Consider the following 106,292-nt stretch of genomic DNA (forward strand, 5'->3'; position numbering starts at 1 on the left):
GGCACCACACCCCAGGGCCAGGCCCAGGAATGTGACTGAACCCTCCTTGTCCTCTCTTCTAGATGGACTGGGCTGTGTTCCAAGCAGTGAAGGTGGCCGTAGGAACATTGCAAGAGGCTAAATAGGGGGGCCCCAGGCAAGGGTGGGGAACCAACTGGTATACCAAGTGCTCAGCCAGGCACAGCTTCGGCAAGGAGGGGTGCTTGGGGATTTGGGGGCTTTGGGCCAATCCCACAAGCACCACTCTGGGCACAAATAGGACACCCCTTTCTGTACCCCTTCCTGGGCACTAAAGCCAACAACTGTAGTGCCACCAAGCTCCACCTGTCCTTCCTGAGGCTGGGACCTGCTTATCCCCTATCCTCCACCGGCCCGGGCCCCTACCTTAACCCAGGGGAACACCGCCCTTCCCCGAGGGACCTTGGGGATCATTCTGGCTTTAGCAAACCTCTTTCCTCTGCGTCACCTCCTGCTCCCACCTGTGCCCTGAGCACTGCATTCCCACGTTCGTCCCTACTGGGTTCCCGGGAAGCCTTCTGCCCTGCTGCCATTGCTGGTTGAGGGGCCTTTGAATCTGCCCTCTCACCAGAGAGCTGAGAAGCTGGTGGGGGCGGAGGGTCAGTGGCTGCCCAGGCTTGGTTGGAGGGAGTGATTTGGGCTTGCTCCCCACCCCCCTCCAGATTTCCATTAAAGTCTGTTTGTGACTGCTGCCAGGGCGACTGCTGATGCAGATCACGGGCTCAGGGGAGGGGATTGGGCATGGGAATCTTCTCTGGAAGAGGGGCAAATGGGACTGGGCTGGGACCTGAGTACTAGCCCCTAATGCCTCTATCTTCTGGTTTTCTCCGGGGGGTGGGGGTGGGGGGCGGAATCTGTGGAGATTGAGCTGCTATGGGGCTGACCCCCACCAAAGATGGGCTCATGACAGCCCCAACCACCTTGAGGCAGAACCTGGGTGGGGAGGGGGGAGCGGCTCTCCAACACTGCTTCCCTGTGTTGCCCTGGCTTTCGGAGATCCTGGAGTCCCAAGCCCGGCTGTGAACCTCAGGCCGGCCATCTCTCCAGTCGGATCCAATCTGGACATCCACGTGTGGGGCCGTGGGAAACCAACCCAGGGTGCCTCAGAGAGCGGACTGCCTCCCCTGCACCCCTCCCACCGCCGCCCCTTCCCTTGTCCATCTCAGCCCAGACATGCGTCATCTGTTGTCATACCTAATTGTTTCTGCTGTGGTTTGGGGATTTTTTTTATTAAATAAATTTTTTTAATTTTACATGTTAATATACTTTCAAAAATTTTAGAAAATAAGAAAAAGTCACTGGTAAGCCCATCCTTCCCCTTATGCCCCCTACACACACACACACACACACACACACACACACACGCACACACACCAGGAGTGTTTTGGTGTGCTCCCTCCCAGGGTTTCCACCAAGAATGGTTTACACACGGGTGAACTGCTGGGTTCTGCACTTAGTGTCTGTCCGCCGCCAACCCGTGTTATCAGTGTGTCACTACTTCGCCTTCCTTTGAAGTGGCTGCGGCTGGACCTCCACACAGCGGCTTTGCATTGCTTTAGAGTGCTCCCCACCCCCACCCTTTAAAAGCTGTCATTTGTGTTCACAAAGTTTGGTTATTCCCCCCCCCCAAAGGAATAAATAGAAAAGTCCTATGCTCTGCCAGGCGCTGCACTGGGTGGTCTCATGGAATCCCTGACCACTATTGTGAGGTCGATACTATTTGTTTCCATTTTACAGGCGAGGAAGGGTTAAAAAGTTACCCAAGGTCACCCAGCTGTCTTAGTGGTGCAACTGGGATTTGAACCAAATTTTCTGACTCAAGCCACCTTGTTTGCATTAGTCTTAGCTTTTAATGGAGCTTGAAGATGAGCTTGCCCTCCTCTGCCCTCCTTCCAGTGTTCTGCACTTGATGACTGAACTTGCTCCAAGTAGCACTGCATGACCTGTCCCACTTCCATCGCGCCTGATGCAGCCCCGCCCTGCTGTCACCCCTGAGCCCAAGGCGATGCAGAGATGGTGCTCTTCTGAACTTTTTCTATTAGGGGAAGGGACCGATGGGTTACCAGATCACCCGAATCTGCAAGCCACCTCCCTGCATCATGGGACACACCCTGTAAGCAGGTGAATCCGTGCCCATCAACCCCAGAACTAGCCCTGGCGATGAACCTGGTCCAGGTGGGCACTTGGTGGCAACGTTTCTCCCGGAAGCTCAGTTGCCTGGCCCCAGCCTAGATTTACCCTTTGGGCCCCTGCTTCTCTCTCCCAGCCTTTCCTGGCATCCCCCATGGTCCAGCTCTGTTTCCAGCCCCTCTCAATGGCCTGGTCTCAAACGTGCAACCTTCCGAGCCGGATGTGAACTCGATGCATGCGTACCCACTCGAATCCAATACTTCATTACTTCTTGTAAATTGCTTAGGCTTTTTATTTTGAAAGAATTTTAGACTTACCAAAGAGTTACAAGATAGTACAGAAAGTCTCCAATGGCCTTTTTGACCCAGCTTCCCTAAGGCGAACATCTTACAGGACCCTCCTCCATTTATCAAAATGAAGAAGTCAACACGGACACATTGTGCACTAAGCAGAAGGCTTTCCACAATGCCCCCTTTCTGCCCCAGGCTCCGGGAGTGCCCTGTGTGCACAGGTGTGTGAGACTAGAGGGTAGGCAGTTCCTCCAAAAGCTACTCAGCAAGCTAGTGGCATAGCCCAGCCTGAGGTGGCCCTGCTCGCCTCTCCCACTTGGTTAGGCCACCAGCAGGGAGGGTTGAGGTCGCAGCCCTTGTCTCATGCTGCCTGCCACAGGCCTTCCTGCCCACACATTTGTGCACACGCACACATGCAGGTGTGCACCTTGAAATAGCTGGTCCAGGCTTCTCTCCTGCAAGAAGCTGGGACCAGTCAGACTGTTCTTGTCTGCGGCACTGGGTAGTCCTTGTGTGCTACACAGCCAGTGTTCTCCCCTTGCTGGGATCGGCGGGCCAGATCTCAGAGCCCTTGCATTGGTGGGGGTCCCAGAGCCCTTGAATTGATGGGGGTCCCAGGGCACTAACCTCAAGGGCTGGGTCTCTTGGGCTCCTTGCTGCCTCAGCCTGCGTGTCCTCCTGCCACAGCCCCTCACCCTCCTCAGCATGCCCTCTCCCTGCCTCAATGGCCCCGTGAGCCTTGAGGAGGGTCTCTATTGTCTCCTTTGACATTTGGGAGGAGGAGGCTGGACACAGCCACTCCACGGGCTTACAGGGGCCTCTGCACACGCATTCCACTGTGTCACGTGCCCTGACCGCAGGCTGATTAGGCTCTCTGGATGGAAGAGGAACCCTTCTCCTTGGCACTAACGGGGAAGTGGAGCCGTGGTTTGTTGTAGGCTTTGCTCTTCCAGGCGGTTAGACTGTCTGGTGTTTCTCTGAGGCCGCCTTTGTGGCTCTCCGAGCCTTGCCCAGACATGACCTCACCCTCTCTCAAATCATCCCTGGGAGGCAGGAAGGAGTCTGGGACCAACATTGTCCCCACTTTACAGATGGGAAAACCAAGGGATGCACATACACGTACACACACAGAGCAAATAAGTTGCCAAGTTGTTGTGCTGTCTGGGAGGTAAGGGAGTCTTGACTGGGGGTCACGAGCCCACCAGGGAGGCCCTGCAGCTGAGCACAGGGCCCTACCTCCAGGGAACTTGCAGTTGGTGTCCGTCTGTGAGAAAAAGGCCTACAGAAGCAGATGTGCGTGACTGGAGTTCTTGAGATGGGTTTTCCGACGGCCTTGGCACATTTCACGAGGGTGGGGCTTATGCCATAGCAAGTTGGGTTGGTGGGCTGCAGACCACTGGACAGACTTCAGGACAGCTCCCACAGCTTCTCACCTCACTCCCCCAACAAGCCTCCCTAAGCTACAGATGAGGAAACTGAGACCCACGCTTTTCCCAAGGGCACAGAGCAAGCCAGGTGCAAAGGAGGGCAGTGCTTTCGGACTTGATATCCGATGCTTGGTCCAGCCGCCACAGGTACCAACCCCCACCTACCGCCATCAAGCTGCTTCTAACTCATAGAGACCCCATGGGGCAGAACAAAACGTTCCACTCTGGTATTTGGGGGTTGTAAATGTTGACGAAGCAGACTGCCTCACACACACCCACACACAGCCGGCCGGTTTGAATGTGTCCAATACTTAACTCACTGTGCGACCAGGGGCCCTAGGAGCCTAAAGAGGAGGCCTAAGGCAGGGTGAGGAGTGGGGACTTGGCTTGCCTCTGTTCCTCTCCCTCTGGCCAGCCTTCCTGTCCCGTGGAGAGGTGAGAGGAAGCTCTGAGGAGGAAAGGTCAGACTGGGAGAGACTCAAGACTCACCCAAACAGCCCACACCCTGTTCTCGGTGTGCCAGGCCCTGTGTGCTGGTGGGAGGAAACAGAGGAAGGAGCATGACACAGGACTGACTGGCTCCCACGGCCCATTCCAGGCCCTCTCAGTCTGGTCTCTAACTCCCAGCCCCGCCCCACCTCCGCCATCCCTTTCCGGAGTGCCTGCCACACCTCCTGCCCACACCACCCATTGCGCACTTGGTTTATAACCCTCAGACCCCTTTTCTACGTCCATCTCCACCGCTCCCACTAGAACCTTCTCCAGAACCTTCTCCGACCCGGGGCTGAGGTGTCCCCTTGCCAGGCCATCCTGTACGAAAGCTATTTAGAAAGGGACTGTCCTGGGCGAAGCTGGAACCTGTGCCAACAGTTCGAAAGCGCCTGTGATGTCATGGGGTTCACTGTGATGTCATCGTCGCTAGCCGCGGGGGTGTCTCCCCACCCTGCAGGCAGGGTTACGTCACCATCACCTTCGGAACCAGTGCAGACAAGTGCGCGCTAAAGAAAATGAATGAGGTTGGAGGCAGGAGATGTCTTAAAAGATAGAGGCCAATGTAGCTAAAGCCCGGTGGGGGGACACTGGTCAGCAGGTCACCTAGCCGCCCCCCTAGGTCCCCCACCCTACTCTGCCCCACCCGGCCCCAGGCTGGCCCCGCCCTCCTCCCTCCCCACGCCCCCCAAGCCCGGCTCGGGCCAGCCAACCGGGGCCGGCCCGTAACGCGCAGCCTATCAGCAGCGAGGGCTCGCACGCTCTTCCGCGTCCGCGAGCGCCGTCCCAGGCCGCGGGGGGAGGGGGAGGGGAGGGGAGGCAGCCCCCCCTCGCCTCGCGCCCTCCGTGCCCGGGAGCCGCCCCTGGTCCGGATGGCTTCGGTAGGCCTGGCGGGGGCGCTGGCCGACGTGTTGGGGGGTGGGGGGCCGCGCGTGCAGAGCTGCGACTGGCCGCCGGCCCAGGAGCCGGGGGTCCCCGTGCAGCTGCGGAAGGACGTCTGCTACGTGGTGCTGGCCGTGTTCCTCAACGAGCAGGTGAGCGGCCGGCCACCGGCGCGGCCCCCGGGGGCGGGGACGGAGCAGCGCACCGCCGCGCACGGTGCGGCGCTGCCCAGTTTCTCCAAGCACTTGCACTGGCATCAGAGCTTTGTGCGGCCCACGCCTGCCATCCTCCCACTATCTAGAGGGAGAAACTGAGGCCCAGCAGCTTTCACGTTATCCCCAGGCTTTCTGAAGACCTCCCATGCCCACCCCCCCACCCCCATGGTAATAGCAGAACCTGCACTTATGGAGGCCTGCTGCCCCCTGCCCAGTGCTCTTTGGGGTGTTGATTTATCAAACTTGCCTGTAGTAACGGCTCTGGAAAGACCCACTGCCATCAAGCCCATGCGGACTCATAGCCGCACTGTTGGACAGGGACAACCTGTCCTCTGAGTATCTGAGACCGTCAAACCTCTATGGGAGTGGGGAGCTCAGTCATTCACCCTTGGAGTGCCTCCTGGTGGTTTCAAACTGCTGGCCTGGCAGTTCATAGCCACTGTGCCACCATCGCTCCCCAGAAGGGTTGCGTAGGGTTGAGGAAGGGCATGATTCGGAAGCGTGGCCATCCGTGATAGAATTCGTGTCAGCACTTGGTAACCAGGTGAGGTGGCCAGAAGCACTCAGTGACTCACCCTGGGGCCTGGCCCAGGAATTCCAGCCCCTTTCTCAAAAACCGGAAGGCAGACCTCTGCAGCAGCCCCAGGTCCCCGAAGGGCTTCTGGAGCGTACAACCATTGCCCTTGGGTGGCACACATGGTTGAAGAGCTCGTGCTCCGTTGCTGAGGTTGGAGCTTTGAACCCCAGAACAGTGGTTCTCAACCTATGGGTCTCAATCCCTTTGGAGGTCGAAGGACCCTTCCACAGGGGTTGCCCGATTCATAACAGTAGCAAAATCACAGTTATAATGTAGCAACAAAAATAACTTTATGGTTGGGAGGGGTCAACACATAAGGTACTGTATCAAAGGATCAAGGCATTAGGAAGGTCCTTGGAAGAACAGCTTGGCCATGGAGCCATCCCACCCCAATAGGTTTAGGGGTGGCCAGAAGTCCTGGGTGGCTCAGCAAGGGCACAGGAGGCATGGACAATGTTCTGTGGCCCCGTGGCAAGGGGGAGCTCCCTTGTGGGCTGCTTGGGACGCGCTCCCAGCCCAGCTGTGGGAGTCACCATCCCCTCTCTCTTCAGGATGAGGTACTGCTGATCCAGGAGGCCAAGCGGGAGTGCCGAGGGTCCTGGTACCTGCCAGCAGGGAGGATGGAGCCCGGGGAGACCATTGTGGAGGCCCTGCGGCGTGAAGTGGAGGAGGAGGCAGGGCTGCACTGTGAGCCCGTGACACTGCTGTGTGTGGAGGAACGGGGCCCTGCCTGGGTGCGATTTGTGTTCCTTGCTCGCCCCACAGGTAGGTCCCAGCTGATGTCCGTGTGAGCTGGGAGCAACTGACGCTTTTCCCAACTTGCCTTGAGTTGAGAGGAGCCTCTCCACAGCCAGCCCTGTCCGGGCTGGTACAAGCCTGGCCCTGTCAGATTCCAGTCTGAGAACTCTGGGCTACTTCCCGGGGTTGGGGCTAGAGAGCTGGGGGTAGGGCAGCTGTCTTTCCCTGCCAGACCTGGCTCTTCTCTTTTGCCCATCCTATCTCCCAAATACCCTTAGGTGGAATTCTCAAGACCTCTAAGGATGCAGACGCGGAGTCCCTGCAGGCTGGCTGGTACCCGCGCACCTCCCTGCCTGCTCCATTGAGGGCCCATGACATTTTGCACCTGGTGGAGCTAGCAGCCCGCTATTGCCAGCAAGCCACCCACCCTGCAGTTCTACCCCAGGAGCTGCCCTGCAGTCTGGTCTGCCAGCGGCTGGTTGCCACCTTCACCAGTGCTCAGATGGTTTGGGTCTTGGTGGCCACTGGGGGGAAGCCACACTTGCCCGTCACTGCTTGTGGCTTCACCCCCACGGAGCAGAGGGGTGGCATGAAGATGGCCGTCCTGCGGCTCCTCCAGGAGTGTCTGGCCCTGCACCACTTGGTAGTGGAGACCAAGGGGTTGCTTGGACTACAGCACCTGGGCAAAGACCACTCGGACGGCATCTGTTTGAATATGCTGGTGACAGTGGCTTTCCGGAATCCGGGTGTCCAAGATGAACCCCCAAAGATTCAGAGCGAGAACTTCTTCTGGTGGAAGGTGGTAGAGGAAGCCCTACAAAGCCAGCTCTTACAGAGGCTTCGGGAATCCTCCGTCATCCCAGTCAACAGATAGCACGGGGCTGGGAGCAGGCCTCTGTGCTCTCCCCAGCCCTCTGTCGCCTCTCCTCTGAGGGAGGCTGGAGGCTGGAGGTCAGGGATCTTGATGCACTGGGAGCGGGGATGGTGGCCCTCCGGGGACTTCCCCCTTTCTCTGCAGCACACCTCTCTGGATGGACAGTGCTTCCCGAGCCGGAGCTGGGAAACTCAACTGCCCTGAGGGCAAACAGCTGCAGGGATGTGGGCTCTTTCAGAACCCCAAATGACAGTCTTCGTTTCTTGTGCCCACCTCCATCAAGGCCTACATGGAATCCTCTCAGGCCTTAGCACCCCGAGCAGGCCCCGGGGCTGAAACAAATAGGCGAGGCTTGTTTTGCCTTCTTGCTGTCAGAGAGCTGCTGCCCTCCATCCCCGCAGCCACCCTCGACTTGCCCACCCAGTTTGCCAGAGGCGGCGAGTGGCTGGGATGGCAAGGCCTCAGCTTTAAGTGACCCCGCTGGGGTGCTCTGCACTTCACTGGCCAGGGACTGGGGGTGGGGGCAACATAGCTGTGTGTCCAGCGCCTTCCAAGTCTGAACAGTGAGAAGCCAGGAGACACTTCCAGGGAGAGTCCTAGATGCCGGCCCTGCCTCGCTGCTCCGTCTCCCGTTTCTCTGGCTCCTCTTCCTCCTCGATCCCCCTGGCTCACACCTCTGCCTTTTACCACCTCAACCCAAGCAGGACCAAGACCTTTCTCTGTCTCTTCAACCCCATGGTAGGATTTAAAGAAAAGGAAGGGCGAATAAACACACACAACCAAACCCTCAAATGTATAGGAAAGCCAAAGGAAGTGAACGAGGAAAATAAATGGGAGTACTCACAATTGTGGATTGTGTATAGTGTTCAATTGTCTGACTGTGCAAAGAACTTCCCAAAGTATCTGCCCTTCACCCTGAAGGGCCAAGATAAGCTCCAATGCGCCTTCCCCAGCTATCCTCCCTGCCTTGGCTGCTGCCGCCTTTCTCAGAGTGCTGCGGACAAACACCTTCTCAAAGATGGAACCAACCCTCTTTCCTAGTGGTCCTTCTCAGGTGTCCCCTCTGAGGGACAACCCCCCCTCCCCCCGCAAGCTGAACTCACATAGGACAATTAACATTAGCCTAGTTTTTTTCCCTCTATCTGGGGTGCAAACTGGCATAATTTAGGAGCTTTAACTAGTACTACTTTGGGCCCCAATCCCAGATAGGGATTTCTCAGAGAGGGAGGGATCTGGGCATTGATTTTTAAAAAGCACCCAGGTGATTCTAAAACAACACACACCAAGTTGAGGGCGACTACCAGCCCCTTAATGGAGCCCGGGGTATGTCATGGTTATGCATTGGGCTGTGGTCCACGTGGTCGGCAGTTCAAAAGCACCATCAGGAGAAAGACTGGGCTTTGTACTCCCTTAAATACTCAGTCTCAGGGAACCCCACAGCTTCTGGCTAGGAGTCTGCATTGACTCAGTGGCAGTATCAGCCCTGGGAGGAACCCTGCCGTGTCATGGGTTACGTGTTGGGTTGCTAACAAGGTCAGCAGCTCAAATCTAGCAGCTCCACAGAAAGACGGCTTTCTACTCCAGTAAAGAGTTCATCTGGGAAACTCACCGGGAGGAGCCTGTCTTAGAGGGGCGCTGTTGAGTTGTAACTGACTAGATAGCAGTGGTGTGTATCTATCAGCCCCTTCTCTAAGCTGACAGCTTTGTCCTGCCCTGAAGCATTTGAGGGGGACCCCTTCAATGGTCCCTTCCCTTTACTCACACACATACAGTTTAAAACATAGCTGGTGCTCTGTTTAAGACCAAACAGTACACAGCATAAAGACACAAAGATGAGAAGCATCTACACATGGGACCGGACAGTGCCTTTCTGAGGCAAGCAGCTCTTCGCTGTAGGTGAGTTAAGCAGAGAGCCTGTTGCTTGGCTAAGAAAGACTGATTCCTGGCAGGCTCGGAGGAACATCGGGTCTGCACTGCCAGAGCCTGTCTGTTTACCACCCTGCCACCCACCCATCCCCATCCAGCTGGGGTTGGAGAAGTCGCCCTTGGGGAGGCAGAGGGGTCTGAGTTAGCACCGGAACCCTGGGTAGAAGGGCACAAAGGAGAAGAATAAGGCACTGTGTCCACGCAACCACACCGTTTATTGGCGCGCTGTCTCAGAAGACAGCATGCAAATGCCAAAGTGCATTGAGGGGGGCGCCGCGGCTCCCAGACCCCTGGATGTTTTCCGAGGCCGAGAGTCCCAGACAGCTCACCCACAGCTCAGCTCCCCAGCCCACACCCACTCGCACGCTCACACATGCGCTGAGGTCTCCCTGGCTCGGAGGAATGCGGGAGAGGTAGAGGTCATTGAGTTTCCTCCTCTTTCATGTCACCTCTTGGCAACCTGTGCCCTGCTGCTAGAAGCAGCCTGGGCAGGAAAAGGAAGCGCAAGGGGCTCTGGCCTGCTCCTCCTTGCCCAGGAGCCACGCCAGCAACTGCAGTCCTGCTGTGAGGTAATGCCTGGCGCCGCCTGTGTGCTCCTGCAGGTCCAGACAGATTCGGGGTGGGTGGGGTGGCAGCCCCAGCCGTGGAGGGCACACAGGGAGAACAACACCAGAACTGGCTGCCTGCACCCCAGCCCCTCCCCACCAGGCCCCTGGGGGCCTCTAGGTAGGGTGGGCTCCTGACCTCCTGTGTCCTGAGCACCCTTGCCTCCCCATGAGACCCTTCTGTGGAGAATACTGGCGGTCAGGTGCAATGCTAAGGGCATGGGTGGGCTAGCTAGCCAGCCGGCCGGCGATCTCAGCCTCTGTGCCCAGGTGCCGTGGACCTGCCGAGACGGGTTCAGAAGGCGCCAGGGAGAAACCAGCTGGAGCTGGAGCCTGGCACCCAGCTCGCCATCTCCCCAGGCCCTCTCCGCCCTGGCTGCAGTTGCATCAGGGCGCTCATTAGCAGCAGCCCCCGCCTGGGCGCGGAGCATGCTTTGGGCATTTGCCATCAGGCGGTTGGGAATTTTGCAATCGTTTCCAGGAGGGCAGAGCAGGCCGAGGGGGCTTCCCCGTGTTCTCCTTCACTGCCCCTTCCCAGGGCTCCAGCCGAGGAGGCAGGGGGAAAAGGCCAAGTCTCAGCAGCTCTGTGGTACCTAAGGTAACAGGGATGGGACCCCTGGACCCCCATCTCAGGCCTAGGTTCATGCCCCTGGAACTGAGTCCCATGCCTCAGTCCTGGCCAGAAGGGTGGTAGGCCCAGAAAGTGTGAGGTCTGGACCTGACTGCTCATCTGGCCAGTGTCCAGCTCTGCCGAGAAGGCCCCGAGGCCACCAGCCAGCCTGGGAAGCCATCTCTTTAGCTCCGGTGGCATCTGGTGCCTCTGAGGGCCACTCCCTGAAACCTAGCTCAGTCTGGTCAACAAAGCAAGGTTGTCTTAGTTAACCTGGGGAGCCACGGCCAAGGTCCCCAGGACCCAGTGGGAGTGAGCCTGGTCCCCAACAGTCAGGAGGAGAGGAGTGGCCGGGCTGCCAGGTGGGGAGCAGGCAGCTCTTGGGCAAAGTGCAGACAGGAGTCTTCCCTGCCCGTCATCCTCCTGGCTCAGACGTGTTCTGATGGGGGTGGGGAGAGGTTCCAGTGAGGTCCATGGGGGGGGAACTTGACAAAGGCAATGGCAGCCAACTCCTTGCAGAATTCCTCAAGGACCACCACCCCTTGAAGGAGATTCTGGTGGTCCAGCCTGGAGGGAAACAGCAGAGCATGAGGTGGTGAGTGCCGAGTGACACCTTAGTATGCCATAACCGGAGTCTGGTGATGGGCCCTCATGAGCTCTCCCTGCCCGGCCCCTCCCCTCAACTGAAACCTCCCCTTTCCACCCACCCCCGCCACCGGGCATTTCCCTGGGCACCCACTTCCCTTGGGTACTCACTGTTCGCCAGGGACCTGGCCCATTAGCTGCTTTCGCACCAGGAGCAGCTTTCCTGGGAACTGGGGTACCCTTTGAATTCTCTGCATCAAGTCTCCGATCACCTAGAGTTGGAGAAGGCAAGACCAAGACAGAGTCCCCTGGCTTTTTGTGGAGCTGCGCTTTTCCTTGTCAGGGAAAGGGGCCCCACCCCACCAACCCCCAACTACCCAGTGCAGCCTGCCATTGTTTCTCCTCGCCACCCCTGGGCCCAGGCAGCCTTACCCTGACCAGCACAGAGAACAGGCTCCGGCAGCCCGGGGCCAGGTTGATGTAGGGATCCAGGAGGTACTCGTGGATATGGGGGTGGGGGAAGAGGGCGAGCCGGGACAGGACTGAGGTCACCTGCAGGTTCAGGCTGTACGGCTGTGGGGTACACGGTGGGCACAGCTGAGGGCTGGCAGGGGTGCTGAGCGTTTCTGCACCCCACCCCCCACCAAGGCGCCTGGCCGGTGCGAACGTGTGCGGGGGTGGGAGGCTCACATGATGTGTGTGTGTGTCATGGATTTTCTGGAGCTGAGGGCCAGGACTTGTTAGGACGTGTGGAACAGAGGCAAGATGGGGCTTCCCGCTGGGGGAAGTCGGGGTGGGGGTGAGGGACCATGGTGGAACCTGAGACCTGAAGAGGAGCCGACCCCGAGGAGCAGCCCCTCAGCTCCTGAGGTTCTCCAGAGATGACTAACCTGGAGTTCTCCTGGGGGGCGGGGTGGAGGGGGCCCTTCCTTGCCTGGTTGCCGGGGCCCAATATTGTTGGCTACCTGATCCAGAATTCGGGACATCCGGTCGAAGAGCACTTTTAGGAAGGGACCCTCGAAGAAGAGCCGCTCGGGCTCGTGGGGGTCCATGGGGGCAGGCCCCGGGGGCCATCCCCAGGGGGCCACTCGGGAGCTGCATTCCTGGAACTGTGACAGGAGAAGGAGAGCGAGCGCGGGGGTCAGGAGGGGCCAGCAGACAGAGGATGCCATCCAGGAAGGGCAGGCTCAGGGCTTCAGGCCAGGGACAGCTGGGGCAGGTGATGGTGACGGGGGTTGGGGCTGGGGTGGGGGTGGGAGGGGGTCATACAGTAATAGAGCTTCTCAAGCCTGCAGTGCTGAGGGGCGAGAGGTGGGTGCAGGCAAGGGCCTGGGCACTCACCAGTCCGAACGCATCATGGACATAGGTGTCATAGCCTGTCTCTTCCAGGAAGGCTGAGGTCTTGGCTTCCTCAGGAACCAGGCAGAGGAAACTGAGAGATATGACCTGGGTGTGGGGGTGCGCCCCCTGGGCTGGTCCTGCTCTCCCCAAGCCCTGAGGGGTGCACTCCCTCCCGGGCCGGACCCCATTACACCAGAGGTGGAACAAAACTCGCCTCTCCCAAGTTCCTCCCCACCTGTTGACAATCTCGGTCACTGCCGTTTTGCCGTCTGAACTGGTGGTCGGGGCGGGGGGAGGCTTTGAGGAGGGCTGAAGGCCGGAATCGAGGAAGCCGTCAGTGAAGTAGGGGTCCTCCTCCAGCTCCCTGCGGCACCGCACATGGGTCAGTGTGGGGCTGCGCGGGAGCTGCGTGGGCTCGCAGAAGGGCCCGAGTGCACTTACAGGGCATCCTCGTCGTTCTCAGGCTCAGCGGTGCCCCGGGCCACGTAGGGGCGGCCCTGCAGGTGTCGCAGAACCAGGCTGCGGATGACCCACTCGCAGGGCTTCTGGAGTAACTCCTCAAACAGCCGCAGGGTGGCGATGCTGATCTAGAGCAAGGAGGGCTTGGTGGTGCGGCCCCTTCCCCACGGCGGGGGGGGGGGGGGGGGGGGGGGGCGCGGAGCCCAGCACCACCCCAATCTCAAGGGGTACTTAGAACAGTTCACCTTCACCGGGTAAGTCTCTGCAGAGGTGCAGCTCCCTGGCTGGGCACTATGGCTGCTGGCCTGGGGGCAGCCCCATCATTAGTGTGAGCTGTGATGTTGGGCAAGCCAACTGGGCATCTGGGCCTCAGTTTCATGTCGGAAAAGGCAGGCTATGGGCCTCACCTACCTCCGGGGGTCAGACAAGCCGACTCAACCACTCAACTCACTGCCAACAAGTCGATGCCGACTCAGTGCGACACTACAGGACGGGGTAGAACTGCCCTGTGAATTTCCCAGCCTAACTCTTGACAGGCGTACAGAGTCTGTCTTTGTCCGGAGCAAACAAGCCACATGAACATAAATACCGCTTCCAAGGTACTAAAGCACCCTAAAAAGGGAGCTAGCACAGGAAACGACTGTGGGGGCAGGCTCCGTGCCTGCGTGAGGGAGGAAATTACCCCGGGCTTAGCCACTACAGATGGGAACAAGTGCCCAGGGAACCCCATGGGTGGGGTGAGGGCAGAGCTGGGGCCGGGCCCACCTTACCTCGTCTGAGAGGTGGTCACAGTGCCCGATGAGCTGTGTGCATAGGGAGTGCGGCCCAGCCTCAGGGGCCTCTGGTCGGGGCTCAGGACCTAAGAAGAAAGTCCCCGCCTCACGCAGCAGCACCGGGGAGCGTAGCTGGCGCAGCATGGCAGTCAACAGTGCGGTGGAGGTCAAGATGCTCTGCTCACACCTGGCCGGAGAGAACACCCCATCCGGGCAGGGGGAGGGGGGAGAGATAGACTGAGTGTGTAGGGAGGCGGTGCTAAACCCTCACATATTTGGCTAATGTCTCTGCCCACCTCCCATCCCTCTGGAGGCCCTGTGGGTCCAAGGGCCCCAGCCCTGTGTAGCCACGGGGCGGGCTCCGAGCTAGGCACCTGTAAGGGGAGCAGCCCGGCAGGCATTCACAGTGGAGTCCACAGACCTGACTGGTCCTTGTGGTCCCTGGCATGGGGACTGGTTGGGGGAGGGGAGCAGTTTCAGGCACGCCCACGGGACGTACGGAAGGACTTACACGTGCAGGAGCTGGGGCTGCAGAGTTTCCACAAACAACCGCTGGGCCACAGCCTCTGCCAAGGCATCCGCGACAACCTGAGCACCAGAAGGTGTGTCTCAAACATGTGTTACAGTCTCTGACCAAGACCCACCGAGAAACGACGACATCTTTGCATGGCGCCTGACACAACAGGCAAAGGTCCCCGGGCCGGGCAGATGGTGAGGCACTCGGCCACTAGCGGAAAGGCCGGTGGTCTGAACCAGCAGGTGCCTAGGTAGGTAGGCCAGGCATTGTGCTTCCCCAAAGCCACAGTCATGAGCACTCTGGGAACAGTTCTACTCTATGCAAGTAGAGTTGCCATGCGTCAGAATTATCCAACAGTTAGTGGGCTGTGAAGGGCCCCTGACAGACCAGAGTTCCTAGGCACCTGCCCCTGGGCCCTCGAATGGAGGCAAGGGAGGGAGGGGCAGGGAGCAGGGTGGGCACCCACTACCCGTGTCACTCCTCCTTACCGGGTGTGCCTCCAGGATGAGGTGGTCGCAGTAGTCAAACCAGCCCAAGAAGGCAGCCAAGGCCTCCTTACCAGGGAAGGAAGCCTCATCAGAGGGGGCAGTGGGCACCCTGAAGAGAGAGGGGTGGGGACCGGCTGGAGAAGGAGAGGTTGGGGCGGGGGGTGGTCTTCCTCATACCTCTGACAGGAGCTGGGCCCTCCCCGTCTCCCTTCCACCCTCTGTGGCTGGGTGGGGGGGGGGGTCTGTCTGGTTGGGGGCTTTTGTTGAGAGATGCAAAAGCAATGCTTCCCTTGAAGGGCAGAAGGGCCCTGGGGATCAGCCACAGCGGGGGAAGAAGGTGGCCAGCAGAGGTCCCCATCCTGCTGAGAAGACAGGCACGTCGGCCAGAAAGACAGACAGGCAGGGCTTCTAGCCATTGGAGAGGTCTGCCAGCCTCCCCTGGCCAAGGCCTACCTCCAGCTGATGCCCTCTAAGGTGGCAACGTCTGCGGGATCAAGAAAGGTCGGCATGGAGCGGTACAGCTGGCAGAGGTGCTCGGTGACCGCAAGGCAGCACGGGCTGCTCTGTACTAGGTAGGTGGCAGCTGCCGGGGAGGCCACACTCAGCAGGAGCAGCAGGTTCTCCTGGGCCTTCAAGGCCACTCGGCTTTTCTGGGGGGAGGATGACATCAGGGGCATGCACCTGGCACCCAGACCACCCCTTACAGTTCATCCAGTCCCTTCCCGCTGCCCCAGCCCGCTCCGTCGTGCCATCGCTGCGGCCAGCACCTTGCTCTTGCACAGCCCGGCCAGGGAAGTAATCAGATTGCTCTCTCCAATCCCACCGTCTGGCTCCTCAGCCTCCGAGGGCTGTGGGGGTGGTGCAGCCGCAGCCCTCGCCTCCCCGGGCTCCCTGTTAGGAGCGGCCTCGTGGCTGGCTGTCTCCTTAGGCGGGGGGACAGGGTCTCTGGGTGCCTTCTTATTAGCGATCATCTTTTTACCCTGGAGAGAAGGTCGGGGAGATCAGATCAGGTCAGGTTAGACCCCAAGACACCCATTCAGAATTGAGGACACACTGGAGAGCAGGGCCTCAGCACTGAGAGGGAGGGGAATCTGCTTAAGTACCTCCTCCTTGATTACCTGTTCTCTCTGTGTGTTAACTCAGATGGCCGGGGTGGGGGTGGAGGCTCGCCCTGGGGGTCTAGGTCCCCCTACTCCTGTTACCCCATAGAGGTACTCACTTCCAGGATATAGGTGAGAAGGGCTGGGTCCTGCTGGATCTTGGAGCAGAGGACAGTGGTGAACTGTACCTCTTCCTTTTCTGTAAGGGATCCAGGGACTGTACCACCTAGCCGGAGAAGTTTCTAGAAGAGAAGCAGGGCAGAGACAGGAGGGCATGAGGTGGCCATTTGTCTCCAGTCCTCACCTGAGGGCGACCCTTGGCTTCTTGGCCCCTCACCTGCACGGGCCTGTGGACGTTGAGGTAATGCAGGAGGGGGTGCTGCACCTGGGCCAGAACTTTGCTGAAGAACTGGAACACTTGTTGCCGCATGCCAGGGGGGTACTGAGGGCCAGAGGACAGAGCGCTGCTCAGAGGTGGAAGCTCTGTCCACAGGGTTTGCATTCCCCCGAGAAGCACCTGGCCCTTTCCCGCCCGCAGGTCACTGCTCCATGGGCACTCTATTCTCCCACGCTGCGGGATTTGAAATCACCCTTCAAGCACTGCACTGCACTTCGCTACACTACAGACGCACACATACACTGCACCACACTACACACACATACACACACACACACACACCTGCCTTCTCTCCGTGGGACTGTGTGGCAGTGACAAACAGCTCTGTGTGACTTCATGAGCTTCTCCCGCCTCTGTCTGTTAGCACGTAAGCTCCGTGGGAGCGGGAATTCCCGTCCATTTCAATCACTACCTGTAGCCCCAGCACCTAGAACAGCACCTGGCACAGGGCTGGAGCCCAGGACATCTTTATGGACTGAGTACTGACACTGAGAAGCTGCCCAAGTAAATAAAATAAAAGGGCCAGAGCCCCTGGGGTGAATGGAATGTTCTGAAACACACACACACACACACACACACACACACCACACCCCGCCCCCCCGTCCTGTTAGCTCCCCACCCTCAGGTCAAGACTGGGGGACGCAGCAGAGACACGAGGAGCCAGTGGTTTGCATGCTCTGCTCGGCAGGTGGAGGCTCCCTTGGAGGCACTCTGGGCCTAGTCCTCAGCCCCTGCCCACCTCGGCCTTGCCCAGGGTGCACAGGGTCTCCAGGATCTTGTGCTGCAGCAGGTACTCCAGGCAAGGCCCGGCCTCACCAGCAGCCTCCTGCTGCTTCTCCTCGTACACCAGGATGTCCAGCATCTGCTTCAGCCGCCAGGGAATGTCTGTTTTCTTGACTGGGGTGTTCTCATCTGAACCGAGATTCGGGAAACAAGGATGTGTGAGGTGAAGAGGGACCTTGCTCCTGAGAAGACCTGCCTTACTCCTGCCTCGGCAGAGAAGAGAGAAGCTGGGGGTGGGGAATGGGCCAAACCCCGGAGGGGCTCAGAGGGCTGAGGCCCACCTGGAGCCTACCTGATGAGGAGACCCAACCTGCTTCAAACCAGGCCCAGAGGACATGGGAGTTTGTAGTTAATGCCTCTGCCCTTTGGATGTGGCCAGATCTAGCCCTTAGATTTAGAGGGAAGGTATGCATGACCCCTGTGACTGGCTGTGAGCCCACAGGACATGTCACTAGGGTGACCTGTCAGCTTTGGGTCAGAGTTAGAAGCCAGGTGCCCAGGGTCTCTGTTGCCTACCTTAGAAACTATAGTCTCTTCCTGAGAAATAATCCCTGTGACCGGTTTATGTTCCGTGTATGTTCAGGGAAGCCAAACTCTGGTTTTAACAAGCAGAAAAATGTGTGTCCTGCCTGCCATGCATGTTGCCGTGGGCCTGATAGCAGCAGCTAGCTAGCTAGGGAGCCTTTGTCGGTCACCCATTTCAGTAGGCTCAGGGGAGAGAACCAAGAACAACAAGAACCAAGCTCACTACCATCTGGGTGATTCCAACTAATGGAGACCCTTCGAGGACAGGGCTTCTGAGACTACAAATCTGTACTAGAGCAGAAAGCCTTTTCTTTATCCTGCAGAGTGGCTGGTGGATTCAAACCCCTGACCTTGTGGTTGGCAGCCCAACACATAAACCCCTGCACAACCACCCAATACCTTATCTCAGTGGATAGCCACCCCAAACCAAACACACTGCTATTGAGGTGCTCCTGAGTTCATAGCAACCCGATAGGGCAGGGTAGACCTGCCCTTGTGGATTTCTGAAACTGACTCTTTACAGGGGTAGAAGGCCTATCTTTCCCCCACTGAGCGGCGTGTGGCTTTAAACTGCTGACCTTTCGATTAGCAGACAAACACATAACCCACTACACCCCAGCCCTCATTCAGAACTGAGGGATTGGCCTTGGAGCGCCCCCTAGCTTCCCTTTAGGGCATAGGCTCTCTAAGCAAGTCAGCCGGCCTCACCACTGCCAGCTCCTCCACTCCTCTAGCGGCCTGTTTGGAAGAAGCCGGGGTTCAGAAGGGGCTAAGTCAGGCTGGCTCTGCCAGGGCTTTCCCAAGAGATCCTCCCAGTGAGTCCTTCCAGTCTGCGTGCAGTGGTTCTCAACATGGGTGGGCTCTCCCCTCAGGCGGCAGCTAGCAATGCCGGCGATATCTCCAGTTGTCACCTGAAGGGGACACTCCTGGCATTCTCGGAAGGGGTCAGAGCCACTGCCACACAGCCTGCAGGGCACAGGAGAGCCCCCACCACGGAGAGAGACCCACCTCAAAATGTCACCTGTGCTGAGGGCGGGGCCCCTTTGAGGGCCCCTCTTTAAAGTATCCAGCGATGATTTTTTAAAATTCCTGGGCTGGATGAGGTGACAAGGAAAACTTCAGAAAAGATGTGGGCTGGAAGCAAACCTTGGTCTGGACTCCAGGAGGTGGAAAGCCCAGGAAGAAGGATGAGGCTTGGTGGACACCAGTCTGGCCAGTTTGGTTTGGTCCACTCAATATGCCATCCTGAAGGGTGACCCAAGACTTTGGCTTTCTGGGGTGTCGGCGTGGGAAAACGGACATGCCATATGCCTTGGTTTGTGTTTTCCTCCTGCCCTGAAAGAGTTACAGTCTTGGAAACGCACAGGGGCAATTCTACCCTGTCCTATGTCCTGATAGGGGCATCGAGTCAGTTCCGACCCATAGCGACCCTGTGTGCAGCAGGAGCAGACTGCCCGCCCCCCACAATCATTCTCACCCAAGCCCATTGTTGTCGCCACTGTGTCCCTCCAGCCATCACGCCGGGGCCTTCCTCTTTTCACTGCCCCATCCACTTTATCACGCATGATGTTTTCCTCCAGGGACTGGCCTCTCCTGTCAATATGTCCAAAGTACGGAGCACTAAGTCTTGCCATCCTTGCCTCTAAGGAGCACTCTGGCCCGTACTTCTTCCAAGACAGGTCAGTCTGTCCTTTTAGCAGTCCGTGGTACTTTCAATATTCTTGTCCAGCACCACAATTCAAACGTATCATCTCTTTTTCAATTCCTTACTCGTCCAACTTTCCCGTGCGTATGAGAACACCATGGCTTGGGTCAGGCGCACCTTAGTCCTCAAAAGTAACATCCTTGCTTTTTAATACTCTAAAGAGCTCTTGCACAGCAGATTTGCTTAATGCAACACATCTTTTCATCTCTTTTTATTATATATTTTTACTAATTGGGATTTAATACATATATTATTTCAGAGTTCAGTCACATCCAACAGAACTGTACAACGGCTACCACGATCAGTTTCCAAACATTCTTTTTCTACACCGGCTCCTTGACATCGTCTCCCCTGCACCCCACCTCTTTTGATCTCTTGGCTGCTGCCTCCATGAGCATTGATTGTGGATCCAAGCAAGACGATCCTTGACAACTTCAGCCGTTCTCCCATTGATGTTACCTGTTGATCCAATTGTGAATAGTTTGGTCTTCTTTACACTGAATTGCAATCTAAACCGAAGGCTCCAATCCTTGGTCATCACTGCAAGTCCTTCTCACTTTCAGCAAGCAAGATTGTGTCACCTGCATTTTGTGGGTTGTGAATAGGCCTTCCTCTAGTTCCAATGTCATATTCTTCATATAAGCTAGCTCCTCTGATGATGTGCTCAGCCTACAGACTGAACAAGTATGGTGAGGATTTAACCCTGATGCTCACCTCTCCTGGTTTTAAACCATGCAGTATACCCTTGTCCTGTCCCCGCAGCGGCCTCTTGATCCATGTACAAGTCCCGCATGAGCACAATGAAGTGTTCTGGAATTCCCATTCCTTTCAAGGTTATCTATAGTTTGTTATGATCCACACAGTCTAATGCCTTGGCACAGTCAAAAAAGCAAGTAAACATCTCTCTGGTGTTCTCTGCTTCCAGCCAAGATGCATCTGACATCAGCAGTGACAACCCTTGTTCCCTGTCCTCTTCTGAAGCAGGCCGGAACCTCTGCCCTCTCCTAAAGGATCACTACAAGTTGGTTTGACTCGATGGCGGTGAGTTTGCTTGTTTTTGGATTCTGAATCTCACCTTGGGAAATGTCCTCTTGGTTGGCTAAAGGAAATTCAATAATTCGCTGCCTTTCTCTTCTCTGTGAATTACCAGTTTTCAAGCCCACCAACTGCTCCATGGGAGACAGATGAGGCTGTCTGCTCCTACATAAAGACCTATAGACTTGAATCCCTGTGGAGGGTGGCTTTGAGCTGGAGTGGACTTGGTGGCAGTGGGGTTGGTTTGGTTTTTCTCTTTCTCAGTAAACCCTGGGGCAGCATGGGGAGCACTAAAAACATGGGTTCCCTACTCAGTGGGAGCTGGGGTGAACGCAGAGCCAGTCCTGTGACATGCCCTCCTGTAGCTCCTCCCCCTGAAGGCCACCATAGAGCCAGGTAAGCCAGCAACGGAAGGTGGGGAGCAGAGGCCAAGGCACCAGGTTTGCTTAATTCCGACCTGTCTCCCTGCCACCATCAGCACAGCCCCAGTGCTGAGCTCCTTGGCAGTGGTCTCTGTGAGCTTCATGAGGGACTCTGCTTACCTCCTCCTTCCCCTCCCAGCAGGCCCCCGGCTGGGGGCGGGGCTCAGGCCCTACCTGTGCTTTCGATGTAGTAGTGGGTGACGCCCTTCCAGTGCTCCACAAAGGCCTCTAGTAGATCGATGGTGGGTTCCCACTGAGGAGAGAGCAGAGACAAGCCGTGTGGTGACCACAGTGGCAAGGCTTACTGCCACTGGCCCTTGGCACTCCCGATGTATGGCCCAAGCCCGGTGCCAGGGCCTGGAGGAGGCCCACTGCTCCAAGGTGTTTGAAGGGCAGAGTGACACGTACAAATGGTCTATTTACCGATCGTCTCCTGGCCCTTCTCCCCTGAAGACACCCCCTCCTGGTAATGCTGTCTCCCACCTCGTGCAAGGAGTCAGCCGTCCCAACCTGGCTGCTGTCAACTCAAGTCAGCCCCCAACTCACGGTGACCCCACCTCCCCACCACCAGAAAAAAAACCAAAAACAACATTGCTCCTCTTGGGCCGGAGGGCAAAGGCTGTTGGTGGGGAACCAGATGTGGACACAGACCACTTCCGCGTCCCATGTGGAACCGGTACAGCCGAGGTGGTGGCCGGTCCCCATTGAGTTGATTCTGACTTCTGTCAGCCCTGGGTGTGCAGAGCTGGCTCCCTAGGGTTTTCTTAGGGCTGGGACCGTGCAGAAGCAGATCACCAGGCCTGTCTTCGGAAGTGCCTCTGGGTGGGTTGAAACTGCCAACTTTCGGGCTAACCACTGCGCTTCTAACCATGTTGACCATCCAGGGACTTCAGAATAGAGGTACTTAGAAGACAACAGGAGAACCCTGGAAAGCAGGCCCACACAAGCAAATGGATGGCAAGCATGCTAGAGACCAGGCTCCCAGGTGCCTGGGCATCAGACAGCCTGTGAGATCTGTGCTCAGGGCCAGGCCAGGCCAGGGTGTGCTCGGCTCAGCCAGGTGGGCAATGTTCGCATACTACTAAGAAAGTGCTTCACTTCTAAGGAAGGGGCTTGACCTTGGTGTAAAGCTCAGCCTGTCAACCCCGACTCCTCCCTAAGCTAGCTGATCCACCCAAACCCAAACTCACTGCCATCGAGCCGCTGCCAACTCACAGCAACCTTACAGGACAAGGCAGAACGGCCCCTCAGACTTTCTGAGGCTGGAAAGTTCCGGGAGTAGTCAACCCTGTCTTTCTTCCTCAGAGGAGCTCATGGTCTCAAACTGCTGACTCGGGGAGCAGCAGGCCACCGTGGAACCGCTACACCGCTGCCTGTGCTGGGGCCACCCCCAAGTGCTCACGCCCTTTCCACACTCTGGCTAGAGCTGCCCTGAGTGGATAATAGCCACTTTCCCGGCATTTCTTCACTTTCCTTCCAGAGTAAAGGCTCACAGGGGGACAGGCATCTTTAGATAGCACCCAGCCCTATACACGATCTCTCTGGCTTTGCTCCCGGGGCAGGAGGACCTTGTTTACTTCTTTAACAGACCCATGAGCTCCAGCTCCACAAAGCCACTGCCTCCAGGGTTCGGCCCCCGGCCACCCCCCATCTCTTTCGAACTCCATGCTTGACTGCACAACACAACTGAAAACCGAATCCTGAGGGATTCCTTCAGCAAAGAACCTCTGAGTGTCGACTGTTCCCAAGACACTGCTGGATGCTCTGAGTTACACCACGGCCCTACACCCCAGTCCTCAAGAAACAGCTTGGAGAAGAGACTAACTCAACTACATGACAGTACTGTGATACCACAGACTAGGCGGCGGGTGGCCCAGTCTAGGGGGAAAGAGGGTCCCTCCTCACTGGACCGAGCAAGGGCCTACCGAGGAGGCAATCCCTGCAGGGCGTCTCTAAGAAGCGGCTCAGACTGCAGCAATCAGAAACGAAGGAGAGGCCTTTCCCACAGAAGGAACGCTGCAAAGAGGGTTTGGGGCAAGGAGGTGTGAGGAAGGCGTGGGGCCTCGAATGCCAGACTAAGATGTTTCTTCGTTTGCAGGCAGGTCAATGACACCTGAGCAGTGTTTCAGGTGAATTCGTCTGGCGGTCATGTGTAGGAGAGGGCACAACGGCAGGAGGAGTGCTTAGAGCTACTGCAATGCAGGTGGGAACCTTAAAACACTCCCCTCCCGGGGAGGCCCTGGCACTCTTTAAAATCAGGTCCGAGGACTGTGACCCTAGGGAAAGTGGTACCCCTGCTCATTCCACACCTGCCGGTCACGTGCAGTGGCCGCATCTTTGTACGTGCTGTGGTTCTCTGGATATTGTAGTTGGGTTACGTGCTCATTCCTTCTACCAGACCTGAGGGCAGGCAGGTGTTTTCTATCTCTGCCCACCCCGAAAGCCCTCAAACCCATCCTACATTCTGATTCACAGTGACCCTATCGGTCAGGGTAGTACTGCCCCTGTGAGTTTGAGAGACTGTAACTCTTTATAGGAGTAGAAAGCCTCATCTTTCTCCCGCAGAGCGGCTGGTAATTTAGAACTGCTGGCCTTGTGGTTAGCTCAACAGGTAACCACTATGCCACCAAGGCTCCTAAAGCACTCTGCACAGAAATAACTCAAAACCAAACTCACTGTCACCCCATCAACTCCAACTCAGTTGCCCTGTGGGGCGGAGCAGAACTGTCCCGTGTGGGCAGAAAGCTTATTTGGTCTCCCAAGGATCATCTGGTGGGCTCAAACCCTCCCTCCACCTTGTGCTTAGCAGCCTAAACCCGGAGGCACTACACTCACGGTAGATAGGCATCACTATTGACCCAGTGTCTCAACGAACGCCCGTGTTTCCTTATCTTTCAAAAAGCCTTCTCTCAACCAGCACTACCAGTATAATCATTCTCGCTCAATTTCTAGGATGGCATTTCATCTAGCTTCCAAAAATTTACTTAGAGTCTCCCAAAATCTACCAAAACCAAAAAACTAAACTCACTGCCATCGAGTCAATGCTGACTCACAAGGGACCCCCTGTGGGTTTCTGAAACTGTAACCCCTAGATGCTCCCCCTAGACTAGGCCACGCTCAACCTAGTCTGAATGGAAAGCCCAGTCTTTCTCCTGCAGAGCTGCTGGTGGGTTTGAACCACTGACCATGCAGATCACAACCTAATGCATAACCACACCACCAGGAGTCCAGTTTTAAAACCTACCGCTGAACTTAAAGCAAATAATAGGTATGACTAGGAGAACAGAAAGCTAGCTAGCCAATAGATGTCAGAAGCATGGAGGGTCATTTGCCTGAGTCTACCGCTCAGTACGAAGAGCACAGCAGGTTGTATATTGGGTTACTACTGCAAGGTTCAAACCCACCAGCAGCTCCAGAGGAGAAAGATGAGGCTTTCTATTCCCGTAGAGTTACAGTTTGGGAAACTCACAGAGGCAGTTCTACCCTGCCCTATAGGAGGCACTGTGAGTCGGCATCGACTCAATGGCTTGAGTATTTGCGTTTTATCACTCGGTATTATTACTCCAGACCGGGGTCGGCAAGTTTTTCAGACAGACCAGTCAATTCTGTCCCTCACGACAACTTAAAAATTATTCGAGTTAGAAATAGAGTTTTACAAATGAAATCATGATGATCTGAATGACATCCTTTAAGATTTGTTTGTTCGGTTTTACTTCAGAGTCACATGTATGTAGTGAAAGAGCTGCACAGGGCTCAGGAGCTGCTCTTTGCCGGCCCATCCAGACCAAAGAAAGTCCAGCTCTTTAAAAGCAGAATTATTCAAAATAAAGGCATGTACATATATACATATATTTATATATGAGGATGGAGAAATAGATCTATGTGCATATATGTATAAGTTTAGTATTAAGGTAGAAGATGGACATTGGGCCTCCACTCAAGTACTCCCTCAATGCAAGAATACTTTGTTTTATTAAACTGGCATTCTATGATGCTCACCTTCCTGATGCAATTGCTGAAGACAAAGCGGGTGCATAAGCAAATGTGATGAAGAAAGCTGATGGTGCCTGGCTATCATAAGATATAGTGTCTGGGGTCTTAAAGGCTTGAAGGTAAACAAGTGGCCATCTAGCTCAGAAGCAACAAAGCCCACATGGAAGAAGCACACCAGCCTGTGTGATCACGAGGTGTCGAAAGGATCAGGTATCAGGCATCATCAGAACAAAAAAAATCATATTATTGTGAATGAGGTGGGGAGTGGGGAGTGGAGACCCATTTAGAGGCTACTGGACATCCCCTTACAGAAGGGTCGTGGGGAGGAGACAAGCCAGTCAGTGTGCGATGTAGCAACAATGAAACATGCAACTTTCTTCTAGTTCCTAAATGCTTCCTCCTCCCCCACTATCATGATCCCAATTCTACCTTACAGATATGGCTACATCAGAGGAAGTACATTGGTACAGATAGGAACTGGAAATACAGGGAATCCAGGGTAGATGATCCCTTCAGGACCAGTGGTGAGAGTGGCGGTACCGGGAGGGTGGAAGTAGGGTAGGTTGGAAAGGGGGAACCGATTACAAGGATTTATATATAACCTCCTCCCCGGGGGATGGAAAACAGAAAAGTGGGTGAAGGGAGATGTCAGACAGGGCAAGATATGACAAAATAATAACATAAAATTGTACGAGCCCCCAATAAAATTATTTTTAAAAACAGGAAAAAAATAACATAAATTATCAAGGGCTCATGAGGGAGGGGGGAGTGGGGAGTGAGGGGGAAAATGAGGAGCTGATGCCAGGGGCTTAAATGGAGAGCAAATGTTTTGAGAAAGATGAGGGTAATGAATGTACAAACGTGCTTTACACAATTGATGTATGACTGGATTGTGATGAGTTGTATGAGCCCCTAAAAAGTGATTTTAAAAAAAAGCAGAATTATTTTTAAATATTTTAAATGACACTAGATTATTTTTTGAAAGAACCATAATGGCTCTATTTGGTTGACTTGTGAGGATCACACGTGTTAATTTGTGCAGAAACTCAGGGGAACAGAGTTGAGGTGGGGGTACTGGAAAGGGGAGGTGGGGTTCCATCTCTCCCAATGACTAAGCAGGGCCAGACAAACTCCTAAGGCAGCACCCTACAGCTGTACAGTGAAGGATCTAAAAATAATTCCCTAGACCAGGGCCACTGATGCCTGATATTCCTGCACTGGGACTTTTACAAGCGGGCGTCCCAGTGTTCAGATACTGTGTGCAGTCGAACATGTTCCCTGGGAGGCAGCGAGGCCCGGACTTCCGGAAGAGGAGGTCTGTAAGGAAGGCAGATGGAAGGTGGAAGGAGCAGGTGTGTCCTTCACGTGTTGTCTAAGGCTGGGTCTGTTATCTCTAAGGAGCTCTGCTTTTGGTGTGGAAAGGAATGAGGGGGTGGGACTCGGGCTTGATTCTCCAGAGTAACTTGATACCAGAAAGTTGATCGATTAGGGGGGAAATGATTTATAATGTAGGCCAAAAGGATTGTTGGCTTTACAGACAGCTTCTTAGCAAGTAGAGAGCAAGTCCGGGCCCTCTCTAAACAATGTTGATTTCCAAGCAGCTTTCTACAGTGGCCCTTTGAATGGTCTAAATGAGGCTTCGGTTGCATTAAAATACCAAACTCACAGACATCAGGGCGATTCTGATTTTGCCAAGGCAAAATCACAAACCGACGGGGAAATCAGTGATTCTCTCCTCGTGTGGCCACCCCAGGTCTCGCCTTAGGCTGACAATCCGACCCGTGCAGAGAGAACCCGCTGGAAGGTAGTTTTCACACAGCAGAACGCTGTTTCCACCCCTCCTTGCAGGGCTGCATTCCGGGAACCCGGTCCGTCAGAGGCCCTCACTTGCCGAGCGGAGGGCAGAGAGAGAGAACGGTCGGTCGGGTCGGGGTCAGAGGTTCCTTCAGACCACGGCCCCGAGCTAGCTAGCTGTCTGCCACCGTGGCCGTGGGAGGGGCTGCTTTATTTAAGGCCAGATGAGCAGAGAGGGGAAGGATTTGGGTCAGAAAGTATTTGGTGACAAGGGCAGACTTTGGAAGAGTTAGGGAACTGGAAGAGACAGACCCGGAGAACGGGAAAAATAAACAGGAAGCCATTTGCGAGAAACGATCCGGGAACTAGGAGCAACCTGAAGAGGATCTGGGATGACAGTGCGATGGGAAAAGAAGCCATGGAAGGCGGCGGGGAGTGACCCCCGAGGGCCTGCGGGGAGAAGAGGGCCCGTTTGGGGCGCTGCGGCCTGGGCTGAGGGCGCCCCTCCTCCGAAGCGGCCCAGCTCCCGCCGCGGCGGCGCCTCCCCCGGCTCCGCGCCCGCCCTTCCGGCCTAGGCCCCGGCGCACCCGGCCGCCCGCCCTGCCGCCCCGGCCTCACCGCCCCCACGGCCTCCTGCAGCAGCGCCCCGAGCCGGCTCAGCATGATGGCGGCCCGGCCCGGCTCCCGGGCGGCGGCGGCGGCGGCGCTCTCGGGCGAACGGGCGGCCTCCGGGGCGGCGCAGCGCAGCGCGAGGAGGCGGGGCCAGCCTCGCCCCGTCCGGCCAGCCCCGCCCATCCCCACCAGATCAGCCCCGCCCCGTCCTGCTAGCCCCGTCCTGCTAGCCCCGCCCATCCCCACCAGGACAGCCCCGCCCCGTCCTGTTAGCCCCGCCCCGCCAGCCCCGCCCCGCCCGGCTCCGAGAGGAGGCCGACTGGCCGGCGTTGCCGCGGGGATCTCGCCTTCGGGAGGGAAGTTGGAGGACCCGGGACTGGAGCTGGGGCAGAGGCGAAGCCCCGAAGAGGAGGAGGAGGTTCACGCCCCACGGGGCTGACACCCTGAGTGGCACCTTAGAGAGAAGTTAATGTTGGCAGAGTGGGAGCGGGAGGGGATGAGGGCCCTATTCCAACGTGAACGGAGGAAGGTTTCTGGATTCTGAAAGTCTCTAAGCCCCCATAGTCACCGGTTATTGAGCACTGGAAATGCGGTGGCTCTCAGCTGAGATGAGCGCCCTCTCGCTGCCATCAGTCTGTAAGAAATCTATATGGGTTTCCGAGGCGGTGATTCCTTATGGAAGAAAAAAAAGCTTCTCTTTCTCCCACGGAGCTGCTGGTGGCTTTGAACCGCTGATCTTTGGGTTAGCAGCCCAATGCGTAATTACTATGGTACCAGAACTCCTGGAGAATGTAACCTGATTTTGCAAACTTCTCTCACTGCCATCAAATCAATAGCAACTCATAGCGACCTTAGTACAAAAATAAAATCACATGAATAATGTTTTAGAGTGGGGATTCGGTCAGACATAACTTTGATAGTGTGTCAGTTGGTTTCTCCTCTCCTCTTTGCTGAATATGCCTGATAAAACGGTTTTTATGTGCCCCGCCCCCCCCCAGCAAATGTTTAAGATGGATCACATATTGAAATAATACCTATTAACTATACTGGGTTAAAAATTTTTAAGCCTAATTTCACATATTACTTTTTTAAAGTAGACACTCGAAAATTGTAAAAAATCCCTAGGTCATGAGAACTGTTAACACCACTATCTGCTGGCTTAAACATTTAGAAGGTCAAGTTTACCCACAGCTGCCTCAGAAGAAAAGCCTGGTGATCTGAACAATCAACCATTGACCACCCCGTAGAGCACAGCCTTACTCGGATACACATGGGATCCGCAGGAATCCAAAGGGCCTCCAGTGGGAACTGGCAGCCGTCAGCATCTAAGCATGTGGTTTGCACTGGGCTTCCACCATTGGACAGCGCTGTTCTACAGGTCTGACTGAGGACCTCACAACCGAGTCCTCTGTCCTTCCAGCCACACTGAGGGAAGAAACAGGGGTGCATCTCCTCTGGGTGGGAGCATATCCTAGAAAATTAAGCTCCAGGATTACACAGGCATTCCCACAACCGGATCAGCATCCTGGAATGTCCAAAGCGAAGTGAGGGCCTTGGACATCTGGCCTTCTGGCAGCAGAAGCTGAAGGTTTGGCAGGGATTCCACCACTACTACCCTACCATCCTTGGAATGGAAGATAATCCCCGTTTAAAATGTGTTTCTGCTAGTCACTGGCTGTGATGATTGAGTCAGTCGTGAAGACTCTCACTAGGAGAAGAGGACTCGCCCCTATCCCACAGTGAAAGATCCCAGTGCCTTGGGATCCGGAACCTGCCAGAGCAGCATCTGCCTTTGGTATGGTAGATCACCAGCAGCCCTCTCACCTGGGCAGCTAAGGCCCATGATTGGCTGTGTGCTGTGGAGTGGAGCTTGAAGTTCAGACTGACTCAGAGCTGGGAGGCCGGGTCTGGACCCGGCATGGGCCCTACAAAGTGCTGGGATTCAGACACACCCACTCTCAGCTAGGAGCTGGCTCGCAGTTCTATCAGCTGCCCGGGAACATAAACAGTTCAACTGTTCCCTTGGTGAGGAGCCCTTCAGAAGAGAGGGCTTCAGGCCAACGTGTAGAAAAGCAAAGGGAAGAAACAATCTTTTTTTTAAAATGCTTTTATTGGGTCTCTTACATCTCTTATCACAATCTATCCATTCATCCAGTGTGTCAAGCACATTTGCACATATGCTGCCATCACCATTTTCAAATCATCCTCTTCCCACTTGAGCCCCTGACATCAGCTTCCCATTTCTTCCCCCTCCCTCATGAACCCTTGATAACTTGTAGATTATTATTTTTCCTATCTTACTTCGACCTCCGTCACCCCTGGGAAGAAACAATCTTGCTTTGTGTCACATGAGGAGCCCCAGACAGAGAGGTGGGAGACCTGTGTTCCAGGCGAGTCATGCTCACTTGGGGAAGCCCCTGCACTTGTCTGGGCCTACTTCCTACCAAGTGAAGCAGCAAGTTGGCTGGAGTCAGGTGTGTCCCAGAGCTACTTCTAAGAGCTCCAGGGGACAGTGAAATAGCTCTGGTGGCGGAGTGGTTACACGTTGGCTGCCAAATGAAACCACCTGTCACTCTGAGCGAGAAGCATGAAAAGTTACCGTCTCAGTAAACCCACGGGGCAGTTCTATTCTGTCTTAGAGGGTTGCTATGAGCCTCAACTGACTCAATGGCAATGAGTTTGGTTTTTGGTTTTCTAGGCTATAGTAAATATTAAACTGCTAGTCACAAGGTCAAGGGTTCAAACTCACCAACCACTCAATGGGAGACAAATGAGGCTGTCTGCTCCCATGATGATGTACAGCCTTGGAAACCTTGCATAGGGTTGTCATGGGTTAGAATCAGCTCACTAGCAGTGGGTTTAGCTAGACTCGAGGGTAGTGGATATGCATCTAGAGTTTATAAACTTTTATTTAACTTTAAAACTTCTGATGAAAGTCAGCGTGCATGGCCTGTACGTTATATGCCCAAAGTATTAGAGACCACAGACGAATCAGTAAATTCAGCTGCCAGGTTAGCTTGGTCTGGAGAAAAGTTCTGAACCGTGGTGGTGTAGTGGTTATGAGTTGAGTTTCAATATGCATGGTTGGCTGTTCAAAACCACCAGCAACTCCTGAGGAGATAGACTGGGCTTTCTACTCCATCCACAGTGGGTCGCCCTAAGCCAGCATTGACTTGATGGCAATGAGAGAAGTTGAGAGTATCAGCCCTGATGGCACAGTGGTTACACACTGGGCTGCTAACTGCAAGGTCTGCAGTTTGAAACCACCAGCTGCTCGAAGGGAGAAAGATAAGGCTTTCTATTCCTGCTAAGAGTTGTAGTCTGGGAAACTCGCAGGGGCAGTTCTATCCTGCCCTCGGGGGTCACTATGAGTTGGCATTGACTCCACAGCAGTGATTGGGATTTTTGGTTTTACATATACTTAACAATGAGTATATGAGACTACTGCAGGGCAAGCTGCTTACAGCAAGCAAGTCACCAAGGCCAGATTCTAGGGGAGGGGACACAGACGTTGCCTTTGTGTGTGTATGTGTATGTGAAGGCATGTGTACACAGGTGTGTAGCCTACCATGACTTCAGGAGAGTCGGGATTTTGTCACTGCTGTGCAAGCCAACACCTAATTCCATCCTGTGCCTGAGAGTGCAGCTGACAGAGGTAACCCTGGCTTAGCTGGCTTTTTAATTCACCAAGCCAGTTCATCGTTCTCATCGACTTCATGATAGTCAACCACAAAGTTCAACTTCCACTAGTATTTTAATGACTAATAGTAAGATTTTCTTTATTTTTTTAAGTAAAAACAGGTCTGATATTAAAAGGTTTGAAAACTACAGGACTAAATAGTCTACAGGTTCTTGCACCTGTGTGTGCATGCACATGTGTGTGCTGTGCATTATGTGTTTCTGTGTGCGTGTGTGTGGATTGTGGGGAGGAAGCACTGAGCAGCCCTCCAGGGGTTTGTTTCAGGAACAGAGTTCCACGTTGAATTGCTCTTATTTCAGCAACTTAACATTCTTTAATATTTAGTATCACATGCGCCCCCCCCCCCATTTCACCCCCAGAAAATGCCTCCCACTTGACTCTGGCCAAGCCTTCCTGCAGTAGCCCTTGGTCCTCTCGGACATGTACCCTGATGGCCTGGTGACTCCAGGTGGATGCCAAACCGGGCTGTCTCGCCACTGTGTCCCTGGAGCCCAGGCAGGGTAAGGCCTCTCACGTGAGCTTAATACTCTGGGCGCCTCCTAATTGGCCCTCTTCTGCTTCCCTTTGAGAGGCAACTGCACATTTCAGGGAAGTCGAGTCAGAAGCCAAGAAACTTGAGTGCTTGTCATCGCTTTCCACTATTGGTTGTTCGTAGCTTCAGATAAAATTTCTCTGCAACTTTCTCATTTGCGTTTTAGGACCAGCGCTGTGCCCCAATGTGTGGCTAGGATAAGGCTCTGTAATGGAGGCAGGAGCACACCGAACATTTTAAATCATTGCTTCCATTTGTGTGTTTCTTACTCGCTTTGGTTTTGTTTAAGCCAAACAAGCTAGAATCTCCTCCCAGGATGGGAGACTTGATTCAGGTACCAACTCATCTGAGATTCACAAATTGGATGCCCCTCCACATGCACCTGGTCCCTTGGACCACACGCCTCTTCATGGGTCCCACATATACTGTTCATTTCCCTCTAGGTGAAACTGCTCCTCACCTAAACACCACCCATTGGCCCTCTTTCCCTCCTAATCAGGTCCTCGTCCCCTCAGCTCCTCTTTGCCATGTTTACTTCTTTTAGGAAGCGTTGCCAAATGTGGTAGTTACGCGATCTGGTGTCAACTTGACACTATTAAGAGTGAAGGCGTGGAGGTTAGCCTGTCGATGATCAGGTCACAGCTTTATGACCTCCTTTGGAGGCGCTACAGAAATAAATAGCTCACTGGAGGACCCACACGCTCTCCCTGTGAGACATTCCTGTGGACAAGCCACATGGAGCTATGCTGATGGCAGCCAGAGCCCTGGAGCTAATGGAGCCATGTGGAGACCCATGCCAGTGCTGTGATGCTTCCACTGCCACTGGATCCACAGGACTTTCCATCCACCAGCCTGTGATCTTCCTGCACGCAGCGTCATTGCATGTGCTGCATGAGTCTGAAGATGAATTTGTAGATTGGTATCGGACATATAGGCTAATATCGGACTTAGGGACTTTATCTGTACTGGGCTGGGATGTTTTCTCAATATCCAATTGTTCTTTGATATAAAGTTCACTATTACATCTATATGAGTGTCCATGAATTTGTTTCTCTAGTCAACCCAGACTAACACACCAAGCCAACCAAGACCACCACCTTCCTCCCATGGCCTCCACATGACCTTGGCTCCTGGTATCCTCCTTGCTGCATTTCTCCCTTTTCTCTGCTGGATCCTCACAGTCTGCTCACCACCGACTCCCATTCATGTTGACCTGTTCCTGGCATGTGGCCTCCCCACTGAACTTGGGCTTTGCAGAGTGCAAACACATGGGAGCTTGATGCCAGAATGAGGATGCCGGCTCTTGGAGAGGGACAGAAGCGGCCTTTTGCTCCTAGTGGGTTCCTCTCACAGACTGTATGCTCCCTCCAGCCCTCACGCACTCTGAGTTCTGCCCTTCTGCCCTTGATCCTATCACAGAGAGGCCTAGGGAGCACAGAGGGGAGAGAGGACCATTTGAGGGGATATAGAGGGGGGCTGGTGGTGGGAAAGGAGTGGTGTGTGCGCCCCACTTGAACTCTGACCCCCTTGGGCTAATATCACATGCCCCTCTCCCCAGGTCTGAGACCTCATGAAGAACAAACAGGTTTGGGGACCCAACACAACCTTTTAATTCCAAGCAGTCCCCACTCCCAGCATCAGCACACACAGTGGAAAGACATGCCAGGGTCTGGGCAGCAACAACACCCAGACCTGGGCAAAATATATATATATATATATATATATATAATTATATACACATATGTATTTGTAGAGAAGGAGGGCTGAGTGTGATTAGGGCAAGGCAGAGTGTAGGGTAACGAAAGCGGCTGGCGGTGCCCCAATCAATTACATTCTTTAGAGAGAATGGTGTGGAATGCATGGTTATGCGTGGGGCTTAGGAGCCAGGACACTCAGAAAGGTCCTTGTAGTCTGGCCTCTTGGTTCCTTCTATGGAGCCGAGAAGACCCAGTTCGGTCCAGTACCTGGCTGGTGCCAGAAGACGGAATTCTAGCCAGCTTTGCCTGGAGGCTAGCGGTGGGCTGGGATGTCAGAGGCGGCAGTCCCGCTCAAAGCCAAGGCTTCAAGGGGAAGCCATAGAGCAGAGCAAAAGGCTTGTAAAGCTTGGGGGTTTACGAATTGACAACGGGAGGGACAGCTGACCTCCCTGCTGGCAGTCAGAACTCTAGCTGGCTCCTTTGAGAGCCTGAGAAGCAGGCATGGCAGGGGGAGGGGATGCTGGCAGAAGGAGGGGTGGACAGGGCCCTGGAGGTGCCCTGTCTGGCTGCTGCCCACCAGCTCCCAGCAGAGCCATATCCACTCCTAGTTCACAACAGCGGATAGGGTGCTGATTAGTGAGCCCCACTTCGGGTTCCCCTCACCCTCCTCTGGGAACCTTCCTGTGGGGTAGGAGGTAGGGAGAGGACACAAGCATTAAGTCTCTGTGTGCTGGAGTCCAGGCTGGGCTGCCCAGTGCAATGAGGACGGAGGGTGGCAAAAGGAGGTCCCCCTGATTCATGTCAGGGAAGTAGGTTTCTGCTTCCCGGCCCAAGTGCAGAGGTCTTGGCCTCCCTTCTACCTGGAGAATAGAGCCAATTCCACCACTAGTTCACCGCCCTACTCCCCCAGGAGACAACTGCCATCGCCCGGCTGCCAGGAGAAGAGGATGCTTTGGGGTCTCAGGACCCCAGCTCTGCCCGGAGTCCTGGAGCAACAGGGACAGGGGCTGCGGGCTAAGGGAGGGCTAGTCAGAAGAGAGAGGCCTTTTTCTTGAGTTCATTCCGCTTCCACAGAGCCAGCTTGCCAAACTCTTGAGGAGACATGGCGAATACTCTGGAGAAGTCCTCCGCTGAGAGATGTCTCTGCAGGAGGACACAAAGACGCAGTGCGTGAGGGGCTGTGCAGAGTGACCAAGAGGAAAGGCAGACAAAGAGGAGACCCCTCACCTCTCCCACCAGGCCGGAACAATGCCCACTGACCGCCGCCTGCCCAGCACCCACCCAGAGCCACCTCCCAATACCTCCAGCCGCATGCGATCCACACCAGGAGGCAACTTGGTCCGCCCCTTGTTGGTCACCACCAGCATCTCATAGGGATAGATCTGGGGGGAGGGGGCAATGTCAGGCTCCTTCAGGCCCCCTTTCAGCTGCAGAGCCCCTTCTCAGCCTGCAGGGCATATCTGGGGTGCATGCCATTCTGCCACCAATCCCTCCCCATGACCTTAATGCCGTCCCATCCCTCCCTCCATCATCAGCTCTGGGAGGCCCCTCTGTGCATTCAACCTCCCTGGTTCCTCCCTCCCCAGGCCCCACCCAGGAGGGAGAGGGTCAAGCCCTTATGCTCCCCAAAGCTTGTTCCCTGCCCCCCACCCCCACCCCCACTACCCCTCACCTTCCGCTCCAGCACACAGGGCAGGGAGTTCCCCCGGTCCATCCTCCCCCTCTGGCCCTCTCCGTTCTGGGGAGACCAAAGCCGCAGTGAGCCAGAGTGGGGTGGGAGACCTGCCCAGGCTGACCCTGGGTGGCTGCCCTCTGCACCAGGCAACTCCACTCCAGCCCTCCCCCTGCCTGTCCCTGGCCTGTGGTACTCCTGTGTGTGCATCTGCTCCCCTCTGGAAGGCACTCACCTGCAGACCTGTGAAGGGAATATAAGAGTTAGCGTCCAGAGGAAGCTGCGACCTCAACTCAGCAGCCCAAACCTCCCCCACCCCCCACCCCCTCGATCTCCCCGTCCTCCAGCCACATCCCAACTGGTCCAGGGCAGAGGCACAGCCCCGCCAGGAGCCTGCTCAAACCTCACCCCAGCTTCGCCCCGCTGCTCACCTGGGCTTCCGCTCTCACTCCCAGACGACGGGCTGAAGTCTGTGGACTGTAGCTAGAAAGGGCATGGGGGCGTCAGAAGGAAGCTGGGAGGCCCCCTCATCTTTCCCCTTCACTCGGAAGGTCTCCCACTCCCCGGGAATGCCCTGGTGGCCCAGGCCCTCGGAGGCCCCATGCACACGTGCCTCCCACAGCCTGCATCTCCCAGGTGGGACCTTACCCGGCTCAGGGTGGTGCGGCCATAAGCAGGGAGAGAGGATGACTTGGATGTGCCAGGGTGCAAGGCTGGAGGAGGGAAGTAGGCCCAAGTCAGTCCCTGTGGCCCAGGCTGTCATTCCCAAGAGGGCAGGGCAGTGAGGGGCCAGCTGGGGGAAGCTGGTGGCTTCCAGCTCCTACCCATTCCAGTCAGCAAAGGACACACACACAGTGCTGGTGTTTCTGAGCTAGGCTAACTTCCCTCTCCTCTGGAGCTGCAAGTGCTGCCGTAAACGCACATTTGGGCCAAATGCCTGAGTGTGAAACTCTCTTCAGCCAAAGCCGAGGGTGAAGCTGAACAGCACCATCAGAGAGTGAACCCACAGGGCACAGAAATCAATCTAAAACTGCAACACAGTGATTTAAGTGTGATCCTTTACTAACAACATCAGTTGTTGCATTCCGGACGTCTGATGTTCTAATACTAGCAGCTGCTTGCTCAGCACCTCGGCTGCTCGGCTGCAGCTGCAGTCCATGTCCTGCACATTCGCAGTGTGCGATGTCACCATTGGGACACCTGCAAGCACCGCAGTTTATAATTCAGGATGATTTGCTTTTAGTCGCGTGTTTTCCTGGGAAGAATGGGGTATCGAACGTCCTTAGCTTGGGCCGGCCTCTAGCATTCAGCATGCCTTCCTCTCCTATGACGTTTTAGAAATGGTGAGCCACCCCCCACACTAGACTCACTGCCATCGTGTCCTTTCTGACCCCTCTGACCCTGTAGGGCCGGGTGGAACTGTCCCTGAGATCTCCATTCCTGAGGCCAGACTCTTTTCGGGAGTAGAAGGCCCTGCCTGGTTTTCCTTCAGAGTGACAGGTGATTTCCAGCTGCCGACCTTGCAGTTAGCAGCCCAATGCATAATCACTACACCACCAGGCTTCCTTACACAATTGTGAACGGCAAGTTTGGGGGAAGCATTGTTGTTTAAATGTGTAGCTTCCATAGGTTTAAAACGATAGTGAAATGTCATTTTTTTAATTAAACGATCATTTTACTGGGGGCTCTTACAGCTCTTATAATAATCCATAATTCAACTGGATCAAGCATATTTGTACATATGTTGCCATCATTATTTTCTAAACATTTACTTTCTATTTGAGCCCTTGGCATCAGCTCTTCGTACCCTCCTTCCATCCCTCCCCGCTTGATAAATTATAAATTACTATGATCTTCATATCTTACATTGACCATGGTCTCCCTCCCCTCTTAGCTTCTGTTGTTCGTCACCTCGGTGTGGTTATGTGTCGATCCTGCCATCGGTTCCAAATGTCTTTTGAAAGCATTCTTCTAGAGCAGTGGTTCTCAACCTTCCTCATGCCGCGACCCTCCCATACAGTTCTTCATGTTGTGGTGACCCCCTCAACCATAAAATTATTTTCGTTACTACTTCATCACTGTCATGTTGCTACTGTTATGAATTGGACGACCCTGTGAAAGGGTCATTCGACCCCCGAAGGGGTCGAGGCCCACAGGTTGAGAACCGCTGTCCTAGAGTCTGTTGTTTGGGAGTTTGGAGAAAGCAACATGTATTTTGTGGACCTCGTATTTACCCCCCTAACATTTCTTGTTTTTGCATAGAAAATCACGTTTTCAATGATCATTCATAATGGAAGCGTTTCACTCTTGTGACATACATTTACACTTCAGCAGGTAGACAGAATTTCAACTTGTAAGCATGTAAGATTTTCACACCCAATTACTTCTAGATGGCTTAGTTATATTTGAAGGTGATTATCCCAACCTTGAGGAAAAGATGAGGCTTTCTACTCCTGTAAAGATCTAGTCTCAGAAACTTACTGGGGCAGTTCTCCTCTCTCCTGCAGGATTGAACTGAGGGCAGTGCATTCACCCCTCCCTCCCCACCCCGATTCAACACTACCATGAAGTCAGAATGACAATGGTTGATTAGATCTGATAACATGCAGTCATTTGGTAGTTGACCATGTTAAGGGATGTGTGGTAGTTACATAATCTGGTGTCAATTTGGGATTTGAGAGGATTAAGAGTGAAGGGGTGGAGTTTAGTCTGTTAATCAGGTCATAGCCAATGAGGCCTCTGTGTGGGTGTGGCCTTCTCCTGAGAATTCTGGGAAATCCGGTATTTCCTCCTTGGAGATGGGACACACCTCTCTCTCTGCTCACTCCCTGGGAGATATTGCAGCTGACAAGATACATGGAACTACACTAGTGCCCTGAGCTGGAGGAGCCACATTGACCTACCCCGATACAACCAGAACTCTGAAACTGAAGAGGCCACATAGAGACCCCTACCAGTGCTGAGATGCTTACACAGCCACTGGATCCAAAGACTTTCTACCCCCTGGCCTGTGATCATCCTGCATTCGGCGTCATTGCATGTGTTTCCTGAGTCTGAAGAGGACTTTATAGATTGGTATTGGACTTACGGGCTTGGACTGGACTGGATTAGGATGCTTTCTTTTTTTAAAAAAAATCATTTTATTGGGGCTCATACAGCTCCAAGCACAATATACACATACATACATTGTGTCATGATTTACATCTTAAAGGACGTTTTACAGGGGTAGAGGCTGCAGCCTCTCCTCTTCATTACTCTTTTTCTCATACTCCTTTTACTCACACCCCTCTCTCTCTTTTTAAATACTTTTTGGGGGATGCTTTCTTAATGTACCATTACTCTTTATATAAAATTCTCTCTTTTTTTCTTTTCATACAAAAAAATTAATAAATATTATTTTTCAAAATTTATTGCCAGGAACAACACATCAGAGATGCATTTTTCTGTTCATTTAACACTAATAGGACAATACAAATTTATCTTCATGGTCTCAACGGGGAACCAAAGAGATGACTCTGTTTTTTAAGCCTTTTTGATCTTAAACATCATAATAGCACCTCGATTTCCTCACGTAAGCAGGCAGTGTACTCTATGGGCAATCTAAACAGTGATCTTACTGGACATTTTACGGTTCAAGTACTCAACTAGCTTATTAGAATACTCCCTAAATGCTGTAGATAACAAAAATAAATCAAATCTACAGGTGTTTCAGTAAAATTCTCAGTTTCTATTGATTTGTTTCTCTGGTCTACCGACTGGCACAGGATGTCAGCAGTGAGGCAACATTTGGCTGTTCAATTTCATAAGCCAAGAGGGAGTTAAAGAGCTAATTTGGGAGGAACCCTGACACTGAATCCAATCTTTGGGGCGTCTTCATTCTGTGGGTCTTAACGAGTCTATATTGCCTTAAAATGCCTCTTTTAATGGGGACAAATGTAGCGGCCTGACTATGTGGCATAAACATACAATCATAATGCAACACACACACACAGAGCAAAAGAGAAAACAGATAGATACCTGGGACCTCCTAGAGCAGTGGTTCTCAGCCTTCCTAATGCCACTACCCTTTCATGCAGTTCCTCATGTGGTGGTGAGCCCCCAACCATAAAGTTAGTTTCGTTGCTATTTCCTAAATGCTATTTTGCTAAAGTGATGAATTAGGCGACCCCTGTGAAAAGGTCGTTCGTAATCATGTCTATGTGAATTGGGGAGTGGGGTTGTTTCAGAGTGGAGACCCAGGGCCAATCTGTGAGCAATTGGACATCCCCTTGTGGAAGGGTCGCAGGGAGGAGACGGGCCAGTCAGGGTGCAGTGTAGCACTGATGAAACATACAACTTTCCTCCGCTTCTTTAATTCTTCCTCCCTGCCCTCCCACTATCACGACCCTAATTCTACCTCACAAATCCGGCTAGACCAGAGCATGTACATGGGTACAGATTAGAGCTGGAAACACAGGGAATCCAGGACAGATAAAACTCCTCGGGACCACTATTGAGAGTAGCCATACCAGGAAGGTAAGGGGAAGGTGGAGGGAGAAAGGGGGAACCGATCACAATGACCTACCTATAACAGATAAATGGGCAAAGGGAGACATTGGTCAGTGCAAGACATGAAAAAATAATAGTAATTTATAAATATCAAGGGTTCATGAGAGAGAGTGGGAGGGGAGGGAAGGGGAAAATGAGCTGATACCAAGGGCTCGAGTAGTAAGAAAATGTTTTGAAAACTATGATGGCAACAAATTGACAAATGTGCTTGAGAAAATGGGATGTATGTATGGACAGTGTTTTTCGGGTTTTGTTTTTGGATTGTGGTTAGAGTTGTACAAGCCCCCAATAAAATGATTTATTATATAAAAAAGAAAGGGTCGTTCAACCCCCAAAAGAGCTAAAAGAGATCCACAGAGAGGGCTGGGAAAAATAATTGACGATGATTTTTCAGACAAATGACTGATCTCTAAAATCGATAGACAACGTGAACACCTCAACGACAGTCAGGAAAATGAACACCCCATGAGTGAAAGCGGTCAGAGGACTTGAACAGACATTTCAGCAAAGAAGACGGGCAGGCAACCAGCACGCATGGAGAAACGCGATCACTAGGCATCCGAGAGAGGCAGATAACCAAGCCAACGACAGGCGACCCCCTCACCCAGCGTGGGGAGCAGAGTTCAAACAGCAGAAAGCCACCAGTGCCGGAGAAGGCAAGGCGGGGAGCACTCAGAACTCACACTCTGCTGGCCGGGCCGTGAAGCACCGAAGCCACTGGGGGAAGTGATGATGGCAAAGGCACTTCTGCAAACATCTGGGAACAGAGACACTGCAGGGACCCAGTGATCTGGCTACCTGGTATATGCCCTACAGAAACAAGGACCCAGCACATACGCACCCACGTTCACCAAAGCACAATTCGTAGTAGCGAAGAGTTGGAAAGGGCCTGTCCATGGGTGGGAGAATGGATTAGTAAACTTCAGAACACCCACATGACGGAACAGTGCACATCATTACAGAATGAGGAAACCGTGAAGCACCTCCTGACATGGCAGGATTTGGAAGACATTATGTTGAGGGAAGCTAGTCAATCACAAAAGGGCAAACATGGCATGAGACGACTATCATTAAAAATAACACAAAGCTAAGAAACTGATTTCAGTGGGTACCAAGGGTGGGAAGGAAAGGGAGAAAGGGGGAAGTGACAGGCTAGAAGGGTAGACAGGTGTTGACTTGGGTGAAACTCCAAACTCACTACTCGCCCTTTAGGACAGGGAAGACCTGCCCCTGTGGGATTCTGAGATGGTAACTCTACTGCCCCTCTGGGTGTCCAGGAGAGCAGCTGGTGGTTTCAAAGAGTGACCGTGAGGTTAGCAGCCCAACATGTGACCACTAAGCCACCAGGGTTCCCCTTGACTTGGGTGAAAGGATGATCGTGTCCTACAAGGAGGAGAAGGGGGTAAAGTGGGAGGGAACAGGGTAAGCCATTAGGGGGCTCAATTAGTTGTTGAAAGCAAAAATGATGATCTGACTTGTAAACACCCACCTGATTCACAATTTTTAAAAAGTTTTTAAAAATGTCTTATGGAACTACCCCCCCCCCCAAATTCAAAACCCCAAATCACTGTCATCGGCTCAATTGTGACTCGCAGTGACCCTATAGTACAGAATGACACTATAGTACAGACTGGAGCTGCCCCTTTGGGTTTTCCAAGACTTTAAATTTTTACAAGGGCAGACAGTCTCATCTTCCTCAGAGGGAACAATGGATTTGAACTGCTGACCTTGCAATTAGTAGCTGAAACTAGCTCACTACACTACCAGGGCTCCACCAGGCTAGACCTGCCCCTGTGGGTTTCTGAGACTGTGATTCTTTTCTTTACATGAGTAGAAAACTTCTTCTTTCTTCGGAAAGTGGCTGGTGGTTTTGAACTGCTGACGTTGCAGGTCGCAGTCTAACAAATAAACCACTACACCACCAGGACTCCTCATTGACTACTTGAGAACAAGGACTCTTGTTTCACCCTGGCGGCCTCTAGCACAGTGTCTAGCAGCATTAGTGGATGCCAACTTGGGAAATCTGCTCTGGCTAATACCATCTTTCATCATTTAATGTTGGTATGTGACTAAGTCGAGACTTCCGGAAGGAGAGCATGAGTGCTTTGAGTCAGAGTCTTATATCCAAAGTCGCCCGATGCTGGGGAGATGACAGACACACGCTACAGGCCAAGGGAGACTGCCCCCCAGTCTGGGTGGCCTGAGCCCTCCTCGCAGGCACTCACAGGTATGGAAGGGCGTCCTGTCAGGCAAGGAGCGGGTTTTCCTCCGGATGGGCAAGGACTTTTCCATCTCTTCTTTCAAGATCATCTTTCCCAAGTTGGAAGTCACCTGGAAAGGGGAATAGAAGAGGGATCCAAGACTCAAATCCTCATTTCATATCTCTAAATGCTCAGATTTGGGGACGCTGTCAGCAGGGTTGGGCCCTGGCAAGCCCGTCTACTAGTGACAGATATTCCCAGGAGGCCGATTCATGTCTGGAGGCCAGGGAACCCCCAGTTTTCAGTCTGATGTGCTACTGGGTTGGGTTGGATGCCCGTAGGTGCTCCGCGTAACGACACCAGAGCCTCCCCATCCCAGACTGTGATAGCCAGAGCACAAATGAGGTCACTGTGAATGGCCTTCCCATGGCTCTCAGCACCCCTCCTCCCTTGGAGACCAGTAAACCACACTCTCGCCCTCTCCCTCGCCACTCCTTCGCCCTCTGCTACCTCATTCACTCTACAATCAAGGGCCTTTCCCCTCCACCCTTCAAACAGCAGAGTCCAGGTATCTCTTGAAAAGCAGCACCCCCCAAATCTTGTTCTAATAAGGGTACTTTTCTGCATAAACCCATTCGGATTAGCTGTGGAACCAGAACTTTGTCCCCGCGAAGACACAGGTTGGGTGGCAGGTAGCAAGCTACCTTACTCAGTTCCTCTTTCTGACGTTCCCTCAGAGCCTTCATCTCCTCTCCAGAGTCATCATCTTCCTCCTCCTCCTCCTCCTCTGCCCCTTTCCGAGATGCCTTCCGCTTCCTCCATTCAGTTTCTAGGGACCACAGGTAAAAAAAGACAATAAGCAGTCACTCAGCCAGGATTGATCACATGCTGGCTCTGTGTGCAGAACTGAGCTGCCCTTTACAGGATTCTATAGGTCATTTTAGGATCCCTAGTGGTGTAGTGTTTACGCCTTGGGCTGCTAACTGCGACGTTAGCAGTTCTAAACCATCAGCCACTCTAAGAGAGAAAGATGAGGCTTTCTACTCCCATTAAGGGTTAGTCTGGGAAACTCACAGGGACAGTGCAATCCTGCTGTATAGCGTTTCTATGAGTTGGCATCAAATCGACGGCAGCAAGTGAATGAACTTCTTTTAAAAATTAACCTACACAAACAACCTTACTTCCATCGAGTCATTTCTGACTCATAGTGACCCAAAGGTCAGGGTGGAACTGCCGCTGTGGGTTTCCGAGACTAAGTTTTTATGGAATGAGAACGTCTCATCCTTCTCTCTCAGAGTGGCTGGTGGTTTCAAACTGCTCACCTTGCTGTCAGTAGCCCAATGTGTAACCTCCTTGCAGTGAAACTGGGTAGGCCACACCCACAGCAAACCCAAATCCAACTCAGAGTGACTGCCTATTTACATTAGCAGACAGCCTCAGCTCTCTCCCATGAAGCGGCTGGTGGGTTTGAACTGCCAGTCTTACAGTTAGCAGTCAGTGACTGAAACTCATTGGGACCAAGGTCTTGTCGCATTTGTCTTTCTTTCCCAGCATTCCCATCACTGAGCCAGGTACGGAGTACGGTTTGATCAGTGTCTTCCAGTGCTCATATCAGTGCATGCAAGGAGATGGATAGCTCCCCAAGGCCTACAGAGGGCAGGGGGAGCTCTCTGTGAGCTGCCAGGGGGCTTCCTGAAGGCAGTGCAAGCACATGAGGAGAGGATGGGCTCCTGGAGGCTTTAAGGGAAAGGTCAGTGAGGGGGTATCCTGGGGCCTCCCTTTCCCTGGACTTCCCCACAATGTCTCCTACCCACAACGGCCAGCGATGGGGGGCATGGCCAGTAGTCAGTTTCGATCTTAGCCGGCTGGTTGGGGTCTGGGGGCTGGGCCGCAGGGAACTTGGACGATTCGATGATGAGGTCCTCAATGAGGTGCTTGCTCTGGGGGCTGCCACCCACGGACTCTGGAAGCCAAGCGCAGAGTCAGCTCACTCACCCCAGCCCAGCCAGGCCAACTCTGCTGCCTCCCCCCCTCCCTCCACAGCCAGCAGAGCATGAGGAGGAGCACAAGGCAATGGCTTTGTCGTACTGTTGTACCGTTATCGGTGGCCATTCCCCTCGCCCTCCCTCCTCCCAGGGGCATGTCAGCCAGACCACAGCCCTCACCTCGCTGCTTATAGATGGGAGGCTTCTTATAGATGTTAGAATCCGGGCGGGAAGTCTCTGTGGAGAGGGAGCAGGGGTTGAGGAGAAGGAAGCTATGTGGGTGGCAGAGTCAGGGTGGGGAATGGAGACAAATGGCCGGAGAGAAAGAGGTAATTCACTGGTCCCTGTCAAGAGCCAAGACAAGTCACAGTTCCTGGAACTGCGCCTAAGGGGACTGGGACTTTCAACACTGTTTTTGGCTGGTGGACGGGAAAGAAGCAACAGGGGTCCAGGACTCATGGGGCCCACCAGACATGATAAGCACACATGCTGCAGAGTGGGGGAGCAGGGGATTAGGCTCCTGAAGGGAAAAACAGAAGTCTGAGGTGAACTATGTGCTCAGGCTTACACCACAACCTACCAGGGTGATGGAAATGGGGCAGGCTGGTCCGCGGGGTTCCCGTGGTCCTGGGGGCTGAAGCCTGAGAGGTGATTCCAGGGGATCGGCTTTCTGCCCACACCTGTGGAGCAGAAGGCTGGCTCACTGCAGCTCCGGTGTACCCCTTCCCAAAGCACTGACACCACATCCCCCAACTCTACCAGGCCCTATCCTCCCACTTCCCCAGCCCCAGGCACAGGAAGGGGACTCAAGACCAGGCCTGCTGAGGCTGCCAGGCCCAAGGAAAGGAATGACACACGAAGCTAGGTTAGACGGACAGGTGGCTGCAGCACTGACTAGTGCTCAGGATGTTGCTTCCGTCATGTCCCCTAGGCTATGCAGAGCTGTCTGGACTTGTGGGGCCACATCAGAGCAGGACTGGGCAGGTTTCAGGTAGGGGGCAGACTCACCTCTGGTGATGGTGGTGGGGATGTGGACTTGGGGGACAGAGAACGCTGTGAATGGAGAGGAGGCTGGTCAGACCACAAGGCTACCCTAGAACCCCGGAGTAGCCTCTTCGTCCCTCATCAAGTCCACACCCTCTCCTGGCCAACTCTGGGGTCATCTTCTCTCGCAGTGCCTTGTCAATGCCCAGTGCTTTGTCTCCATTCTTCTTCCTAGCCCTCTGCTGGACCAAGTTCTCTTTCTCCTCCAGAGAGCATGCAGGAGCACAAGGATCTTGGAGCACACAGTATGCTTGGTGCTCTTAGGCCCTGTGCTCCAAACCCTCAGGACTCATAGAGGGACAGGCCAGTACCCTCCCAGGATGACGTACAGGCTCCCGCTGCCTGCCCCAGCCCCAGCACGCATGCTTTCCTTGACTCGGAGTCCCTGCTCATGAACCATCTCCTGCACAGACTGCTCTGTGAGGTGGACAGGCAGAGAAGACAGTGCCATCCATGCACGTGGCTCAGCTGACACCCCCAGCCGACAACTTTCAGTCTCCCTAGGCACGTTGCCCAAACGTCCCTCTCTCTGCCTACTCCTACACTTCCCCTGTGCGCTTCCCGTGGGCTTCTGCCATTCAAACAGCCGCCCCTGCTTCTACTTTCAGAGCTGCGCTCACACCTTAAGCCCATTCTCACCCAGCTCTCAGCAGATGCTTGGCTGACATGGTGGGTTCCCTTTCTTGCTTCCACAAGACTGACCTCAAGGAACAAAGCAGTGGGGGGAGGGGGTTGCCCTGCCCACCCCCCACTCCCCACCCCAGGGTGGCTGGCACAGTCCTTGCTCCCCTGTCCTGTCCCAGGGACCCCTCCCCTCCCCATGCACCTCACGGCTTCTGGGCAGATCCACGTGTTCCAGGAGGGAGTAGGTGAAGTGGGGCTCATAGATCATGAGATCAGGCCGCTCGATGTCTAGGATGGCCTTGTCCTTGGGGATGGCAGCCAGGTCTTTGTAGCCCAGTACCTGATTGTCCATCTTGGCCTGCAGGGAAAGGGTCCTAAATGAGGCAGATGTGCCCAAGCATCCTGTGTGATGCTGGCCGGACCGGAAGAGCTAGACTTAGGATTCCGCAAAGAAGAAGAGAGTGGGCAGCTGTTTTAGAAGTCAACTCTTATGGGTCAGTAACTCTTTGGCTTTCATTGGAAGGGTCTGTTGCCTGAAAAAACAACTGTCCTTCACTTAGCGAGTGGTACCAGAAAGCCCCCACCAGATGAAGGGAGAAGAAAGCTCTCTGAATTCGCGGCTCCTCTCCCTTCCAGCGCTGGTAGGACATGAAAGTTCAAGGTGGCGCTGCCAAGCAGCCAACACCTGCTCACCCCCTGCCCCTCCTCCCTTGTGCCAGACTGAGGCTGGTGGTGCCCAGGGGTACTCACCACGATGCTGGAGGGTGAGCCGGGAACACTGGAGTCTCGTGAGGAGCTCACACTCCCTGGGGAGGTGAGTGGTTGCTGGGGAGAGCGAGAAGGTTGGCGAGTGGGTATGTGCGTGAGTGTGCGGGGTGCGGCAGGGGCAGGAGGCTCCTCAGGAGCCCCAGGACTTGGGCTGGAGGTCTCCCCTCTGCCTGGGAGATCCGAGGTGCTGTGCCATGGGCAACAGCCAGGTGGCACCCTCGAGGAGGCATCCCGAGCTGATGCTCCCAAGGTGCAGACCTCCGCCCCACCCTGTCCCCAGGGACCCCACCTGCCCCTGCAGTGGGTGCAGCACCCCAGCACACCTTCTGAAGCCGTTCCATGCGGCAGGGTGCTGGCTGGACGGGTCACTCAAAGTGGGCACGAGAGGACGGGTGGCCTCAGGCCCTGCCCCGCTCCGGGGCGCTGAGCGCTGGGGGTGGTGGAAGCTGAAAGGGCGTCGTCCCAGCCAGCTGTAGCGTCCTCATCCCTCGGTGGTTCTCCTCCGGCTGCAGAGCGGGTGGAGGGCCTGCAAGGAGAAGGGCAGGGCGACAACATGCCAGATAGGGTGTTATGCTCCGTGTCTTAAAGGTAGGGGTACAGCCCACCCCACTCCCCACCCCCTACTCCTCGGGGTGAGCAGGGCGACAGGCGACAGGCCGGAAGGGCGTTCGGACCTTCCTCAACACAGGCTTTCCATTCGCTCAGCTGGAGAGCGAATGCGCTTGTGGGCAGGGAGGGGAAAGTGGAGGGCTTGTACTTGTTTTTGACCCATTGTTCTCTGGCTCCAAAGGAAATGACGGCAAGGGCCAGAGGCTGACAGAGGCTTCCCGGGCAGCCTGCACAGGCCCTGCTTGGTCACACCTGCCCTGCTCTGGGGGCTGAGGTCCAAGACCTTGCTCCCCACACTCCCCCTCCCCTTCTGCCAAGGCTGCCTGTGACTCAGTGCTGCTCCACTCCCCCTCAGCCTGCTAGCCATGGGCCACCTCGCCTCCCAGCCAAGAAGGCTTAATGGAGAGCCTGAGTAATAATACCTAGGAAGTGTGTGGGTGGGGGGAGCGGGCATGGGGAAACGAGGAAGGGCTGCCTTGCATAAGGTGGTCGGACCACGTGGACTGCCACCTCCAGTCCAGAAGAGAGAGGCAGACTACAGAGGGGAGGCCCTGGCACTCACCCCCCTCCGCCCTCCACTGCAGTCAGCCGCACCTGGATAATAAAACATCCAGGGGGAGGGGGGGGGTGGCAAGAAGCCATCCTTTGAGCCAACCCAAAGACTTCTCACAGTGCCCACGCGGAGACGTCCCTCTCTGAAGTGCTGTTGTGAAGTCCCGTGTGAGGCCACTGGCCACGGGTCCTGGCCTGGCAAGCTTTGTTTGTTCCTAGGGACCGGGTCCTTTCTGCTCTATTAGATTGTGAGTCCCCCCCTGGGACATAACCCTCATCCCCTCCTCCTCCTTCTCTGTAACTGCCTTAGCCATCCCTCCATCCCCCCCCCTGTGCCCCGCCCCCACACTGCACCTCTCATCATCATCCAGAGAACTGGTGGCTGAGAGGGATGGCGGCCTAGCTTGGCCCACTGCCATCGAGTCAACACGACCCCCAACACAACCCCTGTGGGTTTCTAAGATGTAACTGTTAACGGGAGCAGAAAGCCCAGTCTTTCTCCCTCAGAGCTGCTGGTGGGCTTGAACTGCCAACCATGTGGCTCACAGCCCAACACATAACCACTACACCACCAGGGCTCCCTGGGATGGTAACAGTTGGGCCAGGAGCCACAGAGCTGACATTCACAAAAGGGACAGAGAAGAGGCAACCTAACTCAGGGGCGAAGGGCAGGAACTCAGCGTGCCTGGGGCAGTGGGGTGGGGTGGGAGGAGTACTGACAGCTGTCCATTAACTGTGTGACCCAGAGCGAGTTCCTTACCCCGGCTATGTTCACAGGAGTAAGTTGAGTATCTAAGTTTAGGGTTACTATATGATAGGAAGGGGTCTTCCACATGTTCATGGAGGAAGGAGGGGGAAAAGAGGAGCTGACACCAAGGGCTCAAAAAGAAAGAAAATGTTTAGAAAATGATGATGGCAACATATGTACAAATATGCTTGATACCATTGGTATATGGAATGTTATAAGAGCCCCCACTAAAATGTTTTTTTTTAAGTTCATGGAAAAATCCCACCATTTTTTCATTCCAGTTTCTGGGAAATTTTGGAGCCCCTGCCCCACCTCCAACACACACCCATTCAAGTACTTAAAACAGTGTAATTCCCTCTGAACTATTAGTTGTTATTGTTTCTATATTCCTAGGGCCTATGAGCTCTGAGGGCTGTGCTGGAGCCATTCCTTGGGACTGAGGCCCATGGAAGACTGAGGGTCTCAGGACTCCAAATCTCATCACCCACTACCCTGTAGCGAGCCAGTCATCTCTGGCCGCCTCCCTCCCACTGCCCACTGAAGCTGCCCACTTCCTGCACAGGCAGGCATCACGCCCACTTCCCTGCTTTTCTTTAACACATGCTGTCCCCTTGCTTTTGCACATGGGAGGCCTCACCTGCTATTCTAGCTCCAGATGGAGATATATATATATATATCTCCCTGAAGTCTGAAGTCTTGTAACTCAGACCAAAGAGTTGGGTGAGATCATGCTAATAAAGTGCTTCTGTCCCCCTTGAGAGGAAAGGATTAGACAGTTTGCCAATCATGGAAATAAGGTGATTGGTACCCTTATGGGGGTGGAACCATACAAATAAGGTCAATAGGATCCTAATGAGGGGATTGGTGAGCTTTACCAGCCAGCTAGGCTTAAAATCAACCATCCCAGAGGTGGGGAGTGGGGACCTCACTGCCAACAAAAAAGACAAGCTTTGTACCCCAGGGCCCTGCACTGAGAACCACCGGGCCCAGGAGACAGCTGTGACATCCGAGATGTCGCAAGACATTGGGACATGTCGACAAGCATGAGAACCAGCAGCAGCAGGTCCAGAAGAACAGCAGGAGATGTGGGTTTCTCCGAGTGAGAGAGCTGCCTGCCTTTGGCTGAAGTTTAGTGGCCACGTAGGGCGCCCCTGGGCACGTACTGGTGGAGTTGAGTTATGCGTGCCTGAGTAAGCCCCAGAGGCTTAAGAGGTCTGAGCGGTAAAGGGCTTTCTACTCCTGTAAGGAGTTGCCATTTTGGGAACACACAAGGGGCAGTTTTATCCTGTAGGGTCACTATGAGTTCAAATAGGCTCGGTGGCAGTGAGTCGTCGTCATCATCATCATCTTTTTAGCTCTAGAAGCAAATACTCCATCCGCCTGTCTACTCACCCACCCACCCAACATGCATCATTTTATTCACCCATTCAACAAATATTTCCTGAGCACTTATTCTGCACAGAAGCCAGAGGACTGCTCTGTGAGGACAGAAACCCGAGTCAGGGAGCAGAGCTGCCCATCCAGAACTAAGGTGCACGCATTTGGATAGCGCCCATGCAAAGCCGAGATAAGATAGTGCAAAGGGCTACGAGAGGCCACGGGAGAGAGGGCTTATTCCCACGGGGTGCCAGAAAGGGAAAGCCGAAAAGGCTTTCTTCCAGGAGAAGGTGCTTGAGGGGGCTTTGAAGGATGTCTAGTTGCATCAAAAAATCCAAAAAAGCAATTCTTGAAAGAGAAAGAACCGTGGGCAGGTGGGACCAGGGGAACGCGTGGAGGCTGCCGGGAGAACAAACAGGACTTCGAGTGAGGTTGAGAGACATATGGAGTGGGTCCTTGAGGTCGGGGTGTGGAGGTCTTGAACCCAGACTAGAGAATTTAGGCTGTATTCTGAGTCTGTATCAGGGGGCCATGCTAAGCTTTAAAATATAATATATAATTTCTTAAAGCCAAGAAGTGTCACAATCCATGTACGTTAACTGGCTGCAGGCTGGGGGGTGGGTTGGACAGGAAACGGCCGTCCATAGGGAGTGAGGAGCCGGGAAGCAATAATTAAGGCTGAGGTTTGTGAAGGTCCAGAGGTAGGCCACGAGGGTGAGGCTGGGGCAGGGACAAATGGGGAGGATCTTAGAGGCAGAATGGGCAAAGCAGGACTGAATGTGGAGAGACCCCATGGGCCAGCAGGTCCAAAGCATGAAGGCTGGCAGGAGGAGGGGAACCTTGCTTCGCTCTGGGACAGGTGGAGGTGGGCTGGGTGCAGTGAATGAACAGATGGAACTGTTGGGGTGGGGGGTGGAGGGCTGGTGGTTGGGAGAGGCTGGGGGAAAGCTTGGGGGAAGGGTTAGGGCTGGGAATGAAGATTTAGGAGCCATTTGCCTCCAGGTGACAGTGGAGAGGGGAGGCTGCGCAGGGGAGTGAGATGGTACAAAGCAGCCTCTTGGGAAAGGCCTGGGAGATGGGCAGGAAGGAAGAAGGAGCCAAGCGGGGCAGGGGCGCTCTGAGGGGGGGCAGACTGGCCAGTCTTCCATTCCACTGTGGTCCTCGTGGTGCCATGCATTTCCAGCAGAGGGTCTGCCCAGGGTGCACACATGTTCAGCGCAACACAGGGCAGCAAGGGAGGCAGGACTAAGAAACTAACATGTCTTGGAAGCCTCTGTGGAGGATGGGGGGGGGCGGGGGCGAGGTGCCAAAGGCAGGGAGCTGCCTCCCAGTTCTCGCTCAGGGCCGTGGGGAGCCTGAGAGCCTTTTCAGGGGCTCCGCTGAGAGGAGCCCTCAGGACGGAGGAAGGGTGACACCACACAGAGCTGGAGGGAGCCAGGACGGTAACTTTGGAGGAAGTAAGACTGAGGGAAGGCTAAGGGAAAGGGAGGCTTGAAGGTGTTTGTAGGCAGCGAGCGGCCCAGAGGCACAGATCCAGGAGCCAGAGGAGGGGGCTGGTTTGATGGAGCAAAGAAAGGGATTCAGTGCAAGCTGCGGTGGAGTTGGACACTGGGCTGTGAGATGAAGACAGCAACAAAACATGCTTCCCGGAAGGTGGGTAACCTAGAGGGCGCTTTAGAAGAAGCCTAAGGGGAGGCTTCCTGTTCCTAGTCAGCAATCGGGCTGTGGTCAAATGCCGCCCTTACATGTGTCAGGAGTGAGACCTGAGCCGAGGAAAGGGTTGGCATGGCTGGTGGGACCCGCATGCTGCTGGGCTGTTCCAAGCAGCCAGGGACACGGGCAGCTTCAGGACTCTCTGGAGTCACTGGCTGAACCTCCGGTTGACCCTGGTGCCCTTGCCCTTAGACACCAGCTTGGGCATACTGAATGGGGGCATGACTGCCTATCAGTGTGTCCATTGCCCAGGCAAGGAGGGAGGTGGGGCAGACCAGGGAAAGATTACACACTCTTACTGCATGCACAAGTACTATCCCACGGGCATATCCAAAACATGTTCAAAGCAATGCCCAGCAGACTGATATTAGTAATAGCTACTGCTTCTGGAATGTCTACCCTGTGGCGGGCACCGTGGCAGGCAGGCACTAGTTACATTTCCCCCTATAGGGCTGTGGGAGTCAGAATAGACTCAATGGCAACATGTGTTTCTCTTTTAAGATCATCTTATTGGGGGCTCTTACAGCTTTTATAACAATCCACACATCAATTGTATCCAGCATATTTGTACATATGTTGCCATCATCGGTTTCTAAACAGTTACTTTCTCTTTGAGCCCTTGGTTGATACCAGCTCCTCTTCCCCCTCCCCCTCCTCCCCTCGTGGGGCAATATGTTTTTAAGCCTTACATTAAAACCCTGGAATTGGCTCTGACCTCAACTTTGAAACCAAGGAAATGAAGGCTTAAGCAGGTTGAATAAGTAAGTCATCAAGGACCCCATTCTTAGGTCATCAGGGACCCCATCGGCCTGTCGTCTTTCCAACCCATGCTCTTAACCACCCTGGGAACAACAGGGCCTGTGACTCACTGAGGAGCCCTGGTGGCGGGCGGAGGGGTTATGAGTTGGGCTGCTAACCACAAGGTCAGCAGTTTGAGAACACCAGCCACTCCCTGGGAGAGCCATCGGGGCAGTTCTACCCCGTCCTATAGGGTCACGGTGAGTTGGCCTGATGGCAGAGAGTGTGAGTGACTCCCATCTGCCCTGTGCCTTCTTACCCAGAGCCACCCCAGGCCTCCCCACAAGGGCAGGGAGCCACACACCTGGTGAAAGGGTAGGCTGGCCAGCAGGGGAAAATGTTTGGGAAGGAGGTGTGTGTGAGTGCGTGTGTGCGTGTGTGTGTGTTTGTGTAAGGGAAAGAGAGAGAGAGAGAGACTTAGTTTTCTTGACTTCTCTCCAAGCACACCACGCAGGCAACTGCCCGCTCCACCCACATGTAATCGCCTCCCCCAAAGTCCATTTCCTCACATGTCAACAACGCACCCAGTCTAGGCGCTCATTCACTGGGCCTCCCCTGGTCCTGACCCCTTCCCTGTACACCTGGAAGTCCCAAACCCACAGAAGAGACCAAAAGGGCAGGCTGCAGGCAGGAAGGGACAGGGAAGGGCAGGCAGGGAGAGAAGCTCAGAGGAAGGAGAGCCCAGATGGCGGAAGGGCCGGCTCCGCTGCTGCCTGTCAGCCTCCCGTCCTGCCATCTGAGCTGTCCTCCCCCAGCTGGGCGTCCTCACCTTATCTGAGCCACCAGCCAGGCCCCACCTCTCATCTCCCCGGCACCCAGAGCTTCCCAAGTCCCCAGGACTTGGGAGATAAGACTTGCCCACAGGGACCTCTAGGTCCTCGCCCACCTATTCCTGCGAAGCCCAGCTGGTGACTCCCCAGGGCTCTTAGAAATGAAGTTTCAACCGACAGACCCAGCTCAGTCCTCGTGCAGCCTCTGTTCCCACCCTACGTCAGTCAACCACCACCTGCTCAGTGCTCTCCGTCGTCCCTGGACCAGGAGCTTTTCGGACCCCCTCTCTCAACTTCCTCCCAACCAGCAAACCAGAGTTGATCGCCCTGTTTCCGAGATGAGGAGGATGCACTCACAGGTGACCTCCCTAAAGGCCGCCCAGACAGAAGCCGAGCTGGAACACCTACCTTGGCCTGCCAGGCGGCACGTTTCAAACCAGTCCCCAGACCCCACACTGACCGCTGACTAGAAGCAGCGCACCGAGCCTGTGGGCTAATCTTTGATGGCCGTGCCACCCAGAATCCTGCGCACTGGCCGCACTTAGAAGAAAGGAGCCCAGAGCCTGGGGACTCGGGGTCAGGCGGTCAGGCGGGCCGGGTGCCTGCCAGCTAGTGCAGGCAGTCAGCGAGTTACGAAATTGAGCGCAGCGTCCAAGTGGGCTGGGGTGAGGGTGGGCAAGCACTTGGGCCCCCTCCTGGCTCCAGTCTCACTCAGCTTGCTGTCCTGGCCCCTCCCTTTCTGCCTCCTTCTTCTTTCCTCTCTGCTCTCCGCTTCCCTCTCCCCCTCTCTCCCTCCGGGCCCCACCCCCACAGTTACTGTGGCAACAACTCCATGCTAGAAATAAAAGCTGGATACAGCCGAGGTTGCTGTTCCCAAAACAGCATCCCAATCTGGGGAGGGGAAGGGAGGGGCTGATGGGAGGGCCAGGCCTGTTCCCCTGGGGTCTGTGTGGATGTGTGTGTGGGGGGGGGGGCGGGAACAGGACATTAGAAGAGCTGGGGAGGATTGGGGCCTGCCCCGAGCCCTGTGGCTCTCCTGGACGGCTTCACCTGGCCACCTCATCTCTCCTCTACCGTATGTGGATGTTGACAGCTCCTCTTCTGTCTGCTAGACCGGGGCTCCCCACCCCCACCCAATGCCAACTCCATCCTCTCACACTCTGGCAAAAGAGGAGACGGGGGTGGGGGGTAGGCATCCCTGAGCGCAGAACCTGGGTCCCTGCCTGATGACCCACCTGCTCAGGGGCCTGCCCTCCTGTTCTCTTGATGCCAACAGGCTAGGGCCATGCAGCACTCAACTCCATCAGTGTACAATGATTCATCCTTTTTTTTTTCTTCATGGCTTGGTCTCCCCCTCCCCCAACCAGGTTCCCAAGCCCCCCATGCTTGCTGTGTCCTCGGCACACACCTGCTTATAGCGTGTCTGCTTGGTGGATTGCACTGTTACTTCTGTGGATGGGATTGACAGCACTGGGGAGGAGGGAGGGTCTCATATCCTATATTCAGCTTCTAGGGTCTCTCTCTTCTGGTCTTGATGAGCCCTCCCCCCACATATGAACCCTGAGACAGAAATCCCTACAGACATCAACTCACAGGGGACCAGCTGACCCAGGTGTCAGACACCTGCCTCCAGGCCCCCAGGTGGAGAGGATGTCCCTGTGTGCGCACAGGCAGAAAGCCCCACACAACGCTCATGTACGCACATAGGCACACACCGGGAGACTCAAAGCTGGCTTCAGGATCGCACCCCCACCCTTCTCGAGAGAGGCCCCCACAGGACGACACCCAGGACATGCTTCACCCACTCACACCCACCCACCCTCCTCCTCTTGGCCACGCTCTACACCCACAGCCTTCTGAACCATGAAGAACCAGGTCCCCAGCCATGCACGCGTGCATATTGGTACACATGGAAACCCTTCATTTGCCCCCTGGGGGCTCCCCGTGTCCCCAGACTCCCACAGTGCCACTGCCTTCTTTCTCCCAGACATGCTACTGTCCCCCTGACTTGCAGACCCTGGCAACACCATCCCCTCGGAGGGAAGGCAGGGGGGTTGCTGAGGGGGGACTGTAGGTCTACTTGAACCTCCTCAGTAGGCAGCATCAGTGAGCAGAGGGCCTGCCACCAAAGGGTCCTCACCCCAGCCCATCCAGCTGCTAGAGGTGGGGGTGGTGGGGAGCCTCAGGTGCCTCCCCCCAAGGAACAGGCTGGAGACCAGCCACCTTTGGCCTCTCTCTGGACAGCTCCAACCCTGAAGGGTATCTGTGGGGGGAGGGCACAAAGGGGGGGGTGGCATGCAATAGCTTAATTTGACCATTATTCAGCATGGAGGGAACAGTTCCCTGCCCACCCAGCACCCCCTCACTGTAATCTCTAGCCAGCATAATGAGGTGGGCAGGAAGAGTGGCCAGTGAAGGGGCACGGGGGCATCTGTAGCTGGCCCCAGCCCTCCCATCACCTCAGGATCGGTCAGAACAAACCCACTTAGGCTCAGCATCTAGCCACCCAGTCCCCATCTCCCATGGAACCAGGACATCCGGCCACGACCCAAAGCCTCACTCACAGGCAGGTGCTGCTGTCCCAAGTGTCCACAGAGGGGATAAAAGGAGGGAGACCCTGCCACCTACCTTGTCCAGACAGGGTGGCCTCAGGCCAAGGCCAGGGTAGGGAGCGGCATCACCCAACTCCAAGGCCTTTTTTTCCAGAGCCTAGATACAAGGCGTCTCTTCCAGGGACCCAGCCCTGCTCTCCCAGCTCACAAACAGCAGGGAAAAGCTGGCGTGGGGTGGGTGGGGTGGGAGCTGGAGAAGGAGGGGAGCTGGTCTCCACTGAGCAGGCTGATCTCCTTGCTGGGCCCCCACCCCGCTCACCCCCATCCAGTTTCTCCACAGGCCACAGTGGAGCTCAGATCCTGGGGCTGGGGAGTCAGAGCTGGTAGGTGGTGGCGGATGGGTGGGCGGGCCCTGGCTCCCCCACGCCCTCCCACCTCCAGCTGATAGTGGTGTGTGTGTGTGTGTGTCACTGGCTCTGCCGCAGCTCCTTCCCTCTCTCACACAAGGGGCATTAACCCAGCATCATGACGAAGCAGAATCTGCCCCCACCCCGCCCTCAGTCCAGGCCCAGGTTCACACAGCCAAAGCCCTAAACAGCCAGAGTCACATTGGGGTGGGGGTGGGGGTGGCAGTCGGGCAGGATAATAATGCTGGGCTTCTCTAAGCACCTATATCTCCCACTCATCCTTGGCTGGCCCCACCAGGAACAGCCAGAGGCAACAGAAGCCTCTGGGCTCCCAGCTCCTCCCCAGGTGGCAGCAGGCACCAGAGCTGGCCAGTAGAGGATTAACCCTCTCCTGGGCAGAGACAAATAGGAGGATGAGGGAACAGCCCCCTAGTATGGAGACTCCCTGAACCTCCAGGGAGCCACAGCATGGGAGCCAGACAAGACCCTATGCTCCCTGGGGCAGCGTCATGGAAAGGGGACATCTTGCCTGGTGATCCCCAGGGCCCACCTTGGAAAGTACAGGGACGTGTCTTCCCCATGCCTGAAAACATCACCCTGCACCCCCACCCCAGCCTACGCCCAGAGCCCATCCATGGCCCTGTGGATCCAGTGGGGCTCAGAGTAGAGTCAGATACACTTGTGCCCCGCCCCACAGCCCCGCAAAGAGGGAAGTGCACCCAGACAGCTGACCCCTCACCCTGGCCCTGGCATTCTCTCCACCTCTACCCTCTACTGCAGACTTGCCTACCTAGGCAGGCCTTGCTGTTGCCCTGGTAACCACTGCTCCCAGCCTCTGGGTCAGCTGATGGTGTCAGGTGTTGTTCGGGAAATCTAGAATCTGGGGAGGGGACTCTGGGTGTCTAAATGGAAAATCACAGGGGCGTCTGCAGGGGGCAGGAGCGAATGTGCCCCCACGATCTCTGTCTGAGACCAAGAGAGAGACAGAGACAGACAGAGAGAGAGAGAGAGAGAGAGAGAGAAGGGTGTGGGGGGGTGCACCACGGACGGACAGAGAGGGAGGGAAGACAGAGAAATATGTAGACCGAGAAGGATATAATTCAGACTGTAGGCTCCAGGAGTCCAGGAGAAAGGAGGGCAAGCAGGTAGTTGAATGGGGGAACAGTGGGTGGGGGTGGGTGGGTTGGGCAGAGGCGATAAATTCCAGGCTTAGCTGCTGTGGGTGGGAGAGGCAGGGAGCAGGTTGCTGTGGAAAGGTACAGCTGGGGGTGGGAGAAGAAATGTCAGACCCGGATCGATCTAACCACAGAAGAAAGGGCCAGGAGAGCGGTGTGGGAGGGGTACACGTTTGATGTGGTGGTGGTGGTGGGGGGGATATGAGTCTTGGAGGAGGAGCTAACTACCCCCACCCCACCCTTCTTGATGTTTCTGGATCACCCTACCTGGCCTTAGCCCAGCCTCTCTGCTTTCTGGCCCTGCCACCCCACCCCGACTGCCCTCAGCTCTGTGCCGCTCGGCTCCATGCCTGCCCTGAGCCATTTCCCTCCCTCCAGCTCTCCTTGAGACCAGCTGGTTGTTTGGCTGCCAAACCTAGTTCCTCCCCTGCTTCTCACCCTTGGCCCCCAGAGGCTACCCCAGGAGACCAGGAGGTGGCTGGAAGGCCAGCTGTGGACAGGGCTCCGGATTGAGGTGGGCAGTGAGGCCCAGATGGAGAAGGGGAATGTCTTCCTGATGGAAGTAAGCATCAAGGATGGAGTGGGGGTCCCAGGGGAAGGGGCCAGAGGAAGGAGGAGGGGGAAGGGAGGGTTCTTCATCGGTACCTTCAAGGACCTAGGGCACGGGGCAGGAACACAGCGGCTGCTTCTTCGCTGACATACACCTCCATCCCTGGGCGCATCTCCTCTCCGCCTCCCGTTGCCACGACAACCTGCGGCAGACCAGGCCTGGCTCAGCAGCAGCGGCAGCCGCAGCGGCAGCAGGGAGGGGGAGGAGAGGAAACCATGGCTCCTTCCTACTGCCTCTGCCTCAGTGGTGGATGGCCAGGACCCAGGTTTAGCTTCCTTGTGCTGGGGCTGGGGGCTTCAGGGAAAGCTTCAGGAGCTGGAGCTGCATTGGGTCCCCACCAAGCCTCCCCTCCCCCTCTTCTCTTCCTTGGAGCTCCAGGATTGGCTGCCGGGGCATAGCCTCAGGAGAACCTTAACTCAGGGCTAGACAGCAGGCTGGCTTTGGAGGGGGAGGAGGTACTGGGGCAGCTCCTGCATTCCCAAAAATCCAGGGTGGAGTTGAGAGCGGGCAATGGAGCCAGTAGGGACAGGTGGGGAACTGGGGACAAAGTGTTCCTTCTCGGACTGTGGGCCCAGGAGTGTGCTCCTCACCTGATCTCTGCTAGCCCAGTCTAATCACCTCCTGCAGGCGCCGCCCCTCTCCCATCAGCCTGACCTAGAGAAGAGTCAAGCGGCAGCGTTCTTCCAGTCCCACAAGGCCCCATTCCCAGGGCCTCCCACGCCCAAGCCCCACGCCCAGTAGGTATCTCCCTCCGAAGCCTTTGGAGACACCTGGGATCCGAGGTGACTGCAGAGTTAGGGCGCCCTCTGTCGACCTGAGGAGAGGTAGCTGCCAAGGTCATTCATTGCCTCTGTGGGGGATGGATGTGTGTGTGTGTGTGTGTGTGTGTGTGTGTGTGTGTGTGTGTGTGTGTGTGTTCGTAGGGGTCAGGAGACCCTTCTCTCCCATGCTATACTCCCGCTTCCAGCTCCTGGCTGCCTGCTGAACTTGGCCTACAGGAGAGACAGGCTCACTTTTCAGCGCCCCCCCCCCCCCCCATCCCCTCCTCCTCCTCCTGGCCAGGCCTGACTTTAGAATGATCCCTCTGCTGGCTGGCCTGCCCTCCCCGTCAGGCTAGGGGAAGAAAGAAGTGGAATCCCATCCCAACCAGGAATGCGGTAGGGAGCTCCTCAGCTGGGGCCTGCCATCTATTTCCTCCTCGGAGACTTCCCTGGGATGGTGGATTGGAGTAGCGTACCTTTAGGCTCAGTAGTCTCTTGAGGCCCTGTGGATGGCACCTGAGTCTGAGTCAAGGGGTCCTCGGGGCTGCTGTCTCTCTCTCTCCGGAGGGCAGGTGATCTCGGGCCTGGAGACACCTGGTTCTTGGCACCTTTCCCCAGCAAGGTCATTCATACCATGTGTCCCACTGGACTCTGGCCCTGCTGCTGCTGCCCACTCCCCTGGGACTCTGCAATAGGCCTCCCGGACCGTGTCCTTGTCTCACTTCAGTGCCCCCCGCTCTGTCCCGAGCACCAAGACACTCCCCCTCCGCTGTCTAAATATTAACCACTGGCGATAGCGGCCTATGGCACTTCGGCATCGAAGGAGAAAGACTGAGATTTCTCACTGGCGATTGGGCAGCCTCTTGCTCCTGACGCTGAGCGTCTCCTGGAGCCAGAGCCCCTGTCCTACCTGCCTCAGCCACCAGAGCTGCTGCTGCCAGAAGACCACCCTTGCGAGCCTCCTCTCAGCATCCTTCTCTAGTGCCTCACTGTGGGAAGACCAAGTGTATCCGGAACCCAGTCATGTCTCACGACTGGACTCCCGAGAAGGCACAGTCAGTCCCTGCCAGACCCCGCACCTTTGTCCCCTTAGCTGCAGCACTCCTGTCTTCTCTCCCACTCACTTTTAAAGCCACACCTTTGACGAATGTATTAAGTGTAATGGAGAGTATTTTGAAGATGGTCAGGTTATTTTGTAAAAAATATTTAAATACAGAGTTTTGGAAAAATTTCTGGTTTTATTTGGGTACCCCCTCGTATCTGGATTAACTTCGTAGGACTGCCTCCCACATCCTCCCGTGGGGCAGGCAAAAGTTCATTGCTACTGCCCCTGATGTTTGCTGACACTAAGGATAGAGGGTGGAGGTAGGATCCTGGCTTCTCTCCCTGGCTCCACCTGAGGGCTCCGGGTGCTGGGCCCATGATTCCATCGTCCTGCCACTTCACTTGGTTTATTAAATAAATGAAAGATTAAATGAATTTCTACTATTGTGGGGGATGCCATGACTGTCTTCGGTGGAGGTCTGACTGTCTAGCAGAACTATGGTGTGAGCATAGTATCTGCAGCTGGAGGTCAACTGTGATGAGTGCCTGAGCTAGCTGAAAAGTCAAGGGCAGCCTGGGGCCAGCGGGAGTGGAGACTGCCCCTCACCCCTGGGAACTGGGCTGAGTCCACGGAGCAGAGAGGACGAAGAAAGGCTTTGGATGGGCATGATTAAAAATGATACCGAACTCACTGCCATCGAGCTACTTCCGACTCACAGCGACCCTATGGGGCAGCGGGTCTCAACCTTCCTGACGCCGAGACCCTTTAACACAGTTCCTTGTGTTGTGGTGACCCCCCAACTATAAAATTATTTTCGTTGCTACTTCATAGCTGTCATTTTGCTACTGTTATGAATCGGGTGACCCCTGGGAAAGGATCATTCGACCCCCAAAGGGGTTGAGATCCACAGGTTGAGAACCACTGTTGTAGGACAAGCTAGAACTGCTCCTGTGAGTTTCCGTGACAGTAACTCTTTTTTTTTTTTTTTTTTTACCGCCCTGCCCGGACAGTAACTCTTTACAGGAGTAGAAAGCCTCGTCTTTCTCAGGAGGAGCAGTTGATGGTTTTGAACTACTAACCTTGAGGTTCGCAGGCAAGGCTCTCAGACTAGGCTCCAGGAACTTCCTGAACAAAGAAGGGAGCAGTGTGCTTGTTGGGTGGCAAGGAGGGCAGTTTTGCCAGTCTTCAAAGAGCTTATGTGGGGATAGGGCTCGAAAAGGGAGACTGGGTAGGACTGTACAGTTGTCTGGAAACCACACCAAGGTGTCTGCCAGCGATAGCATGGCACAGGGCTTACCACGGGGCAAGCTGAGCAAAATGCGTAGTGCACTGGGGTCTGGGGGTACCGGGAGGCAGGCAGACGATTCCAAAGCTACTTCAGTGACTTAGGCTAGTCACAAAGAGGTTCTGGAATTGGTGCAGAATTTCAGTTTGGGAGAGAAAGCAGTCACGTGCAAGGCAGTGATAGATGTTGAGATTGCTCACAGAGAGACAGCCAAGAGAACAAGGAGGGGATGGGATGGCAGAAACCTTCAGGAGCATGTCTAAGAAGGGGGTTACACATTGAACGGGGCCAGCAAAGAGATGAGAGGGTGAGGAAAGAGCAGTCTCCTGCTTGCTGAGGTTGGCCACAGGTCTTAGGGGTCATGGGCTGTGAGCCTGAGGGCTGGGGACAGGGGACTCTTGGTATGGTGATTGGAGGTCACTGGCCATTGGCGGTAGTGGGGCGGGCTGAATAGTGAGATAAGTAAAAGCCCGATTTGGTGGACTGAAGAGTGAGTGGATTTCCCCTCTGACTTCCTGCTTCAACTCCCCTTGGGCTCCTTTGGTCTTTTGGAGGACAGGGTGGAGCAGGGAGAGATCAATAGGGAGGCTATTCTTGGTAATCCTATCCGAACAGCACTGAGGCATGCTCCCGTGGCCTCCTCTACGTAGGAACACACTCTTTCCATCAGCTTCCTGGGGGCCTCCAGCCCCAGCCTCACTTGCTTAGAGCCTTCTGGCACACAGGTCACCGAGGGTAATGGGGCAGCGGTGCTCTCTGAGGTACCGGAAGCCTCCTCCCTTCCCCATATATTACACATTTATCCCCTCCCTCTAAGGTTCCAGGGCTAGAGAGGTCTCTTTCTTGAACGTCTTCCTTCCCACTAGGGCAGAGTGAATGAGCTCAACAGACTTCTTCTGAATACGCAGAACACCCCAGACCAAGAGCTCAGGGCTTCAAAGGTATCGTGAGGAAGAGGGTACAGATGGCAGAGCCACCCCCCCCTACACTACCACCCCTCCCCCCGCAGGCTCAGGGCTCAGGCTGGGGTGAGATGGCACAGGCCTCAGGAGCTGTCCTCCTCCCTGGCCCTTCCCCATCCTGTCCCTCCCTGCCAGGTCTCACCTCAAAAAACAAGAAAGGACACAGTGAGGGCTTTCTGGAGCCGGCCCCCAGGGGCTGGTCTGTGCTGGGGAGGTCAGAGGGAGAGGCAGGGAAGAAAGCAGAGCCCGGACAAAGGCCCGGTCCACCTTTGAAGCTCTCTAACCCGACGGCGGTGGGAGGGGTGGGGGTGGGGGGCGGGAGTCTAGAGTTTTAAAGAATGTCTCAAATTCCTGCGGAAGTCAGAGGGATTGTAAGAACTCCCCCTCCCCAACACACCTCCTTCCCGGCCTCCTCCACCCCAAGTCCAGTCCTGCACACCTGGGGGGCCCCCAACCCTTTGTCCTCAAGTAATTGCTGGGTGTTGCCCCTGCTTTTAAAGTTCCATTGAACTCGCCAGTTATCAGCTGTGGCTCCAGACCACCCTCCCAATACACCCCCCAGAAAACTACCCCCAACACATCCTGCAGTCTTCAGCGGGATTAAGGCTCTTTGTGATGGGGGGAGAGGAAAAAACGCTAGGCGGTGGAAAGCAATTATGACAAGCTAGAGGGCGGGAGAGTCGGTCCTGGGTCGGGGGGTAGAGGGGCGGACCTCCCTTTTGGCTGCTGTCCCCACCTTCTAAATTGCCCAGGGTTGGGGGTGTCAGACTATTCCAGTTCTCACCTACCGAGAGGTGAGTGACCCCTCAGCCCCCTTCCACTGGAACAACTGGCCACGCTGCTCCTCCAGTTGCCTCTTCCTTGAGCTCTGCCAGCCCCTCTGCACCACCCACGCCCGCTTCATCTTTTAGGCCATGCTTGGAAGAAGTTGAAAGGCCAAAGGACGTCTTGCATTCTCTCTCCTGATTTCCATAACCCTCGCCCAGTATTTTCTCACACAGATGAGGGAGGGAAGGGGGAAACTGAGGCTCGGGGTCCCATGGGCTCTCTCTCTTGAGGAGCACACTTGGGGGTGTGATGGGGCCCCCACTTGACAAGATTAAAAGTGGGTGTAGAGAAAGAGGCGGTGTTCAAGACCTTTGGGTTCCACTCTCTAAATGCACACCTGGGGGCTTATGGGAAAGCCCACCCAGAGCTTCTGTGGTTGGGGAGCAGGGGCCTCACCCCCCTTTTTCTTTCTGCGCCTCACCGCAGGTGACCGACGAGGGCAAAGCCCTGTTCTAATTGAGCTTTCCCCTCAGGTGTGGCTGCCCTCCTGGCCCCAGCGGGGACCTTCGGGAACAGGAGGACGCACTCTCGCCCCCACTCCCCCTTCCGCCAGGCCCCGGCTCTCCATCCCCAGCCTCCGGCTCTCCTCACCGGAAAAAAGCAATCGGGTCGCGGGAGGCGGCTACTGGCGTCCTCCGGTCCAGGCCTCGCTGCGGCCGCTCAGCCCCGCCGCGATCTGGGTCCAGGAGCGGCCCGCCAGCGTCCGCCCTCCGGCCTGCGAGGGGCCCCGGCTGGTCGCGCGCCCACCCCACTCCGCCCGGCCCGGGCGCGGGCCGCTGCTGCGAGGGTTCAGTTTCCCTCGCGCACAGGTAGCACGGGACTCGCGGTGAAAGCCCAGGAAACCGGAGCCCGCGCGAGGGAGGGGCACGCCTGCAAGTCCCCGGGGCCTGGGCGCGCCCCGGCCGCCAGCCTCCCTGGGGGCGGAGGTGCAGGGGCCACCCTGCCCTCCCATGGCCTTGGTCCCCGGCCCCTCTCCCGGCACGGCGGCCTCCCGCGCGGCCCCTCCACCTGCCAGCGCCCCGATCCAGGGCCCGGCGCGCGGAGATCCCAATGCTGGCCCCAGGGGCGCAGCTCCTTGTCCCCCCGAGAAGCAAGCTTATTAGCGGTTGCAGTTTTGTGGTTAGGTTCCCCCCCAAGGGGAGTTGAAGCCCCCCTTCAGATAGCCCGTTTGCAGGAAAATGATTTTATTCTGGAGCTGGGAGGTGGGGTGGGGTGCAGGCCTGGGGAGTGGAATGTGAAGAATGGCCAACCCCCCCATCCCCACCCCAAACAAAACAAAAGTCCCTACTGTCTGGCCAGAGGAATTTGGGGGCTGGGGGCAGACTAAGGGGGTGAGGGGCAGAATTGGAGAGTCACCTCCAGACGGTGTCTGCGAGGCCTTGAATGGGCTGGTGTGCCACCTGGTGCCAGCCCCGGCCAGAGCTGGAGGGCCGGCGGGGGAGTCCAGGCCAACACTACAGCTGCTCTCTTGGGGGTCTGTCCCCCCACCCACCTCCATAAAGGAGCCTATTCCAGTGTGAGGTCCAGGGCACCAACCCTTTGCTACAGTCCTGCCTCTCTCCAGCGGGAGGCGCTGACGCTTCCTGGTGCTGGGCTGGTGGGGGGGGGGTGTCGGTTGGGGCTCTGGCTCCCCCGCCCTCCGCCTCAGCCCAGTCTTTGGATTAGGAAGGGGAGGGGGTGGGAAGGCTTGTTGAGGGGCAGCCGCCCTGCCTCCTCGACTACGTGACAGGTTGGGGCCGCCGCGTGCGCTTGGTCCGGCGAGTGGGGGCCGAGCCCACAAACTCAAACGGCTTCTGCTTGTCAGCGTGGTTGGGGAAGGGCAGCTGGCCCTGGTAGAGACGCTTGATGAAGTGAGCCTCTCGCTGGTTCTGGCGGCTGCGGGAGGCCTGGCGCGGCCGGCCCTGCCGCGTGAAGGCCATGAACCAGCCCTCATGCCTGGCGTTCTGGAAGGCCGTGTAGTTGTTCTCCAGCACGATCTCTGTGAACACGCAGTCCTTGCTCTTCCCGCTGGGCTGCGGGAGACGGAGACGGGAGTGTTTGTACCTGCATCCTGCCGGGGTCCTCCAGTGTGCAGGACTGAGCTAGCAGGGCGCAGCGAGACCCAGGCGAGCGACGGAGCAGTGAGCCCAGGAACTTTGCCTGGTGGCCGGTGGGTGTCCCTGTTTGAGGGGCCCTCGTGGGAGAAAGGATCCCTTTGCTCTGCTGAACATCAGATGGAAACTCAAACACAGGCTTGCCCTGTGCATCTCTGACCCCTTCTCTAGCTCCATTTCCCGGGACTGCAAGGAAAGATACAGCCCAGTCTTTTTCTTAGCCTAAATCATGAAAGCTCTGGCTTCCTCTGCGTGACCTAGTTGGGTGGAGGGACAGGAGGCCATAGTCCCTGTGAGAAGACAGGGAGCACAGGTATCTCCGTGCGATGTTTACAGATTCCCTGGGGTGGGGGCTGCACATTTTTACAGATATGAAGCCTGAGGCTTGGGGGAGGGTTGTCATTTTTGTTACTGGATGAGAAACAGCCAGAATGGGGAGCCAGGATGGATGGGTTCTTGAGGAAACAGAATTCACCCTTACAGCAGTGCTGGCCCCACCAATGCAGGAGGTGGCTCCTGTGCTAGAAGGGTCCTATGGACCCCATTGAATTTGGGGGGCATCTTGCTTTCATGTGGGTGCCTCAGCTCTCAACCCTGACCAGCCCTTACCTGTGAACACAGGCCTGTGACATCATACAGTGGTTACAACATGCCCTGAGGGATGCTGGGAAATGCTACACCATGAAGCAGAGGCAAGGACCCTCATGGACCAGTCCCACAGGAGGCTGCCAGACCCACAGGGCCTTATTGAGTTGGAGAAGCTAGAGGGTGGCAGGGTGGCTGGGGTGACTGCAGCATATGAAGTGTAGCCTTGCCCAAAGTCCTGTCTGGGCCTACGGGTCTTGAAGGGGTAGGGGATAGGATCCCAGTCCAGTAAAGTTCATTCATTCCCCACCATCCCTGGCTCCAAACCTCACCTTCCCGATGAGCTTGCCCCTCTTGTTCATACAGATGTATTTCTCGCTCTCTGCCCCCTTGATGCGCACCCGGCTGCCGAATGTGTCCGTCTCCACTATGAGCTTGGCTGTGATGGGGAGGGGGGAGCGTGAGAAAGATCTCTGTCTAGGAGTTGTGGCAGGGAACCTCAGCCTGACCTCTGTCTAAGGTGAGTAAGGGTGAGGCTCCCCACCCCAACTGAATCAACCCCAGCCCAACTGCCCTCTTCTCCCTTCGAAGGCTCAGCTGATACAGACTCTGTTGGAGGGACCAGGGAGCTCACCGAACTTGTTGCCATCCTCCGCGGTGGCAGAGATGCGACGCCCGGTGACCTGCACATGCTTGCCACTGGTCCGGCTGTAGAGCTGGTACTCTCGGATCTGCCGCCGGCTCAGCTGGTCAGTCATGACGCCCTGGTCCCTCACGTACTGGTTAAAATTAGGAGACGGGTGATTCTCCCCCTTTGCGATTACCAAGGGAAAAATAGTGTCAATTTGCTTTGGGTGACACGACCACCGGTCCAGCCAGGGGAGAAGGGTTAGGGGGAGCCATCTGCCCTGTCAGTGTAGCAGGCGCAGACTGTGGAGCAGATGCGTGGGCCAAGTGCTGGAGGCAGTTCTGAGTCTGCCTTGCCACCGACAGGGCCAGCTGTGACCCTGTGGTCTGGAGCGCTGTCCAGACTGGGGCAAGGGATACATAGCCGTTCAGGCCCCAAATCATGACTCTGGGGGCTGGCAGATGGTGGTGTCCGGTCCGCATATTCTCATGGGAGGGGACCACAGGGCCACACTGCTAACTCGAGCCTGAACCCTGGCCCGTGCCTCTGAGGTCAGTGCTTGTCTCCTTCCTAGGCCTCCATGGTCTTGGGGCCGTGGCCCAGGACTTGCAGCTTTCCCCTGTCCCTCCCCACTGGCCTTGAAGGACCCCAGCACGTGCACACACAAACGCAGAGCAAGCACTGCATCTGTTGAGAGCTTTGAGATAGGGTGGGCCCTGAGAGATTGGGAGAGCACTGTAGGTCTGTCTCTTTGTAGGTTGCTGCAGGTCCCTGGTGAGTGCCCCTTTGTGCCCAAGATCACTCTTCCCTGGGTGTTCAGGACTTGAGTCCATGGTCCCTCACTCCTCTAGAGGCCCCAGCCTCCTTCCTGGAGGAAGATGAAGGGAGCTGTCTGCAGCTGTGGCCCAGCCTTTGCTCCTACCTGCAGCCTGCCCACCCCACAATGTAGCAGGCTCGGCCCCGCTGGGGATGATACAGCCCTGCTGCTTCCCAGGAGAGGAACCCAGCCATTTCCTCCCACTCAGTGCAAAGCTGGGACAAGTACTTTCTCCCAGCTGGGCCTCTCATTACCCACCTGTAGCCCTGAGGGTAAGTGGAAGGGAAACACACTAGCTGCAACCCTCGACCTCCTCAAGGTACAAACCAGGATAGCTTCTTCCTGGCAGAGTGGTGACCTCGGTGGAGCATGTAAATGTACCTTGTTTCTCTCTCTCTCTCTCTCTCTCTCTCTCTCTGGCTGTGCTGGGGCAGCCTTTCCTTGTCCTTTCCTCAATCTTCTACTTCCAACCTCCACACACCCCTCCCTTTCCCTAATTCCACCTTTATCCCTGATCCTTCGGTGACCAGACGCCCCACTTTGGGCCAGACAGTACCGATATTTAACAATTTTCCCCAAGTCCTGCGGCATTTTAAAAAGTCCCGATGTTTGGAAAGAATGCACGACAAGCTAGGGTATACGGTTTTCGGCTGCCATGTGGCTATTTCACCAGGATATGAATTTTATCAGTGGTGTCCTGCTGGTGTCCTACTTTACCAATGTTACAATCTGGTCACCTTACAAATGGATGGGGAAGGGGCTGCATCCCCACCCTTCAGCGTTTGTTAGGGGGCCCCTTCCCTGGAGGGAGAGCAAGGGGGACTATCTATCTATCTATCTATCTATCTATCTATCTATCTATCTATCTATCTAAGATAGGGGCAATTCTCCAGGGTTAACCCTTCATTGCTCGTCTTTGTTTCTTCCCAAGTCCAGTTGCCCTGGGCCAGGAGTACTGCTGGGCACGCAGTGGGACTCCCAGCAGCAGTGCCTGCCCCACATCCCACCTTGGAAACAACTGAGGGGCACATTTGGAATAAGGGATCTGTCCAGCCTACCCTTCACTGGCCTCCCTGCCAGGGGGTGGGGCCTATGGTGCTGGGGACCCTTGGCGGGGTCTTGCCTTATTCCCTCCACCCCAGCCTCCTGGCCCAGGTTCAGACCCTCCGCCCCTCTTGGCGGGCAGCCTCCTCTGGCTGTCTGTTCCAGGTCGGGAGTAGAGAGGGCCCCCCCCCCGAAGCCCCCTCCTCTCCTTGTCCCCCTTCAAGCCCTGCACAAAAGCAGCCCCACGCCCCCCCACAGCCCACAGCCCACAAGTCGCTCTCCCCGCGGGACCTTGCCTGTCCCTTTCATGTTCCCGCTGGGGGGGACCTCCCCTTCCACTGCTGCAGACAGCTGCTTGTCAGACATTCCCTCAAGCATGGCTGTGGTCCGGCCTGCTGGCCCCCCTTTGGAGGGGGGCGAGGGGGCACTTCAAGGGGAAAGGACAGCTTTGCCACCTTCCCTGAGTCCTGAATGGGGCCTCAGCTGGGCCATAAACGCCCGGGCTGAGGCACCATTGTGCTAATTCCCCTTCCAGAACAGGTTGGGCCCACCCCTCTGCCCCCCTCCCCCTGCCGGCCAGGCTGGGGGCTTTCTTCCTGCTCCCCCTGGATGTGTGAAGCAAAAGGCCTGGAACGGGGCTCAAGCAAAGGGGGAAGGAAAAGGGGGGGAGTTGTCTCTCTCCCACCCCCCCACTGCTTCAAAGGCAGCCCCCTTCCCTCTCCCAGAGAAAAGGCATTTACCTTCAAAAAAAGTCCCCACTGGCTATGAAGAGCAGTGGGACTCTGGCCTGGGAAAGCCAAGCGCTCGCGCCGCCCGGTTCTGGACCACTGCATCTCAACAGCTGCACGTTCACGGAGGAACACAAAAAAGGGAGCAGCCTCGAACAGAGGGCTGAGGCTTGGGGGGCGGTAAGGAGGGGGACTGGGGTGGGGTGGGGGTATGTGTAGAGAAATGAATCCTGAATCGGGTCCCAGACAGCCTTCTCTGGGCTTGACCTCTCAGCCCTGTAGGTAGGGGTCAGTCCATCCTGGCTCACCCTGCTCCCCAGCCATCCTTGTTGGTGCCAGTGGGGTGCTGGGCAGAGTCCTAAAGTGGCTTCACATCACACCTGGTTGTTCAGGTCCAGGGAATCTACGGGCCTCACCTGAGCCTCACCTGAGTCTCTCTGCCACCCTTTTCCATCCCACCAGCCTGGGCTGGCCCCTGTGCTTGCTCAGTTCTCTGGGGGGAATCCAGTGCAGAGGGATGGGGAAGAGGGATGGGAAGCAGGGAGCATCTTCAGAGGGAAACTTGCTCATCAGCCTACATCTGCCAGAGTCCTTGTCCAGATCTCCATGACCCCTCGACAGCGTGGGCTGACCCTCTGCATTTCTGAGCCTCCCAAGGGGACAGGCGAGAGCCCTGTCTCTGTCCACCCTAAAAGTAGCCTCCCGCCCCCCCCCCCGCTGGATATGGGGGAGAGTCAGGGAAGGGCGAGCGATGACCGATGAGATGACCGCCTGCCTACCTGAGTTCGACAGCAGAGAATCAGTAGCTGCAAGCACCTGTGTGGGAGACCAAACAGAGCCAGCTGTGGGCGCAGGCACGCGCGCACGCGCGCGCAGCTCCCGGGGCGGCCAGGGGCTAGCAGCCTGCGTGGGCAGTCGGTCCCTGGCCAGTGCGCCCCGAGGCTGGGAATGGCAACAAAACTCCAGTCGGCGGCGGAGACGTAGCACACTTACAGAGTGAGGTTGGGCAGCAAGCGGGCGGCTCCCATCGCGCTGGAGAGATTTCTGGGGCGGCTGCCCCCCTGCCCCCAAACTCAGGAGCTGATGTGGGCAGTACCCAGGGCCAGAGTCCCAGAAGCCAAGGTCTCTGGAAGCCACAGGTTTTCAGGGGGGAAAGGAGGAGAGAGAGGAGAGGGGGAGAAAGCGGAGGGGAGGGGGAAGGGGAGGGGAGGCGGGAGTAATTGGGAGAGCCGAGGTGTGAGGTGTCCACCTTCCTGTCCGCCAAGGCGGCACCAGCACGGCCGCTGGCGGGGGCTCCGCGCAGCACCGCACTCTGGCCCTCTGACTGCCAGGCTCGCGGAGCTCGGAGGATGGAGCTGCGGGCGCCCTGCGGACACGGAGGCTGGTCCCTGCGTTGACCCCCAACAGACCCCGGCTGCAGTGGGGTCCTGGCAGCGGGGCGTGGAAGGGCTGTTTCTCCCCTCTCAGGGTCAGCTCTCTGCCCTCAGGTTTGACCTCCCATCTCCCCACTCCAAGGGCTAGCTGCAGGTACCGAGCCGGGATGGGGTCACTGGTTCTGGCTCTGGGGGGGTGGAAATTCCCCAAAGCAGCCTTAAAAGGAGGAGCCTCTCTACGGGGGGCAGGGGGTGGGCTCAGCTAGGAGCAGTTCCTACCACTTTCCTCATTCCCTTGCTCACCCTCTCTGGCGTCTGGCCCCCCAGGAAGGAGGGGTTCAGGCTGTTCTGGACTGGCAACCAACAAGGAGCAACAGGTTGGGGGCCCCACAGATGGGGAAGAAGGAGAAGCAGGGGGCGGGCCTGCCACCCACCTGAGTAGGGAGGCTGGCCTGTGAGAGGGTGCTGACCTCCAGGTTTCCCCTGGGAAGTGAGGGCAGCAAGGCCGCCCACTCAGAGGACATCAGAGGCATATGGTCTGGCTTGCCCTTTCTGGGGGAGGCCAGTGCCCACTCCCCATCACCTGGGCAGCCAGGGTGAGCCTGGAGCCTCTGGGGGCTTGGAAGACTGTAGCTGCCCCCATGTGTCCCCCAGATGCCCTGTGAAATGCAACGGTTAGGAAAAGTCCACCTGGCTTCCAGCCCCCACCCTGTCTCTTAGACGGAAATCTGAGGCACGCTGGTAGGTGATTTGCTCCCAACACTCATGCTCAGGCTCTCTGCTCTGCGACTCCTTGGACAGTGTCTCAGTCTTCCAGCTGTGTCCATGCCCTCTAGGCATCCTACAGGGCACCTTGGGTTGTGGGCACCCAAGAAGCTCTACTGGATTTGCTGGATGGAAGGTGGTGCCCGAGGCCCTGGAAGCTGGTGACCAGTGTGGCACTGTGACCTGAGGAGGATGGTGCTGGGGAGTAGGGCAGTCTCTGAAGGAAGCTTCCGGGTCACACCTCTGCCTTCCTCCCGGGGTAGACCACTGGATGTGGATTTATTTACCTAAAGAGATGTCCCGGAGGGAGGGCAAAACTCTCACCTCTGGACCCTTCTCTCACCTTCCTGAGCTACAGTAATCCACAAAGTTGTCTGCCACCCCTTCCCCACAACACACAAACAAGTGCAGACCCCCCACCCTGCCTCCTGCTCTGCCTGCCCTGCACACAAAGCACCCAGCAGCTCACTGGTGTGAGTTCACCATGCTGGCTTCAGGAGGCTGGGGCTAGCCCAGGCTCTGCCTCTCTCCTAAGCCCAGGGTTTTAGAATCAAATGCAAAGAGTGCAAAAGCTGGAAGGGCCCAGCGCAGGTCCATGACGTGCCCAAAGTCCCACAGCTACTCAGTGGCCCCAGGAGCTCAGTGTTGGCCATCCAAATTCCTAGTCTGGTCCTCACTGGACCTTCCCGCCTTCCCAGACTGCTTGGGCTCAGGGGGATGACTCCCATTTCTCATAGCCTCCCGCCTCTCCCATGGAGTTGGCCTCAGGAGGTTGGTTTTCTGGAAGCCTTTGGGCTCAGGCCTACCTCCTCACCGGCTTCCAGCTGGGGCACTAAAGGTGACCTTACCCCTGACCTCCATCCTGGAAGGTGCTGGACAGGGTCCCTCTGTAAGAGAGCAGGGACACCTGGAGCAGGTAGCTCTGGCCCTGGGGTGGCAGAGTGGAACTAGCTGTCTGAGGGGAAAGGCGGGGTGGGGATGGATGGGTAGAGGGGGGACAGTAAAGGTAACACAGGCCTGGGAAGTTCCATGAGTGACGCCTGGTCTCCTTGACTGGTGGGCAGTGGGAGCTGAGCAAGGCCTCTGAACCTGAAGGCCTGGTTCCATTCAGTAGGGAAAGTGCCCTTGTCAGGGCCAGCCGCAGCCAGCCTGGGTATCCATGGTAACAGATGCCAGCAGTCAAGCTTGGCCTGGGGCTCAGCCAGAAGACCAGTGCTGGGGACTCTGGGCGTGGTTGCTTCTGGAGAGCCATCTTCTACTCCTTCCTCATCTCTCCCTCCTCACACCTGCAGGCCTGGCCTCCTGATTCAGTGCTCCCTGAGTGTTGTGGGAAGCCCACTGGTGGATCCCGGCTGTCTGGGAGTGCTCTAGGTTCATCTCCTCCAGCTGCTGTTGCAGACTCTAACCTGACTCCTGGGGACCCATGGGCGTCAGAGGAAAACTGTGTGCCATTGGGTTTTCAGTGAGTGGGTTTTTTTCAAAGTTGTATAAAACATTACATTTATTGGTCTTTGTTTTTTCCCCTTGAGAATTAGATGTATTCCCCCCTGGATTCTAAGGGAGCCATTAAATGTACAGCCTCCTGAAACACGGACAGAGGTTCAGACGAAAGGCCTTTTGAGAAGGGCCGAGTTCCTTCTGTGAATGGACCAGAGCTCCGTTAGAGTACTGTCATCAGTGTCCTCATTCACAGGGGCTTATCTTAATTCCATTTCTGCTAACTGGCTTGGCTCCCAGCCCCCTAAACTTAACACTTCTTTGGCTCAAAAGACGTTCCTGGCCTCCTGCCCTTTTAACTTTCTGTTGCCCGGTGCCTTTGGTGTTCACGACCATTGGCAGGATCCAGGGGCTCTGGCTGATTTTTAAGAAGTAGATCACCAGGCCTTTCTTCCGAGGTTCCTCTGGGTGGACGGCCCACCTTCTGGTTAGCAGCTGAGCTCGTGAACTGTTTGCACCACTCAGGGACTCTTGTTTTAGACTTGGCCTTTGGATTTTTATCCCTGCCCTGGTCCTGGCACTCAGAGACTGTGTGACTCATGTCAAGTGCCTTTACGTCTCTGGTCTCGTGTTCCGTTCCACTGTGTACAAAGGAAATGTCATCGCCGATGCTGTCAAAACCCCCACCACCAGTGTCAATTGAGATAAAGGACCTACATTGAAAGTATCCGGAGCCACAAGAAAGAGGGCATTAAGGTGACTGGGGCTCAGTTTACCTACAGTTTGACTTTTTCCCTAGGTGAAGTGAGGTAGGTGGGGGAAGAGGGGTAGGGTTCATTAACATTCACTGGTGGGGGGGTGGGGAGGTGACAGGAGGTGATCAGGGAAGTGAGAAGTAGCATGAACTGCTGTGGTTAATCCTCTCCACTTGGGTGCCAAGTTCAACTGCCCCCCCCACCCCGTCTGTCCCCTCCCCCCCCCCAGCTGGGGCTGTCTCACGCCTGCTCATCCTAACAGCCCAGCTGATACAAACACCCTGGAGCCCAGCTGCAAACCTGCTGCATCCCTCCCCCCTCCACCCCAGCCCTCCCCTTTCCTGTTGGACAAGAGAGGGGTTCAGCGGGGAACTTCTGGGGCTGAGCAGAGCACCCAGCAGTGCACACAGACCTCCCACCTTGGCACTTCAGCCTGTGCTCAGAGACTCATACTATCAGCACGTTATCTGTGGGGTGTCTGACATGGACAGACCCCTGGCTGGACAGAGGGACCACAGCTGGATGGGGAAGGAAGCACTTGTGTGCCCAGCTTCTCTGCTAGGCCATCTCTAGGCTGTGAGCTTAACACTGCCTCTGCCCTGGGCTCAGGAGGTTTCCTAGATGTCTGACTGCTGCCCACCATCCCTTCATCAACAGAATAATTAAGAGCAAGGGTTCTGGGTGTTTGAATCTAGGGTCTTCCACTGTGTGGCTTAGGACAAGTTGTTTAACCTCTCTGTGCTCCACTCCCCTTATTGAGAAATAGATCTGAGAGCATACACCTCAAGGTGTGGTTGTAGAATCAAAGGAGTGTGGATCAGTGCCTGGCACACCGCGTGTGTGGGTGCGTGCGCACGTGCGTGCGTGGGAGCACTCACACGCAAGTGTGTACAAGTATGTGCATGAGCTGCTACGACTGCAGTCTTCGTTTAAGCCCCCCAGCTCCTGCCCCAGGCCCTGTGCTCTTTGTTCCTATTGCTATCAATGTCTGGAAGTGAACCTCTTACTGCCTTCAGGACATTGGACGGTGTTTGACGCCGATGACTGGTGTTTCCCCAGACCATGACTTGGAGTCATGGGATCCTCCATGCCCACCTCCAATCATTCCACTGGGATCATGCTGCATACGTCTCTGCTACCTGGAGCCACACCTGGCCCGTATCCCTTGCTATTCTTGGGGGACATGAGCTCTGTGGTATTTTGTTTGCTAGGACACCACTCCCCAGGCTGTGGGGCCCCACCCCACCCCCTGCCTCCTCTGCATTGGGCATCAGAAGCCAAAGCTCTCCCAAGAGTCCACAGCCTCCTGCTGACATCCCCATGAAGATGTTCAAAGGCCCGTCTCCTAGTCCCATTTTGAGCTCCCCACTGGCCCTGAAGGGTGGCGGCAACGAGAGGGGGCAGGTGAAGGCCCAGCAGAGGCTCTACAAGCATAAGCCTGGTGGGCAGGCAGGGTGTCACCTGTGGGTTTACCTACTTCAGTGCCAATGTCTTCCAGCCCCAACATCACCTTTGCAGGCCTGGGAGAGGGTTAGGGACCAGAACCATACAGGAGGTCCTCCAACCCATTTCCCAGAAACCAAAGCTCTCATTTTGGCTCGGGTGTGCTTTTCGATGGCCTCATATGCATGCAAGAACTGGACCACGAATGAGGAGGTCTGAAGAACTGATACCTGTGGCCTGTGGTGTTGGCTAAGAATACAGAATCTACTGACTGGCTGCCGGGGGAATGGACAAAGTCAGAATGGTCCTTGGAAGGGAGGAGGCTGGAACTTTAGCTCCTTCGCTTTAGTTGGAGAGACCAGTCCTGGAGAAGAATCATCATAGTTGGTAGGTAGTCAGTGAAAGAGAAGACCCTCAGCAAGGTGGGGTGACACAGTGGCTGCGACAATGGGCTCAACTGTGACGATTGTGAGGAGGGCACAGGACCGGGCAGGGGCTCCTATTGCACACAGGGTCGCATGAGTTGGAACTCAGCAGCACCCAACAGCCATTGGCCTAATCCCAATATTTCACTGGTTAGACGTGAGCTCCTCTTTAGGTAGTTTGTGGGGCTTAAGGCCCCCATAGAGCCTGCTCTCTCCACCCCACCTGGAAGGGCTCTTGAAGGTCAGGTCCAGGCTGGGACACCCGTCTTCACACGTATGAAGGTGGGTTGGCGAAGAGCTCTTCGGGAGGCAGGCTCTTAATAGATGCACCCCAGCACCTGACAGCCCACTGAGGACTGAAGGGTTGGTCCTCTAGAGGCTGGGCTTCCAGTCGGGGCAGCAATGGTAACCTTTTAAGTTCTGTCCCTGTGACACTGGGCCCTTGCTGCAGGGAGCATATTGGTGGGAAGACCCACACCAGTCCTAGGCCTGCCCCTGGAAGGAGAGCCAGGGTGTGATATGCGGCCCTAGCTTCAAAAATGAGGCTGGAGTCCCAGGAGTAGAGAGGGAGACCAGCAGAGCGGCTGGGGCTGGCTCTCTTCCAAGGCTCTGGCAATGCTTCAGCCTGGGGGCTAGGGTAGATGGTGGCAGGGTTTGGGTGTGCTGGTGCACCGCCGCCCTCTGCTGGGCACATGCACTCACTGCAGCCAGTTAGAAGGGAAGAGGAGGGAAAGCAAGGTTTTGATAAAGCAAACTTTATTGTGGGTTTGGGCCCTTCTCTCCTAGTCCTGCTGGGACTGGAGAGCGGAGGGTGTTGAGGGGGACTTTTTGTCTTGCCCTCCCCAAGACCCCATTGCATCCATACTCAGGGATGGAGAGGAACTGGAGCCAGGAGTCACCCCAGGAAAGGCCCAACCAGCGTGGTGGCCACTGCTCCAGTCGGTTCCTGGGGTCTTACTTCTTGGATACAGCCTTCTTAACTTTGGGTGTGAGCTTGGCCTGTGGAGAGAGGAGGGGGCCTCAGTACTCCCCAGCCCCCTCTTCCCTCCAGGGCTTGGCCTGCCTTGCCAAAGACTCCCGACCCCAAGGGCAGCAGCACTCACCTTTTTGAATGGGCTCTTGTCTTTAGCAGTGGACCTACAACAGGGCCAGGTGTCAGGAATGGGGAGGGGAGGACAGGGGTGGGAAAGAGCTCAGTGCGATGCGTGTCCAGTGGCCAGGCCAACTAGTGCCCAGCTAGGATGGGCGGTTTCCAGAAGCAGGAGCTGCAGCCCTCACTGCTATATGCAGCCCCCCCCCCACACCGCCGATCTGCCTGCCTGCCCGGCTCTCTACATAGGATGCCCTTTCCTCTTTGCTCAGTCTCTCATCCGTTTCTTTTCTTCCTCGCCAACACGAGGGGCGCCTCAACGTTTGTGCGAAAGTGGAATGACCAGGTACAGAACGTCCCCACGAGCTTCCTGCAGCCTCCCTGGCATGTGGGTATTTTTTCATTATAAAAGCAGTGTGAAACACACTAGTTTAAAAGCGAGTAAGTGACCATTCTCTCCCCCCTCCTGTCCCCCACCCACATTAGCAGTGGTCTATTTCTTTTGGGTCTGTTTCACACTGTTGGTGTCCAGCAAACACTACAGCTGATATCCCATCACGCCCTAAGCACACGCTCCCCAGCACAGCTGTGAGCCCGAGGCTCCTCAGAGGCAGCGGGTTTGAGGTCGCATTCTACTGTGGAGAGAGGACTCCGTGAATCAGCTGTCACGCTCACTGCCGTCGAGTCAGGGCTGACTTGCAGTGACTCTCCGGTGGGAGAGAGACTACGATGATTTAAGGGAGCCCAAAGCCTGGTCTTTCTCTTGCTTCCCACTGCCCTGTGCACCGCAGCCCAGCGCCTGGGCCTCCTTCCCTGGCCCTGCGCTCCTCAACTCACGCACTTTGTCCAGTTTAATAAATGGAGGGAGAGATACCTCGTGGCCTCCTCTTCCTTCTCCAGCTTTTTCTTCTAGGAACCAAAGACAAGGATTCGTTAGAGTGAGGGTGGGGTCCGTGCAGGACAGACTCCCCAATGGCCACCAGGTCCTCAGCTGCTCGCCAGCCTGTACCCTGACCCACCCACCTGCCAAATGACCGACCCACAGACTGAGGAGCTCTGGCCTGGCCCCTGTCGCTGTGCCCAGGCTCTGAGGCACCTCCCGGGGTCACCAGCTCACCGGGAGCCATGTCTGTCCCCACCTTAGCAGCACTCATCTGCTTCTGCGGTGCCGGTCTCTTCAACTGCTTCACGGGCGCCTCCTCTTCTTCTGAGAACAGAGCTTCTTTCTCCTCGTCGTCCTCCTCGTCGTCATCCTCGTCGCTGCTGCTATCTTCCTCATCTCCTTCCTCCTCCTCATCTCTCCAGCTCAGGTCGGGCGTGTCTGTCGGGCCAGGTGGGCGTGGGGAGAAAGGCAGCGTCCCAGGGCTTCAGGGGGCAAGGCCCGCCGACCACCTGTTCCGTGGCCGGGCACTTACCCACGGGCCCCCAGCGATGCCGCAGAGGCCTGTGTCGCACCCATTCGCCTTGGCCTCGGTTTCCCCTCGGGCTTCCCATGGACCCGCTCTCTACACACCGGGCAGTGTGCGCTTCTCTGAGCAGCCCAACCACCCTCTGGAGGGGCGGCCACACGTGCCCACACGTGCCCACCCTCGCGTGGCCTCAAGTGCAGCGTGGCTGAGGCCCAGCCAGAGGTGACGCAGCTTTGCCTGTGGCTTCCCGTGCATGCGGCCGCCTTGGAGGGTCTTCTCTAGCCGCCCCGGGGAGTGAGCCCCGCTCTGGCCCTCGCCCTTCAGAGCCCAGGACCTACCGTAATATTCCTGCCCACTAAGGAGCACGGGGCCGGAGCCAGCCCGGAGCTGAAACGTGACCGGCGGGGTGAACTCCAAGCCCACGAAGGACACCTGCCGTGGGGACCAGACAGAGCCAGCTCAGCCTGAGCGCCTGGCTGCGGGCCGTGGGCCGCAGCGGTCATCCTCGGTGTCTGCCCACCACATACATGTCACCTGTCACATGTCCACGGGGCCCCACGGCCTTCGCGGCCACCCTGTGGCCTCCTGAAGAAATGTGTCCCCGAGACCATCGCGTTCGCCCCACGATGACAGATAGCCGCTGCCACGCTGAGGAATCCGATCCAAGAAGAGCGGAACTGGGTTTCTATGGACAATATTCCCTGTGTCTCTGGACGTACGACGCGTGGGATGCGTATGAGCCCAAACGGGAAATCGAGTAAGGCCTGACTCGTCTTTCTCCCTTGTTGTTAGGGGCCGGGAGATGGTTCCTATGACAACAGAACAGACCACAGCCCGGCCCTGCACCATCCTTACGAGCTCGTAAGGGTAGCACGGGACTTACTGCCTTGGCCCCGGACCCGTTTTCCAGAATACGAGCTAACTACAACCACTTGACCACTTCTGTGTGCCCAGTTCCGACCACCTGCTAGGCTCCAGGCAGAGCGCCCCTCCTGCCACATCTCAGTCCAGCCCGTCTGACAGGCCCAGAAAGCAGGCAGCACTGCATTACCAAGGGGGGCGCGGACGTACAGATGGACCCCAGCCCTCCTGCCGCAGCCCTGCCGCAAAGAAACCAAACGAAGACGCTGTGCTCACCACACCTGGCGACACTGGACCAGAGGTGACGTCTGTAGCGCAGGGCTGAGCGAGCCAGTCTGCGCAAGGGGGTCTCCTTGCTCCAGAAATAAGACAGAGGCTGCGGCAGGGAAACAGCTCGGCAGGGAAAGCAGCCATGCTCACACATGGAGGGCCGAGGCCTGCACCAAGGAGGGAGAGGATCCGCCCATGGTGCGGGGACAGAAGCCTCAGGGGACTGCAGCCTCAGTGCCACGTCCCTGGACAAGAGTTGAGGAGAGAGGACGACACCAAACAAGCTAAAAGCAGCAACTCAACACCAGCCACCCAGCCCTGTGCCCGTGCAAGGTGCTTGCTGTCACGGTAGTCTGCCACTCATCAGGGCCCAATGGAACATGGCAGATTCGCCCCAGGGGGGTTTCTACGTTGCAATCTTTATGAGTAGAAGCCTGGAGGTGGGTTTGAACCAACCACCTCTGGCTAGCAGCCAACTGACAACAAGCACTTAACTCCTAAAGGACAGTTACAAAGATGCTTGGGTAGGAGCTAAAGGAGCCCCCACCGGTGCGGCTCTGGAAGCAGCTGCTCTCAGGCACCATGGAGTCTGGAAGAAGGCTCCCTGGCCAGCTGACTGGGAGACCCAGGTTTGCCCCCGCTCCAAGGTGACCCGACAGAACATGGGGTAGCCATGCCCTGATGGCACAGCCAGGGAGACTTGCTGACAATGGTTTAAAGGCGGCGGCAGCACACAGACAGGGAGTCTCAGAAAGTCCAGGCAGATTCAGAGGATCAGGGGGAAGGAGGAGCTACCAGGGCTGCTGGCTGATGGATCTTGGCTGACAGCAGCCAATGCTAGAAAGGTGTTTCCTTATGTTTGACTGAATGTCACAAAACACGTCAGCAACCATCTGCTGCCGTCGGCAGAAGCAAAAGGACTGCAGGCTAGCACAGCCGAGGACTCCAGTTGTCCTTAGGGGCCGCCGAGTTTGTTCTGACCCACAGCGACCCTACGCACAACAGAATGAACCCCTGCCCAGGCTGGTGCCATCCTCACGGTTGTTCTCATGTTTGGGCCCGTTGTTGCAGCCCCCACGTCCATCCAACTGCTTGAGGGCCTTCCTCACTGCCCCTCGGCTTTCCCTAACGTGATGTCCATCTTTCTCCAGGGACGGGCCTCCGCTGACAACATGCCCAAAGAATGTGAGGTGCAGTCTCACCAACTTCTCCTCTCAGGGGCATTTGGGCCCTCCTTCTTCCAAGACCGATCAGTTTGTCACTTTAGCAATCCGTTTAGCAATCAGTATTCTTTGCCAGCAGCACAATTCAAGAACTCAAGATAGAAGATTAATCTAGAAAACTATGAAGATTGATTAGAAACAAATAAATGCAAAAGTAGAAATTACAAGAACCACTAAAAGAAATATTTTTGAAAAGATCCAAATGTAATTTCTAGAAGAAAACAAAACAAGGGCCTTCAAAAAATTGGTGGAAAAACGGAATGAAAAGAGAATGGAATATGTCCACAGATTTCTTTTGAGCCTGCCAACCATACGGTCAACAGTTCAAAGTCACCAGCTGCTCCCTGCAGAACAACGAGGCTTTCTACTCCTGTTAAGAGTTACTGTCTCAGAAACCCACAGGGCCTGTTCTACTCTGCCTTTTAGGGCTGGTATGAATCAGAATTGACTCAAAGACAGAAAGTTGGCTTAGTTGTTTGTTTTTTTCCACAAACACACGTACTTTTAATGTAAACCAAATACGTGTGGTGACATCATTTGCAAATTTCTGTACAGTAAATTTGTCTAACACATGGAACTGGCTTTGTGTTTGTGTAAGCAGCAAGATAAACTGAGCAAGGGGTTAAAAAAAACCAGAATAAACCAGCTGGAGCCAGAATTAGTAAACTGGAATAGCAATGTGAAGAAATAGCCAATGTGTACAGAGAGAGAGAGAGAGAGAGACTGAAAACATGACACTGAAGTTGTTACGTAGAAGGGAGGAGTCCTTCAGAGGGATAACAATGAAGAATTTCCCATAGAAGATCAAAGCCTTTGAAGCTTCATATCCAGAAAGCTTATGTCTTGAATAGAGAGAGAAAAAGAAATCCACACTAAATGTATTGTGATGAGACTATAGATAACAAACAAAAACAAGGAGAATCTCTTCAACTCAGCCAGATTTCCAAAAAATGGAGCAGTAATCAAAGATTAAGGATTTCAGCAGCAGCAGCAGCAGCAGCAGCAACCAGAATTAAAAAAGGCATCTTCCAAGTTTCAGAGAATGTCCCTGTCTACCAGCATAAGGTTGCTAAGGGGCCCTGATTCTGTAGTGGGCCAAGTAGTGGGCTGCTAACCACAAGACCAGCAGTTCAAACTCAGCAGCAGCTCGGCAGCAGAAAGCTGAGGCTGTCTGCTCCCATAAAGGTTTACACTCTCAGAAACACGAAGGAGCAGTTCAGTGGACGGCTTGATAGCAGGGGAGAAAAGCTGCTACGCATTGGAATGGACTCCACCGTGGTGGCCAATCGCCTGTCCTGAAAGGATGAGGTCAGAATACAGGTCCAGCCAGGCAGAGTCACAGCATAACTCTTTACTGGAGGAGAAAGACCCGTCTTTCTTCCTGAGGAATGGCTAGTGGCTTTGAACTGCTGACCTTGCGGATTACAGCCCACTGCATCACCACCATGCCAGCAGGACTTCTAAATAAACATTAAGTGTAATAGAAAATAACACTAGTGATGATCAGTTTGGGAAGATTTCCAAGTCGGAGCTAAAACACTAGGTTGGTGAGAACAGGGAAGCTGGGAAGAGATTCAAGTCCTCAGGAGGAATGAAACAGGCTCTGCTGAGTCGCACGTGATTGCTAAACGCTGAAGGATAGTCAGAAAAAATTAGCATCTTCAGCTCCCAAGCCAGTAGACAAGGAAAGAAGAAACCTGGCCCATCTAATAAAAGACAGAAAAGGAAAAAAAAAAAAAGGAACAATTAGTGAAGGAATAGTAGGAAAGTAGAGGGTCGAAGTAAACCCAAGTATATGAGCAATCAATATAACCAAACAATACAATACAATACAAGCTAATACTGCTTACAGAACACACCCGCCTGAGGTGTGAACTGACCGTGACTGCACAACTCATTGTAAAGGCAATCTAACCATGGTGTGTGTGTGTGCGCATGTGCGTGTGTGAACTCTTAGATGTGGTGGCAATTGTACAATTCCCGTTGATATGATTGAACAACTCAATCGTATGATATATAAATTATATGCCAATGAAACGGTTGAGGAAAAAAGAAAATTCAGTTAAAACTCTGAATGTTTATTCTATCGGAATATACCATGACTCTAACGTGCCCCCCCTCACACAGACACACAGACACACGGAACATGAAGACATAAAGGTGTGGGGAGATGAAAACATGACCACCACATGTGACGGACCTCCAGTTCCAACCCTTCCTTCCCAGGTGCCTCCTGGTGGGCTCCCCCTCCACCTTTGGGATAGCAGTGGGTGTGTGAGCTACCTGCACCATCTCCGCAGGCTCCTCAAGGGCTGGTTTTTCACAAGAAGCATGCCAGGCCTTTCTTCCAAGGCACCTCTGGCTGGACCCTATGCTCCTCCCTTTCCGTTAACTGTGTGTACCACCCAGGGACCTCACGGCAATGATACCCTGATCTAACTCTCACATGGTGCTCAGCAGAAAGCCTGGAGTCCTGCCACCTTTTAGTTCATTCGCTGGGACTAAACTCTGGGTCAATGGGTTGTAAGGATTGGGTGAGTGGGACTTGTTGAAAGACTTCACCCAGTGGCTCCTACTCCTGTAAAGATGAGTCCAAACCCAATCCACTGCCACCGAGTTAGTTCATTCTCTCACTGACTCTGTGTACGTTCCAAGGCTGTGAATCTTTACAGGATCAGTAGCCTCATCGTTCTCTCTCAGATTATCTGATGGGTTGAACCACCAACCTAGCAATTAGCAGGCCAAGGCTTGCCAAACAGTGCCACTAGGATTACAGCCTAGACAACCTTATGGGGCAGCTCTACCCTGTCCAGTGGGGTCTCCACAAGTCAGCATCTACTCTATGGTGCCCAACACCAGCAAGAGGCAGAGAGAGGGACTTCCACCTGAACCTTACGCAAAAGTCACTCAGGTGCATCACAGATGTAAATCAGAGACAATAGGAAATCTTTCAGATAGAACAACCTCACCCAGAGGGCAAGAGAGAGAAAAAGACCTCAAGATAGCATTGGCTTAAGGTTGGAAAGAATTCAAAGTCTGCTGAGGTAAGCTTACAAAAATACAAAAGGGACACAGGGAAAAAGTACACAAACATTCCTGGGGTGAGGACCAGGTAATATGGCAGGGACCAGACCAAATCCAGGGATACACATGGTAGACAACTAAAAAGGAGGTGGGGAAAGGAAAAAATAATAAAAAAGAAATGGATAGTGGGGGCACAGGGCACTAACCCACCCAGGGAAGGGCATTGTTTACATCTCCAAAGGGAAAGAGGGGCCAGACTTCAACCCAGTGCTCCAAGATGTGAACGCAACATGCCGGCGTGGAGTAGGGAAACAGTGGAGAGGTCTGAGGGGCCGGCCCCAACACCAACTACTAAGTGGACATCTGCCCCTCCCCCCAGAAGAATGTATTTCAAAGGACGGCACTGAATCTGCAGCTCTGGGAGAGGGACATAGCTGATGGGAGCACATGGGAGCAGATGAAGGGGGAGGAGGAGAGAGTGGAGCACATTATGGCCCACCAGGCCATGAGGACAATGTCCCCTTTTAGAGCAGCCAGTCCACAGAGAGGACCACATGGCTGGCCCCACTATGAGACATGACACCCCTCACTGACCCATAGCCCTATAGGGGACATCAGAGAAAACAGTGTGTGAATTGCACCCGATCTAATCCCACCACACTGAGGCAAAACATTAAGGGGGTGCAACAGAACAGCAAGGGAATAGAGCGGCAAGGTTCCTAGGGAATGCTGAAGGTGGACTTTGGGGCCAGGACATGGTGCCCCAACAGACTGGACTGGAAATCACTGCTAAAGGCCAACAAACAGTCCTTGAACTAACCACAAGCTTTGATTTCGTGTTTTGTTTTTTGTCATTGTTTTGTTGTATATTGTTGCTTGGTTTTGCTCTGTCTTGTTTTGTGCATGTTATTATCTCTGCAGGTCTGTCTAAATAAGATAGGCTGGATGAACAATGGGAGGAGAAAATGGGACCGACAGTTCTGTGGGGACATGGGAGAGAGGGAGGTGGGGGAAAGGTAGTGGTGTTAATAAACCCAGGGACAAGGGAACAGCAAGTGATCCAAATTGGTGGTAAGGAGGGTGTGGGAGGCCTTGTTGGGCATGATCAAGGGTAATGTAACCAAGAGGAATTGCTGAAACCCTGATGGGGACTGAGCTTGATAGTGGGACAGGAGGAAAGTCAAGGGAAATAGAGGAAAGAGCTGGGAGGTAAAGGGAATTTATAGAGGTCAAGATAAAGACATGTACATATGAAAATATATTTATATATGATGATGGGGAAATAGATCTATGTGCCTATATTTATAGGGTTAGTATTACGGTAGCAGAAGGACATTGGACCTCCACTCAAGTACTCCCTTAATGCAAGAATACTTCTATTAAATTGGCATTCTATGATGCTCACCTTCCTGACACAACCACTGAAGACAAAGAGGGTAAACAATCAAATGTGGTGAAGAAAGCTGATGGTGCTCAGCTATCATAAGATATAGTGTCTGGGGTCTTAAAGGCTTGAAGGTAAACAAGCGGCCATCTAGCTCAGAAGCAACAAAACCCACATGGAAGAAGCACACCAGCCTGTGCAATCATAAGGTGTTGAAGGGATCAGGTATCAGGCATTATCAGAACAAAAAATCTTACCATAGTGAATGAGGTGGGGAGTGTGGAGTGGAGACCCAAAGCCCATGTATAGGCCATTGGACATCCCCTTACAGAAGGGTCTTGGGGAGGAGATGAGTCAGTCAGGGTGCGATGTAGCAATGATGAAAAATACAACTTTCCTCTAATTCCTAAATGCTTCCACTTGCCCCCCTCCCAACGCCCCCAACCATGATCCGAATCCTACCTTGCAAGTCTGGCTAGACCAGAGGATGCACACTGGTACAGATGAGAACTAGAAACACAGGGAATTTAGGGCGGATGATCCCCTCAGGACCAGTGGTGTGAGTGGCGATAATGGGAGGACATAGGGAGGGTGGGCTAGAAAGGAGGAACATGTGACCTCCTCCCTGGGGGACAGACAACAGAAAAGTGGGTGAAGGGAGACATTGGACAGGGCAATATATGACAAAATAATTTATAAATTATCAAGGCTTCATGAAGGAGTGGGGAGGGGGAAGGGAGGGGAAAAATGAGGACCTGATGCCAGGGGCTTAAGTGGAGAGCAAATGTTTTCAGAATGATGAGGGCAATGTATGTACAGATGTGCTTTACACAATTGATGTATGTATGGATTGTGATAGAGTTGTATGAGCCCCTAATAAAATGATTAAAAAAAAGAAAGAAAAAAAATCTTTCAGATGTAAGAGTAAGCAAAGAGTTCTTAGATTTGACACCAAAAGTCACAAAAAATGGATAAAATAGACTTATCAAAATTAAACACTTGTTCAGTGGAGGGTCGTCAGAGAAGATAAAAAATGAAACTATAAATTGGGAGAGAATATTTATAAATTCCATATTCAATCAAGGAGTGATACTTAGAACACAAAAAAGAACTCTTAGAAATCAATAGTACAAAACAAAACATTTTGGCAAATAAACACAAACAGATTTTCAACATCATTAGCCATTAAGGAAATGCAAATTAAAGCCACCACAAGACCTCTCTGTGGCTTAAGAAAACACACACACACAATGTGACTCACTAGGAAGGGTTTAGGGACACTGGCTCCCTCACACGTTGCTGGTAGCAGCTACCCTGGAAAACAGTGCAGTCATTTTTGACTAACTATACAACTGCAGTGTGATCCCACACTTGCACTCCTGGGCACTGGTGCCAGAGAACTATAAACGCATGTCCACACAAAGCCCCCACACAAATGCTCCCATTAGTTTTATTTGTAATAGATCAAATTGGAATCAAACCAGCTGTCCCTCAACAGACACACAGCTAAATGAATGGTGGTACCTCCACATGATGGAGTACTACGCACCAAGAAAAAGGGACATGCTGCCGGCACATGCAACCACGTGGGCGGGTCCCCAGAGCATCGTGGTGAGTGCAGTAGCTAATACCATGGATATAAATGTCTATGCGACAATGTTCAAGTGACACAATGGTGGCACTGGAAGGCAGATTTGGGGCTGACTAGGGGGAGAGGTGAGGGAGGGAGGGCTGGAGGCGAGTGTGATTACAGAAGGGCGTCCTGAAGGGCATGTTGGAACTGGTGAGTACTTAGACTGTGGGGGTGGGGAGGGGAACATGACCATGAACGTGTGAAACTGAAAGACACACACACAAGGACAAGGAGAACCAGGGACATCTGAGTAAAATGGCTGGCTTGTATCAAGATTAATATTCCGATTATAATGTGACAGTACAGTCTTTCAAAATGTTACCTAAACTTTACGACTGGGCAGAGCATCTAAGGCATGTCGGTGTCTTGTTTGGCCCACTGCATGTTTGAGTCCACAGTTAAAGAATAAAGTTAACAAACATACACAAAACAAACATAAAACGATGAAAACAAATACAGCTAAAAGTACCCAATCAAGTAGACATCTAAAAGTACAATTGTTTTAAAAAGAGGTTGATAGAAAAACCGGAAGAAGTAGTTTCTCATGGAGCATCTGGAATCAGTGTGGGACCCTGGTAGTAACTGAACCGATGTCGACGCTGTGGTAGCAACGTCCTGGTTTATTTAGGGCTCATTTTTGTGCTGTGCAGTTGGCCAGACCTTGATGTGTGGAGTGTCATGTAGCCGCCACCATCATGCTACTTACAGGGTCGTTTCGTTGCCCTGGGATCCCTACGTTGTATCCGTCTGTCCCTTCTCCCGGAGCGCCTGATGCCCACTGACTGTCTCACTTTTCTCCCTGGTTTGGCCGTTTCCAGAATGTCACCTAGTTGGAATCATACAGTACGCAGCCTTTTACATTGGCTTCTTTCGCTGCGCCACATGCTAGAGAACCTCCACCCCACGCCCCAGCCCCACCCCATAGCTTGATAGTTCATCCCTGCACCTGTGAAGACGTCATTGCATAGCTCTATCTGTTCTCGTTGCGCCTGCTGAAGGACCTCGGGACAACGATGGACACAGCTGGCTGACCCGTTCATTCGCAGGTACTTTCCACTGCAGGTGCAGATAGGGGCTCCCCACTCACGTGGGTCAATGTGAGGAATCAGATGGTAAGCGTATGTTGCGCTTCGTAAAACACTGTCCAGCTGTCTTCCAAAGTGGATGCACATTCTGAGTTCCTGTCAGTAAGACAGGAGCGTCCCTGATGCTCCGCATCCTCTTCCCAGCACCTGACGTCAGTGCTGGGAGTGTAGTAACTGTCACAGGTGTTATGACTGGCGCCTCAGTTCCGTTTGTGGGATTGTAATATCACATGATGGAAAGCATACTTTCAAAGGCCTATTTGCCCTCTGAATATCTTCTTTGATAAGGTGTTTTGTTTGGCTCTTTGGTCTTATGATAATTTTAATTGAGTTGTTTCTTATTCTTAATTTTCAAGGGATCTTTGTTTTGGATACAAATCTATTCGCAGCGAATGTGGTTTACAGATATTTACGCCAGCTCTGGCTTAGGTGACGCAAAGGTGCTCAACTGCTGACTGAAAGGTGAGTGACTGAAACCTCCCCAGCTGGCTCTTCCAGTGGAAGGTGCGGCTGTCTGCTTCTGCCAAGAGTTACCGCTCTGGAAACCCACAGGCTCTTCTGCTCTGTGCCATCGGGTCACTAGGAGCTGACTGTCTCCATAGCAACAGTTTTTTTGGCTGGTGGCTTGTCTATGCATTTTCCTGACAGTCTTTCACAGCATAAAAGTTTTAAAAAATTATTTTAAATCATTTTATTGGAGGCTTGTATAACTCATCACCATCCATGCATACATCATGTTAAGCACATGTGTACATCTGTTGCCATCATCATTCTCAAAGTATTTTCTTTCTACTTGAGCCCTCGGTATCAGCTCATTTCCCCCTCCCTCCCCACTCCCCACCATGGGCCCCCTTGATAATTTATAAATGATTATTTTGTCTTGTCTCACGCCGTCCTACATCTCCCTTCACCCACAAAAGTTTGACATTTTAATGTCTAAGTTAAACTTTTCTTTCCTCAATCATGACTTTTGTATCGTGTCTAAAACCTTGTATGGGCCATTTTGAACTGGACAAATAGACTGCTACGGCAGGAATGACACACTGAAGAGGATGGAATCACATGCCACAAAGAACATTTCAAGATCTACCCTCAATTACCCCTTACTGGTGATAGCATAACATCCATGTGACGCTGACAGAGTTTCCGAGACTAACTCTGTACAGGAGGAGAAAGCCTTGTCTTTCTCTCGTGGAGCTGGCTGGTGGTTTTGAACTGCTGATCTTGTGGTTGGCAGTGCAACGTGTAACCACTATGCCACCAGGGGGCCTTCACTAATGCCAAAGAGGAACCAATTTAAGTTTTGTTTCGTGCTTTTACAAACTTCTGCAGTCTGCAATTGCTAAAACATGCAATGAATAGGCATTGATATTTATTGCTGATTGGAATGCAAACGTTGGAAATGAAGGAGGGTGGATAGTTGGAAAACAGGGCCTCAGTGATAGACTCTTCAGGGGATCACATGACAGGGTTTTGTAAGACCAATCACTTATTTGTGACAAATACTTCTTTCTCAACAGGAGAAAGGGAAGCTGTATACATGGACCTCACGAGATAGAATACACAGGAAGCAAACCAGCCACATCTGTGGAAAAAGACAACAGGGAAGTGCAATATAAACAGTCAGTTCAGGGGCAGGGGGTGATTGTGGAATGGATTGTCAGTTATTTACATTCAAGTTCAAGTTGAAGCTAAAGAAAAGGAGAACAAGGCCTCGTGAGCCAAAGTACAACCTTGAGCATATCTCACTTGAATCTTCGAGGCCCTCTGAAGGGTGGGCATGAACACTAGTACCTGAAGACCAGATAAGTTATGGAATAAAATCAGTCTTCAGACACGAAGAAAGCGAGGGGTCATTAAAAAGACCTGGAAGCAAGAAAAGAGCCAAGGAAATGTCAGCAGAGAGACTAAAACTTGTTCAAGTGTAGACTAGCTCACGAGTAGGCAGGAAGGATGAAGGGAAAGTAGAACAGGAGATTCCCAAGGGCAAGTTGAGAAAGCAGTCTGCCAATGACATGGGCAAGTGCGTGGAGTTAGAAGACCCAAAGGGAACCTTATCAGCAGTTCTAGAGGTGAAAGAATTGAAGGAAAACTTCAAGCCTCAGTTGCAATATCGAGGGATTCTATGGGTAAAAGGATGCAGGAAACATAAAAATAACATGGAAGGAATACATAGACTGCATCGATAAACACAAAAATGGTATAACGATTGTGTGAGATAAGGCAACCAAGAAATCATACAGAAGAAAAAGGGGTCAAAGGCCATCTTTTCCAGGAAGTAGCCTGTGACTAACAATTGGAAGTGAAGAAGTCCAGGCTACACGGAAGGTGTTGGTGAGAAACAAGGCTCCAAGACTTCACAGAATACCAATAGAAATGTTTTTGGGGTTTTTTAATGACCCAAGTCTCTGCCAATACATTTGGAAGACAGCTCCTTGGCCGAGCAACAAGAGATCCATAGTTACACCCATCCCAAGAAAGGTGGTTTAACTGGGAAAACGACCAAGTAGTACTGTTAAATATCACACACAAGTAAAATGTTGCTGAAGACAATTCAAAAACAGTTGCAGCAGCATTTCAAGACTGCGCTTCCAGAAATGCAAACCGCGTTCAGAAGAAATGGTGGAAATGAGGGCTATCGTTGGTGGTATCGGATACCTACCTGGCTGACAGTTGAGAATAGCAGAAAGACATCTGTTTTATTGGCTGTGCAAAGGCACTTGACTGTGTGACTCCCAATAAGCTATGAATAGCATTGTGAAAAATGGGAATTCTAGAAAAATTGTGTTCACGTGAGATCTGTACATAGACCAAGAGGCACGTTTTTCCAGCTGAACAAGGGGGTGCTGTTTGGTTTGAAATCAGAAAAGATGTGCAGCCGGGTTGAATCCTTTCCACCATACGTGCTCAACCTGTCCGCTGAATAGTCAGGGAAGCAAGGCTACCTGTGGGAGGCTTACTCACAACCTGTAACATGCAGGCAACACCACCTTGCTTGCTGCGAGTGAGGAGGGCTTGGAGCACTGGCTGCTGAAGATCAAAGACGGCAGCTTTGAGTATGAAAAGCACTTCAACATAAAACAAGAGTCTCCACACGGGACCAATAAGCCACCTGAAGCTAAAGAGGCAAGACTGACCCAGTCAAGGATTTCATTTGATTTGGATCCGCAAACAGCGCCCAGGGAAGCAGCGGCTGAGATCACCTGACGGACGGCCTCGAACATATCTGCTATGCAACATCCGCCCAGTGTTACAAAGCAAAGAGGTCACTTTGAAGAACAAGATGCGTGGCTAATTATTGGTAAATGGAAGGCTACTGTTGAAAACAAAGAGGAAGGAACAGTAGTTGGGAAATAGGGCCTTGGTCATTTAAACGAAGTGGGAGATCACGTGGTAGACTTTTGAAAGGCAAAGGCTTCTTCATGGCAAATGCCTTTTTTAAAGCAACAAGCCTGGTGCCTGTGCTGGTGGACTTCTTCAGGTGGAACACACAGAAATCAAACTGACTGCATTTATGAGACAAGACAACGGAGAAGCTCAATTATCAGCAAAGACAGGCAGGGTCTGACTGTGGACCGGATAAATCAATTAAAGCTGATTAAAATGAAAAGAAGTCTAGGACAGCCAGAAGACAGCCTTGAGTGTATTCCACCTGAATTTCAAGAACAGATTTCTTCCATTAAACACTGATGACAGGAGACCTGATGAGCTGTGGGATGACATCGAGAACAATTAAGAAAGCAGAAGGTCATTAAACAGTCAGGAAAGAAAGAAGAGATCAATGTGGTTGTCAGAAGTCTCTGAAATGTGCTCTTCATCTGAGAGTAGCTGAGGCAGATGGAAGAAATGAGGAAGCCACAGAACCGAACAGCCAACAAATTTACAGGGCACCATGAAAAGACAAAGTTAAATATTATAATGAACTGTGGAAAGACCTAGCATTAGAAAACCAAAAGTGGGGGCTGACTCCAATCTGAACTACGTGAACAGGCCCCCTCCCCCCAGAAGAATTCACAACAGAGGACAGCACTGAAACTGCAGCTCAGGGAGAGGGACCTGTCTGATCAGAGCACACAGAGCACACGGGAGCAAACAAAGGGGGAAGAAGAGAGAGTGGAGCACATCCTGGCCCACTAAGCCCTGAGGACCATATTCCCACTCAGAGCAGCCAAAACACAGAAAGGACCATAGGACCAGCTCCACTACAAGACATGACATCCCTCACTGACCCATAGCGCTACAGGAGGCAGCACTGGAGACACAGTGCGGTAATTGTTCCCCATCTGACCCCACCACACCAAGGCAAACACTAAGGGCTTGCAACAGAACAGCAAGGGGAGCAGAGCAAGGAAGTCCCGAGGGAATACCAAAAATAGACTTCGGGACCAGGATGTGGCACCCCATCAGACTTGACTGGAAAATACTCTTAAAGGTCAACAAATGGACCTTGAACTATTTATAGGATTTTCTTTTTTAGTCTTTGCTTTTTGCTGCCATTTTGGGTTTTTTTTTTTTTGTTGCTTTGTTTTGCTCTGTCTTGTTTTTGTGCATATTATTATCTCTGCAGGTCTATCTAGATAAGATAGGTGGGATAAATAATCTGGAGGAAAAAACAACATTTGGGGGCGTGCATGGAGAGGGGGAGGCGGGGAAAGGAAGTGGGTGTTAACAAACCCTGGGACAAGGGAACAACTAGTGATCCAAAATCCATATCGAAGAGGGTTTAGGAGGCCTGATAGGGTTTGATCAGGGCAATGTAACCGAGAGGAATTACTGAAACCCAAATGAAGGCTGAGCAGGATAGTGGGACAAGAAGAAAATAAAAGGAAAGAGCTAGGAGGCAAAGGGCATTTATAGATGTTTAAATACAGCATGTACATATGTAAATATATTTACATATGAGGATGTGGAAATAGATCTATGTGCATGTATTTATAGGTTTAGTATTGGGGTAGCGGAGGGACATTGGGCCTCCACTCAAGTACTCCTTCAATGCAAGAATACTTTCTTCTATTGGATTGGCATTTTGTGATGCTTACCTTCCCTACACAACCGCTGAAGACAAAGCGGATGAATAAGCAAATGTGGTGAAGAAAGCTGATGGTGCCAAGCTATCAAAAGATATAGTGTCTGGTGTCTTAAAGGCTTGAAGGTAAACAAACGGCCATCTAGCTCAGAAGCAACAAAGCCCACATGGAAGAAGCACACCAGCCTGTGCGATCACGAGGTGTTGAAGGGATCAGGTATCAGGCATCAAAGAACAAAAAATCATATCATTGTGAATGAGGAAATGTGGAGTGGAGACCCAAAGCCCATCTGTAGGCAATTGGACATCCCCTCACGAAAGGGTCACTGGGAGGAGATGAGCCAGTCAGGGTGCAGTGTAGCAATGATGAAACATACAACTTTCCTCTGGTTCCTAAATGCATCCTCCCCGCTGACTATCATGATCCCAATTCTATCTTGCAAATCCAGCTAGTACACTGGTACAGATAGGACCTGGAAACACAGGGAATCCAGGGCGGATGATCCCTTCAGGACCAGTGGTGTGAGTGACGATATCTGGAGAGTGGAGGAAGGGTGGGGTGGAAAGGGGGGACCAATTACAAGGATCTACATATAACCTCCTCCCTGGGGGATGGACAACAGAAAAGTGGGTGAAGGGAGATGTCAGACATTGCAAGACATGACAAAATAATGATTTATAAATTGTCAAGGGTTCATGAGGGAGGGAGGAGCGGGGAGGGAGGGAAAAAAGGAGGACCTGATGTAAAGGGCTTAAGTGGAGAGCAAAGGTTTTGAGGATGAGGGCAATGAATGTACACATGTGCTTTACACAATGGATAGATGTATGGATTGTGTTAAGAGTTGTATGAGGCCCTAATAAAATGATTTTTAAAAAAAGGGGACCTCACGGAACACAAAAGTATAGACTAGCATCATTGAAACAGACAGGTGCACATCACACTGAAGCAGAACTATCCCAAGAACATTCCTCCCCCAGACCCCCGTTTTCCCAGCCCCCTTCTACTGGCCTTGGCCTGGCCTGAGGGCATCTGTTTTAACATCCCAATGGAATGCAGGTTTGTAAGTGCCCTCAGAGCAATTCTTGTTTAAACCCCCCCTATCCCCTTAGCAAGAGATGCTGTCAGTCTTTCTCTCAGGGACAGGAGTGTCCATCTCCCTCTGCAGGTAGGAGGACAAGCTGGAGATGAAATCCAGGAATGGGATCATAAACCAAGGCGCCTGAAACTTTCCCGAAATATACTTTTGTTTTACTTCTGTCAATACCACTTAGTGAAATATATATATATTTGAACTTGCCTTTTCTTCTGCTCTGTGTTCTACCCTCCCTGAATGAAATGAACAAAAATCGACCTGCAGCCCAGGCTCGACAGATATTAAAAAAGACTTCAATAATGCTAATTGGACATTGTAGCGGTCTTGTATCTGAAGCCGCAGCATCATTAATCCCAATCCCAAGTAAACTTGTGCTGACGGTCATGCAACCATGGCCACAGCACTATATTGCCAGGGAGCTTCCAGGAATTCACAGTGGATTCAGAAGAGGATGTGGACCAAGGGACATTATTGCTGATAGCAAATGGATCTTGGCTGAACGTAGAGAATGCCAGAAAGTTGTTTCATAAACTATGCCAAGACATCTGACGAAGTGGATCATAACAAACTATGGATTGCCCTAAGAATGGGAATTCCAGAACACTTCATTGTGCTCATAGATCGAGGCGGTTGTGCAAACAGAACCAGGGAACGCACCACCACGTGGTTTAAAATCAAGAGAGGTGTGCATCAGGGTTCTGTCCTCTCACCATACTGATTCAATCTCTATGCTGAGCAAATCATCAGAGAAGCTGGGCTATGTGAAGAATGTGGCATCAGGAGAGAAGAAAGGCTTATTAACAACCTTGCTAGCTGAAATTGAGAAGGACTTGAAGTAGTTGCTGATCACGGATTGAAGCCTTCAGGATGCATTTACAAACTCAAGGTAAAGCACACCAAAATCCTCACAACTGGACCAATAGAGACCATCATGATACACAAAGACTGAAGTTGTCCAGGGTTTTGACTTGTGGGATCCACAATTAATCAATGCTTACCCCAGGAATGCAAAGAGACTTAATTATTTTGTATTACTATAGTTTACCAATCAACAGATTAAAGAAATAACTCATGATATCAAGAATACAAAGGCATTTGACAAAGTTTAACTCCTACCTACTCCTGATTGAAATAATTGAAAGTAAACTAGAAGGGGATTGGGCTTGAGCCAGTTCATTCTGGTTTAACCTCAGGATAGGAATTTGCATATTCCCATGCCAGATGTACCCAATCAAAACCTGCAGTTCAGCAAGATCCCCACCAGGTGAGTCTAGGTTAAGAATGAATACACCTGGGGATCAGTAAGAATCATCTGGGGGCCTTGTTAAACTGTAGTGGGTCTAATCAGAATGAACAGGTTTGAAGCCTTGCCAGATATAGGACATCTCAATTGCTTCAGACATATCAGGAGGCACTAATCTCTGGAGGACAGCATCTCTTGTTGGCGAGGCAGAGGGCTAGCCAACAAGAGGAAGACTCTCAATGAGATGGATTGACACAGTGGCGGCAACAATGGGCTCAAACCCAACCCTTGGGAGGACGGTGCAGGACTGAGCCGGGTCTCACTTTTGTTGTACTGGGGGGGGGGAGGAGGGGGAATCAACTCAACAGCACGTAGGCACCACCACCACCACCCAAAGCATTATTCTTAATAGAGCAACATCAACAAACGAGATAAGGATGCTTAACATGTCTACCCAACAGCTTCTGGAAAGGCCTAGCCAGTCAGCATAGTAGGATAAAAACAAACAAAAAAGCCCAAGACACAAAGTCGCCATCATCCACAACGATCCTTTCCTAGAAAACCCAATAGACAAAATTAGAATCAATGAGATTCCCCGGGGAAATCACCAATACGTAAAACATGAAGTCTGTCACCAGCAGTAAGCAATTGAAAATGCCATCATTCAAGAAGGAGATGTAACTAGGCCAGAGGGCAAAGCTGGAATGGAAGCCCAGGTCTCTCCGTGACTCTTAGTGGTTAGAGGACCACACAGAGAAGCTCCCCTGCTTCCCCCACTCTGGTTGATGCCACCCTGAGAGGGAGGCCCAAGTTGGGGAGCCTTCTGATGCCCCAGTGGGCAGCCAGTTTGCTCAGCCTGCAAGGAAAGGCTCACCATTGGTAGGATGGAGATGTGGAGAGAGGCAATGGTAACGGGCTTTATCTTCTTGACCTGATTCACGGGCGGTAGGATTTCCACAAGATTCATCTCCTTGTTGGCTTTCTCTCCCAAGCAAATCTGAGAAGAGTTGAAATGGACAGCGCTATCTCACCACCCAGAGGGCAGATGGGGAAACCCTGGTCTTGTCTGCTAGGACCGGAGCCTCCCAGCCTCCTCTTCTAAAGCAGGACCCAGCTCTGCCATCCTCACCGTTGGGGGGCGGCGAATACTCACCGCAGTCAGCAACAGCTTACAGTCCTGCTTCCCCTCTATCTGGGGTTTGAAGGTACAGGTTGGCATCCCCTGATTGAGCTCACAGCCTGGGGAGGGAGGGAGAGAGGGGAGTGGGGCACGGAGGCTCAAGGGAGGTGCTCCCCGCTCCTTTCCGGCCCTCTCTCAGCTCCCATGTCCCCAAGTGCAGGCTTTGGGGACAGACGCTGGGGCATTGCCCACCTCTGAGAGTGAGCCTCTGTCTGCGGAACTCACCCCAGAGGATGCTGGTCCCCTTCTCAGACCCGCTGCTGGTGCTCCATCGAAACATGCTTCGGGGTGCAGAAGCTGGGGGTGGGACAAGAGCTGTAAAGAAGGGGAACCCGCTCCCCGAGATCGCCTGGCCTGGGAGGCGGTGCAACTCCTAGCCGGCAGGCGCTAGCTGACACACGGGTGGGAGGACACACAAACCCCACACAGAAGCACGGATTGAAAGGAGGAGGGTCTGCCCCAGCTGGTGGGATCTCCTGCCATCCCCTGCAGAGAAGAGCGCCGGACAGAGTGTGCCATCCTTACAGGGTCCCGAAGGAAGGGTTCTCACGAGGGTCTTTCTCTGCCCCTCCGCAGCCTGAGCGCCCTCGATCATGCCACTGGTCCTTCTGCACGCAATCCTCCCACCCCACGCTCCTCGGCCGCTTGCGGGCATGATTAAGAAGCCGGGCGAGACCGGAGGCGGCTAATCAGAAGAGCCCCTCCCCGCCCTCCCACCTGGAGGCCTTGTGAAGGCAGGCGCCCGTTGCTTTGCGCCGCATCGGGGTGGGCTTCTGGTCTGGGCGGGCTGAGTCCACGCTCCAGCCCCAAGGTCTGGGCGGGGCTGCGGGCACGCGGCTGCGCTCGCTGCGGGCAGCCCGGCGGCCACCCCGGGGGTGCGCAGGAGCTCCGTGTGGTTGAAGCCCTGGTGGCGCAGGGGTGAAGCGCACAAGGCTGTGGGCTGGAGCCCTGCTCCCCTAAAGATGTACGACCTTGGAAACCTTTCGGGGCGGGGGGGCGGGGGCAGTTGCCCTGTCCTGGATTCCTGGGTAATGGGGGGTTCGTGAAACGCCCTCTCCGAAGAGCGGCAGGCGGGGCGAGACTCTGCCTCACGCCCCTGGGAAAGAAAGGCTGGTGTCCGGTGAAGGCCATCAAGCGTGGGGAGCGGGAGGGGCAGCCAAAGCCCTCAATCAGATGGACGGACAGTGGGCTCGGGCGTAGGGACAGTCGTGAGGGCGGCTGGCGTCAGAACCAAACCGAGGATAGCGTCTAACCACAAGAATGGAGTGCCTGGGCTATGCGTGAGGGCAAAGGTCGGCGGTTTGAACCGTCTCAGGACCAAGTTTCCCAGCGAGGAGAGTCCTGCGCCCATTTCTTCTGCAGCGAAGCGCGTTCGGGACCGGGTGGGGTGGAGGAAGGGACTGGAGAAGCCTGGGTGAGAGGGCAGACCTTGGCGTGGGCCGGTGACTTTAGCAGGTAGCACTTGACAGGGCTTCCAAACCCACCGCCGCCGCGTGATTCCACCCCAGCAAGTCCTCGTCTCTCTCTGAGGGAGCAGCTGGTGAGTTTGAACCACCGACTTGGCAGTTAGCAGTCCTTCCGATGCTTACCCAACTGCGTCCCAGGGCTCCTCGCAGGGCCAGGCAACGTGGCTCGGTGTCTGTTTGGGTCTGGGTGTGAAGAGGAGCAGAGTGTCCGTTAACCCACCCCCCTGTCGCTCTACTTGTCAATCACCAGCTGGGGAGTCCAGAAAGACACGGGATTCCTCTCGTGGCCGTGGCCGTCTTACGCCTCACTCCCCCCTGACAACCTTCTCCTTATCTTTTTAAAGCCAACTTTGAGAAATGACTTCCATACAATAAAATGCACCCGACTGAAGTAATTGGATGCATGTTAACAGCTGTCTTTACACAGAGGTGCCCCAGGGTGCTGCAAATTAACATGATTGGCTGCTAAGTGCAAGCCTGGGGGTTTGCTCCACGGGGAGGTGCCTCAGAAGAAAGGCCTGAGGACCCACTTCTCAAAAAGCACCACTGAAACACCCCCGGGTGTGAGTCCGAATCAACTCGATGGATACACCCAAGTAGTTGTCATCACAGTCAGGATAGAAAAGAGAAATCAGTCCCCAAATGTCTTGTTTCTCTCACAGTCATTTTCTTCCTCACCCGGCTAAAACAAAAAATGGCCAAGGCCAGCTTTCTGACACTCTTAAGTACTGCCTGCTCTCGACTCTCATGTCAGTGTCAGGACACCTTCTTTTGCTCACAGCAGCCCTGGAGATGCTGTGGGTGAGGGGAGGGCTGCCAACCCCAGGCTGGTGCTCCACAGGATGGAAAGGCCAAGATTGAGTCATGGACACTGCCCGTAGGGAGTTCAAAATTCCAATGATGGATGTGGGTTGGTTTCGGTTTTCTTTTCCCAGTAAAGTGAGATTAAACCATATGGTAGCTCATTTCTTTTTTATTGTTGAGCGGCGTTGCACTGCCTGTCCTTTATGCAGCGGCAGCTGTGGATGGACACGTGGGCAGTAATGAATAAAGCTGCTAACCATTGCCTCCAGAGGGCGGTGCCATTCAAGCAGTTCTCACTGGTTCGCCAGAACCAATGCCTAGTTTTGTTCTGTGTGTCAAGTTTGGTGAACTGGTTATGACAGTGGCACTTGTAATCAGGGTGCTCTCTAAGATGGGGTGGCTGCCCTGCCGCCCCATGTGGCAATGATGGGTTTACACTCCTCATTCGTTTTTAAAGTTCACCTGCCCAATGGTTTATTCTAAGCGCCCGTAGTACTATTTATTCTGTCCATGGGTATAAAAAATGAGACGGAACTCTGCTTGTCATCTTTATTTACTTCATAAAAATCATACTTTTGATGAAACACTAGTTTTATTTCTTTGCGTGCGTTGCTTCAATAAACAAATATGTAACACAAAAAGTGCCAAACGACCAGAGAGGCATACACAGTCATTTCAGGTTTGTGTTACACTACAAATTCTCATGAGATATGATAAGTAAATTATGAAATTCCTGAAAATGTTCGAAGAGCTAAAAATATTGTCAGAACTGTTTTAAGTTCAGAAGTGGACAGGGGTTTTTCAAAGATGAACATAATGTGTTCTGAGAAGCCGCCTGTTTCTACTACATCAAACACGATGACTATGGTCTCAGTGGCCTAACCCTAAAGGAGCAGGATCTTTCTCTTACAGTGAAAAGATGGCTAGGGATAAATCACACAGCCAATGTTGCTCAGATAAAAGCAAAGGGTATTTCAAGTGAGGGTGTCAATCAAGAAGCAATATGGAAATACCTCAAATAAGTTCTATTGTTTTTTGTCAGGTATTTAATTTTTTTAATATTGTAAAATTCTTATATAACAGTCTAGTTTTGTGTTACCTCATTTCTTGTTCTCATTTAAGTATTAATTGTATGAAATAATAAAATACCTTTTGGTGTATCTTTTTTTGGTACTTAAAATGGTCATTAGGGTTGTTACATTGTTTGAATCCTACTATTGGTTCGAGTAAGCTTTTGTGTGGTCATGTTTTAGTTTCTCGTAAGTAAATACCTCAAAGTGGGATGGCTGGATCATATGGTGAGTGTATATTTAACTTTATACAAAACTGCTAACAGCTTCCCCAAGTGGTGAAGCCATTTCACATTCCCATGAACAATAAAACAGCTCCATCCATATCTTTGTAGACTCACTGTTATCAATGTTTGTATTGTACGCTATTCTAGTGGACATTCAGTGCATGGCTTTTATGTCTATCTCTCTGGTAGGGAGTTATGTTGGTCATCTTATCACGTCTTTATTGCTCACTGGCCTATCTTCTTTTGTGAATTATTTTATAATATTTGCCAATTTAAAAGTTAACTTATTTCAAATAAAAAAACAAAAAATTAACTTATTGCATTGTAGAGGTGCTTTATTATATGGTAAGTTAAAAATATTGCTGCTAAATCAAAGAATCCTTTATTAAACAAGAACAGGAAAATGTGAAGCCTTCCATCTAGGTCTATGCACTTCTGAATGTGGTTGCTTCCACCTCTCTAACCTTCCCCGAAGAATCCTGTGCTCTTTGATGGACAACAGGGCAGTTAGGCGTCCTCGACTGACCCAAACTGTGTTCCTTGGAATGGTCTTTGATTTGAGAACGAAAGGATGCTGGAGAGGCAAGAGGGGCAGTAGGGTGGGCGGGGCAAAGGCTTCCCAGCACAGTTCTATTAGGGCAGCCCCTGCTTCCCTTGAGTCAAATGAGTTGCTGTGAATGGGAAATCCTTGGTGAAAATACCCTCACCTTTTCCCTCACAAATGCAATTTTTCTATTTCCTTAAAACCTTTTTCATAAGCTCCAGCAACTGTTCTGATCCTTTTGAGAAAAGATTATAATGATTAGCTGTGTAAATGACATGGGGGTGGGGGCATAGCTCACATCCTCTGGCTTCCTTATTGCCTGCCATGAGGAGGCAGAGGTCACACCTGCCTCCACCCTCCATCCTACTTTACCTATTCTGACCGTTCCTCCCATCCATGACACTTAACTTCTTTGATGGCTCCTATTACATGCTTTAATGGACACAGAACTCACAGACAATACTCAAGGTTGAGGGGGTTTATTAGGGAAGGCAACAGGTAACCACAACGTAGGATCAGTAAATAGTAAGGATAGAGTTGTTAGTCCACAGTAATACCTCTCTTCTCTTTCCATGGGTCAGGAAGACGGCCTGAGGCTCGGTTTCACAGTTGCATAATCTCCACACTGCTCCTCTGTTCTGTCGCCTGATCTTCTGGTCTTAGCCTGGCTCCATGGTCTGTTCCATGGTCTCCCTGCCACAGCCTCTAGTCTCGACTTCCACTTCAGGCAAAAATCCACTAGTGGTTCTTTTTCCAATGGTTCTGGGATTTCTCTCCCCTCTGGCTTCTGAGATGGCTCATTCTTATATGGAGGTGTGGTTTTATCTTTCAGCAGGCCCTATCTCCAAAGGGTTGATTTGAGTCATGCCCTCTACTAATGTGGAGACTTAATCCTGTGCATTAGCATGGCACTGAACTCCCTCAAAAATGGGATTATGGACACAGGCATAGTGACCAGAATTTGTAATATATAAGGGATGATGGCTGGAAGGGCCCTGTCAATTAACTACATCGCATCACCCTTTGGAGTCCCAAGAAAACAGCTTAGTCATCTGAGCTGACTTCTCTGCCTTGAATTTAATGACTCAGCAAATCAATCCCCTCTGAAGTCACTGTTTGGATTGAACCTTGCTCTGGAGATCATTTCGGTCACGCCGATGCATTTCTAATCACAATTCATTCCATAAAAGAATCTTCATTAGCCTTGATCTTGCTTACAAGATTGCTGAAAATAACTCTTTGAGGCAGCTGATCTTCATGCAACACGACACCCAATCCAACAAGCCCAAACTTGCTGAAGCCAAGTTGCTTGCTGAAAATGGAAAATGCCGAACCACGTATAGTCCCAGCTTCAGTAGCTATCACTTCTACGGTGACCCACCAGTTTCTGGCCTTCCGCCTCAGTCACTTCATTTATCGAGGTTGACCATCTTCCCTCTCCTGGCTTATCTTTGAGGTCTCCTCCACTTTCAACACTTAACCCATCAAAACCTTATTTCCTGTGGACCAGCATTCCTGTAAGCGTGTTGCAAAGCTTTAATGGGTTGCAAAGATGTCACTTGTTAAAGTGTCTTCATTAGCTCTGACCTCGATTTTTTTTCAACCATGGCACCAAGAGGATCCCTTCTCTGAAGCTACTCTCATGAGACTGAGACAAGTGTAGGTCTGAGAGAACGTCCCTGCAGCAATCCAGGGCCGAAGGGATGTGTTTAAACATGTCTTGCTTGGACTAAACCTGTGCATATAAGAACTTGAGCCCTAGTGGCAACACTCTGTAACTCATTCTCCTATAAGAGAGCCAGTGTGCCTTGGTTCCAGACTACCTCAGTAAAGCGAATACTGCAATCAAGGGTGTCACATGTGCTTGTTGTGTTGACATGTCTATTAACAGCAGCCTATCAGCATCATGGAAAAGTCTGAACTATTGTGGGAACTGCCAGTACGTGACACAGAGACAAAGTGAGGACATGCTACTCCACTGGAAGGCACTGGCAACCGGGCTGCCACAAAACTTCCATTTTTATTGTGAAGTGCAATAAAACAAAGCACAATTAAGGGCTGTGCCAGTACACAGAAATACAACTTTTGGGGGGTGAGGAGGATATAGACCTTGTATTGATTATGCCAAATTCTTATTCGTTTTAGTAGCTCTTTTTGATTCCAAATCATGTCATGTGGGAATAAAGGTAGTCTTATTTCTCTTCTGAACACATGCTATTTAGTTTTGTGCCTCAGGTACAAGGCTGGACAGAAGCAGTAGGAATGGAGATCATTGTTCTTGATCGTCAGAGAAAATCAATCTTTCCCCATCAGATATGCTGTTGGTGGTAGGCTCTGTACAGGTGTCCCATATCAGGTTAAGAGTGCTTCTCTCTACTCCTAGATTTACCTGGCACCTTTACTATAAATGGGAGTTGAATATAGCCAAATGGTTATCTACAGAAATAATTCCCCCGCCCCCTTATGTTGAATTGCTTGGAAGTTTGAGCCAATCTCACAATCCTAGGATAAAGCCCACTTGGTCAAGATCTGTTATCCTTATTGCAGACTGTTCTATTTTATTTGCGCGTATTTTGTCAAAGACACATCTATCTTAGTGAGGGGTATTCATCTACAAGGCCACCCCCCGCCCCAATGTACTTTTTCTGGTTTTGACAGCATAACATGAATTGGTAAGTGTTCCCTTCCAACCTTTAAGGATTTGTGTGATTGTTATTTCTCCTGTAAGAATCAGCTTTTGATGTCTCTTAGGTGTTCTGCCTACAAGAGCAGGGAAGGGTCTTGGGCTCCGAGTTCTGTTCAGGTTCACCAAGTGCTTTGCTGTTTCTATAGGACACTTACTTCTATATACTCGTGTATAAGCTGTTTTTCAACACAAAAAATGCTGAAAAACGGAAGTTCGGCTTATACACGGGTCAGTGGTAGTATTAGTAATGCTATTGATGGCGGTGAAGACTGCGCTTTGTATGAAAATGACAGCATCACGTGATGGTGATGACGGCGATCTCAGTGAGGACAGCGTCTATGATGACCTCACACCAGCTGAAGCTCTGCATTGGGATACGGATGATGATGAGGAATCCAGTTTTGGATTTTAACTCTTTACATTTTAGTGTGGTTGCTGATTGAGCTCAGGGAAAATAGTACTCTTCAGGTATCATTGTTGATCTTATTGTTTTATGTTGAACCTATTTTCCACTTACTGTGCTGGTTTACTAATGTTAAATGACTTGTCCTTTTATTTATGTTTTTTATTTAAAATAAATATTTAAATACATTACCCCATCGATGTCTCAATTTTTTGTAATTTTATTTTCATTCTTTTGATTATTGAAACTCACCCATAGCTTCTGCATTTTCCACCCTAGGTTTATACTCGAGTCAATCAGTTTTTCTGGTTTCCCAGGTAATAGTTAGGTACCTCGGCTTATACTTGGGTCGGTTTATATTCGAGTGTATACGGTACTTCGATGCTACCCCATTCTTCTTCCTTGACTCAACCAATGCACCACTAAGCCCTTTCTCTTTCTTTCACTTTGGTTCCTCATGAACAATTTAAAACTTTAGTCCCAGGATGATTGTTTTTCCAGGATGATTCTTTGTGCCTGCCTGAACTCTGGCTTTCCTCTCCAGTTTACCCGTGGGCTCTGTCCTCCGTCCTCCCAGTACAGGGGCCAAATTCCCTCATGCCTGTAGGTTTTTCCATCGTTGCTTCCAGACCTCATGGTTAGTTTAGCAGTCCCTCATCCACCGCTGCTCTCTGGTGTCGTTTCCTACCACTTCACTGAAAACGCTCTTGCAAATGTTTTCAGTGAATGTCATCGTCAGTCAGAAAGGCACAGGTCACAGTGTGGACAAGCAAGCCTATCTCTCAGCGGCTTGAAGTACAACAGGTTTATTCCTAACTCACGTCACGGTGTATGCCAACACGCGCTGGTCGTGGTGCTCTGTGCTTCGGTGTGTCTTGAATTGGGACTGTGGAGGCTTTCACAGTCACCCAGCAAATTACACACTAGCTTTCAAAGTTCCCACTTGGAAGTCACACCCATCATCTTCACTAGCATGTTACTGACCAAAGCACGTCGAACTTCAAAGTAGGCCAGAAGCGAAACTACCATTTTCTTGCAAGGAGAAAATCTAAGAGTATTTGATGGACCATTCTAATTTAGTACCCCAGCTCCTAACATTTAATTCTAATGGACGTACACTTAACCTGTGGCATCTGATAAGAGTTCCTCACTGCCCCTCAAGTTCATGCCTCTATTCTTTGTCCATTTCTTTTGCTAAACATGCCTCCCCGGCTTTCTGTTTACTCTTCTCGAACGCAGTGCCTAGTGGACCACATTATCTGCTTGTCTTCCTCTGCCTGGGTGGCTTCTCCCTCCTCCCCTCTCCAACCCGATCTTCCTCTTTTGCTATCTAGTCCGGGCGCCCATCTTATTTTGGCAGGCAGATAAAACCCTCTCCTTTATTCTCTGCACTCACCTGGTCACAAGGTCCTGTTGTGATCCGACCTCCTTTAATATTTCTCCAATCTCACCGCAGAGCCTGTCTTGACTCTAGTATTTATTAGTCGATCTCTTCACATTTATCGTCCCAACTACCTGGCCGCAAGTGTCCCACTGACGCAAAGAGAGATAGATGACTGGGTTGCTTTGCATAGTGGCCTTTGGAAACGTTCCGGGTTTAGGACAAAATTCCAACCACTTGCCGCGGAGGCAGCAAAGCGCCACGCCCTCGCTCCACACCGAAGACTGCGCTCCCGCACCAGCCACCCTCCCCGTTTGCAACTCCCAGGAGAGCACAAGGCATTTCATCTGCATGTGCACCCGAGGCCTCCCTCTTTCCGACTGCTTAGTTCAGTCAACTGCTTGGCCCATTTGAGTGCTCGGCCATCATGCTCCCACAGGACCGCGTGCGGCTCTTTTCGGTCGGCTTGTCCACTCGGCCGAACCCTGTCCTCACTCCTAGAACCAGGGCTCTGTGGTTACCGCTGTGGGGACACGATGCGCGCGGACTCGGGGTTTGACGGGCGCTCGGCTCAACTCAGGCCTCTGTCCAGAACCACCGCGTGGGGAAGAAGCAACTCCACCGCGCATTGCCCGTGCTGGTCCCAGCCCAGCAGCGCCTGCGCCTGCGCCTGCGCCGGGCGTGGAGGCGGGGCAAGCGCGGCGCGCGCAGACGGGCAGCGGCGTCGGGCCGGCGGAGAACCACTTCCGGGAGAAGGGGCGGCGGGGCCGGCTGCGCTGTGCTGGCGCGGTCGGCGCGGGGATTCAGGTTGGGCCCGGCGGGACCTCGTTCTGGCGGGGTCTGGGGAACTAGTCAGTGGCTAGGCCTTTTCCTCGGTGGAAGCCTGAGGCAAAGACGCGAGTTTAACGCACCCTTCCTCCCAGTCGGCGAGGAGGCCCTGCAGGTGCCTTGTCCGCGCTAGCTGCCACTCCTACCTCCTTCACCCACGACCTTCGACAGGCACTCCCCACACCCCGGAAACGACCGCCCTTTCATTGACCCCAACCGCTGTCAACTGGTCCCGAGTGGAAAAGAACCTTCTGGCTGCAGAGACGGGGAGCGAGGCGGAAGGGCCAGCTACACCTGTCTACTTGAGGGCTGCCACTTTGTAGCTTCGCTGATTTGTGACGTGCTCTACTCTGACACACGCACGGTGTTAATGGGCGGGGAGCTGGTTTTTGAAGGCTTTAGTTGGTCTTCTGAACGAACCATCCCTTCCCAAAGCCATTCAGCCGCGAGGATTGAACTTTACAGTATTGGCGTTTTCTGGCTTGTAGTGCTGCTCTTTCCGGTTCACGAACTGCAGGGAATGCTTATGAGACTTAAAACCTTGGGGCTTGTACAGACATCAAATCTAGTGTCCACTGCTCAGTTTTTATCCTGGAGCTGTGGTTATCCTTCCGACCTTGAACCCAAACATGCGTAATTGCTTGATTTAGATTTCCATAGCAGGGTTTAGGAGATTCTCACTGGTCCTTCATTCCTTTGCAAACTATTACTGAGCTGGTTTAAGCCTGTTAGGAGTGGCCTGTCTTCATGGCTGTAGGGAAGATTAAGTATCTGTTGGTCTGGCTCTTGTATAATGTGTTTTGGAGTCAATTAGTATTACTCAGGGCTCTTACCCACCAAGAAGAAAGATGGAAATAAAATTGCCTTGCAAATTAATTGATTTTGAATTTTTTTTTTTTGGGTTTCTTTTCTGTTGTCGTGAAGTATTTGGTGACTAAACATAACCGAGGACAACAGCCAGACTCCTTCCTGAGCTATGTGAGGGTTTTCTGAGGAAACGGAGTATTAGTATTTCAAACTTGATTTCATCTATTCCATTGGCTGATTTCTTTGACTCATCATTCTGAGAACACTGGGTGGCCAGTGATAACTGCGGCAGATGGACCTGGAAGGCAAGCTACAACCGCTTAGATAAGATCTAGCATTTAACTGGCAGCTGTTTTTGACTATGACTAGTAAGTGCATTTCTATCCTCTCAGATTTCACTAACCACAAGAACAAGTTCAAAGCGACCAGTTGCTCTAAGGGAGAAAGAGGCAGCTTTCTGCTATTGAAACTTACAGCCTTGGAAACATGCAGGGGGCAGTTGTGCTCTGTCCTACAGTGTTGCAGTGTTGTCTGCAAGTTCCCTCTATTTTTTTGTTAGCATTTGGCACTTTGGCAGGGTAAATGTTATAAAAAAACCTAGGGGTATGGGGGTGGCTAAGAGGTGTTTTGGTGTAAGTGATGTGTGCTCCACTCACCCATCCAGTGAAAGAAAAGGCTGGTTAACAACTTCCATTCATTTTACAGACAAAAAAACCTGTGGGGCAGTCCATTATGTAACACCTGGGGTTGTCAGGAGTCGAATTAACTTTAGATAATTCAGAAATTGGTCTGTTTCTGTAGTTGGTTGAAACTTCATAGGGCACTAAAAATATTTCTTCCACTTAGGAGGAAAAAATTCCTGAGAATAAGGCCTTTGTCCCCCCTGGTGGGGAGGTGTGCAGATGTTTTTTCTTTGATAGGTTGTCCCGTAACATTAGAAAGTCGACAATTTTGCCAAGTCTTTACTCCTCAAAACCTAAGATTAAATTGTGACTAGTTTATTCCCTTCCTCTGCCTAGTTTACATTTTTAACTATTATTTGAGCCCACTCACTAAAATACTTCATATATAAAATTTCATAATCTACAGTAAAGAATGCAGGCAGAGGTGTATAATTTGTGTCCCACTTGTGTGCCAGTTTGTTGTACTGCGGTGTCTTGTGTGTTGCTGTGCTACTGGAAGCTATGT

The 106,292-nt window shown here is 53.5% G+C and overlaps 6 protein-coding genes across 10 annotated transcripts in view; 2 read left to right on the forward strand and 4 right to left on the reverse strand.

Annotated features, from left to right (window-relative positions):
• The window catches only part of HR (HR lysine demethylase and nuclear receptor corepressor), a 15,199-nt gene extending 14,517 nt beyond the window's left edge, over nt 1–682 (forward strand). For both annotated transcript variants that reach the window (XM_075555725.1, XM_075555726.1), the window contains one exon: nt 63–682. In XM_075555725.1, the coding sequence (XP_075411840.1) occupies nt 63–125 (63 nt within the window). In that variant the 3' untranslated portion in view covers nt 126–682. The remainder of the gene's footprint in view (nt 1–62) is intronic.
• A 4,450-nt stretch (nt 683–5,132) lies between these two features.
• NUDT18 (nudix hydrolase 18) lies at nt 5,133–8,486 on the forward strand. 2 transcript variants are annotated; one of them, XM_075556554.1, is made up of 3 exons: nt 5,133–5,235; nt 6,580–6,793; nt 7,045–8,486. In XM_075556554.1, the coding sequence occupies exons 1-3, from the start codon at nt 5,227–5,229 to the stop codon at nt 7,638–7,640; spliced, it is 819 nt and encodes a 272-aa protein (XP_075412669.1). In that variant the 5' UTR covers nt 5,133–5,226; the 3' UTR covers nt 7,641–8,486. The 2 variants fall into 2 exon arrangements, with proteins under 2 accessions (XP_075412669.1, XP_075412668.1); XM_075556553.1 differs by having other exon boundaries at nt 5,227–5,388.
• Nucleotides 8,487–9,762: 1,276 nt separating this feature from the next.
• Nucleotides 9,763–27,470, reverse strand: FHIP2B (FHF complex subunit HOOK interacting protein 2B). Of its 2 annotated transcripts, XM_075556555.1 has the most exons (18): nt 27,317–27,470; nt 21,086–21,164; nt 18,896–19,084; nt 17,181–17,353; nt 16,382–16,486; nt 16,164–16,286; nt 15,712–15,924; nt 15,398–15,594; nt 14,945–15,053; nt 14,451–14,527; nt 13,937–14,126; nt 13,149–13,294; nt 12,943–13,071; nt 12,708–12,798; nt 12,332–12,475; nt 11,799–11,939; nt 11,538–11,638; nt 9,763–11,348 (listed from the first exon to the last, which is right to left on the reverse strand). In XM_075556555.1, the coding sequence occupies exons 1-18, from the start codon at nt 27,359–27,361 to the stop codon at nt 11,210–11,212; spliced, it is 2,391 nt and encodes a 796-aa protein (XP_075412670.1). In that variant the 5' UTR covers nt 27,362–27,470; the 3' UTR covers nt 9,763–11,209. The 2 variants fall into 2 exon arrangements, with proteins under 2 accessions (XP_075412670.1, XP_075412671.1); XM_075556556.1 differs by lacking the exon at nt 18,896–19,084.
• A 5,700-nt stretch (nt 27,471–33,170) lies between these two features.
• DMTN (dematin actin binding protein) lies at nt 33,171–57,768 on the reverse strand. The gene is made up of 16 exons (XM_075555727.1): nt 57,428–57,768; nt 46,405–46,607; nt 46,064–46,138; nt 45,516–45,671; nt 44,654–44,698; nt 44,226–44,325; nt 43,826–43,882; nt 43,471–43,623; nt 42,365–42,489; nt 41,685–41,790; nt 35,560–35,624; nt 35,343–35,394; nt 35,147–35,154; nt 34,912–34,977; nt 34,541–34,621; nt 33,171–34,382 (listed from the first exon to the last, which is right to left on the reverse strand). The coding sequence occupies exons 2-16, from the start codon at nt 46,420–46,422 to the stop codon at nt 34,269–34,271; spliced, it is 1,221 nt and encodes a 406-aa protein (XP_075411842.1). The 5' UTR covers nt 46,423–46,607; nt 57,428–57,768; the 3' UTR covers nt 33,171–34,268.
• Nucleotides 57,769–63,991: 6,223 nt separating this feature from the next.
• On the reverse strand, nt 63,992–69,196 carry FGF17 (fibroblast growth factor 17). Of its 2 annotated transcripts, none has more exons than XM_075555729.1 (5): nt 69,162–69,196; nt 68,948–68,984; nt 65,586–65,730; nt 65,284–65,390; nt 63,992–64,285 (listed from the first exon to the last, which is right to left on the reverse strand). In XM_075555729.1, the coding sequence occupies exons 1-5, from the start codon at nt 69,194–69,196 to the stop codon at nt 63,992–63,994; spliced, it is 618 nt and encodes a 205-aa protein (XP_075411844.1). The 2 variants fall into 2 exon arrangements, with proteins under 2 accessions (XP_075411844.1, XP_075411843.1); XM_075555728.1 differs by having other exon boundaries at nt 65,586–65,763.
• A 6,124-nt stretch (nt 69,197–75,320) lies between these two features.
• Nucleotides 75,321–95,168, reverse strand: NPM2 (nucleophosmin/nucleoplasmin 2). Its single transcript, XM_075557213.1, has 8 exons — nt 95,114–95,168; nt 94,862–94,947; nt 94,583–94,705; nt 77,204–77,297; nt 76,596–76,777; nt 76,331–76,365; nt 75,470–75,503; nt 75,321–75,365 (listed from the first exon to the last, which is right to left on the reverse strand). Exons 1-8 carry the CDS (start codon nt 95,166–95,168, stop codon nt 75,321–75,323), a joined length of 654 nt encoding a protein of 217 aa, XP_075413328.1.
• Between the last annotated feature and the right edge of the window lie 11,124 nt (nt 95,169–106,292).

The sequence above is a fragment of the Tenrec ecaudatus genome, chromosome 8, assembly GCF_050624435.1.
Source record: "Tenrec ecaudatus isolate mTenEca1 chromosome 8, mTenEca1.hap1, whole genome shotgun sequence".
NCBI classification, from domain to species: Eukaryota; Metazoa; Chordata; class Mammalia; order Afrosoricida; family Tenrecidae; genus Tenrec; species Tenrec ecaudatus.

Bases quoted from the DNA above. Each gene is read 5' to 3' on its own strand.
- FGF17 (XM_075555728.1), bottom strand. From the start codon at position 69,196: ATGGGAGCCGCCCGCTTGCTGCCCAACCTCACTCT. The intron at 68,985-69,161 runs GTAAGTGTGCTA...TCTCCCACACAG, and splicing joins TTGCTGCCCAACCTCACTCT to GTGCTTGCAGCTACTGATTC. The intron at 65,391-65,585 runs GTGAGCTCCCTG...TCCCCATCACAG, and splicing joins GGAGGATGGCAACAAGTTCG to CCAAGCTCATAGTGGAGACG.
- NPM2 (XM_075557213.1), bottom strand. From the start codon at position 95,168: ATGTTTCGATGGAGCACCAGCAGCGGGTCTGAGAAGGGGACCAGCATC. The intron at 94,706-94,861 runs GTGAGTATTCGC...AACTCTTCTCAG, and splicing joins GTAAGCTGTTGCTGACTGCG to ATTTGCTTGGGAGAGAAAGC. The intron at 75,366-75,469 runs GTGAGTGCTGCT...CTCTCTCCACAG, and splicing joins ACAAGAGCCCATTCAAAAAG to GCCAAGCTCACACCCAAAGT.
- FHIP2B (XM_075556555.1), bottom strand. From the start codon at position 27,361: ATGCTGAGCCGGCTCGGGGCGCTGCTGCAGGAGGCCGTGGGGGCG. The intron at 16,287-16,381 runs GTGAGGGGCCAA...CTTCTCTTCTAG, and splicing joins ACGTCCACAGGCCCGTGCAG to AAACTTCTCCGGCTAGGTGG. The intron at 11,940-12,331 runs GTAGCCAACAAT...TGTACCCCACAG, and splicing joins TGTCCCGAATTCTGGATCAG to CCGTACAGCCTGAACCTGCA.
- DMTN (XM_075555727.1), bottom strand. The intron at 42,490-43,470 runs GTAGGAGACATT...TGTGGTCCCTAG, and splicing joins CCCATCGCTGGCCGTTGTGG to AAACTGAATGGAGGAAGCGG. The intron at 41,791-42,364 runs GTAGCTTGCTAC...TCCCCTTTCCAG, and splicing joins AGAAAGAGGAACTGAGTAAG to GTGACTTCCAACTTGGGAAA.
- NUDT18 (XM_075556553.1), top strand. From the start codon at position 5,227: ATGGCTTCGGTAGGCCTGGCGGGGGCGCTGGCCGACGTGTTGGGGGGT. The intron at 5,389-6,579 runs GTGAGCGGCCGG...CTCTCTCTTCAG, and splicing joins CCGTGTTCCTCAACGAGCAG to GATGAGGTACTGCTGATCCA. The intron at 6,794-7,044 runs GTAGGTCCCAGC...AAATACCCTTAG, and splicing joins GTTCCTTGCTCGCCCCACAG to GTGGAATTCTCAAGACCTCT.